Source organism: Miscanthus floridulus, chromosome 3, assembly GCF_019320115.1.
Source record: "Miscanthus floridulus cultivar M001 chromosome 3, ASM1932011v1, whole genome shotgun sequence".
Classification (NCBI taxonomy): Eukaryota; Viridiplantae; Streptophyta; class Magnoliopsida; order Poales; family Poaceae; genus Miscanthus; species Miscanthus floridulus.
The window spans coordinates 121980433-122123643 of NC_089582.1; the positions used below are offsets into that span (position 1 = coordinate 121980433).

The 143211-nt window shown below is 49.3% G+C and overlaps 5 protein-coding genes and 1 pseudogene across 9 annotated transcripts; 2 read left to right on the forward strand and 4 right to left on the reverse strand.

Annotated features, from left to right (window-relative positions):
- Positions 1-32518: 32518 nt before the first annotated feature.
- LOC136544314 (uncharacterized) lies at positions 32519-56265 on the forward strand. The gene is made up of 16 exons (XM_066536519.1): positions 32519-32704; positions 32961-33375; positions 33468-33599; positions 33989-34077; positions 34209-34298; positions 34702-35419; positions 35779-36407; positions 42656-42938; positions 43039-43156; positions 52332-53857; positions 53956-54030; positions 54463-54595; positions 54730-54849; positions 55556-55568; positions 55939-56056; positions 56255-56265. Exons 1-16 carry the CDS (start codon positions 32627-32629, stop codon positions 56263-56265), a joined length of 4548 nt encoding a protein of 1515 aa, XP_066392616.1. The 5' UTR covers positions 32519-32626.
- On the forward strand, positions 55561-73211 carry LOC136542264 (uncharacterized). 3 transcript variants are annotated; one of them, XM_066534610.1, is made up of 16 exons: positions 55561-55838; positions 55939-56056; positions 65232-66757; positions 66856-66930; positions 67363-67495; positions 67630-67732; positions 67803-67886; positions 68990-69140; positions 69226-69455; positions 69646-69741; positions 70227-70376; positions 70454-70597; positions 71188-71301; positions 71924-72106; positions 72282-72326; positions 72870-73211. In XM_066534610.1, the coding sequence occupies exons 3-16, from the start codon at positions 65236-65238 to the stop codon at positions 73002-73004; spliced, it is 3165 nt and encodes a 1054-aa protein (XP_066390707.1). In that variant the 5' UTR covers positions 55561-55838; positions 55939-56056; positions 65232-65235; the 3' UTR covers positions 73005-73211. The 3 variants fall into 3 exon arrangements, with proteins under 3 accessions (XP_066390707.1, XP_066390708.1, XP_066390710.1); XM_066534611.1 differs by having other exon boundaries at positions 55939-56052; positions 72870-73207; XM_066534613.1 differs by lacking the exon at positions 66856-66930.
- A 115-nt stretch (positions 73212-73326) lies between these two features.
- LOC136542265 (uncharacterized) lies at positions 73327-75076 on the reverse strand (annotated as a pseudogene).
- A 191-nt stretch (positions 75077-75267) lies between these two features.
- On the reverse strand, positions 75268-81443 carry LOC136542266 (uncharacterized protein At2g39795, mitochondrial-like). Of its 3 annotated transcripts, none has more exons than XM_066534615.1 (4): positions 81128-81435; positions 80703-81055; positions 80436-80615; positions 75268-75381 (listed from the first exon to the last, which is right to left on the reverse strand). In XM_066534615.1, exons 1-4 carry the CDS (start codon positions 81332-81334, stop codon positions 75372-75374), a joined length of 750 nt encoding a protein of 249 aa, XP_066390712.1. In that variant the 5' UTR covers positions 81335-81435; the 3' UTR covers positions 75268-75371. The 3 variants fall into 3 exon arrangements, with proteins under 3 accessions (XP_066390712.1, XP_066390713.1, XP_066390711.1); XM_066534616.1 differs by lacking the exon at positions 75268-75381 and adding an exon at positions 78453-78767 and having other exon boundaries at positions 81128-81426; XM_066534614.1 differs by lacking the exon at positions 75268-75381 and adding an exon at positions 78792-79213 and having other exon boundaries at positions 81128-81443.
- Positions 81444-94775: 13332 nt separating this feature from the next.
- LOC136546723 (probable purine permease 5) lies at positions 94776-103137 on the reverse strand. Its single transcript, XM_066538692.1, has 2 exons — positions 103005-103137; positions 94776-96346 (listed from the first exon to the last, which is right to left on the reverse strand). The coding sequence occupies exons 1-2, from the start codon at positions 103057-103059 to the stop codon at positions 95256-95258; spliced, it is 1146 nt and encodes a 381-aa protein (XP_066394789.1). The 5' UTR covers positions 103060-103137; the 3' UTR covers positions 94776-95255.
- Positions 103138-112673: 9536 nt separating this feature from the next.
- LOC136546724 (cytochrome b561, DM13 and DOMON domain-containing protein At5g54830-like) lies at positions 112674-116044 on the reverse strand. Its single transcript, XM_066538693.1, has one exon. The coding sequence runs from the start codon at positions 115753-115755 to the stop codon at positions 113101-113103; it is 2655 nt and encodes an 884-aa protein (XP_066394790.1). The 5' UTR covers positions 115756-116044; the 3' UTR covers positions 112674-113100.
- Between the last annotated feature and the right edge of the window lie 27167 nt (positions 116045-143211).

Here is a 143211-nt window from a genome sequence, read left to right on the forward strand (position 1 = left end):
CGGCACCTAAGAAGAGCCTTGCCTGTTAGGTGGGATGGGCGGCATTGCTCGATGTTGCTCCTATTTCAGGTAGGAGTGGCGACGATGCTACGGCTGCGTTGGTCGACTTGAGGTAGCCATGGCGGCACCAGCGCCTTAGGTGGCCGTCGAGCAGGCGGGATCTTCCGTAGTGGGTGCGGCACCACCGGCCGAGGGTCGCGTATCGCCAGTGGAGGTGGTCATGACCACGCCAAGCTAGGATCAGTCAGGCGTAGCCACGGTGGTGCTCGAGGGCATAGTGCAGTCCATGCCATCGGGGGCCCAGGTGGATCCACCCATGGCACTCGAAGCGGCCCAGATGGAGGAGGATCTAGTTGGAGGGTCCTCGGGCATCATGGCGGTGGTGCGGAGGACCAGGAGGGAGTCACCCTCGGCCCCTTTGTCAGGAGGCAGCTGCTCCCCCACGCGGGGCGAGCCGCCGCTTCAGTGGATGGCCACTCAGGACCCAACGTCGACTCTTTTCACACTCGACGACCATGCCGAGAGCATGGAGTGAGAGAGTCTCGACTTTGGTCTTTCGACTATGATGAATGCCCTGGACCAGGTTAGAGGGGCCCTATGTGAAATTATCGTTCCTACTAGCCAGGTATCTGCTCGTTCTTCCTTGTTTTCCTCCTTCTTCAAGTACTTTTGTGTTTTCGTATTTTTGATACCGATCTTCTTTTCAGGTCATTGTTGCTCACAGTCAGAGCAAATCCTAGTTCCTCTATGAATAGAAGGCGAAATGGGATCGCCTTACTAAGGAGGCCTGGCTACGAGGAGATGTGGGCACGCAGCTTGCTGCCACCCAGCAGCGGGAGGCCCAGGCGCGTCAGGACACGGAGGAGGCCCATGAGATGTTTGAGGACTTATCGGTGAGGACAAAGCTAGATGAGGAGGAGTCTCCAGGCTCTAAAAGGAGCGAGACAAGCTACTGTAGAAGAATGCCATGGCTAGTGAGAAGGCTGGCGAGCTCCTGGCGGAGCTATAGACGGAGCAGGACCTCAAGCTGAAGGCTAAGGTGAGGTCCACGACATTGCAGGAGAAGGTGAACCAGGATGCCACGGTGATCAATTAGACCATCTGAGAGCACGACGAAGCATGTTGGGAGGCCAAGGCACGCTAGGCAGATCTTGGAGTCGAGGTAACCTAATGGCTAGATGCCGAGGAAGTTTCTGCCGGTCTGCGCGCTGATCTCGCCGAGGTGTGGGGGCTTCTCCAAGCTGAAGGTGATGAGTATGATCACCTATCCCTCGCCATTCTGGTAGTCTACGACAACCTGTAGGTGGCACAAGAGGAGGGGACCAGCTCGCTTGCGGCCCGTGCCGCTAGTATCATGGCTCGGGTGGGCCAGCTTGAGGAGAGTGCTTTTCATGCCAGGATCACCTAGGCCTTCACTGTCGCCCATTCTCATTATGAGAAGGAGATCAACTTGGAGGTGATGAGCGAAGGTTTCCCACCTACTTATGAGGATGATGAGTTGGATGTGATTGAGAAGGTGGTGGCTCCTCTTGCAAAGAACCTGGTAGATAATCTGAAAGAAATGGTTCTCCCTTCGTGGAAGTAATTAGTCGAATAAATTTGAACAACACTTATATGTAATATGTGAACAAGTGTTGGTACTTTTGAGTCCGGAAGTAGTTTCGTGATTTTCCTTCGTAATTTCATTTTGTTTGATTTCACCTTCTTCCCTTTTTGTAATAAAAAAGAGTGTTTATTCGATCTGACCCTTCCCTTTATCTAAGGCTGTAGGGCCAGTGGTGCTTTTAGGGGAAATAATTGGTTTGTGCTACTTGAGCAAAACATACCATAGCCATCTGGTCGTTTGGTTTTTGCGGTCTTACCAATCTGTTCCCCCGAATCTTGCCGCTGGTCTTGATGCGAGGAGGGAGTCTGATGTAATGATTTTTCGAAAAAAGGAAGGGAGGTAGCCATACCTTTACCAGCCCCTGAGTGAGATCTAACCCCTTGCGTTCGTTGGGGTCAGGTGTTACTGGAGACCAAAGCGTTCAGATGGAATCCCATTCCGTGGTTTTTGTGACAGGGTCGGCAAAGTCCTCGGATGGCGTTCCACTATTCCCCATCCTGCCTTCCAACAAAATTCCCCAAATGGGGACTCTATGGGCTCGGCAAGGGGGGGCTTCGAACCGTTGTCCCTATATCGAGCGGCTCAAGCCCCCGAGCGATAGGGGTCAATCGTAATTCACGTGTTACCCCATCCTCGATTTTCGTAATCGAAGGGGCCGAGTAGACAACACTTGCCTTGATAGCTCGAGTATTGTGCTCAATGAGCTCTCTAATGGGTATGTTCGTGTGGAATCTAGGTCCATCATTTGCTGATGGGGTCGGAAGAGCCCTCTAGTGGCATTCCACAACTTCTTAACCTGCCTCCCGGCAGATGCTCGAGCCATTCGATAGGCTCAGGTGGCCCGATGGCCTCTCCTCGATGGAGATTCTGTGGGTTTAGCTCGGGGTTAGAATCGAACAAGAAAAGGTTGAGACGTCCCTGCCCGCTTCTGAGCAGAGTCGGGTAGGGCCACTGGGGCTCGTCTCAGTTATTTCTCCCTGGCTCTATTTGGCACGAGGCGGCCTCGAGCCCTTCGTGGGTCGGCCTTTGAACCTCGGCCTGCTGCCACCCATATCAAATGAGGTGATGGTCATTTCGTGATGTGACACGAAGCATTGGGATGCAACATTTTGCATACGTAATGTTTGAATGTATAATTTAATTGAAATGAAGGCAGGGTCGGTAACATTACCTTGGTAGCACGAGTGACAAAAAGCTCCCACCAGATGTGTTCAAGCCCGATGTTTCCGACGAGGCCGACGTAAACTGCATAAATATTGCTACTTTTGTTTTTGCGATTGATTTTTAAGCGATTTGCCAGCTTCCCCCTGAAGGGGGGCTCTACAGGTGGACCCATCCCAAGTCCTTTTGGGGAAGGTGGGAGCTAAGGCTACCAGTGTGAGGAACTATGAACGCGATTATGCTGGTGAACCAAAAAGACTTCGTAGCCGACGGAGGTGGTTCATCCAGTTGTGCTCATCATTGTATTCCCACACGCCGTGCTTTTGGTTTCCCAAACGTAAGGTGGGGTTAGGCTAAAAAAGGGTGTTTAAACAAACATGCACCCTCAGTAGCCCTCGAGCGATGCCCGTGTCCCTACCATTGCTGGGGTTGGAAGCTCGGCAAAGAATTCAACACTCAAAGTAAATAAACAAGGGTGCTTATCTTTTAGTTGGTCGTTCATTTGTTGTTTTGACTAGGCCAACCGATCGACCCAGGGGGCCCGTTGGGCTCCCCCTGGAAGGAGGTTCCATTGTTGGGTTGTCCTCGGTCCTGCCTGGGGAAGCGGAGAGTCGCCTATAGGTGAGTGTGCCCCGATTCTTGTGTCCAGGGTGCATTAGTGGTGGGCCATGCCTGAGTGATGTTTTGGCTTACCAAGCAGTGTCCCGTCGATCAGAGCGCGTCCCATCGTTTCTGGCGCGTCACCTCAGATTTCTGTCAGCATTGATTTTGCATTTGTATTGAATAGGGGAAGGCAGAGAGTTTTTCGTCCGAACCTTTCACCTTTCCTTAGCTTCCAAGCCCCCTCTTTAAATAGGGGGGAAGAGTTCTCGCCGCACCTCCTCGCCAGCCTTTGAGCCACCACCTCTTCTCCTTCCTTTCCACCGAATGTATCGGTTCCTAAGTAAGAGAGGGTAATGCTCGGGAGAGATAAACTCATAGGTCTGTCCGTGATTCCAGAGCACGATGTTGAGCTAGAGGTTATCCAACATAGATGAGATGGCGTAGTTTGCCTGTGCTGAGGAGGGGTCGCCACTGCCAGAGGAGAAGAGGCGCCGGAGGGCGATGAGCGTTGTTGATTTCACCGCCGCTGGTCATGGCCTTCCTTCAACGGGAGGCGCTTTCTGCCCCAATGCCGTTGTCGGGGTTGGGGCTGATGATGATGGCATAGTCCCTAAAGGTCCTAGTGGAGGGGCACCATATTCGCCGGCGCGGTGCTCGATGTTGCAGATGACGGTGCCTTCGAAGGTCCCGTGACACGGTGGGATGTTGCCGATGGAGGGCATGGTACGGCGGCCACAGTAGATAAACTAGCCCGTGTACATACCCGGACGTTGCCAATGGAGAGCTCGGCGCAGCGGCCGTAGTAGACGAACTGGCCCATGTACATGCCCGGACGTTGCCGATGGAGAGCTCGGCATGGCGGCCGCAGTAGTACTCGTAGTAAAGCTAAGCAGAGAATGTAATTGAATAAGTTTGGGGAGCCCCTGAGTGAATAGTCCCTTGGATTTTTAGGAGTACACTAGTCTTTTGCATGATAAAATCATTTTGTAAGTGGTTAATTTGTGCAAAAATGAACAAATTTTCATCTTTTGTTAGGGCAAACAACTTTTTAGTTTTCTCTTCTTGTTGAAGAGGTTTCGGTGCCCTCCAACCCTTCCCATGGCCCAAGTCGTAAGAAACTAGGAGTGTGGGTGAATTAATTATGATCACGCTGGTGAGCAAAGAATTTGTTCCCGAAATCTTAGTCCTTAGGACTTGTTTACGAGAAGATCAGAAAACTTAGATAAAGTTTTCAAAGATAATAGAGGAAGTGTTTGCAAGATAAATGTACTTGTACTTGTATCAGCCCCCGAGTGAGGTCCAGCCCCTCATAATTTGCAGGGGTCAGATGTCACTAAACATCGGGGTTTTGTAAAGACAAAGACTGATAAGAAGAAACATGCGTTTATTTAAGGGTAAAAACGACGTAGCTGCTCAATGTTCCAGGCGTTGGTGAAGACCTCGCCGTTGATGGTTTTCAACTTGTAGGCGCCCGAGCAAAGTACTTCCATGATGACATAGGGCCCCTCTCAAGGCGGGCAGAGTTTGTGGCGGTCCTTGTTGCTCTACACAAGGCGGAGGACGAGGTCTCTGACGTTGAAGGCTCAACCCCGCACCCATCAGCTATGGTACCATCACAACGCCTGCTGGTACTTAGCTGAACAGAGGAGGGCGATGTCACGGGCTTCATCTAGCTGGTCCATGGCATCTTGGTGGGATGCCTTAGCCCCCTGTTCGTCGTACGCTCTGATTCTTGGTGCTCCATAGTCAAGGTCTGTTGGGAGAACAGCTTTAGAACCATAGACCATGAAGAAGGGTGTGTAGCCGGTGGCCCAACTAGGAGTTGTCCTTAGGCTCTAGAGCACGTCCGAAAGCTCAGCGAGCCAGTGCGCGCCAAACTTGTTCAACGGGTTGAAAATTCTAGGCTTAAGGCCTTGCAGGAGCATGTCATTTGCGCGCTCAACCTGCCCATTCATCCGAGGTGCGCGATGGCTGCCCAATCAATTCGGATGTGTTGTACATTGTAGAATTGAATGAATTTCCTACCAGTGAATTGCGTGCCGTTGTCTATGATGATGGAGTTCAGTACTCCGAAGCGATGGATGATATCGAGGAAGAATAGCACATCTTGCTTGGATTTGATCATGGAGATCGGTCGAGCTTCAATCCATTTTGTAAACTTGTCTATGGTGACAAGCAAGTGGGTGAAGCCCTCGGGTGCCTTTTTGAGTGGCCCAACTAGGTCGAGCCCCTAGACCACGAAGGGCCACGTGATGGGGATCATCTGGAGCACCTAGGCTGGAAGGTGAATCTGCCGAGTGTAGTACTAACACCCTTCGCAGGTGCATACAATTTGCTTGGCGTCGGCTACTGCGGTGGGCTAGTAGAAGCCCTATCAGAATGCGTTCCCAACCAAGGTCCTTGGTGTGGCATGGTGACCACAGACCCCATCGTGGATATCGCTTAGCAAAAGTTTTCCCTATTTGCTAGGGATATAGAGCTATAGGATCCCCGTATGGCTTCGTTTGTAGAGTTCGCCTTCTATAAGAACGAAGGACTTGGCGCGACATGCAAGTCATCGGGCTTCCATCTTGTCTACTGGTAGTGTGTCGCGGAGGAGGTAGTTGAGGTAAAGCATTCTCCAGTCATTGGGAGGGTTGGACTCTGCTGCTGGGTTCTCTTCAAGCTCCATGACCTCAGGGTCAGGCGGAGCAGTTGGCAGATCAGCCCCTGGGGTTGGACTAGATGGGCCATCGTCGGCCTATTCTGACCCCACGTAGCATACCAAAGGTTTATGTTGATCGCTGGTGAAGACACCTACTAGGACTGGCTCTCGATCGGATGCTGCTTTCACGAGCGTGTCGGCTGCTTCGTTGAGATGCCTTGGGATGTGGTTGAGTTCGAGGCCGTTAAATCTATCCTCTAGCCGTTGGACTTCTTGGCAGTATGCCTCCATCTTGGCATCATGGTAGCATGACTCTTTCATGACTTAGTTAACGACCAGCTGGGAGTCACCCCTAACATCGAGGCATTAGATGCCTAGCTCAATGGCGATTCATAGGCCATTGATGAGCGCTTCGTATTCTGCGATATTGTTTGATGAGGGGAAATAGAGCCAAACCATGTACCTCATGCGGACCCCAAGAGGAGATACGAAGACTAGTCCCATGCCGACACCCTTCTTCATCAGCGATCCATCGAAGTACATCATCCAGTACTCTTGATCGACGATTGCTGGTGACATATGGACCTCGGTCCACTCCGCAATGAAGTCAGCCAGCACCTGGGATTTGATCGCTGTTCGGGGGGCATAAGTAATGCCCTAATCCATCAGCTTGAGTGCCCACTTTGCGGTTCTTCCTATAGCGTCTTGGCTACGGACGACCTCACCGAGGGGGAATGACATCACGACTGTCATAGGGTGTGACTCAAAGTAGTGGCGTAGCTTCCTCTTGGTGATGAGGACGGTGTAGAGGAGTTTCTAGATTTGAGAGTAGCGGGTTTTGGAGTCAGATAATACCTCACTGATGAAATATACAAGGCACTATACCTTGAAGGCGTGCCCCTCTTTTTCTCGCTCAACAACTAAGGCGGCGCTAACCACTTGTGTGGTGGCCGCTATATATAGGAGGAGGGATTCTCTGTTGCTTGGAGGGACCAGAATCGGGGGTTTAGTTAGAAATTGCTTAACCATGTCAAGCACCTCTTGAGCCTCGGCTGTCCACTTGAAGCGGTCGGACTTCTTCAGGAGTCGATAAAGGGGGAGTCCTCATTCACCGAGGCGTGAAATGAATCGGCTAAGGGTGGCAAGGTACCCTATGATCCGATGAACCCCCTTTATGTTTTGGATCGGGCCCATCTTTGTGATGGCTGATATTTTGTCCAGGTTGGCTTCGATGCCGTGCTCAGAGACAATGAAGTCGAGCAGCATGCCCCTCGGAACCCCAAAAACACATTTTTTGGGATTGAGTTTGATGCCGTTTGCTTAGAGTTTCGCAAAGGTTTGTTCAAGGTCGGTGACAAGGTGGTTAGCTTGCTTGGACTTGACTTTGATGTCATCGACGTAGGCCTCAATGGTCCACCCGATGAGGTCCCTGAAGCAATTGAGCAGACAGTGTTGGTAAGTTGCCCCAGCGTTCTTCAGACCGAACGGCATTGAAATGTAGCAGAACAATCCGAAGGGGGTGATAAAAGACGTCACGAGCTGGTCAAACTCCTTCATCGTGATCTGGTGGTAGCCGGAGTATGCGTCAAGGAAGCAGAGGGTTTCGCACCCCGAGGTGGAATCGACTATTTGGTCTATTCGTGGCAAAGGAAATGGATCCTTTGGACATGCCTTGTTAAGGCCTGTGTAATCGACACACATTCTTCATTTCTCACTCTTTTTTCACACAAGAACAGGATTTGCTAACCACTCTGGGTGGTGTACTTCCCTGATGAACCCAGCAGCCAATAGTTTTATTATCTCTTCATCGATGGCTCTGTGTTTTTCCTTATCGAAGCAGCGTAGGCGTTGCTTCATCGGCTTGGAGCCTCAGAGGATTTTTAGGGTATGCTCGGCGACCTCCCTCAGGATGCTTGGCATAACCAAGGGTTTCCACGCAAAGATGTCTTTGTTATCACGGAGGAAGTCGACGAGCGTGCTTTCCTATTTGGAGGAGAGCATGGTCCCGATGTGGACTTTTTTGCCCTCGGAGTTGCTAGGGTCCACGAGGACCTCCTTGGACCCTTCCGTCGATTCGAATGACCCAAATGACTTCTTCGCGTCGGGTGCTTCTTCAATGACCTCCTCCCTGAGGGTGGCGAGCTCTTTGGAGGCAACGACTGCTGTGGCGTGGCCGCAGCATTTGACTTCACACTCGTAAGTGCGACGGAAGGAGGTGCCGATGGTGATGATCACGTGGGGGCCCGACATCTTCAGCTTAAGGTATGTATAGTTGGGGATGGCCATGAACTTCGTGTAGCATGGATGTCCAAGGATGGCATGGAAGGTTCCGGGGAACCCTACCACGTCGAAGGTAAGGGTCTCAGTCCTGTAATTAGATCGATCCCCGAAAGTGACGAGCAGATCAATCTGCCCTAGCGGCATGGCCTGTCTACTAGGTATGATGTCATGGAAGGGCGCTCAGATGGGGCGGAGGTTTGTTCGGTCGACGCCCATCTCATCGAGTGTCTTGGCGTACATGATGTTGAGGCCACTGCCTCCGTCCATCAGTACTTTTGTGAGCCGCTTTGGGCCAACGATTGGGTCGACAACAAGTAGGTACCTTCCCAGGTGTGGGATGACATCCGAATGGTCGGTCCGGTCGAAGGTTATGGCAGATTCTGACCACCGAAGAAGGCAGGCGTGGCCGGTTCGGCCGTATAGATCTCGCGGCATGCGACCTTCTGGCAGTGCTTGGATTCATAGGCCACTGATCCTCCGAAGATCATGAGGGCACCATTCAACGTTGGGAAGGTGTCATCCTTCTCCTTGGTGTCATTAGTGGGGGCAGGTTCCTTCCCTTGCTCCTCCTTATTGAGGCCCCTAGACAAGTATTTACGCATGAGGCCACAATCCTTGAATAGATGCTTGGTCGGGAAAGCATGGTTTGGGCATGGCCCCTCAAGCATTTTCTCAAAGTGGTTTGGAGCGCCCTCCGTGGGCATCTGGTCACCCTTGCGGTCGGCTGCAGCCACGAGCGAGTTGTCGCACCGTTGCTTCTTATTCTTTCTTTTGGTGGGACGGTTGGAAGCGCCTTCGCTGGCATCCTCGTCCCACCTCGCATTGCCATCGGAGTGGTCGAAGATGGCTCCAACCGCCTCCTCTCCTGAGGCATGGCTGGTGGCGATGTCTAGGAGCTCCTTGGTGGTCCATAGGCCCCTACGCCCTAGCTTGTGAACCAGAGACTCACATATTGTCCTAGATAGGAAGGCTTCTATCATGTCGGTATCGGCGACGTTAGGGAGCACGTTGCATTACCGAGAGAAGCACCGGATGTACCCATGGAGGGTTTCATCGGCCTTCTAGTGGTAGTTCTTGAGGTCCCATGAGTTTTCGGGGTGTTTGTACGTGCCCTAGAAGTTCCCCGTGAAGATCTCTATCAGATCTGCCCAACCTTTAATGGTGTTGGACGGTAGGTGCTCCAACCATGCTCATGCCGAATCGGCCAAGAATAGTGGGAGATTGTGAATAATGAAGTCATCATCACTCGCACCACTGGCCTGATATGCAAGCCGATAGTCTTCGAGCCAAAGCCTGGGGTTTGTTTCCCTAGAATATTTAGGGATGTTAGTAGGCGGTCGGTACCTTAGTAGGAACGCAGCATTAAGGATGTGTTGACCGAAGACCTAAGGGCCAGGCAGGCCAGGGCTTGGGCTTTGGTCCTCGCCACTGTTGTAGCATCCACCACGTTGAGGATGGTAGCCACAGTGGGCTGCCTCTCCTGCATCACCGTGGGTGTGCCTACGAGCGTCGATAGTGATGCGTACATCGTGGTCATGGCCAAGGCGTTGATCCACTGGGATGGTGGAGGGCTACCTGCCACCTGGCAGTGTTTGGTGAATGGATGCATCCTTGGTGGGGCACACCGAGGGCGTGCGCTAGCTAGCATCGGGCTCACGTTGTCGAGACAACGAGCTTTCTGCCTACTGTGCCGCCGCACGCTCGAGCAACGTGCGAATTTCTTGATGGGCGCGGCGATCCTCGGATGTCGTGGCCTTCGGAAGGCCATGCAGCAAGGCTGTCGCTGCGGTGAAGTTTTGGCTTGCCTGAGCAAAGTGAGGAAGGCTCTTATTATTGGTGAGGATCCTCTGGTGTACGGTGCGGGCCGTGGCGCGTGCGTGCCCACCGCCTTCACGGCGTTCAATCTCGCTATTGATGTCCGCGTATTCCTAGATGAGCCCTTATCCGGCCTCATCGATCTCTAGCTTGTGGGCTCTCAACTGCTCCATCCCTAAGCGAGATGGGGCTATTGCCTCCCCCCGGACCTACCGTCAGGGTTGCTTATCAAGGTGGCCTCTTCCCCAGAGACGTCCTCGATGTGCCCCTCGGGGGTCCACACCATGAAGCACTCCCGGGAAGGGTGATGGCTCCCCTTGCTGGAGTCCGAGCTGGAGAATGATCCTGACTCCTCCATGAGGAGCCTGTGGAGAGTCTCCATATCAGGCTCAATTGTCCCCATGAACTCACTGTCCATGGGCGGCTGAACCATGCATAGTGCCAGAAGGTGGCCAGCAGTCGCCGCAGCGTTGCGGAGACCGAATGGAAACGCTGTCGGGGCACTTCATACGGGGCCTTCCGGAAATAGGGTGATGCTGCGTGGGGCCTCCTTGGATAACTAGGGTCCAAGGGAGTCACTCGATTGGCCCTCAAGCCTCAGGTGGCTGAGGTTGATGGAAGGGAGAGACTGTGCGGCCATGTGGGCCAGCACCAGCTCTCCTCCTAGTGTGACGATGAAATCTAGATCACTGAAACACACGTGTGTGCTTGGGACCCAGCTGATTGCATGGGTGGCCATCCGAGGCTTGATTTGGAATGCGTAAAGGCCCCTACCTGGCATGCCAACTATCAGTGTTTCGTACAAGCACTGGCAAGTAGATTTATAGTAATGTGCATTAGGCTCGGATGGTGCGCTAAAGGACATAAGATTTATACTGGTTCGGGCTGAATGTCCCTATGTCCAGTTTATTGCTGCTCATGTTATTAGCACCAAAAATGGTTTGTAGTAGGGGGTACAAACGATCAAGAGAGAGACTGGTCCCAAGTCTTTGATGGAAGGGTCGAAAGGAGGTCAAGAGCTTGGTAGCAGCTTGACTGTGTGTGTTGTGTGTTGTGACGTCAAAAGTCGGTCCCCTTATTGGAGGAAGCGCATCCCCTTTTATAGATGAAGGGGATGGCTTTACAAGTGTGAGGGCTAGGATGCGTACTCTACCTAGCCTTGTGGCTCATGTCTACCCAGCCTAGTTTCCCATTCTAATGGGTGTGAAAGGATGATAAGTGCCTACAATACTGTCGATGCCTCTATAGAATGTCAGGATGGTTACAGAGCACTGCCCCTCGCAGGGTATGGACTGTAGTATAGTGGCTATGACTTATGAGCCTTACCCAGTCTTGCTCCGCACATCTTTTGGTTCCTATGAATCTTTGTTGGAGGGACATGGAGTCAGGGTCTGGAGTAGCGCTGTGGGCAAGGTCTTCCGATCGGAGAGGGCGTCCGGAGGCTAAAGCGTGTGCTCCGATCTGGTGAACCCGAGGGGGCGGGAGCGGGCGCCGCTCCCTTGGGACCATAACGTGGTGACGACATATCCGTCATTTGTGGAGATCACAAATCCTTTTCTAGAGCGTAGTGGTTGTCGTATATCTTTATCGGGTTCCGTGTCCTAGAGCTAAAGGCGGCACCTACAACTCTACAAGGCGAAGAGCATGCACCTGCAATACTTTTCAGGCTCTACTACGCCCAGAAGGGTCTAAAGCACCCATCCCATCATTCCCTGGTAGTACATTTCCTACCGGGGCACAGGGTATGGTCCTTGAAGCCGTGGATGACCCGAACGTCTTGTCTTGCCCTGTACCCATCATCATGAGGGAACGGGGAGAAGTTGTCAGGCAAGACAAAACCAGTCTTTAGACATCGAGCGAGGCGAGGTTCGTCCTCGGTCGTCGGGCGAGGCGGAGACTAGTCCTTATCTCTTAGGCAAGACCGAGCCCACCCCTCGGGGGTCGGGTGAGGCAAAGTCTATCCCTCAGCCCTCGGGTGAGGCAAAGCTGGCCTAAAGGCGTCGAATGAGGTGGAGACTAGCCCTTAGCCATCGGGCAAGGTGGAGCTAGCCCAAAGGCATTGGGCGAGGCGGAGGCTAGCCCTTAGCCCTCGGGCAAGGTGAGGCTGGCCTAAAGGTGTCGGGCGAGGCAAAGACTAGCCCTTAGCCCTCGGGCGAGGCGGAGCTGTCCCAAAGGTGTCGGGCAAGGCGAAGACTAGCCCTTAGCCCTCAGGCGAGGCGAGGCTAGCCCAAAGGCGTCGGGTGAGGCGGAGACTAGCCCTTTGCCCTCGGGCGAGGCGGAGCTGTCCCAAAGGCGTCGGATGAGGCGGAACTAAACTCCCATCATTCGGGCAAGGAACGTAGCGGCACCCTTATCTGTCTAGAAGTTTTTAACGTTCAATGGTTATTGGTTCCACCATCTAGGGTACCCCGGTATTAGGTCCTCGACAAGTATTAATCCAGACACTAGGGTAATATTTCTTTAGATATTTCCCATTGATTGCTCTGCCAAATTCTTCCTCTCCTCTTAGTGTTTCCAAAATATAAGCATTACCAGGCGCACAATGTTTGATCCGATAAGGTCCTTCCCAATTAGGTGACCATTTGCCGAACTTACTGTCCTTTGACCTGATCGGCAATTTTATTTTCCAAACCAAGTCTTCTTTAGAGAATTGCTTAATCTTGACCTTTTTATTATAATATTTTGCAACCCTTAGTTTATTGGCTTTTATATTTTCAAGAGCTTGTAGCAGAAAGCAACTCAAGTCTTCTAAGTCATCTATCATAAGATTCTTATAGACTTTAGCTGACAAATCATTTTGTAATGTAACATGCCTATGTCCAGTTTGAACTTCCCAAGGAAGAACAGCATTATGGCCGTATACAAGTTCATAAGGCAACGTCATAATTGATCCATGACAGGCCATCCTATATGCCCATAGTGCCTCATTAAGCATTGAATGCCACTTTCTTGGTTGTTCCTCAATCTTTTTCTTGATCAGCTTAATCATAATCTGATTGGATATCTCTGCCTGGCCATTAGCCTGAGCATAGTAAGGAGAAGAATTTAGTAGCTTGATTCCCATACTGGCAGCAAAATCTCTGAACTCTTCTAATGTGAACATTATCCCTTGATCGGTAGTTATAGTTTGAGGGATCCCAAAATGATACACAATATGCTCCTTGACAAAATCAACCATGTTCTTTGAGGTTATCGTCTTTAAAGGAATTGCCTCAACCCATTTAGTGAAGTAATCTGTTGCTACCAATATAAACTCATGTCCTTTGCTTGAGGGCAAAAAAATTAGGTTAATTAAATCAATTCCCCAACCTCAAAACGGCCATGGCTTGATTATTGGATTCATGGCCGATGCAGGCGATTTCTGGATATTATCAAAACATTGACAGTCCTGGCACCCCTTGTAATATTCAAAATAGTCTTCCAATATTGTTGGCTAGAAATATCTAGTTCTGCGAATAATCCATTTCATCTTATAAGCCGATTGATGAGCTCCACATATCCCTTCATGCACCTCGCCCATCAACACCTTAGCTTCCTCTTGATTTAGGCATTTGAGCAATACTCCATCGACTATTTTGTAATACAGCTGATCATCCAATAAAACATACTTAGTCGATTTATATCTTAGCTTTCTAGCAACTTTTTTTGACGGATTTCTAAGGTAATCAACTATTTCGACTCTCCAATCATCATTCGAGGTTTCACTATTTAGGACATCTCGAAACACTTGATATCTTGACGCACTTTGAGCTAGACGATTAGCCTCCTGGTTTTGCGCTCTCAGAATATGTTGGAAAGAGACATGAAGAAATTCTTTGAGCAACTTTTGACACTCATCATAGTATCCTTTCAAAGTATCTTCTTTGCACTCATATATGTCGATCAACTGATTAATAATTAACTATGAATCTCCAAACACCTCAATCGCTTCAGCCTTTACTTCATGAAGAAGTTGAAGTCCCTTAAGAATAGCTTCATATTCTGCTTAGTTGTTGGTAATCATTGGTTTAGTTGGAAGAGCAAACTCAAAACTTGCCCCTCGAGGCAAAATAAAAATAATACCAATGCCACCACCTTGCTTACATGATGATCCATCAAAGAATAACGTCCAAGGCATTGGCTCTACATAATCAATGCTTGGCTTATGATGCTAGGTGACAAAATCGGCCATTATTTGTCCTTTAACTATTTTAGCCGATTCATACTTCAAGTCAAATTCTGATAACGCGAGAATCACTTTTCCACTCTCCCATTCAGTATTGGCATTGATAACATGTGCTCAATCACTTCAGCCTTGGAAACAACCGTACATTTGGCCGATAATAAGTAGTGTCGTAACTTAGTGCAAGAGAAATATAAACACAAGCATAACTTTTCAGTGGGAGAATATCTTGTCTCTAGATCCAAGAGCCTACTACTCAGATAGAAAACAACTTGCTCTTTTCCTTCAAACTCTTGCATCAAGGTCAATCCAGTTGTCATGTCATCAGTCGATATGTACAACTTAAAAGGCTTACCTTGCTGAGGAGGGACCAACACAAGTGGACATTTCATATATTCTTTTATCTCTTCAAACACCTTTTGTTGTACGTCATCCCACTTGAATTCTTGATCATTTTTCAACTTCAACAAGGGATAAAACATCAGAATCCTTTTCGATAAATTTGAAATGAATCCTTTAATAAAATTAATCTTACCAAGCAGAGATTGCAATTCTATTTTAGTAGTTGGGAGAATGGCCTCATCAATTGCTTTTATGCTTTTTTGTCCAACTTCGATTCCTCTCTCATGGACCATGAAACCCAAGAATTGTCTAGCTGATACTCCAAAAGCACACTTATTAGAATTCATATTTAGACCATATTTTCTTGTGCATTCTAGAGTCTTCCACAGATCAGCTAGATGCTCTTTGTATCCTTTGGATTTTATCATCACATCATCGATGTAGATTTCAACAATCCTATCGATCAACTTAAGAAAAATATAATTCATCACCCTTTGATAAGTTGCACCAGCATTCTTCAGACTAAATGTCATCACAACCCACTCGAATAAACCGATTGCATCGGGGCACCTGAAAGCGGTCTTTGCTATGTCTTCTTAGCCATGAAAATTTGGTTATATCCTGCATTGTCGTCTATGAAGATAATAACCTTATGCCCGGCTGCTGCATCCACTAACATATCAACTATTGACATCGGATAACAATCCATGGGTGTGGCTTTGTTCAGATCCCTAAAATCGATGCAAACTCTTAATTTTTCATTCATCTTATACATAGGGACAACAGTCGATATCCACTCTGCATATCGGCATGGTCGGATAAACTTTGTTTCCAGTAACCTTTCAGTCTCTTTTTTGATATCATCAAGCACGTTTGGGTTGAATCTCCTTGGAGCTTGTTTAAACGACCAATATCTAGGTTTGATTGGCAACCGATGTTCAACAATTGACCAGTCAAGACTAGCCATTTCATAGTATTCCCAAGCAAAATAGTCTTTAACTTCCTTTAATAAATCAACTAACTCTCGCTTATACTTAGGATCCAACTTGACGCTTACATACGTCGGCCTAGGTCTATCTCTAGAACCAATATCTACTTCTTTTAATTCATCGTTCGACATGAAGCCATATCCTAGTTTGCTATCTGTACCATCTATTGGATTATCCATTAAGACAAATTTTCAAAGCCGACTACTTGGATCGGCTGTTGGCTTTCATTATTGACTCTAATGAAGCCTCCTTCCCATATCTTGCCAGAAAAGCACTCAAAGTCTCATAGTTCCAAAAGACTAGATCGGCTGTTGCGATACTTATAGATTCATCAGTGCAAACTAGTTCGACATCATCTCCATGCCATTGAATCAAACACTGATGCATGGTCGATGGTACACAATAGTTCACATGAATCCAATCATGACCAAGGAGCAAACTGTATGACCCTTTTCCATCGATGATGAAGAATGTGGCGAGCAGAGTCTTATTCCCGATTGTTAGCTCCACATTCATTGCCCCAGGGTCTTAGACGTATTACCCCCAAAGTTCTTAAGCATCATGTCAGTCTCAATTAGATCTCCTGGTCCCTTGCCAAGTTTACGAAAAGTGGTGTAAGGCATAAGATTAATAGAAGCACCTCCATCCACCAACATTTTGTTCATCAGCTTCCCATCAATAAAATCTTTCACATATAAAGCTTTTAAGTGCTGATGTTTGACTGGTTTATCAAATATAGCCTGCTGTATAACTGTTAGCTTGGCAACTATCTCTTCATACTCTGATTCATCGAAATCCAAATAAATTTCTTGATCTGTCGGAGCTCTGAATTCTGATGGCAACAGAAAAGCCATTTGAATATTAGCCGATGGTTGCTTTCTATCGGCTGTTTGCTTAGTATGCCATACTTAAGGTTTACCGAATGCCTGAGCCTATTCCAACTCTCTATTCCTTAGGCATTGCACCCTTCTCTTCTGGCTTCTTGTCAAACCTCCTAGACATCATTGGCCTTATTGCCAAACATATTTTCTCTCATTACTTTCTTCTTCATAATCAGCCCAGTCTTGATCAACAACTCTTTTGCCAAGCCGATTATGAACATTTTCATTTTTTAAGTGTCGATCCATGTTATTATGATAATACGCATCTTAAGCATGGATGGACCAACGGTTGGCTTGAGATTGCCTAAACTCTCAATATTGATCGCTGGACTCTGGACAGTCATTCCTAGTAGGCAACTTCAAACCTTCGTTCTAGCAATATCTAAAGAAATGACAATTCCAATGTGATTCAGCTTGCTTTTTTTCATACGTCTCTTTTTCCTATTGACGCTGGTATTCTTGCTTTTCTAACCAACGCTGATAATCCTTTTTCTTCTATCACTATCATTTATTCAATAGAATTCGAGATGTAACCCACGGCTTTATCGCCCCATCTTTTGACATTTCTCCCTGCTCGTATCGGCTCCTTTGCTTGTCGCGACGTCTTTTAATTTACCTGTATTCGTCGACCAATATTTGCCTCTCGAGATCAACTGTTCTAGCTTCTCTTAATTTGGTTGATGTTAGGACCTTAGTCTTTTCTCTGAGCAGCCTAGCATCGACCATGTTTTGATCTCCTAGGAAAGGATTATCATCAACTTTTATTTTCTGAGGTGTATCAAATTTGAGTCTTTCTTGCTGAATAGCCCTCTGTATATGCTGCCAAAAAATTCTATATTCATTAGTGAAATGAGAACTAGCGTTATGGAACTTGTAGAACTTATTCTTCAACTGATCAGAGGGCAACATAACATGATTATCAGGCAACTTGATCTGTCCCTTCTCAAGCAAGAAATCGAAGAGCTTGTCTGGTTTTGCGATGTCAAAGTCATAGCTCTCCTCGACTCCTCTTCCCCAAAGATTTGGCACAATTATTATCTTTTTGCCCCAATTCCATTTAGCCATGGCAACCTCTTCTTCTTCATCTTCATAGCCATCATCAACTGAGTATGGATCATAAGCTTCAGCCACTATGGTACACTTCTAGAATCAGGTATATCTGTGCATACTCTGGAATTGGCTATTGAGCACCGCCACTCGTTGAGCCAATTAACCTAGGTTGTCAAATTCTTATCCTAGCTATTTTTCTTTCCATGTTGGAAGCATTCCTTAAACGGCCAAAGCAGCTAGCTGATCATCAGCCAAGTTTAATGAGAAGCACAAATTCCTAGTCTCTTAGAACCTCTGAAGAAACTCAGTGCCCAATTCATTAGTTTTCTGCCTTATAGTTATCAAATTGGTAATCTTCTTTTCTCTAGTCCTAGTATAAAAACATGTTTGAAATTTCTTTTCCAGATTAGTCCAATTGGCAATGGAGTTGACTAGTAGTGATGAAAACCAAGTGAAGGCTGGCCCTGATAGTGATAGGGAGAAAAAACAAATTCAATGGGCCTCCTCAACTGATGCCTTGCCCAATTGTGTAAGATACCGACTAACATGTTCTATTGTGCTTGTGCTGTCTTGGCCAGTGAACCTAGCAAACTCTGGAAGCCTATAATTTGTAGGAAGAGCGACCAAATCATACCATTCTAGATATGGGCATTTATATGAAAAGGTTAGCCCTTTTGGCTTCAGACTGAACTGATCCTTTATCATCTCAGTCACCTTTAGCAATAACTCATCAGCATGTGAATTTAGATTTCTCTGCACCTACTGACCCATCTATGGATTGAAATCTCATGTGCCTAGATACCCTGGATTCAGAATCATGTGAAGGGTGTTATAATCTATGCCATAATGATACCCAAGTGGAATCTCTATCTGTTGGGTCTTTTGCTAGTTTGCTGTTTGAAGTCTCTGATTATAGACATGAGGATCTATATCTCTACGGATCCTTTGAATTGATGGTGCTATTTTTTGACCTTAAGCTTGTTTAGATAAACTTTGAACTGTCTAGATATCATCATTATCGGCTGGTGCTGCTACTTAATGGCTGGTACCGACTTGATTAGTCCCTTGGGTCGATAGATGTGGAATGTTATAATAAGCTAGCCCAACTTGACCAACTAAAAACCCATGAAACACCTCTTTCATGGCGTTGTGGAATGTGTCCAAGAAAGCTTCATTATGGCTTCATATGGTATCATGAACAGATTTGTTTATAGCTTCCGTGAAGAAACGCCTGTCTTTAGCTTCATTTGCATCTGTCTGCCCGTGCAATAGAACTCTTGGTAGTGGATATTTCTGAACGATTATATTGTCACGTGTTTTGGTGTAGGACAACAAACAGTTGTTCTAAAATTCTTCTATAGCTTTGTCGATGACATCTCTATCTCCATCAGGTAGGTCTTCGTAATGTCTCATAAGGATGTCGTTGTTGTTGTAAACCGCCATGACGATTGTGGGGTCTCACCGAGCGTGCAGAACATGTGTCGGCACAAAATTTTATGCCGTGACAAGGGCACATGAGCAAGCCAAAAGGGTATGCTCGATGGAGCTATAGATCTACCTAGCTTTAACACAGGGATGGTCAATCATGCGTACTCCTCCTGAGACATGCTAGTCAATTTGACTCTGCAATTGATAAGGAGAGAAAGCTAATCAGTAATTTAAGGTGGAACATACCGGTGTTGCCAGACAGTCCCGAATATGCGGCTCTGAGAGCCGATGTGAAAGGAGATCAACTAAATAGTCGATTCTAGCATACATATAAGAATAAATCAGTTAAAGCTCATGGAGTTATGGAAGGAAAATCGGTTATCACTCAGGATGAATATCGTTATTTAAATAAATATTAGTAAATGGCAATAGGATGTCAACAATAATCAGTTTATGCTAAACCAATGATTGCAAGTAACCAAATCCCTTTTTATATAAAAGAAGCAGCTCATCATCATTTAACCATTTAATAAAGATAAATCTAATGAACATATTAGATCTCATCTATCACTATGACTAGTGGGGTATAAGGTAAAATCATGCGGGCTGTAGAAACAACAATAGATTCAACGACCCTAACTTATTACTAATATCAGTGGGCATGAAGTAGAATCATGCAGGCCGTAATACAATAATAAGATCATGGGGCTAACACATCTTTCAACCTATCTTTACTTCAACAATCTCGTGACGTGAACTGCATATGTGAAAGCACTCGATATCGGCTAAAACAACCGATTTAGGCATAGTGCACAGTTAAGGTCATGCTCTATTAGGAACAGATCTACAAAATAACGATCTCCACTCCACAATGCTAACAGTGGGGTGTGAGGCAGAATCACACAGGCAAAGATAACGGGCCATGGAACGGTTCTCACTAGCCAATAGATCTATTCAAGACAAAACACACCTTAACCACACACTATGCACGATCAAGATTGACATAAAACAACTGATAAAATGTAACTCATCATTTAAGGTGCAAATTAGATCAGTTTAGATTAACAAATGATGGGTTAAACATGGTATAAGGCCAATCTAGATCAATCCTAATCGAGCGAAGTGATATTGCTATAATTAAATAAATAATAAAAGCAACAAGCAATATTGGTAACTTGATGAATCTATCTGAAGGACGCCACCCTTAGATAGAGCTGATAACTTGACCTTAATCTAGTTCGAGCAGTGGAGGTAGACCAGATCGATGCAGCCGTACTTGAACTAAACAAGAGTCGATAACTAGCTTATACCAGAGTCATAGTGGAGGTCGATCGAATCAATGCAGCCGTATGGACAGAAGTTTAAGCAATGATGGCACTTACAGACAAGTCGGAGGTCGATCGGACCGATGTAGCCCTGCTCGCTGAAGAACTCACCGAGATATACTCTACTCCTACTCCTAAGGGGTGGCCAGAGCAAAAAAAAAAGTAAGTAATTTGTATTTGATTGATTGTGTGTGTCCTTTACAATAGCCAGGGTCTAATATTTATACCCAGAACCTACACATGAATCCTACTTAAGCATGACTTATTACAATTTTTTTGGCCTAAGAGAAAACATTCCTAATTTAAGATAACTTGAACTCTAATCTTTCCCCTTTTGTAGAGTCCAACATGATTTTCCCAGCACCAATCGTAGTTTTTGTCATTATCTGCTGACGCTATCTGAAGAAAGCCAATTCCAGTGTTGCATTCAAATCAGCTAATACCAACCTTCATGCAATTGATTCCTTGATGACATGATCTTGGGAGCTTTTCGAGTCCCTACAATTCTTCTTCTAATTTTTGGTGTAAACAGCCTGGTACAACAAACGCCGGCGCCTATAATACTGTTTATACTCTGACATATCTAGAAGGTTGCATAGTGCCCATCAGGTATGGCCTGATGGCACCATCCTGTAGGTGCATAGGGCATGGCAGGGTACGGTCCTTAGTATTGTGGTTGACTTGAGCGCCTTACCTTATTAGCTCCTACCTGATCCAAGGGCCCTCACCGAGCAGGCATCCCCGGTTGATTGATCCCAGTAGATTCTAATCGTGTCGGTCGGGAAAGGGCAGCGAGCAGAGGTCTGGTGTTTCCTTGGTCGGAGAAAGAGGTCAGAGTTGGACTGCGGTTCCACCTTGGCTAGGCCCTCCGGTCGGGGATCAGATTGTTGTCCTGGCCTATCATTATGTATCTAGGCTGGCCCAGGCACATGTTGTCGTTGCGCTGCCTGCTAGGCTAGGTTTTACTAGGAAACGGGTCCATTAGGGACCCTGGGTTTGTGAATCTGATAGGAGCCCCCAAGCCCCTTTGGGATCTTCTAGTACTCATGGTTGGAAGCTGGACTTCTGTCCATTCGACGATGAAGTCGGGGAGAGCCTGAGACTTAATAGTAGTACGGGGGATATATCTGATATCATAGCCCATGAGCTCAAGAGCCCATTTGGAAATTCTTCCTGCAACATCGCAGTTACGGACGATGTCTCCCAACGGGTATGAAGTGACGACGATGACCTCGTGATCGGTGAAGTAGTGCAGGAGCTTTCGAGTTGCCATCAAAATGGCGTATAGAAGCTTCTAGATCTAGGGATAGCGAACCTTGGCATCGGTGAGTACCACACCGATAAAGTACACCAGTCGTTGGACCTTTAGTGGTGTCCTGGCTCCTCCCTCTTGACGACGAGGATAGCGCTTACAACATGGTTGCTTGCGACGATGTAGAGGAGGAGGGATTCTCCCTATTCGGGAGCGATGAAGACTGGGGCTAATGCCAGTGATGCTTTGAGGCTTTCCAAAGCCTACTGTGCTTCTTCTTTCTAGATGAATGCTTCTATCTTCTTGAGAAGTTTGTAGAGAGGCATCCCTCGTTCGCCTAGTCAGGAGATGAACTGGCTCAGGGTAGCCAAATAGCTGGTGAGCTTCTATACACCCTTGATGTAGCGTATAGGGCCCATGTTAGAGATGGCCATGATTTTTTTTGGGGATGGCTTTGATGTTGTGCTCGGACACAATGTATCCGAGCAGCTTCTCCTTTGAAACCTCAAAAACACATTTTTTGGGATTCAATTTAATGTTGAACCTTCGGAGGTTTGCGAATGTGGCGACCAAGTTTGCGATCAGGTCGCTAGCTTGAGCCGTTTTCACTTGGTCAGGTTGGTCGGGTGGGTCGATTTGGTCGGTGAAGCATCGCTGCATGCACTGTTGATAGGTGGCCCCATCATTCTTCAGACCGTAAGGCATGGTTACATAGCAGTATGAACCATATGGGGCGATGAATGAAGTCGCGACCTGGTCGAACTATTTCATCATGATCTAGTGGTAGCCTAAGTAGGCATCTAGAAAGGATTTCATATCCTGAGGTGGAGTCGACTATCTAGTCTATGCGTGGCAAAGGAAAATGGTCCTTCGGACATGCCTTGTTGAGGCCAATATAATCAACACACATTCTCCATTTTCCATTCTTCTTTTTCACAAGAACATGATTAGCTAGGCAGTTAGAGTGGTATACCTCTTTGATGAATCTAGCTGCCAGGAGTTTGGTAATCTCCTCGCCTATGGCCCTACGCCTCTCATCGTCAAAGCGACGCTAGCATTGCTTGGCGGGCTTTGAGCCCGAGACGATGTGTAGTGCGTGCTCGGTGACCTCCCTTGGTATGTCCAGCATGTTAGAAGGTTTCCATGTGAAGACGTCACAGTTGGCATGTAGGAAGTCGGCGAGCTCGCTTTCCTATTTGGCTGGGAGCTTGGTCCCGACCTAAACCATCTTCGTTGGGTCAGTGGGGTTGATCTCCAACACCTTTGATTCCTCAGTCGGATGGAAGGCACTTGAGGAGGTCGGCTCATTATAGTCGGGGACTATTGGAGTCATCGAATTCCCGAGCTTCGGGAGCTCGACAGAGTTGATGACAGCGGTGGCCAATTCGTAATGCTCGCGGTCGCACACATAGGTGTGTGAAAAGGTGCTACCCACGATGATGACATCGTTTGGTCCCGACATCTTCATCTTGAGGTAGATGTAGTTGGGGATCACCATGAACTTGGCATAGCTGGCCTCCCCAAAATGGCGTGGTAGGACCCCATAAAGTCCACTACCTCAAAGGTTAGAACCTTCGAGCAGAAGTTAGCGTGGTAGCCAAATATGATGGGTAGGTCGATCTACCTAAGTGGGTACACCCGCGCCCCTGGGATTATGCTGGGGAAGGGAGAGCTCACTGAGCGGAGCTTCAACCAGGGGATGTGCATGGCGTTGAGGGTGTTGACATAGAGAATGTTGAGGCCCGCTGCCTCCGTCCATTAGCACCTTGGTGAGGCGCTTCTTGCGGACAATGAGCGGGTAGCGACCTGGTCGAGCGATGTGGGAAGGATGGTCTCTCTGATCAAAAGTGATCGGGGAGTCTAACAGCTAAGGAAAGAGTGGATGGCCAACTCGGCGATGCATGCCTCTCTATAGTGTACCTTATGCTGGAGCTTGGAGTGGATGGCATTGGATCCCCCAAAGATCATGAGGCATTCCTTGGGGTCAAGGAAGCCATCTTCATCCTTGCCTGTCATGCCTCCTTTCTTGGTCGCCTCCTCCTTGCCTTTCCCTTCCTTTGGCTTGGTGGCTTACCGCAGGAAGTGCGTGAGGAGCTCATAGCCCTTGTAAAGGTGTTTAATGGGATAGGCATGGTTGGTATAAGGACTCTCCATGAGCTTGTCAAAGTGGTCAGGCTAGCCCTGCTGGGGATGCTTGCCTGTTCGGTCAACCGCAGCGACCAAAGCTAGGTTGCCCAGTCGGTGCCGATCCTTCTTATTCTTCTTGCCCATTTGTGTGGAGGGGCCCTCGCCTTGGTCCTCATGATTGGCCTTGCCCTAGTCCTGACTGCCGCTAAAGACCGCCCTGACCACCTCCTCACCGGAGGCGTGGTTCATGGCGATGTCAAGCAGGTCATGGGGGGTATGAGGCTTCACATAGCCGAGCTTGTGGATCAAGGACTTGCAGGTTATCCTAGAGAGGAACACGCTGATGACGTCCACATTAATGACATCAGGAAAGGAGTTACACTGCTTTGAGAACCTATGAATTTAATTTCGCAGGGACTCATTGGGCTCCTGCTAGCAGCTCTTGAGGTCCTGGGAATTCCCTAGATGGACATACGTCCCCTGGAAATTTTTTACCAAGACCCTCTTGAGATCTGCCTAGTCGCGAATGCTGTTGGGTGAAAAGAATTTGAGACATGCTCAAACATGCTCCCCCACATAGATGGAGAGGTACTGGATGATGAAGTATTCATCATCCACTCATCTGGCTTGACAGGTGAGCCAAAAGTCTTTAAGCCATATAACGGGGTTTGTCTCCCCGATGTATCTGGCAACGTTGGTGGGCGGTCGGAAGCGCTGTGGGAATAGTGCTTTCTATATGTGACGACCAAAGGCTCGTGGCCCTAGGCCATCGGGGCTAGGGCTCCGATCATTTGGTCGGCCACCATGCCTGGGGTGCGTGTCCCCGCACTCCTCGATGGTTAGGCCAGGGCTTGCGCCGCCTGCTCTCACCGCCACTTGATGGACATCATCATCATGCTAGGCATGGCATCGATTGTTGATGACACTACGAGCATCACATTTTGACCCGAGATGTTCACGCATAGGTGGTCATTGTGGAGCGGACACCAAGTTAGGCCATGGTGCAACCATAGCTTCCTACCCCACGCCCGGCAACAACAGTGGTGAGTGGACGGAGTGATTCGACTAGTGGGGGTCGTTCCCTCCATCTAGGATGTTATGCTGGTCCTAACGGGCGTGATCCCTAGCGCCACTCATCGGGTTATGCGCACATAGCGCAGCATGCTGCACCGAGCGCGCCAACGTAGGTGGCAGCTGGCTCTGTCACCTTTGTTGTAACTCCTCACCGTGCTCCTACGCACGTGCTAGGGCCTTTGCATGGGGTCCGGAGAGGTGTGGGTCTGCATAGACTCCACTACCACCGGTGGCTGTCCTAGGACGTCTGCCATAGCGTACTCCTAGGATAGAGGGTGGCTAGGTTCCATGATGTCACCGATGCTGGAGCCGTCGCTTTCGACCTCGTCATCGACGAGGTCATGAAAAGAGGCAGGAGCATAGCCCGCCAACCCCATGAACTTGGATGTGAGAGGGGGGCGGCTTCAGCATCCTTCTGAGCCCCCACGCTCATGCATCCACGGGGGATGTGAAGCCATAGGGGAACTAGTCACATGGCGGTCGCGGTGGGGACAATAGGGTCCCTCCAGAGAGTCGGAAGAAGGTGTTAAATAGTGAGTAAAGAATAATATGTACATTACTCACAATGAGGTTTGAGCCCAGCATAGGCTCGAGGCGAAGCGCAAGTGTCTTGATGTTGAGGTTGTCAAGTGGCTCAAGGCCAATGGAGTGCACTCCTCCTCTAGTGGATGCTAGGACGAGCGCCTCCTCGTGGAGGTGGAGTATGCCGAGCTGGGCAACGATGAAGTCTAGGCTTCCGAAGAGGAAAGTCTAGAGGGCACGAAGACGGGAGGAACCCACATCCAAATAGGTGGGACCCTGGGGAACTCCAGCGAGCCAAAACGAATCGTATCACTCAAGCCTACCATGCCAAAGATGGTAGAAAGGTGGGCCATCCAATGACAAAAAGTGTGAACACACGACGTCCTCCCCACGGACATCGCCAACTATTGGTGCGAAAAGTGACCAACAAGTAAATATTTGTTGTTTTACCATGTGTTGTGATCAGATGTGGCCTAGCACATGATGACATAAGATTTATACTGGTTTAGGCAATGTGCCCTACGTCCAGTTTTAGTCAGTCGGTGACTTTATTCCTAAGCCCAGGTGCTCGAAGTTTACTGTGGGGTTACAAATGAGTAGGAATGAGAAGGGGGTGTTAAAGGCTCGGTCGGACTCTGAACCGAATGGTCGAGAGTGATGGGTGCTCAAATATGCGCTAAGTATTGAAGCGTATGCTCTATGTAGCTGTCGATTTCTAGGGCTATTGAGTTATTCGAGTCCTCAGGTCGTCGAGTCCTTGAGTCATCTAGCCTCTTTTTTCTTTAGAGAGCTAGCCAGCTTTTAGGAGAGAGCTCATCCCCTTTTATAGTTGAAGGGATGGCCTTACAAGTCAGAGAGAGAGAGAGAATGTATACGTGTGCTACCTAGCCTTGTTGCCCACGCTATCGGGTACGAGATGGTCATCGGTGCCCATAATACTGTTTATGTCCAGACGCATCCGATAGGCTCTACCGTGTTCGCCTAATATGATAAATGTTGATGTCTACAATACTATTTATGCTCTAACATGTCTGGAAGGTTGCATAGTGCCTGTCTAGCATGGCCTAGTGGCACCATCCTATAGGTGGGCATGGCATGACAGGGTATGGTCCTCGGTATTACGGTTGACTTGAGCGCCTTACCTTATCTACTCATGTCTGATCCTAGGGCCCTCACTGAGCAGCCATCCCTGATCGGTCGTTCCCAGTTGACCCTGACCATGTTGGTCGGGAAAGGGAAGCGAGCAGAGGTCCGGTGTTTTCTTAGTCGGAGTCAGACCGCGGTTCCACCTTGGCTAGGCCCTCTGGTTGGGGATTGGATTGTTATCCTGGCTTGTCATTATGTATCTAGGTCGGCCTAGGCATGTGTTGTCGCTGTGTCGCCTACTAGGTCGGGTTTTGTAGGGAAGTGGGTCTATTGGGGACCCTAGGTTTATGAACCCGACATCTGCTGTGTTACTTCTGATATTCCAGAGCAATAGTTCTCTGAACTTCTAGTGGAGATTTAGTCCCTCATTCAGAGTTATGCTTCACTATTTGAGCCACCCACTGAGTTACCCCCATCCAAGGCTTGTAATCATGCTATTCCTTTGGTACCAGGCGCTAAGCCTATGGTTTCCAGACCCTACAGGTACCCTCCCAAGTTGAAGGATGAGTTGGAGAAACATGTTCAAGATATGTTGCAGCAAGGTTTGATACAACCTAGTGCTAGTCCTTATTCTTCTCCTGTACTCCTAGTTCCCCAAAAGGATGGCACTTACAAGTTTTGTGTGGATTTTTGACAACTCAACTCCATTACTCTTAAGTCCAAGTTTCCTATGCCTATCTTTGGTCAGTTGATGGATGAGATTGCCAATGCTTCTTGGTTTTCTAATTTGGACCTCAGGGCTAGATTCCACCAAATATTGTTGCAGTCAGGAGAACAACATAAAACTACCTTCTAAACTCACTTGGGTCATTATGAGTTTAGGGTGGTGGCTTTTGGCCTTACTGGAGCTCCAAGATCCTTTCAAGGTGCTATGAATACTACCTTGGCTCCTAGACTGAGGAAGTTTGTTATAGTCTTCTTTGATGACATTCTAGTTTATAGCTCCTCTTATGAAGAACACATTCAGCACTTGGCTGTAGAATTTTAGTGTCTATCTGATGATCAGTGGAAAATCAAGTTCTCCAAGTGCAAGTTTGCCCAGAGGTCAGTTGCCTACCTTGGTCATGTTATTACTTACAATGGCATTACAACTGATCCTGGTAAAGTAAAGGTTGTGGTGGACTAGCCTCAACCTAAGACAATCAAGGATGTTAGGGGCTTTCTGGGCTTGGCTGGTTATTATAGAAAGTTTATCAAGCATTTTGCGATCATTGCTTAGCCCTTGTCTGCTTTGCTAAAAAAGGGAGTTGCCATTTTGTGGACTAATTCTCAACATATGGCTTTTCAAGCCTTGAAGTCTGCTCTGGTATCTGCTCCTTGCTTGGCTCTACCTGACTTTTTCTAGCCATTTCACTTGGAAACTGATGCTTGTGCAACTGGTGTTGGGGTTGTGCTTTTGCAAAATGGCCACCCCTTGGCTTATATTAGTAAGGCCTTAGGCCTAAGAAATCAAGGATTGTCTACTTATAGAAAAGAATATTTGATAATATTAGTGGTTGTAGATCAATGGAGGCATTACTTGATGCAGGGTGTGTTTTTCATTCATACAGATCAGAAGAGTCTCATTCATCTTAATGAACAGAGGCTCCACACACCTTAGTAGCAGAAAGTGTTCACTAAGTTGTTAGGCCTATAGCATAAAGTGATCTACAAACAAGGCTTGGAAAATGGAGTAGTTGATGCTCTCTCATGCTGTCAATCTTCTAATCAGGTGATGGCACTATCCACTATCCAACCTATATGGCTGACTAAGCTATTAGCCTACTATGATTCAGATTCTGTTGCTTAGCATTTACTGTCTAAGTTGTCCCTGGATTCCTCTGTTGAACCTCATTTCTCATTGACTGATGGAATTCTAAGGTATGATGGTAAAATCAGGTTGGGCTCTTACACAACCTTGCTTTCTAAGGTTTTTGTTGCTCTACACTCAAGTGCATTAGGGGGTCACTCTGGGGCTCCAGCAACCGATCATAGGATCAAGCAAATGTTCTATTGGCGACACATGAAGTCTGATATTCTTGCTTGGGTTTAGTCTTGTGCTATTTGTCAGCAAGCCAAGCCGGACCACAGCAAATACCCTAGGTTGCTTGAGCCTTTGCCTATCCCTACAGCAACATGGGAGGTAGTATTGATGGATTTTGTTGAAGGTCTACCTCAGTCAGCATCGGCTAATGAAATTTTGGTCGTTGTGGACAAATTCTCCAAATTCAGTCACTTTATTCCATTTTGTCACCCGTTTACAGCTACTTCTATTACCCGACTGTTTATGGACAATGTTTATCGTCTTCATGGTATGCCATCTGCCATCATCTCTGATCATGATAGAGTTTTTACTAGTACCTTTTGGCATTCATTGTTCAAGCTGTCAGGAACCCAGTCGTGTTTAAGCACATCTTATCACCCCTAGACGGACAGGCAAATGGAAAGAGTGAACCAGTGTTTGGAGACATACCTTTGCTGTTTTGTCCATGCCTGTCCCTCCAAGTGGATGAACTGGCTACCCTCGCTGAGTTTTGGTACAATTCCTAACTTTCATTCAACTTTGGGTTGGTCTCCTTTCGAGGTCCTCTATGGCCATGCTCCATGACATTTTGGCTTGTCAGCTGAGGCAGTTGGTTCTGATGTTCCTGCTCTGAATCAGTGGCTATCGAAAAGGGCTCTTATGCAAGACTTGGTGAAACAACATCTTCTTCGTGCTCAGGCCAGGATGAAACACCAGTTTGATAAACATCGGTCTGAACGGGAATTCACTGTGGGTGATTGAGTTTTTCTGAAGATTCAACCATACGCCCAATCTTCATTGGCTCAACGTTCTTGTCAGAAGCTAGCTTTCTGGTTCTTTGGGCCATTTCTAGATCATAGCGCATGTTAGAGCCGTGGCTTACAAGTTGAAGTTACTAGATCACTCAACAATTCATCTGGTTTTCCATGTTTCACAACTTAAGAAATCTCACGGAGCCAAACCAGTTGCTGCTGATATTCCATCTGATGAGATTTAGTTTCAGGTTCTAGAATCCATTTTGTAGCGTCGCTGGACGGATGGCGCGCACCCGGTGGAGCAAGGCATCGTCAAGTGGTCTCATATGCCACCATCGTTGGCTACCTGGGAGCCCCTCGAGATGCTACGCCAGCAGTTTCCTCGCGCTCCGGCATGGGGATATGCCGTTTCTCAAGGGGTGGGGAATGTTAGCACCGCTGCTATTCCTCGTCCGATAACATCGCCTCGCCAAGTCTCGCTTGGAGGAAATGGGCCTGGAGAAGAAGATAGGCGTTCCAAAAGAATTTGAAAGCCTAACTCAAATGTGTCTGGCCCAACGTGGCTTGGTTAGCTAAGTAGTATAAGTATTGAGAGGATGGGAAGGTGTGGCTTATGAAATTGGTAAACCCAATCTTATTCTGTTATGCAATAGAACTCCGTAGTAGTGAATCCTTCTCTGTTCTATTGCTTACCTCTTCCCCAATCCAACTCTCGATTGCCTTCTGCTAAGACTGACTCCAACGGCGTGACCTAAACTCAAAAATGGGTTGTTCACAGTGCTTTTACCGGCAGAAACAACCTCCAATGAAGTACCCAAATGAGCGACGCATTTTGGGTTGGTACCGACGCGCGACGCAAACATGCGTCCTCTCTTCATCGTTCTGCGTCTCTACCCAGGCATGCTACTGAGAGAGCACATGCTCGTGCGTCCTCTTGCTCGTTCGCCATGGACGCTGCCTGAGCTCCGCCGGGACGGCGATTTCAACCACCAATCTTGAATCCAAGAGTATGGGAAGGAAGAGGAGAGGTAGGGGATGCATGGAGGCTACCCACCTCGGTCTATTGTTGCTTCAAGGAGGAGATCGACTCCGCGAACTTCACCTCGGGATTTGTGAATTGAAGAAGAAGACAATGGTGGCGCGTGACGACGTCACGAAAGAGGCTATGGGCGTCGCCTTTTATAGGCCGGCGAAGCGGAAGCTGTGCCACCGGGTACCGGCTCACCATGAATGGCGTTGCTCTGGCCGGACGACGGGCAAACAGGCGAAGTGATGGTCCGAGGCCGGCGGAGCTCGCACCCGCGCCCGGCAGAGCTCACGCTCGCGCTCGCGTCCACGCCCGGCGGAGCTCGTGCTCGCGCTTGCGGCCGACAGAGCCCGCGCTCGCGCTTGCGGCCGGCAGAGCCTCGCTCGGCGGAGCTCGCGCCCGCGGCCGGCGGAGCTCGCGGCCGCCATCCCCTCCGGCAGCGGCAGCTTCGTCCACGCCCGGCCTCGCGCTCGCGCTCGCGGCCGCCATCCCCTCCGACAGCGGCGGCCTCGTCCACGCCCGGCTTCCCCTCGCGCGGTTGGAGACAGATAAATTTTGGGTGGCCATGCTTTCACTGTGCATGACCCAAAGATATTGTATTGGGTCCTCTTCGTTGGAGTCAGTCTCACACCCAGCGTGTGCTGAGGGAACCCATTTAGCAAGCCAATGGTGCGACTAGCCTGTTATTCTCGAGTTCCACTGTGCTAGAGCGTGGTATTCTTCTATCGATACCAATGCGTACTATTGTTACCAAGGTCGTTTCTACGAGTCCTCGTGTTGGCTCTCTTATCGTAGCCATGGAGCCACAACTACAGGTCTTTGGGATGGAACTCCAAAAGTCTGTACTCTGGTTTTACTCGTATAAATGCTTAATATATTTGAGTCCTTTTACAAAGAAAATCCAAACAGGTTCACAGTCTCGATCGATTGTGGGCAACGTGTCACTGCTGGTGGGACCTGCGCACCAGCAACCGATCTGTAGTCCTGCACGGTTCATGGAAGACCAGGTCCTGGAGGACACTTGTTCCGAGGGTTTGGACTGACTGATGTTGATTTGTTGCGAAAAAAAATACTGTTTACTTGCTAATTTAGATGAGCTGAAACTAACGAACGAAGAGACTGACTAAAATTAAAATGGCCATTTTCACTATCGACACCAGCTGCTCTTAATGTAGTTATGGTATCCTTGCCGATTAATTAAGATTAAGTTTGACTAAATTTATAATAAATAATATTAATATTTATATTTCTAAATAAATTTATTATAAAAATATATTCTATAACTAATATAATAATATTTATTTTGTATTAAAAATATTTATATCTTTTTATATAAATTTAGTCAGAGTTTAGAACGATGGACTCTTACAATCCGAGAATTACAGTGCTATGCGACTTTTTTTACGGCGTACGGACCGAGGTCTGGTGCAAGAGCAAAGAGCAGCAGTAAAATCGGGGAAAGACATCACTGAGACGAAAGAAGACAGTGGGAATCAATCAGTGCTTACCGCTGACACCACTGTCGGCCGGTGCGCCGCAGCGCGTCACCGGCGGCGATTCGCCGGCTTGCTATCAGGCCGTCCAATGGACGAGGTCCATGGAGACAAGCAACCACTGCCAACCCATCGCCTCGGCGTCTGGCCTGACCGCCTGACGCGACGCGACAATCAAAAGCGAGCGAGCGCCCTGCCCCCCCCTCCCCCGCTGCTGCAGTGCGGCACTGTACCCGCCGGTGCGCGACCGCAGCTTACCCCATTAGTTGGGGTGGCAGTTCTCCGTTCGGTTTTATCGATTATTGATAAAATTCGGTTCTTAGAAAACGAGAACCGATCGGTTTAAAAAATATTTAGGATTGGTTCTTGGTTATTTCGGTTCGGTTTCAATTCTAACCGAATTAATTGATTTTTTTTAAAAGACCTCGAGACAGCAATAAATATATGTGTTCTAAGATAAATTTATGCAACACTATATTTATTTTTAATAATAACAATGTATAAGAAAACAATAGCAATATAGTAACACAAATATATAACGGTTCAAATATAAAACACTACAAATAAACCAAACATAATCCTACAAAATATAAGTAAGCGAAGTATAATTTATGTAATTCGGTTCTTTCAGTTAATTTGGTTAATCGATAGTAGAAACCGAATTTTCTTCGATTATTTCGGTTTCTCAATATCAGGAATCGAATAAGGAACCAAATTTTTCGGTTCTAGTTCTTTTGGTTCGGTTTTCGGTTGTCGGTTCTCGGTAAAATTTGCCGGGGCTACCCATTACTCCACGTCCCCACGGCCTACCCCACGCTTGCGAAATCACTTTTCACCCCTCGCATTCTCATCCCCTCCCATCCGCTGCCTCCTCGCTGCGGTTGCCAGTCACCAACCACCGACTGAACTGAACCACGCCCCTCGCTGCCGCGGCGCCGCGCCATGGACGGCGCGTCGTGGCCCTCGCGGTGGCCTCCGCCGGCGCCCCCCGCTGCGCCGGTGCCACCGCTGCCGAGCCAGGTTCGACTCACGTGCGCATCTCGGTGGGGATTTTCGGGTTCGATTGTTTAATGCGGCGGGGGGTTTAGGAGAGGTTTTCTGTTCGTGTTGGACACCTAAACAGTTCGGGAGGTGCTTTCGCGGTAGCTCGCGAATGGCGTGTTCGCGATTTTGGAGTTGAAATGCTGCCATACGGGGTTGTCTTGCCGTTTCATTTCTGAGTGTTCATAAGTTGCCGCTAAACATGGCGTTATACATACCGTGCGTGTAAATGCAGATGGACGGCGTCACTCTGCGCCACCTGCTCCGCCCCTTCGCCGCGCAGGAGGCCGCGGCGGCCGGCCGAGTGGCAGCAGCGCCAGAGCACCTGGTCGCAAATCATTCGACCTCGCAATTCGGCCTGCCTACGAGAGCCGGACCGAGCAATGAGTTGCTTGCTCAAGTTCCGGGGACCTATTCCACTTTCGGTCTCGCGCCGGACCTTACTCGGGCAAATGCGAGCAATGCTGCTGCTGATATCATTGATCTTACTCGGGCTGCTCCGCTCAGCAGTGCTGCCACTCTGCCCAAGTATCCGAGACATGGATTGTCAGCTAGCAGTAGCAATGAGCAGTCCTCTATTGGAGCGCTTTTCCTGAACAAAAGTGCTAATGGGATGGGTACTTTTACCGGGGAAAGTTTGGCTAACGAAGGTAAGGTTCTAGCGAATTTGGAGGCAATGACTACATGTCCACAATTGTAGGTTTCCTGTGATCTGACCACTCGCGGCAATTTCAACTTGCAGGAATAGCAAATGGTGGTGTGCAGTTTCAGGACTCAAGTGTCCATGCACTGCAGAAATTGCCATTCAAATCGATGACTCATCAGCATCCTACACTGCCTGGTGATCGTATCCGTGTCACCTGTATGAATGTTGGTGGGTTCAACTTACAATGTTGTTACAACCTGACTTGACTACCACAGTATCACTGTGGAGGTAGTCTTTGAAATGGCTACAAAGTTACATTATTGAGCATTTTTTGCCACATCCAAATCTGTACCTGGAATGTCCTCAAGACTCAAGCAAAGACAGCCATTTGAATATGCATGATTAGTTGTGTGCAATTAAAACATTTATACCCAGCTATTGGACAATGTTCCTGCTTTCAGCATTTTAATAGCAATCTGTTTGGTAAAAGTGAGAAATGTTGAGATTACTATTGGTTGATACTTAATAGCAATATCTTGATGCTGTTTCCTAAATCAATTATCCTCACTTGACATACATTGTTGAATTCTTCTGACATGCCGATGGTGCTTGAATAGGTGGAGAGTTCTTTGTGGGTGAAGCTGGGCTTTTTGGAGTCATTTGCTTGTGTCATCGGTTGCGAATGTCTGTAGCTAAATTCTGCGAGGTGCTAAAGGATTTATCCTAACTATTTTTTTTGGTTCCACATTTATACACTGGCATTTTTTTTCTGCTGGTAAAGTTATCCACTTTATGCCTGAAAAGTTGAAGTTTTGTACTTGCATATGCTTGTTACAGCATGCTGGAAGAACTCCAGAAAATGCTGGTGAAATTGTCCGCGTGGAGAATGGCATGAGTATTGCACAATGGTTCAAATTCTGCATAGGGGTGAGTATTACATCCAGCTCTTGTCCCAGCTGTTGTAGTTTGATTGGTCCAAGTTACATATTAATAGAACTGAATACCTTTTGTCCATGAATTAGTTGTAAAATATTACACATGTAAGAGACTTACTACAATAATGAATTAGTTGCAACACTTCATTACACAATGTAAAATAGTGAATACAACTCTGCCCTTCTTATTTAGTTGTGCTCTTCCTGCACACCTTTTTCTTTGAGACATTTTTGTCTCTGGATGGACAAAACAAAGCTTAGGGAAATATGTTTTCTTCACATGCACAGTTCCAGCATGACCGATCATGTACACGTTATGAACAAGCTTTTTTTGTTGGAGTTCAAACATTTATGCAGAGCTGTCATTACATTTCCCCCCTTTTTAATGTATCTAGGTGGGAGGATCTATTGCTAACACCAGGTGGGATTGGCCGGAATGGGCATGTATGAAAAGTTCTCCAGAAGAACACATATTGAAAAGTCTTGCATCAAGAAACAGTGGAACAGGAAAAATGGGGTTATTAAGTAGATATGGAAAAATCACTGGACCTATGAACAAACCAGCTTATTCCGGTGATCTGTCCATTGAGGGTGGAAGACGCACTAATGTTGAGAAGCTAGTAAATGGGTCAGATGAAACATATTACAGAAAGAATGTTGATGTGCGCGAAGCTTTTACAAAGAACTCTGCTTTGCTTCAGAGTTCCACTACGATGAATTTAGGGCTCGCTAAAAACCATCCAGTTCATGCATTGGACTTGAACCCACTTACCACTCCTAGTGGAAGCCCACACTTTGAAGCAAGCATGGGAAGACATTACAATGGAAATCATTTGGCCCATAGTTATGGAATCCGTTTGGAGAAAAACTTTGATGCGTCCTTTTGTAATCCTATGCCACGTTCTACAGGAGTTCTGAACCATGATAGTAGGGCGTGCAGACCAAATTTCCCCCATAAAACATTCCAGGACACTATGAGCAATGCTTCAAACACTGAATTAAAGCTTGGGCAATCTTCTTATCATCAATCTATGACTACTCTTTTCCCACTGGGGCAGTCAGCGATGATTGAATTTCAGAAACCTCAGACACATAGGCCACCGATAAATCAAAGTGAGCTTACCTTTCATAGTGTGCTTCTTTCATTATTTTCTTTGTGCATTGTTATCCAAAGGTGCAACATTAGAAGCTGACTGTGATAATTATCAATAAAGCATCTACAGTTTTGTTTCTGCTTCGCCATGCCAAGACTTTGTAAGTGTAAAATTGAAAGGCCACAATTAGAAACTGTTAAATATTTTTTATTGATATATGTCACACACTTTTTTGTATGATTTGGACCATCATAGTAGAATCATCTGATTTGATCCATAATTATATGTGCGCATCCTTTGAGGCTTGAGACTTGAGAGCATTTTCTACTTGTGGAACACATATGACATGATATGTAACACCATGATCATGTGGTGCAGATCCTTGTCCAAAGCAAGCAACAAAGATCAACAAAAGTCTATCTCTTGAACATAATGAACCATCCATTAGTATTGGAAATAAGAAGCAACCACTTGAAGTTGTTAATGTCACGAAGCATTCTGAAGGTGATGAGCTTACGGATGATACATCCAAGAATTCATTTATCTCATTATTTCTTTCACACCTTGAGAGGAATAATACACCTGAACCCATCGATGACATTCTCAACAGTAATGAGCACTATCTTCCTAAGGCCCTGGATGTTGCATGTGGTTCTGATCATCCAGAAAGTGCCACTAGACAGACTGAAACAATGGCGGCTAATGATAAGCACTCAAAGTTGACCTCAGCCATTGTTCATATGAAAAGGAGATCAGAGGGCATTTCTCTTTCAGCGGCTTCTTCTGGATATAATCCTCAAGATGCATCCCATGCTAAGAGTCAGGAACATTTGATTCATGGTGATTCCCTGTCACATTTGCTGCCTAGTCAACCTAACACTGGAATCTCGAAAATTTCTGCAAGAGTTTCATGTCATGCAAATTGCATGAGCTGCACTCACGTGGGTAATAAATCCCATCAGGTTGCACATGGTGAGATTGAGGTTCCCTGTTTCTATGATAAAATGGTAAGTTGACCTTATTGCACATAGCAGAAGCAACAACAAGCACATCCATCAAAACGATTGTTCTTTATTACTTTTCTATAATCCATGTTGTTGGTCCCTCACTGCCCTGCATAGTTAAGCAGGAAGCTTACCAGCACACACACTCACTCACTATGGCTAGAGGTAGAAAAAAGGGTGAGCACAGGCACACACACAGCACAAGCACCAGCGTTGGTTAGAGCTATGCTCTTTTGGTTTGTGGCAACTGAAATGCCTGTTTTCATTGCATAGAGGTAGAGTATATACAACTCATGTACCAACTATAAGGTACACATGAGCATGGTTGAGTACAGCCCCAACTACTCCTAGTACAAGCTGTACAATTCCTACCTCAGCCCACTACCAAGACATGGCTGATGTATTAGCTACCAACTAATGTACCAGTGATGTCCTATTGCCCTACTGCTACAGCAACTAGGACAACAGAGAATGACTTATTGCCAAATCTGCTGTGCAGCAAACAAGGAGTGAGAGGTCAGCAGCAGATTATGTCTTACAATTCTTCCCATAATCCTGCTGCTAACCCAAAGCCTTGACCTCATCCATGTCAATCATCTTCCTCAGCTCCATGAACCGCAAGTGCCCGAGTGACTTGGTGAGGATGTCAGCGAGCTGTCTGCCGGTTTCGACAAACTCGATGACGATCTGCCAATGTTTTTGAGGCGTCGCCTAGGCGACAAGGCGTGGTCGAGGTCCTGGGCGTCGGGGTCGCCACGACCTCAGCGTGTATGGCGTTCGCCTCATGGGATTAGGCGTCGCCTAGGCGCGAATGGCGTCGGACGGACGCCTACCACCGCGCCGCGGACGCCAGATGCCGGTCGTAGGGGAAGGGCGCCAAAAAGAGCGCGGCCCCACGGGGAATCGACCGCACGCCCGCGGGAAACGTCAGACGCGTGGGAAATCGACCGCGCGTGCGCCTCTTCGGGTGGGAAATCGACCGCACGAGTCATTGACCGCGAGTGCGGGCGAGGGGAGAGGAAGAAAGAAGGCGGCGGACGAACCTCGACCTCCGCTGGGCGCTCGTGTCCACCGGCCGGCCGCCTCTGCCGCGGAGCCGGCCTGCATCTTCCTCCGTCGGCCCGCCTGTTGACTGCGCCTTCGTCGGGTCCCCTTCCGCCTGGTATGCCCCCCGCCTCCACTCTGCTTTTCCAAATCTCCGGCACCGTCGACGATTCGGGGGTGGACGACGACGGGGAAGCAGCTGCAGCGGCGGAGGCGGGCTTCTTAGCGCCCTTCTTCTTGGACGCGGCGATGTTCTGGCAGAGCGTCTGGAGCTTGGCGTCGACGGAGGCGTGTAGCGGGCCACGGAAGGCGGCGTTGTCAGGGAAGTTGAGGCGCGCGGTTCCGAAGGTGCCGAGCCAGAGGCGGGTCCGGTTCCGCGGGAGGCGGATCTCTGCCACCCACGTGCCCCAGTGCCGCTGCCGTACTCTTCTGTCTGCTTTGCTCTGCTTGTATTGCTGCTCTATACTCTCTGCTTTGCCTCCTCAAGCTCTGCTCTGAATCTCGATATGCTCTGCTCTGCCCTGTTCTGTCTGCTCTGAATATGGCGTGTGCTCTTCAAGGGGTTGGATGCTACATGGGAGAAGAGCTTTTGGAAAGGAAAGAAAGGAACATGGGCTCAAGAATTGGCAACAAACGAGGTATGTATGTGCTGCACTAGTATATAAAATTCTAGCTTACAACGCCTTACAATGTGTGTATGGCGTCGCCTAGGCGTCCGCCACAAACGCCTAGGCGTTGTGAAGGTGCGCGGCGCCTCAAAAACATTGCGATCTGCTCTCCATCGACGCAGTCCCGGAGGAAGTGGAACTTGATGTCGATGTGCTTGCTCCGGTCGTGGAGGACAGGATTCTTGGCGAGGGCGATGGCGGGCTGATTGTCCACCATCAGAGCTGGCGGGTGAGCTTCCTTGCCGGTCAGCTCGCCCAGCAGCCAACGCAACCAGACAACCTAGCACGCCGTCGTGGCTGCTGCGACGTACTCCGATTCACACGTCAACAACGCCACAATCTTCTGCTTCAGCGATTGCCAGGCGATGGGGGCTGCTCCAAGGCCCGTCGATGTCGCCCGCCATATCTGCGTCGCTGAAAACAGTGAGCTCTGATTCACCTTCCTTTGCCTTGGGGGGTGCCTCACTGAAGACCGTGAGCCGCAGCCCACCCTTGCTGCCACTCTTGGGGAAGATGATCGCTTGATCGAGCGTCCCCTTGACGTAGCGCAGCAACCTTTTCACCGCTGTCCAGTGATCCTCACGCGGTTCCTCCATGAACCGACTAACATACCTGACCGCGAACGCGATGTCCGGCCGAGTATGTGTGAGGTAGCGCAGCCCGCCGACGATACTTCGGTAGCGCGTCGCGTCCACCTTCGTCGCCATGCTATGCTTGGACAGCTTCAGCCACTCCTCCATTGGAGTTGCGCACTGCTTACACTCCGCCATGCCGCAGCGCTCCAGCAGCTTCTCCGCATAGGCGCGCTGGCCCAGGGAGATGTGCTCCTTCCCCTGCCTCACCTCAATGACGAGGTAGTAGGAGAGCGCGCCGAGATCACTCATTTTGAAATGAGCAGCCATCTCACGCTTGAAGTCGTCAATGTCCTCCGCCCGCGCTCTAGTGACGATCAAGTCGTCCACATATACGCCGACGACGAGCTCCTCCTTCCCCCGTCGCCGCATGTACAACACGTGCTCTGTGGCACAGCGAGTGAACCCAAGCTCACCCAAGGTTGCGTCGAGCTTGGCGTTCCACGCCTGAGGGGCCTGCCGTAGCCCGTAGAGCGCCTTGCGCAGGTTGAGCACCTTGTGCTCAGTGCCCTTGATGGCGAAGCCTGGAGCTTGCTTGACGAAGACCGTCTCCGCGAGCTCGCCGTTGAGGAACGTAGACTTGACGTCGAGGTGGTGGACGCGCCAATCCTTCGCTGCTGCCATGGCCAACAGCAAGCGAACGGACTCCATTCGCGCCACCGGAGCAAAGACTTCCTCGAAGTTGATGCCCTCACGCTGCACGAAGCCGCGGGCGACGAGCGAAGCCTTGTACTTGACAATGGCGTCGCGCTCGTCCCGCTTCACCTTGTAGACCCACTTCAACCCGATCGGCCTGCAGCCCACCGGTGGATCCACCAGCTCCCATGTCCCATTGTCCTCGATCGCTCTCATCTCCTCCAATATTGTCCGGCGCCAATTGGCGTCGCGTTCAGCCACTGTGAACGTCGGCGGCTCCTCTGCGCTGACATGGAGTAGTTCTGGGTCATCCAAAAGCCGGCTAACCAGCCTAGGAGCTCCACCTTCGCTGACAAGGTTGTCCACCCGCTTGAACCGAATCTCCTCGCCGTCATGGAAAACATCCACGAACTCGTCGATGTCGGTGGGTGGTGATGCGAACTCCAGTGGGGGTGTCCCTTGTGCTGCCGTCGCAGGGGACTGTGGTGGAGGTGAATGCGCCGCTGCTGGTGGAGACTGCTCTCCAGCAGCAGCCTGTTCTCTAGCAGCCTGCTCTCCAGCGCCATCATCTCCTCCTTGGATCACCAAGTGCTCGACAGCAAATGTGCTGCTAACACAAGCAGCTTCCCCGGCGCCTTGATCCTCCCAATCCCAAGCAGCCATCTCGTCGAACACTACATCCCTAGAGACCACCACCCTACCTCTCTTGGGATCATAAAGCCTAGGCCTTGCTGCCCTTCTCATAGTCCAACAACACCATGGGCGTGCTTCTGTCCTCCAGCTTGCCGAGGTGGGGCTTTGTGTTCTTGACATGGCCAACGCAGCTAAATGTCCTGAGGAAGGACACATTCGGTCGGTTTGCGTCCATGCCAAGCCTCGAACGGCGTCTTGCCCTTCAGGGCCTTGGTGGGCGCGCGGTTGAGGATGAACACCGCCGTCGTCACCGTCTCTCCCCAGAACTCCGCCGGCATCTTCTTAGCCTTCATCATCGACCTCGCCATGCCAACCACTGTCTAGTTGCGCCTCTCCACCACGCCATTCTGCTGCGGCGTGTACGGCGCGGTGTGGTGGCGCACCACATATTGATCTGCGCAGTACGCTGTAAACTCTACAGAGGTGAATTCGCCGCCGCGATCAGTCCGCAGCACGCACAGCTTCTTGCCGCTCTCCGCCTCCGCGCGCGCCTTGAACATCTTGACCGCTTCCGCTGCCTCGGTCTTGCTGGTCAGAAGCTGCAGCCACATGAACCGGCTGCAGTCATCCACCAGCAAGATGAAGTACTTGCGCCCACCGTGCGTTGCCAGCGTGATCGGCCCGCAGAGGTCACCATGGACCAGCTCGAGGGCCTCTGCCACGCGGTACTTCGCCGTCTTCGGGAACGACAGCCTTCTTTGCTTCACGGCCAGGCAGCTGTCACATAGCTCGCCTGCGTGCTCGATGTGAGGCAGCCCCATACCATCTTTTCCAGCTTGCCGAGGGTGTCGAAGCTGAGATGGCCATAGCGGGCGTGCCATAGCTACGGCTCTATGCGTTGTGCATCCAAGCAGATGTGCTTCTCCACCTTCAAGTCGAGCAGGTACAGCCGGTTCCGGGACCTCTTCACCTTGGCAAGAAGCCGCTGCTCCCGGTCCCTGATCCTGAAGACGCCGTCCTTGATCAGCACCTCGCTGCTGCGCTCATCCAGCTGGCCAATGCTGATGATGCTTGAACGCAGTTGCGGGATATAATATACATCCATCAGCGCGCATTGCTCGCCGTTCTGGCACCTGAAGATGATGGTGCCGCGCTTTCGGATCGTCACCCTTGAGCCGTCACCGAACTTCACCGTGCCGGTCGCGTTGTCGTCGAGCTCGGAGAAGGCTGCCTTGGAGCCCGTCATGTGGTTGCTAGCGTCGGAGTCCAGGTACCACCGCTGCTCCTGCTTGTGATTTAGGCACTCCTTTGCCCAATGGCCTGTCTTCCCGCAGCGCCGGCAGGCGTTGTGGTCGACCTTCTTCTTCTTCTCCGAAGAAGTCATGCTGCGGCGCTTGCCATCGTCACCGCAGCTGGAGGAGGCTTCCTTGGACTTCTTCTCCATCCGGGCAGCTCACTCCTCTGTCAGTAGCAGCTTGCCGCTGTCTGTCGTTGCTGTGGCCTGCTCTATGTGCTCGTCCACTGCCCGCAGACGGCCTGTCACATCCTCAATGGTGAGGGTTGACAGATTCAGCATCGTCTCTATGGAGACAGCGATCTGGATGTACTTCACCGGCACGGAGTGGAGGTACTTGGAGACCGCCTCTTCTTCGTCGATGGTGACACCGTGGCTCCCCAGCTTGCTGATGAGCGATTGCAGGCGGAGGGAGAAGTCCTCCACCGACTCACCATCCTTGAACTTGAGGTTGGCGTACTCCTGCTTCAGTAGCTGGACCGTCGCCTTCTTTGCGCGATCAGAGCCGACGTGCATCGCTGCAATGGCCTCCCACGCCTCCTTGGCAGACTTCTTCGCCTTACAACGGCTCTTGGTACTCTGCAGGCACAGCAGCGAGGATGGCCTCCGGCGCTGACATGTCATCTTCTTCTACGTCGGTACCCTTGTCGATGGCGTTGTAGAGCCGTCGAGCTCTGAGCTTGACCTTCATGGTCACCGGCTCACCGCCCACTCGCCATAGTTGGTGCGAGTCAGCTGTGGCCAAGTAGTGCCGCTGACCTCCCGCGCCATGCGCACGACGACCTCTTGTCGTGGCTGGGCAGACCCAGCAGCACTGCTGCAGCTCCGCTGCTGTCGCCCGTCTCCGAGCCCGGTGCCATCGCCGACGATTAGTCCGGCGATGCAGGCGAACCTGTACGGCTAGAGCGCATAGGTAAGCAGAGCGCACACACACACTCACTGTGGCTAGAGGTAGATGAAGGAATGAGCACAGGCGCACACACACAGCACAAGCACCAGCGTTGGCCAGAGCTCCGCTCTTTTGGTTTGTGGTAACTGAACTGCCTGTTTTCATTGCATAGAGGTAGAGTATATACAACTCATGTACCAACTATAAGGTACACATGAGCATGGCTGAGTACAGCCCCAACTACTCCTAGTACTAGCAGTACAATTCCTACCTCAACCCACTACCAAGACATAGCTGATGTATTAGCTACCAACTAATGTACCAGTGGTGGCCTATTGTCCTACTGCTACAGCAACTAGGACAATAGAGAATGACCTATTGCCAAATCTGCTGTGCAGCAAACAAAGAGTGAGAGGTCAGCAACAGATTATGTCTTACACATGCATTTTGTGCAGGCCAGGGGCCATGGTACTTTTGAGCGAGTTCATGACTGCACACATAGAAGTCTGAGAGCTTTTGCAAAAATCAGCTGCGAGAATGGGAAATCTTGTTCTTCTCAGGAGCTTCTACCTAGCTTTTGCCAAAATTATCAGTCAACACTGGGAAAATCTATTTGTGGATGCTGTTGCAAAATTCAGGAAGATGTTTCCAAGCTTGGTTTTATACCTGGTCACTTGTGCAGAACTCATTTTTCTACTGATGTTGGTCCAGTTCTAGCCAATAAGCCTACTCTTGAAGGTTGCTTTCTTCATCTACAATGGTTGTTTCTATGATGGACAATTGTTTAAATGTTTCCATGTCTTAATTCATTGTAACACCTTTTGTTTTCTTGTTTCAGGGCAAGATGAATTTTGTGCTTGCTCCACTTTTACACAAAGATCATCATTATGTTCTCGGGAATACGTCTTGCAGTCTTCCTGTTGCTCATGTCCCATTGATGGACTGCACTGCAGTAGGTAAACTGGTTTATTTGATCCTTCTGTTATCCTTGTTGCTATTCTTACTGGTTATTGCCATCACACTATGAACCTTTGTTTTCCTCACTGTATACATTAATCAATGTTTTAGCACCAAGATTGTTACCAAGATGCAATATTATGGTTGTGATCAATTCCTGCCTTATTCTGGTTATTTGTTTTTTTTCCCCATTTTAGATAACATCTAGTTATTTACTCTAGCAGCTTACATACCATAATTTAATTTTAATTGTTTGTGAAAGTTTTATAGTTTAGGGGTTTAGAGTCACCCTAAGGGCATCTCCACAAGTCATCCTAAATTTAATTCCCCTATATTCTGATATAGGGGCATCCTAATAAAAAAATCCCCCATAAATACTTCTCTCCTCTAACAGTTCCATAACATACAAGGTAGACAACACATATCACCCCAAATTCGAGGGGGAGAGAGAGAGAACCGGGGGGGGGGGGGGGGGGGGGGGGGGGGGGTGATTTAGGATACCACTAAATATATGATGTTGGATAGGGGGGTTATTGGAGGGCAATTTTTGTTGTATAAACCTTAATTCTGACTTTAAATGTTGGATATGGGAACTCTTGGAGATGCTCTAATAGTTCAGGGGTCTGCCACACTTTTCCCATCCTTTAATTCAAATTATAATATCCTTTCTGTTTTTTTCCTGATTGCAAGGCTATATTTATGGTAGCATTTGTGCCAGACTAAGATGCCACAACGCTTTGCGATAGGGATCTATCTGGGTTGTCTTTCCTTTTTTTCCTTCTCTTTTTTGCAACTATTGTTTTACCATTATGTACTCCGTACTTGATCTGATCCCAAAGTCCATTTAGGATTTTTGTCAGTCAAACCTTTTTAACTTAGCCATCCATATCTAAAACATAATACAAATTGACATAAATGATGTTATTAGATTCGTCATGAAAAATTAAGGGAAAATTGGTTCTGTAGCATCGAAAGGTTGCGACCTCTATAAAATACCACTGAAAGAGTTTGGCTCCGTAAAATAGTACTGAAAGTTGTCACCGTAAACTAAAAATAGCACTCCGTCAGGTTTTACACTCAGGAGCGTTAATTTGACCTAGACTCCAAAAGTTAAGTGACATTTTTGCCCTTGCCTTATCCTCATCCCTGTCCTCATACGGGAGCTGCGCCGCGCAAGTGAGACAGCCGCGCCGTGCTCGGTTCTGCCTGGGAGCGCCGCCTCCGCCCGTCCGCCGGCTGCCTGGGAGCTCCGAGGGCCTCCAGCGCCGGCCGCCGCGGCTTCCTCTCCTCGCGTAGGTCGCTCCCGGTGTGGAGGCCGCGTCGTCTGCCGCGGGCTGGTACTCGCACGGAGGCTGCGCCGCCTGCGCCGTCCGCCGCGGGCCGCTCGTCGTGCGGAGGCCGCGCCGCCTCCGCCCGTCTGCCGGCCGCCTGGGAGCTCCGAGGGCCTCCTACGCCGGCCGCCGCGGCTTCCTCTTCGCGCGCAGTCCGCTCCCCGTGTGGAGGCCGTGCCGTCCGCCGCGGGCCGCTCGTCACGCAGAGGCCGCGCCGCCTGCGCCGTCCAACACCTCCTCCTCCTCGACTGCGTGTTGCGCCGGCCGTGACTCCCCCAGTGCGCATGCGGTGGAACAATGCATCAATCTAAGATCCCTGACGGGTAAGAATGAAACCCTAGTTATCTACTTCATGATTCGTAGTACAACTGAAATTAGTTACGAAGTCCGATTTGTGTGTGCGATTTCACGTGGTATGAGGATGGTCACCGATGAGAAAGGGCATCTGGAAGCAGTGCTAATTTTTTTTGCACTGCTAATAGATAGGAGAATGCCAAACTGTTAAAAATGTGTTCAGTCCATATTTCCATATTGGACACTAGTGTTGGAATCTGAGAGAACTTACTGTACGACAGGAGGCAAGAATTTACTCTTTATTTGGCTATAAGTCTGTTAGGAAAGCTGTGTGTATGAAACCAGGATCTCTCCAACCAACAGAACGAGCAGGTTCTCCTGCACAAGTACAGTGAGACAATTCAGGTAACAAACTGAAAATAACCCAGTAAAAGATTCTCTGAATCCTGCAGTTTCTTGCCTATCAGGTAAAAGCTTGGAGGCTTACTAAATACAGTAGAAGGGACTCAAACTAAATTGGGACAACAGGCTACCAAAATTAGCATTTCATGTCTCCAGCAAATATCTAACGAATAGAATTTTGCATTTTTCTTCCATTGAACATTTTTGTTCTGCAGTACTGGATAGAATGTTCATATAAGCCATACCGCAGATGCTATCACGACCAAAAGTGACGGTGCCAGCTGCAGTGCGTACCGGGGGGCTCCATTTTATTCCCCATTCGACAAAGGGATATGCTTCATTGATAACATAGCCACTTGTCCATGTTACAGTCATCTAGCCAACACGAGAAATTTGAGAGCGTGCGTGGTTGCAATTGGACCTTCTAAGCTAGATTCGCCTTATGCAGTAACTGACATTCGAGAGTCCACCAGTGAACAATGCAAATGAAAAGTCTTGGCGCTGGTTGATCAGCTGAAACTTCAGTGTTCCTTTCCCAGACTTTCCGTAATCTGATGAGTAATTTGCAAACTGGTACTGAAACCAGCATATGAAGATTTAAGTCCGATATTCATCAGAAGAATGTGAAGATTACGCATTTATTTGTTATAAACTAGACTATCACTGGGGTTGTTTGGTTATAAACTAGATTACGCATTTTATTGAACTGTTGCTGTATGAAAAAGTCATGTACTGAACCTATTTTGGGCATGTGTTGTTCTGCATGTGTTGGACCAGACCAATATGGTTCCTGTAGTGTGAACTTGTTTGGCCATGTGCTTGCAAGATGTGTTGGTCAATATTAGTCCATGCGTTGAACCAGAATATTTTTCATGTGCTTGGTCAATATTTAGTGCATATGGTGACTTGTATGTGTTGAAATGCTGTCAGTTCACCCCTGTACTTCATTCTTATGTTTTTAGAGCTCCGGTACCGGTTTGGGGCTTGATTCTTATGTTTTTAGAGCTCTTGTAACGGTTTGGGGGTATTTTGGTATAAGTTAACAGACCTAACGCTCAAATATAACAGAATGGTACTTTCAGTTCACGTGTGCACCTTTCAGTGGTATTTTACAGGACCGATGTCTTTCAGTGGTATTTTACGGAAGTCGCGATCTTTCGATGCTACAGAACCAATTTTCCCAAAAATTAAAGCAACATGTTTCCATTTACATTGCAAGTCAATGTGAAATATTCGAGACCGTCTCGATGTCCTAACGGACTTTTATTTTGGATCGGGAAACAGTATAATTCTCTTAGTACTTAAATCTTGATTTTAATGTTGATGGGATAAGTCTCTGTGTTGGCTGGTCTTTGTGGGGCTGTAGCATATGGTCCTTGTGGCTGCATGGTGGTCTTGCTGCCCATCAAGGACAGCATCCTTGACTGGCTAGGACAACATTCTTGACTGGCTAGGACAACATCTTAGCATCTAGGACAACATTTATTTTAGCATCTTGGCATATACTTGGTTAGCTAGCAGCCTATAAATATGTATCCCCAACCCCTCAGGTTGGCATGGCATTTGTGTGAGAAATAAACCAGAAAATTGTCCCAACTCCTAGTGTCATCCTCTTTCGATGAGAGTAAGAATTCTGCTACTACCAAGAGTAAGAATTCAGCGACTAACAAGTGGTATCGGAGTCGTACTATCCTGTAGCATTAGCATCTCCTGCTCATCTCCTTTCCCAGCCACGCAACAGCCCCAGCGGGGAGCAGCAGCAACTCCGGCCGCTCCTGCTCACTCCTCTCCCTCTGCGCAGCTCGTCTGAAGCAGCCCTCTCCCCACGCAGCAGCCCCCCGTAGCGCGTCATGTCCGTGGGACAGTCTCAACGCTCGGTCGCCTCGAGCACGCGGCGTCGGCAGGAGGCCGAACTTGCAGCGGCAGAGGAACGCGAGCGAGCGGCGACAGAGACCGCTGCGGCGGCGGCAAGGGCGTCGAAGCTGGCAGCGGCGGAGCTGGCAGCAGCCAGAGCGGAGGTGGAAGCGGCGGCGGATGCAGCGCGTGCGGCGGCGGAGGAGGTCGAGGCTCTGCGCGGCAGCATCAGCAGCTCCATTGCTGCTGACGACAGCGCCAACGTGGACCTCGAGCTGCTGGGGAGGGAGGCATCGCGAGCGCGGGCGGCGCAGTGGGTAGCCGCGCACGCCCACGAGTGCAGTGGCAGCCCAGACAGGCGCGGACGCGCCGGCGGCGCTCCTAGAGGAGGCGCTCACGGCGGTAGCACTCCTGAAGGAGGCGCGCACGGCGGTGGCGCTCCTGGAGGAGGCGCGCACGGCAACGGTGGCGGACGGGTCGATGGAGAGCGCGGCCTTCATAGGCAGCGTGGCTCTCTCTCCCCGGATCGGTACCGTGGTTACCACGGGCTCCAGGCTGTTGTTAGAGACGTCGGCCCCGGCGGTGGGTGGCCTACCCTCACTAAGACCAACTACGTCGAGTGGGCTACGGTGATGAGGGTAAAGCTCCATGTGCGGCACATGTGGGTGGCAGTCCGGTACGGCGACGTCGACTACGACCAGGATCGACGGACGCTGGATGCCCTCATCGCTGCAGTCCCATCCAAGATGCAGTTCTCGCTTACCAACAAGCGGACTGCAAGGAGGCTTGGGATGCCATCGCTGCGGCACGCATCGACAGCGACTGCGCCCGTAAGTTCACACTGCAGGCACTTCGCAAGGAGTGGGAGAACCTGGCCTTCAAGCCAGGTGAGGATGTTGATGACTTTGCTCTCCGTCTCAACACTGTTGCAGAAGGTGGTGCAGTTCGGCGATGACACCTACGGCGAGGAGAGAGCTGTCGAAAAGCTCTTCCGCTGCGTCCCCGAGAAGTACAAGCAGATGGCTCGCTCGATCGAGTCTCTGCTGGATCTCTCCACGATGTCGATCGAGGAGGCGATAGGTCGCCTCAAGGTCGTCGACAGCGATGAGCCACAGTCTCTCTCGGGGCCCATCACCACTGGCGGGAAGCTCCTTCTCACTCGGGAACAGTGGGTTGCCTGCCAAGATGACCGGAAGAAGGGGGAGCCTTCTTCCGTGACAGGCGGCCGCAAGCGTGGCAAGCCGCGCAAGGCGCGCAGAGACGCCCAGGCCGGGGCGCGAGGACGTGCCGAGGGTGATGCCCACGGAGGCGCCCAGAGCGGCGCCGCTGGCAAGCACAAGCCGGCACGAGACGACACCTGCCGCAACTGCGGCCAGCTTGGCCATTGGGCCAAAGACTGTCGACAGCCACGACGCGGCCAGGCCCACGTCGCACAGGCGGAGGAGGAGCCAGCTCTGTTCATGGCACATGCAAGCATCGAGCTACCTCCAGCGGCACCGGCTACAGCGGCTCTCCTCCACCTTGACGAGCCAAAAGCACACGCCCTCCTCGGCGACGGCTTCGGCAACGACTAGACTGACGGGTTGTGCCTCGACACCGGCGTCACCCATCACATGACCGGTCGACGGGAGTTCTTCATCGAGCTTGACTCCAGCGTCCGAGGCTCCGTCAAGTTTGGGGATGCCTCCGGCGTGGAGATCAAGGGCGTCGGTTCCGTTATCCTCACCGCCGTGTCCGGTGAGCACAGGCTGCTCACCGGAGTCTACTACATCCCCGCGTTGAGGAACTCTATCATCAGCTTGGGATAGCTGGATGAGAACGGTTCGCGCGTGGTGGTTGAGGATGGAGTCATGAGGATTTGGGATCGACGTCGTCGCCTTCTTGCCAAGGTAACCAGAAGCGCAAATCGACTCTACGTCCTTAACGTGCAGGCGGCACAACCCCTCTGTCTCGTTACTCGTCGGGACGACGAGGCGTGGCAGTGGCACGAGCGCTTCGAGCACCTTTACTTCGAGGCTCTGAAGCGGCTCAGTGCCACGGAGATGGTGCGAGGCCTGCCGTGCCTCGACCATGTGGAGCAGCTCTGCGACGTCTGCGTGTTGACGAAGCAGAGGCGACTCCCCTTTCCCCAGCGGGCGAACTTTCGAGCCAAGGAGAGGCTCGAGCTTGTGGACGGGGACTAGTGTGGCCTGGTGACACCGGCCACACCAGGAGGACGACGCTACTTCCTGCTGCTCGTCGACGACCTCTCCCGCTACATGTGGGTAATGGTCCTCGGCAGCAAGGGAGAGGCTGTGGAGGCGGAGTGCGGCCGCAAGCTGCACGTGTTGCGCACCGACAATGGCGGCGAATTCACGGCGACTGAATTCGCGTCGTACTGTGCTGATAAGGGCATTCAGTGCCACTACTCCGCACCGTACAGCCCGCAGCAGAACGGCGTCGTCGAGCGGTGCAACCAGACGGTTGTGGGGATGGCTCGGGCCCTTCTCAAGCAGAGGGGGATGCCGACTGTCTTCTGGGGAGAGGCGGTGGTGTCGGCCGTCTACATCCTCAACCGCTCGCCTACCAAGGCGCTCGACGGCAGGACGCCGTACGAGGCTTGGCATGGGCGCAAGCCGGCGGTCTCCCACTTGCGGGTCTTCGGCTGCCTTGCGTTCGCCAAGGAGCTTGGCCACATCAGCAAGCTCGACGACAGGAGCACTCCGGGAGTGTTCATCGGCTACGCGGAGGGCTCGAAGGCTTACCGCATCCTCGACCCAAAGACACAGCGTGTGCGCACGGCGCGCGACGTTGTGTTCAACGAAGGGCGAGGATGGGCGTGGGACAAGGCGGTGGACGACGGCTCGGCTCCGACGTACGACGACTTCACTATCGAGTACGTTCACTTCGAGGGAGCTGGGGGAGTAGGCAGCCCTTCTTCGACGAGCGCGTCTACCCCAGTCCCCGAGCCTCCACAGACCCCGGCGCCTGCTACTCCGACAGCACCACGCTCTCCAGCCAGGACCTCGGCTGCGATGAGTTCTTCGCCGGCTCCACCACAGCCGGCACTGCCACGCACTCCAGCACCGACAGGCACCTCTCCGGGCACGTCTACTCCAACACCAGCTCGTGTCGAGCACAACCCGGTTGAGCTCGCTACTCCGCTCTCTCACGACGAGGAGCGCATCGACGCGTACCACGACGGCGAGCCGTTGCGGTACCGTACGATGGAGAACCTTTTCGGCGACCAGCCGGTGCCGGGACTGGTGCCTCACGACCTGGGGGCGCAGTTGCACCTTACGTGTGACGACGGCGAGCCTCGATCGTTTGATGAGGCCACGAGACACGCGGCATGGCGCGCCGCGATGCAGTTGGAGATGGATGCGATTGAGAAGAACCGCACCTGGGAGCTTGCTGACCTTCCTCGTGGCCACCGCGCGATCACCCTTAAGTGGGTGTACAAGCTGAAGAGGGATGAAGCCGGCGCCATCGTCAAGCACAAGGCTCGCTTGGTGGCACGAGGTTTCGTGCAGCAGGAGGGGGTCGACTTCGACGACGCCTTTGCTCCCGTGGCACGGATGGAGTCGGTGCGACTCCTTGCGCTAGCTGCCCAGAAGGGCTGGTGTGTTCATCACATGGACGTCAAGTCGGCGTTCCTTAACGGCGACTTGAAGGAGGAGGTCTACGTGCACCAGCCGCCGGGAAATGCGATCCCCGACAAGGAGGGCAAGGTGCTCCGCCTACGCAAGGCCCTCTATGGCTTGCGGCAGGCACCGAGGGCGTGGAATGCCAAGTTGGATTCCACGCTAAAGGGGATGGGCTTCGAGCAAAGCCCGCACGAGGCGGCCATCTACCGACGGGGCAGTGGAGGAAATGCTTTGCTGGTGGGTGTCTACGTCGACGACTTGGTGATCACCAGCACCAAGGATGCGGAGGTGGCGGCATTCAAGGAAGAGATGAAGGCCACCTTCCAGATGAGTGATCTGGGGCCTCTCTACTTCTACCTGGGAATCGAGGTGCACCTGGATGACTCCGGGATCACGCTTCAACAGACCGCCTACGCCAAGCGCGTCGTTGAGCTAGCTGGGCTCACCGACTGCAACCCAGCTCTCACTCCGATGGAGGAGAGGCTGAAGCTGAGCCGCGACAGCACGACGGAGGAGATGGACGCTACGCAGTACCGGCGTCTTGTGGGGAGCCTTCGCTACCTCGTCCACACACGGCCGGACTTGGCATTCTCCGTCGGCTACATTAGTCGGTTCATGCAGCGACCGACGACGGAGCACCAGCAGGCTGTGAAGAGGATCACCCGCTACGTTGCGGGGACTCTCGACCACGGCCTCTAATACCCTAGGTGCCCTGGGGCGGCACACTTCGTCAGGTACAGCGATACGACCACGCCGACGACATTGACACCAGCAAGAGCATGAGCGGGATCCTCTTCCTCCTCGGCAAGTGCCTCGTTAGCTGGCAGTCGGTCAAGCAGCAGGTGGTGGCCTTGTCCAGCTGGAGGCCGAGTACATAGCGGCCTCCACCGCTTCGACTCAGGCTCTCTGGCTTGCTCGACTGCTTGGTGATCTCCTCGGCAGAGACACTAGAGCGGTGGAGCTCAGGATGGACAACAAGTCCACTCTGGCCCTGGCAAAGAACCCCGTTTTCTATGAACGAAATAAGCACATCCGGGTGAGATACCACTTCATCCGAGGCTGTTTAGAGGAAGGGAGCATCAAGGCAAGCTATATCAACACCAAGGACCAGCTTGCGGACCTGCTTACCAAGCCTCTTGGGAGGATCAAGTTCCTTGAGCTCTGCTCCAGGACCGGGATGGTTCAATTTTCCCACAAGACGACGCACAAGACTTAGGGGGAGAATGATGGGATAAGTCTCTGTGTTGGCTGGTCTTTGTGGGGCTGCAGCATATGGTCCTTGTGGCTGCATGGTGGTCTTGCTGCCCATCAAGGACAGTATCCTTGACTGGCTAGGACGGCATCTTAGCATCTAGGACAGCATCTGTTTTAGCATCTTGGCATATGCTTGGCTGGCTAGCAGACTATAAATATGTATCCCCAACCCCTCAGGTTGGCATGACATTTGTGTGAGAAATAAACCAGAAAATTGCCCTAACTCCTAGTGTCATCCTCTCTCGATGAGAGTAAGAATTCTGCTACTACCAAGAGTAAGAATTCAGCGACTAACAAATGTTACTGCACTTAGTTCTTTTACCATAGCCACATTTGCATCATATTTGATACTTCATGAATGTGCTTCTGTACCTATCTCCATGCTTCTATTCATGTACTTCTGTTTATTACAGTTCTATGGGACATGCAGCAAATAGCTTAACAAAATACTCTCTATATGATGTTCTTAATACAAAAGAACGAGGTTCTTGTTGCAATGGAAGATGCTGCTACTCTGTAGTCCCAAAATGTTTGTCTAGTTGCGGCTTTACAAAACACTGTGATGTCAGAATTGACCAAATAGGTCATGCTGCTCCTAAAGGCAAACATCAGCTGCAAATGCCTACCAGATGCTGCACACTGGGGGAGAACGAGAAGTTAACATGCCAATGCTTGAGCAATAAAATAGATGTAAGAAACTTGTCTCGAACTTCTCATTGTAAAGATGTCTCCGATAAAGTAATGAACCAGCCTTCTATTGCTATACCGGAGAGACTGGAGAATGTATCCGAAGCTTCAGTGGCTGATGACAGTTCATCCAAAGCTGTAGCAGAGAAAAAGGATGGCTATAGAGATTCTGTAGTATCTAAAGGACAGCCAAATTTTGGTTTCTCATCTGGATCGTCCAGCATTATAGTGACAAAGTTTCAGACGTCACCTGAATTTAACAATGTATCCTCCTCTACTGCTAAACATAGCAAACGTAAAAATCTATGTGATGAAGGATCAAGAATTGAGAAATGTTCAGCATCCAGCTATGTTCCTACCAGTACAGGATGTGAAGAACCCCTAAATAGTTTTGCGAAATCTGAGCTGGGCCCATCTAGAGTGAAGCGCAAATGTAATCAGATTTCTGAGGGAAGGAGACTGGAAGAAAAGGATAAAGAGGAGCATTGTTTTGAACTGCCAAAAAAGACTAGAACATTGAGGTGCCCTGTTAAAGGTTCTGAATCAGATGATTGTACTAGGGCTAGTTCCCAGTCGTCCCAAAAGGGGGGTTATCAACCACAAAATGAGGTTAACTCATTTTCTTGCAGGGTGTTGAGAACCAAGCGGAAACATCCTATTGTGCATCTGAATAAGCCTGTGAAACGGCTTCACAGCCAGAACAAGTTTTTCGAAGGTGATGAGCAACCAGATGCCAAGGGCAATTTTCTCGGTGGATTAAATTCCACTGATATAAAAAGGCTAGTAGATGATATGAGCACACCGGATAGAACAAAACATCACCAGGAAGGGAGTCGAGCATTTGTCCGCAAACTGCCTAAATATGTGTCTCTGAATTGCATTGTTAATGAACCTAACACTAACAGTGAAGGTGCTTGCAGTGGAATTGGTGGGATTGATTCTAGTTTAATTGCTACAGGGATTACAAACGATAACCGGAAATCTCCCAAAATTGTTCCTCTCAGTCTGGTTCTTAAAAAGGCTAAGAGATGCCATGCTGTTAAACTCTGTAAGACAGAAAGCACCCACTTGTATGAGGAGAAAAGCTCAGATTGTTCTGTGAACAGCTCAGATTATTCTATAGATAAGTATTCCGTTGATGATGAAAATTGCAGTCCACAAGCTGAATATGAACTGCAGGATTCCAAAAGGAGTAGGTATTCATCTAATGATTTGAGGTCACATGTGGCTCACCACAAAAGAACATCTAGTGGTATGGTTTGAGAACATTCTTTTCAACTAGTTTGAGCATATAGCTTGCTTTGATTTTCTCTTAGAATACTAGAAATATGAAAAGGCATCTCATTTCAGTTATTGGAGAAGATGACTCTCTTGGTCTAACAGATGTGGAAACAAATCGCCTGTCAATATCACCATCAAGTAATGGTACGAGAAAAGTACCATAGTATGCTTGGCTGTATATTAGTGAAACCGATTATGTTCCATAAGATGGAAGATGTTTCTCTATATGCCCTGTAGTTAGCACTTTTTAGTATGTTTACAAACTTTGAAGTCATTTCAGGAAAAAAAGATTGATTGTGGTTCACCATGTAGTAAACAGTTAAATTAATTTTTTCAACAACTTACGGAACTGGTAAGAAACCCATTTTTTTCCTTAAAACAGCATAACACAACCAAGAATTGATTCTATGCCACATAACTGCTGCTCTTTTGTTTTCACTGAAAAAATACATACCCCAGATTATGTATTAACTATTCACATGTGCAACAAATGTATTTTGTACATAAAAATTGTATCAGGATGCACTAATAAACGACACTTTTATTTTACTAACCTAGTATTCCAACCATGTACAGGGACTAAGAATCGAAGAACAAGTGTATCTCTTACTAGGATTAGGAGGCATAAGAAATTCGGAAGCAAATCAGCATGCTATTCTGGCAGTGACAAAGACAATGCTGCGCTAGCCCAGGAAGTGAATGCTAGGAGGTTGTGATTCTATTATATGCATCTTATGGATTTATTTTCCAAGAAAGGATATGGTCTTGGGAGCACACCCTATGTTTATCTAATTTCTTTCATTACTAATTGATCTGACAAATTCTGCTTAATATCTTGTACAGATACAGTGGAAGGCTCAGCTCAGATGCTCCATGCTGTGTTTGTGCGATTTCAGACCTGGAGCCTTGCGCACAGCAGCGAGGATGGCCTCCGGCGCTGACATGTCATCTTCTTCTACGTCGGTACCCTTGTCGATGGCGTTGTAGAGCCGTCGAGCTCTGAGCTTGACCTTCATGGTCACCGGCTCACCGCCCACTCGCCATAGTTGGTGCGAGTCAGCTGTGGCCAAGTAGTGCCGCTGACCTCCCGCGCCATGCGCACGACGACCTCTTGTCGTGGCTGGGCAGACCCAGCAGCACTGCTGCAGCTCCGCTGCTGTCGCCCGTCTCCGAGCCCGGTGCCATCGCCGACGATTAGTCCGGCGATGCAGGCGAACCTGTACGGCTAGAGCGCATAGGTAAGCAGAGCGCACACACACACTCACTGTGGCTAGAGGTAGATGAAGGAATGAGCACAGGCGCACACACACAGCACAAGCACCAGCGTTGGCCAGAGCTCCGCTCTTTTGGTTTGTGGTAACTGAACTGCCTGTTTTCATTGCATAGAGGTAGAGTATATACAACTCATGTACCAACTATAAGGTACACATGAGCATGGCTGAGTACAGCCCCAACTACTCCTAGTACTAGCAGTACAATTCCTACCTCAACCCACTACCAAGACATAGCTGATGTATTAGCTACCAACTAATGTACCAGTGGTGGCCTATTGTCCTACTGCTACAGCAACTAGGACAATAGAGAATGACCTATTGCCAAATCTGCTGTGCAGCAAACAAAGAGTGAGAGGTCAGCAACAGATTATGTCTTACACATGCATTTTGTGCAGGCCAGGGGCCATGGTACTTTTGAGCGAGTTCATGACTGCACACATAGAAGTCTGAGAGCTTTTGCAAAAATCAGCTGCGAGAATGGGAAATCTTGTTCTTCTCAGGAGCTTCTACCTAGCTTTTGCCAAAATTATCAGTCAACACTGGGAAAATCTATTTGTGGATGCTGTTGCAAAATTCAGGAAGATGTTTCCAAGCTTGGTTTTATACCTGGTCACTTGTGCAGAACTCATTTTTCTACTGATGTTGGTCCAGTTCTAGCCAATAAGCCTACTCTTGAAGGTTGCTTTCTTCATCTACAATGGTTGTTTCTATGATGGACAATTGTTTAAATGTTTCCATGTCTTAATTCATTGTAACACCTTTTGTTTTCTTGTTTCAGGGCAAGATGAATTTTGTGCTTGCTCCACTTTTACACAAAGATCATCATTATGTTCTCGGGAATACGTCTTGCAGTCTTCCTGTTGCTCATGTCCCATTGATGGACTGCACTGCAGTAGGTAAACTGGTTTATTTGATCCTTCTGTTATCCTTGTTGCTATTCTTACTGGTTATTGCCATCACACTATGAACCTTTGTTTTCCTCACTGTATACATTAATCAATGTTTTAGCACCAAGATTGTTACCAAGATGCAATATTATGGTTGTGATCAATTCCTGCCTTATTCTGGTTATTTGTTTTTTTTCCCCATTTTAGATAACATCTAGTTATTTACTCTAGCAGCTTACATACCATAATTTAATTTTAATTGTTTGTGAAAGTTTTATAGTTTAGGGGTTTAGAGTCACCCTAAGGGCATCTCCACAAGTCATCCTAAATTTAATTCCCCTATATTCTGATATAGGGGCATCCTAATAAAAAAATCCCCCATAAATACTTCTCTCCTCTAACAGTTCCATAACATACAAGGTAGACAACACATATCACCCCAAATTCGAGGGGGAGAGAGAGAGAACCGGGGGGGGGGGGGGGGGGGGGGGGGGGGGGTGATTTAGGATACCACTAAATATATGATGTTGGATAGGGGGGTTATTGGAGGGCAATTTTTGTTGTATAAACCTTAATTCTGACTTTAAATGTTGGATATGGGAACTCTTGGAGATGCTCTAATAGTTCAGGGGTCTGCCACACTTTTCCCATCCTTTAATTCAAATTATAATATCCTTTCTGTTTTTTTCCTGATTGCAAGGCTATATTTATGGTAGCATTTGTGCCAGACTAAGATGCCACAACGCTTTGCGATAGGGATCTATCTGGGTTGTCTTTCCTTTTTTTCCTTCTCTTTTTTGCAACTATTGTTTTACCATTATGTACTCCGTACTTGATCTGATCCCAAAGTCCATTTAGGATTTTTGTCAGTCAAACCTTTTTAACTTAGCCATCCATATCTAAAACATAATACAAATTGACATAAATGATGTTATTAGATTCGTCATGAAAAATTAAGGGAAAATTGGTTCTGTAGCATCGAAAGGTTGCGACCTCTATAAAATACCACTGAAAGAGTTTGGCTCCGTAAAATAGTACTGAAAGTTGTCACCGTAAACTAAAAATAGCACTCCGTCAGGTTTTACACTCAGGAGCGTTAATTTGACCTAGACTCCAAAAGTTAAGTGACATTTTTGCCCTTGCCTTATCCTCATCCCTGTCCTCATACGGGAGCTGCGCCGCGCAAGTGAGACAGCCGCGCCGTGCTCGGTTCTGCCTGGGAGCGCCGCCTCCGCCCGTCCGCCGGCTGCCTGGGAGCTCCGAGGGCCTCCAGCGCCGGCCGCCGCGGCTTCCTCTCCTCGCGTAGGTCGCTCCCGGTGTGGAGGCCGCGTCGTCTGCCGCGGGCTGGTACTCGCACGGAGGCTGCGCCGCCTGCGCCGTCCGCCGCGGGCCGCTCGTCGTGCGGAGGCCGCGCCGCCTCCGCCCGTCTGCCGGCCGCCTGGGAGCTCCGAGGGCCTCCTACGCCGGCCGCCGCGGCTTCCTCTTCGCGCGCAGTCCGCTCCCCGTGTGGAGGCCGTGCCGTCCGCCGCGGGCCGCTCGTCACGCAGAGGCCGCGCCGCCTGCGCCGTCCAACACCTCCTCCTCCTCGACTGCGTGTTGCGCCGGCCGTGACTCCCCCAGTGCGCATGCGGTGGAACAATGCATCAATCTAAGATCCCTGACGGGTAAGAATGAAACCCTAGTTATCTACTTCATGATTCGTAGTACAACTGAAATTAGTTACGAAGTCCGATTTGTGTGTGCGATTTCACGTGGTATGAGGATGGTCACCGATGAGAAAGGGCATCTGGAAGCAGTGCTAATTTTTTTTGCACTGCTAATAGATAGGAGAATGCCAAACTGTTAAAAATGTGTTCAGTCCATATTTCCATATTGGACACTAGTGTTGGAATCTGAGAGAACTTACTGTACGACAGGAGGCAAGAATTTACTCTTTATTTGGCTATAAGTCTGTTAGGAAAGCTGTGTGTATGAAACCAGGATCTCTCCAACCAACAGAACGAGCAGGTTCTCCTGCACAAGTACAGTGAGACAATTCAGGTAACAAACTGAAAATAACCCAGTAAAAGATTCTCTGAATCCTGCAGTTTCTTGCCTATCAGGTAAAAGCTTGGAGGCTTACTAAATACAGTAGAAGGGACTCAAACTAAATTGGGACAACAGGCTACCAAAATTAGCATTTCATGTCTCCAGCAAATATCTAACGAATAGAATTTTGCATTTTTCTTCCATTGAACATTTTTGTTCTGCAGTACTGGATAGAATGTTCATATAAGCCATACCGCAGATGCTATCACGACCAAAAGTGACGGTGCCAGCTGCAGTGCGTACCGGGGGGCTCCATTTTATTCCCCATTCGACAAAGGGATATGCTTCATTGATAACATAGCCACTTGTCCATGTTACAGTCATCTAGCCAACACGAGAAATTTGAGAGCGTGCGTGGTTGCAATTGGACCTTCTAAGCTAGATTCGCCTTATGCAGTAACTGACATTCGAGAGTCCACCAGTGAACAATGCAAATGAAAAGTCTTGGCGCTGGTTGATCAGCTGAAACTTCAGTGTTCCTTTCCCAGACTTTCCGTAATCTGATGAGTAATTTGCAAACTGGTACTGAAACCAGCATATGAAGATTTAAGTCCGATATTCATCAGAAGAATGTGAAGATTACGCATTTATTTGTTATAAACTAGACTATCACTGGGGTTGTTTGGTTATAAACTAGATTACGCATTTTATTGAACTGTTGCTGTATGAAAAAGTCATGTACTGAACCTATTTTGGGCATGTGTTGTTCTGCATGTGTTGGACCAGACCAATATGGTTCCTGTAGTGTGAACTTGTTTGGCCATGTGCTTGCAAGATGTGTTGGTCAATATTAGTCCATGCGTTGAACCAGAATATTTTTCATGTGCTTGGTCAATATTTAGTGCATATGGTGACTTGTATGTGTTGAAATGCTGTCAGTTCACCCCTGTACTTCATTCTTATGTTTTTAGAGCTCCGGTACCGGTTTGGGGCTTGATTCTTATGTTTTTAGAGCTCTTGTAACGGTTTGGGGGTATTTTGGTATAAGTTAACAGACCTAACGCTCAAATATAACAGAATGGTACTTTCAGTTCACGTGTGCACCTTTCAGTGGTATTTTACAGGACCGATGTCTTTCAGTGGTATTTTACGGAAGTCGCGATCTTTCGATGCTACAGAACCAATTTTCCCAAAAATTAAAGCAACATGTTTCCATTTACATTGCAAGTCAATGTGAAATATTCGAGACCGTCTCGATGTCCTAACGGACTTTTATTTTGGATCGGGAAACAGTATAATTCTCTTAGTACTTAAATCTTGATTTTAATGTTGATGGGATAAGTCTCTGTGTTGGCTGGTCTTTGTGGGGCTGTAGCATATGGTCCTTGTGGCTGCATGGTGGTCTTGCTGCCCATCAAGGACAGCATCCTTGACTGGCTAGGACAACATTCTTGACTGGCTAGGACAACATCTTAGCATCTAGGACAACATTTATTTTAGCATCTTGGCATATACTTGGTTAGCTAGCAGCCTATAAATATGTATCCCCAACCCCTCAGGTTGGCATGGCATTTGTGTGAGAAATAAACCAGAAAATTGTCCCAACTCCTAGTGTCATCCTCTTTCGATGAGAGTAAGAATTCTGCTACTACCAAGAGTAAGAATTCAGCGACTAACAAGTGGTATCGGAGTCGTACTATCCTGTAGCATTAGCATCTCCTGCTCATCTCCTTTCCCAGCCACGCAACAGCCCCAGCGGGGAGCAGCAGCAACTCCGGCCGCTCCTGCTCACTCCTCTCCCTCTGCGCAGCTCGTCTGAAGCAGCCCTCTCCCCACGCAGCAGCCCCCCGTAGCGCGTCATGTCCGTGGGACAGTCTCAACGCTCGGTCGCCTCGAGCACGCGGCGTCGGCAGGAGGCCGAACTTGCAGCGGCAGAGGAACGCGAGCGAGCGGCGACAGAGACCGCTGCGGCGGCGGCAAGGGCGTCGAAGCTGGCAGCGGCGGAGCTGGCAGCAGCCAGAGCGGAGGTGGAAGCGGCGGCGGATGCAGCGCGTGCGGCGGCGGAGGAGGTCGAGGCTCTGCGCGGCAGCATCAGCAGCTCCATTGCTGCTGACGACAGCGCCAACGTGGACCTCGAGCTGCTGGGGAGGGAGGCATCGCGAGCGCGGGCGGCGCAGTGGGTAGCCGCGCACGCCCACGAGTGCAGTGGCAGCCCAGACAGGCGCGGACGCGCCGGCGGCGCTCCTAGAGGAGGCGCTCACGGCGGTAGCACTCCTGAAGGAGGCGCGCACGGCGGTGGCGCTCCTGGAGGAGGCGCGCACGGCAACGGTGGCGGACGGGTCGATGGAGAGCGCGGCCTTCATAGGCAGCGTGGCTCTCTCTCCCCGGATCGGTACCGTGGTTACCACGGGCTCCAGGCTGTTGTTAGAGACGTCGGCCCCGGCGGTGGGTGGCCTACCCTCACTAAGACCAACTACGTCGAGTGGGCTACGGTGATGAGGGTAAAGCTCCATGTGCGGCACATGTGGGTGGCAGTCCGGTACGGCGACGTCGACTACGACCAGGATCGACGGACGCTGGATGCCCTCATCGCTGCAGTCCCATCCAAGATGCAGTTCTCGCTTACCAACAAGCGGACTGCAAGGAGGCTTGGGATGCCATCGCTGCGGCACGCATCGACAGCGACTGCGCCCGTAAGTTCACACTGCAGGCACTTCGCAAGGAGTGGGAGAACCTGGCCTTCAAGCCAGGTGAGGATGTTGATGACTTTGCTCTCCGTCTCAACACTGTTGCAGAAGGTGGTGCAGTTCGGCGATGACACCTACGGCGAGGAGAGAGCTGTCGAAAAGCTCTTCCGCTGCGTCCCCGAGAAGTACAAGCAGATGGCTCGCTCGATCGAGTCTCTGCTGGATCTCTCCACGATGTCGATCGAGGAGGCGATAGGTCGCCTCAAGGTCGTCGACAGCGATGAGCCACAGTCTCTCTCGGGGCCCATCACCACTGGCGGGAAGCTCCTTCTCACTCGGGAACAGTGGGTTGCCTGCCAAGATGACCGGAAGAAGGGGGAGCCTTCTTCCGTGACAGGCGGCCGCAAGCGTGGCAAGCCGCGCAAGGCGCGCAGAGACGCCCAGGCCGGGGCGCGAGGACGTGCCGAGGGTGATGCCCACGGAGGCGCCCAGAGCGGCGCCGCTGGCAAGCACAAGCCGGCACGAGACGACACCTGCCGCAACTGCGGCCAGCTTGGCCATTGGGCCAAAGACTGTCGACAGCCACGACGCGGCCAGGCCCACGTCGCACAGGCGGAGGAGGAGCCAGCTCTGTTCATGGCACATGCAAGCATCGAGCTACCTCCAGCGGCACCGGCTACAGCGGCTCTCCTCCACCTTGACGAGCCAAAAGCACACGCCCTCCTCGGCGACGGCTTCGGCAACGACTAGACTGACGGGTTGTGCCTCGACACCGGCGTCACCCATCACATGACCGGTCGACGGGAGTTCTTCATCGAGCTTGACTCCAGCGTCCGAGGCTCCGTCAAGTTTGGGGATGCCTCCGGCGTGGAGATCAAGGGCGTCGGTTCCGTTATCCTCACCGCCGTGTCCGGTGAGCACAGGCTGCTCACCGGAGTCTACTACATCCCCGCGTTGAGGAACTCTATCATCAGCTTGGGATAGCTGGATGAGAACGGTTCGCGCGTGGTGGTTGAGGATGGAGTCATGAGGATTTGGGATCGACGTCGTCGCCTTCTTGCCAAGGTAACCAGAAGCGCAAATCGACTCTACGTCCTTAACGTGCAGGCGGCACAACCCCTCTGTCTCGTTACTCGTCGGGACGACGAGGCGTGGCAGTGGCACGAGCGCTTCGAGCACCTTTACTTCGAGGCTCTGAAGCGGCTCAGTGCCACGGAGATGGTGCGAGGCCTGCCGTGCCTCGACCATGTGGAGCAGCTCTGCGACGTCTGCGTGTTGACGAAGCAGAGGCGACTCCCCTTTCCCCAGCGGGCGAACTTTCGAGCCAAGGAGAGGCTCGAGCTTGTGGACGGGGACTAGTGTGGCCTGGTGACACCGGCCACACCAGGAGGACGACGCTACTTCCTGCTGCTCGTCGACGACCTCTCCCGCTACATGTGGGTAATGGTCCTCGGCAGCAAGGGAGAGGCTGTGGAGGCGGAGTGCGGCCGCAAGCTGCACGTGTTGCGCACCGACAATGGCGGCGAATTCACGGCGACTGAATTCGCGTCGTACTGTGCTGATAAGGGCATTCAGTGCCACTACTCCGCACCGTACAGCCCGCAGCAGAACGGCGTCGTCGAGCGGTGCAACCAGACGGTTGTGGGGATGGCTCGGGCCCTTCTCAAGCAGAGGGGGATGCCGACTGTCTTCTGGGGAGAGGCGGTGGTGTCGGCCGTCTACATCCTCAACCGCTCGCCTACCAAGGCGCTCGACGGCAGGACGCCGTACGAGGCTTGGCATGGGCGCAAGCCGGCGGTCTCCCACTTGCGGGTCTTCGGCTGCCTTGCGTTCGCCAAGGAGCTTGGCCACATCAGCAAGCTCGACGACAGGAGCACTCCGGGAGTGTTCATCGGCTACGCGGAGGGCTCGAAGGCTTACCGCATCCTCGACCCAAAGACACAGCGTGTGCGCACGGCGCGCGACGTTGTGTTCAACGAAGGGCGAGGATGGGCGTGGGACAAGGCGGTGGACGACGGCTCGGCTCCGACGTACGACGACTTCACTATCGAGTACGTTCACTTCGAGGGAGCTGGGGGAGTAGGCAGCCCTTCTTCGACGAGCGCGTCTACCCCAGTCCCCGAGCCTCCACAGACCCCGGCGCCTGCTACTCCGACAGCACCACGCTCTCCAGCCAGGACCTCGGCTGCGATGAGTTCTTCGCCGGCTCCACCACAGCCGGCACTGCCACGCACTCCAGCACCGACAGGCACCTCTCCGGGCACGTCTACTCCAACACCAGCTCGTGTCGAGCACAACCCGGTTGAGCTCGCTACTCCGCTCTCTCACGACGAGGAGCGCATCGACGCGTACCACGACGGCGAGCCGTTGCGGTACCGTACGATGGAGAACCTTTTCGGCGACCAGCCGGTGCCGGGACTGGTGCCTCACGACCTGGGGGCGCAGTTGCACCTTACGTGTGACGACGGCGAGCCTCGATCGTTTGATGAGGCCACGAGACACGCGGCATGGCGCGCCGCGATGCAGTTGGAGATGGATGCGATTGAGAAGAACCGCACCTGGGAGCTTGCTGACCTTCCTCGTGGCCACCGCGCGATCACCCTTAAGTGGGTGTACAAGCTGAAGAGGGATGAAGCCGGCGCCATCGTCAAGCACAAGGCTCGCTTGGTGGCACGAGGTTTCGTGCAGCAGGAGGGGGTCGACTTCGACGACGCCTTTGCTCCCGTGGCACGGATGGAGTCGGTGCGACTCCTTGCGCTAGCTGCCCAGAAGGGCTGGTGTGTTCATCACATGGACGTCAAGTCGGCGTTCCTTAACGGCGACTTGAAGGAGGAGGTCTACGTGCACCAGCCGCCGGGAAATGCGATCCCCGACAAGGAGGGCAAGGTGCTCCGCCTACGCAAGGCCCTCTATGGCTTGCGGCAGGCACCGAGGGCGTGGAATGCCAAGTTGGATTCCACGCTAAAGGGGATGGGCTTCGAGCAAAGCCCGCACGAGGCGGCCATCTACCGACGGGGCAGTGGAGGAAATGCTTTGCTGGTGGGTGTCTACGTCGACGACTTGGTGATCACCAGCACCAAGGATGCGGAGGTGGCGGCATTCAAGGAAGAGATGAAGGCCACCTTCCAGATGAGTGATCTGGGGCCTCTCTACTTCTACCTGGGAATCGAGGTGCACCTGGATGACTCCGGGATCACGCTTCAACAGACCGCCTACGCCAAGCGCGTCGTTGAGCTAGCTGGGCTCACCGACTGCAACCCAGCTCTCACTCCGATGGAGGAGAGGCTGAAGCTGAGCCGCGACAGCACGACGGAGGAGATGGACGCTACGCAGTACCGGCGTCTTGTGGGGAGCCTTCGCTACCTCGTCCACACACGGCCGGACTTGGCATTCTCCGTCGGCTACATTAGTCGGTTCATGCAGCGACCGACGACGGAGCACCAGCAGGCTGTGAAGAGGATCACCCGCTACGTTGCGGGGACTCTCGACCACGGCCTCTAATACCCTAGGTGCCCTGGGGCGGCACACTTCGTCAGGTACAGCGATACGACCACGCCGACGACATTGACACCAGCAAGAGCATGAGCGGGATCCTCTTCCTCCTCGGCAAGTGCCTCGTTAGCTGGCAGTCGGTCAAGCAGCAGGTGGTGGCCTTGTCCAGCTGGAGGCCGAGTACATAGCGGCCTCCACCGCTTCGACTCAGGCTCTCTGGCTTGCTCGACTGCTTGGTGATCTCCTCGGCAGAGACACTAGAGCGGTGGAGCTCAGGATGGACAACAAGTCCACTCTGGCCCTGGCAAAGAACCCCGTTTTCTATGAACGAAATAAGCACATCCGGGTGAGATACCACTTCATCCGAGGCTGTTTAGAGGAAGGGAGCATCAAGGCAAGCTATATCAACACCAAGGACCAGCTTGCGGACCTGCTTACCAAGCCTCTTGGGAGGATCAAGTTCCTTGAGCTCTGCTCCAGGACCGGGATGGTTCAATTTTCCCACAAGACGACGCACAAGACTTAGGGGGAGAATGATGGGATAAGTCTCTGTGTTGGCTGGTCTTTGTGGGGCTGCAGCATATGGTCCTTGTGGCTGCATGGTGGTCTTGCTGCCCATCAAGGACAGTATCCTTGACTGGCTAGGACGGCATCTTAGCATCTAGGACAGCATCTGTTTTAGCATCTTGGCATATGCTTGGCTGGCTAGCAGACTATAAATATGTATCCCCAACCCCTCAGGTTGGCATGACATTTGTGTGAGAAATAAACCAGAAAATTGCCCTAACTCCTAGTGTCATCCTCTCTCGATGAGAGTAAGAATTCTGCTACTACCAAGAGTAAGAATTCAGCGACTAACAAATGTTACTGCACTTAGTTCTTTTACCATAGCCACATTTGCATCATATTTGATACTTCATGAATGTGCTTCTGTACCTATCTCCATGCTTCTATTCATGTACTTCTGTTTATTACAGTTCTATGGGACATGCAGCAAATAGCTTAACAAAATACTCTCTATATGATGTTCTTAATACAAAAGAACGAGGTTCTTGTTGCAATGGAAGATGCTGCTACTCTGTAGTCCCAAAATGTTTGTCTAGTTGCGGCTTTACAAAACACTGTGATGTCAGAATTGACCAAATAGGTCATGCTGCTCCTAAAGGCAAACATCAGCTGCAAATGCCTACCAGATGCTGCACACTGGGGGAGAACGAGAAGTTAACATGCCAATGCTTGAGCAATAAAATAGATGTAAGAAACTTGTCTCGAACTTCTCATTGTAAAGATGTCTCCGATAAAGTAATGAACCAGCCTTCTATTGCTATACCGGAGAGACTGGAGAATGTATCCGAAGCTTCAGTGGCTGATGACAGTTCATCCAAAGCTGTAGCAGAGAAAAAGGATGGCTATAGAGATTCTGTAGTATCTAAAGGACAGCCAAATTTTGGTTTCTCATCTGGATCGTCCAGCATTATAGTGACAAAGTTTCAGACGTCACCTGAATTTAACAATGTATCCTCCTCTACTGCTAAACATAGCAAACGTAAAAATCTATGTGATGAAGGATCAAGAATTGAGAAATGTTCAGCATCCAGCTATGTTCCTACCAGTACAGGATGTGAAGAACCCCTAAATAGTTTTGCGAAATCTGAGCTGGGCCCATCTAGAGTGAAGCGCAAATGTAATCAGATTTCTGAGGGAAGGAGACTGGAAGAAAAGGATAAAGAGGAGCATTGTTTTGAACTGCCAAAAAAGACTAGAACATTGAGGTGCCCTGTTAAAGGTTCTGAATCAGATGATTGTACTAGGGCTAGTTCCCAGTCGTCCCAAAAGGGGGGTTATCAACCACAAAATGAGGTTAACTCATTTTCTTGCAGGGTGTTGAGAACCAAGCGGAAACATCCTATTGTGCATCTGAATAAGCCTGTGAAACGGCTTCACAGCCAGAACAAGTTTTTCGAAGGTGATGAGCAACCAGATGCCAAGGGCAATTTTCTCGGTGGATTAAATTCCACTGATATAAAAAGGCTAGTAGATGATATGAGCACACCGGATAGAACAAAACATCACCAGGAAGGGAGTCGAGCATTTGTCCGCAAACTGCCTAAATATGTGTCTCTGAATTGCATTGTTAATGAACCTAACACTAACAGTGAAGGTGCTTGCAGTGGAATTGGTGGGATTGATTCTAGTTTAATTGCTACAGGGATTACAAACGATAACCGGAAATCTCCCAAAATTGTTCCTCTCAGTCTGGTTCTTAAAAAGGCTAAGAGATGCCATGCTGTTAAACTCTGTAAGACAGAAAGCACCCACTTGTATGAGGAGAAAAGCTCAGATTGTTCTGTGAACAGCTCAGATTATTCTATAGATAAGTATTCCGTTGATGATGAAAATTGCAGTCCACAAGCTGAATATGAACTGCAGGATTCCAAAAGGAGTAGGTATTCATCTAATGATTTGAGGTCACATGTGGCTCACCACAAAAGAACATCTAGTGGTATGGTTTGAGAACATTCTTTTCAACTAGTTTGAGCATATAGCTTGCTTTGATTTTCTCTTAGAATACTAGAAATATGAAAAGGCATCTCATTTCAGTTATTGGAGAAGATGACTCTCTTGGTCTAACAGATGTGGAAACAAATCGCCTGTCAATATCACCATCAAGTAATGGTACGAGAAAAGTACCATAGTATGCTTGGCTGTATATTAGTGAAACCGATTATGTTCCATAAGATGGAAGATGTTTCTCTATATGCCCTGTAGTTAGCACTTTTTAGTATGTTTACAAACTTTGAAGTCATTTCAGGAAAAAAAGATTGATTGTGGTTCACCATGTAGTAAACAGTTAAATTAATTTTTTCAACAACTTACGGAACTGGTAAGAAACCCATTTTTTTCCTTAAAACAGCATAACACAACCAAGAATTGATTCTATGCCACATAACTGCTGCTCTTTTGTTTTCACTGAAAAAATACATACCCCAGATTATGTATTAACTATTCACATGTGCAACAAATGTATTTTGTACATAAAAATTGTATCAGGATGCACTAATAAACGACACTTTTATTTTACTAACCTAGTATTCCAACCATGTACAGGGACTAAGAATCGAAGAACAAGTGTATCTCTTACTAGGATTAGGAGGCATAAGAAATTCGGAAGCAAATCAGCATGCTATTCTGGCAGTGACAAAGACAATGCTGCGCTAGCCCAGGAAGTGAATGCTAGGAGGTTGTGATTCTATTATATGCATCTTATGGATTTATTTTCCAAGAAAGGATATGGTCTTGGGAGCACACCCTATGTTTATCTAATTTCTTTCATTACTAATTGATCTGACAAATTCTGCTTAATATCTTGTACAGATACAGTGGAAGGCTCAGCTCAGATGCTCCATGCTGTGTTTGTGCGATTTCAGACCTGGAGCCTTGCAATCGATTGATAGAGTGCAGCAAGTGCTATATCAAAGTATTTCATACTACTCTGTACCTGTGCCCTAGTATTACTGCATATTTATAGAGGCCTGTATTTTGTGTAGGTGCACCAAGCCTGCTATGGTGTTCTAAAAGTTCCTAGAGGTCAATGGTTTTGCAGACCCTGCAAGACTAGTACCATGATCACAGTAAGCAAAATTAGTGAATGCATCCTTGTGGTGATTTATTTAGCATAATTATGCACATTGATTTCTTTGCTTTGAGTATATACTACCTAAAAAAACTATATTCCCCATTCTTGCTGTCCTTAGGAAATAAAACCAAGGAAATGGCATGTCACAATGATTTATGAGCTCAGCACGCTGCTGAAAAACAAATATCGTTTGATGGTTCTTCCTGCAAATGGACCTAGATATGGTGCTTACTGACAATAATTTTTTGACACTGGAACTCGGGAATATGATACCTAGAAAGAATATAATTAGGGAATTAGTCATTTCTTTCACCAGTACCAACAATATTTCTAGCTGTTGTTACTTTACAAAAGTGGCAAGTTTCTTTATAATACTTCCTCCATTCCAAATTATAAGACGCTTTGGCTTTTCTAGATTCATAACTTTTGCTACGCACCTAGATATATTATGTCTACATACATAATAAAAGCTATGAATCTAGAAATGCCAAAACGTCTTATAATTTGGGATGGAGGAAGTATATCAGTAAATCTCCAATCTGCTTGATCCACAGATTTGATTTCAGGAAAAGGAAAAGGAGCTGTCTACATGGATGCAGTGATTTTTAAAAAAATATATATATAAGTGGCTGCTGCATCCTATTCGCTACTCCATGGACAAAAGTTTTTTTTTTCTTGAACATGCAGGAGAGCTGCATATTATATATTAAAGAAGCACAAAGTTTATTTTATATCAACTTTGGTTCTGTTTAAGTGCATCTGTGCCTTACTGATCTGAACTGTGGACCCAACCACCTTAACTGAAACTTTGCAAGCATTTTCTAGTGGTAGGCGGTAGGCCATTCCCTGTACTGTCTTGCCTTAGGGAAAACATTTGTTCATGTTACTACCTTTTTTACTCGGACCCCGGCCCTCATGATACAGCCTTCCTTTGGTTTTCCTAAAATCCATCACATAGAGAATAAATAATTGTTTCTAGGGAACAAGAAGTTTGTTCAGTTTCTTCTCCTTTTAATGAAATGATACGCAGCTCTCCTGCGTGTTCGAGAAAAAAGAAGTTTGTTCAGCCTACCAGTCTCTCATTGCATCTGTTTCCAGGTCTGTGTGCTGTGTGGTTATGGAGGTGGAGCTATGACAAGGGCACTGAAAACCAAGAACATTCTGAAAAGTTTGCTCAAAGGTTTGATGACTACAGAAAGATCAGAAAATTATGTTGATTCCTTAGGAAATGCAAGCAGTGAGTGTACAAGTAAGTATTTACATGGGGAAGGTGTCGATCATAACTTATTTTGTGCTTCCAAATCAACAAGCTTTGAACATTTTGTCTGCAACAGGCTTGCGAAATGCAGTAGACAGTGCACATGGGGATAGCATTATGAATGCTGAGAACATCACCAGCACTTCGTGGACCTCTGTTAAACACAATTCGAGTTTGCTTGGACCACGAACAATGCAGTGGGTTCACATGGTCTGTGGGCTGTGGACACCTGGCACAAAATGCCCAAATGCCACCACAATGAGTGCTTTTGATGTTTCAGGTGCTTCACCTGCCAAGAGAAATACTGTGAGTTCCATACATGCATATTCTGACCATGGAATTACCCTTAGGCCATGTTTGGTTCCTAGGAATTGGAAAATAATCTGATAATAAAATGAGAAGCACTTTCAAGATATTGGTTTCAATTCATGGGATCCAGACAGGCCCTTCATGAACTTTTTCTTTACCTTGACTGTTGCAATTCTTTTTTCATCAGGCATGTTCAATATGTCACAGAACTGGGGGCTCATTTATCAAGTGCCGAGATGTAAATTGTTTGGTACTCTTTCATGCTTGGTGTGCACATCAGAGGGTATGATATCTGTGCATATGCCTTTTTTTTTCTTTTTGCTAAAAGTGTCCCTTACCTTTACTTACTACACACTCATAGGAAATGGTTTGAAACTTTGGTTACAACTTATTATTTTTATATTCTATATTATGTAAACCCGGAATGACACACAGAATGCCTGAATTCTGTGCAAGTTCTTCAAGCAATGCAAGGAATAAGGGGGTGTTTTGTTGTACATAGTTTCCATGCAGCATGATTCTTTAGGATGATACAAGTCATGTGCTTTCCATTAGTAACAAAAAGGTTCCTGTTTCTTTTTCTCAGCATTCTGTTTTTCTTTGTTTGGTTGTAAAATCATAGTTGGTCCTTTTGTAATTTTTCAGATCTTCAATTTCATGCTCGCAGAAAAAAGAGAGAAAATGTCTGTGACTCAATGGTTGCATCTAATATTACATTCGTGGAGCTTATATTTTCCATGTCCATGTTTGCTTGTTATATCTCAACAGGGTTTGCTGCAAAGTGAGCCTGAAGGTGAGCACAATGAAAATGTTGGCTTTTATGGGCGATGCATGGATCATGCCATTGATTTTTCTAGTCACGTTAATCCTAAGAAAGAATACTTGAGAAGCAACAATTGGACATGTGCACGTACAGAGGTATTACTTTTTGAACATTTCTATTGTCTGTAAATCAATATCTGTATGACTGTATAGCTATGTGTTATTTGAAACAGGGTTTTAAAGGCCGAAAGGGAGAAGGCTTTTCTGATAGTAGCCATAAGAAATATGAAGAGTACAGTGGTGAGTTCAGTGTTTCCCAAGAACAGATAAATGCTTGGGTACGCATAAATGGTTCAAAGCCTTGCGGAACAGGACAGGTATTTTCTTTCAGTTATCTTTCATTGTAGTGTGTAGCTTCGTATATATACTGTAGTGATACATCATAGCTTGCAGCATACTCCCTCAGTTCCAAAGTGTAAGATGTTTTAGTTTCGTACTAAGTCAAACTTCTCTTTGACCAAGTTTGTAGAAAAATGCACGTGCTCTACACCATCAAATTGGTTTCATTAAATCCATCATGAAATATGTCTTGATAATGCATTTATTTGGTAATTTAGATGTTAATATATTTTTCCATAAAGTTGGTCAAAGTTAGAGAAGTATGACTTAGGACAAGTGGTGGAGCTTGACCAAATGAACAGGGGGGCGGGGGATGGGACAACTTGGTCTTAAACAAGCTCTGCTCCTGCCTCGCTTAGGCTTAGCTGGAGGATTCTTTTCTGTGTTGTACTGTGGTTATTTTTGTGTCTTAATAAAATCTAACAGTGGGAGCCTCCCCTGCTGTTTTTCCTGGTTCAAAAAGGACAAAACTAAATCATCCTACATTTTTTAATGGAGAGAAATATTACAGAATCAACTGTTGGAACAAAGCACTTAATGTTCCATGCATGTCATTTTTCCATTTCAGAAGGAGTACATCCATTACAAGCAGTTAAAAGGGTGGAAGCATTTGGTTGTGTACAAATCTGGCATACATGGACTTGGTCTATACACATCAGTCTTTATTCCACGCGGCTCTATGGTAATTCAACTGATATGGGAATTTAGTAAAAAGTCAAATTACTACCCCTCAAGTTTGGCATATGTCCAGATAAACCCCCAAAACTAGCCTTTCATTTGGTTTAGTCCCCTCAACTATTTCATTTGTTCCAATTTACCCCTTAACAAGATTTTTTTTTTGTTTCTGTTTCTCCACATTCAAGTTGATTTTTTTTTAAAAAAAAATTCACAATCTGTGAGGTTATAGCCGACACCATAATTTATGTTAAAAATATACATCATATTATTTATAATTATTTTGACCGGTTAGGACATCTAATAATAAATTCATACTAGAAATACAAAATTGTATCAAACATAACACTGAAAATTTTATAATGTATTTAAAAAATAAATAAATCATGACATGCATTATCACTTCACAGAATCTGAAATTAAAACTCAACTTCTCTGTAGAGAAACAAAAAAAAAGACAAATCTTGTTAAGGGGCAAATTGGACCAATTGAAATGGTTGAGGGTAGTAAATCGGACCAAATGTTAGTTTCGGGGGTTATCCAGACTTGGCCAAACTTCAAGGGAGTAATTTGGACCTTTTCCTTTAGCAAATAAAACCATTCTCAGGCCTTGCATAAAAATATTTCAGGTTGTAGAGTATGTGGGTGAAATTGTTGGGCAACGGGTTGCTGACAAAAGAGAGATCGAATACCAGTCCGGGAAACGGCAACAATATAAGAGTGCATGTTATTTCTTTAAGATTGACAGGGAGCATATTATTGATGCCACCCGCAAAGGTGGGATTGCAAGATTCGTCAATCATTCATGCCAGGTAAATAACTTGTGCTTGAACATTCTTTAGACCTGCCCTTGGAACATGAGACTTCTTTTGAGATTCTAGTGTGCATGGAACCTGTGTTCCAAACAGGACCTTCATCCAGTTACTGCTTATTATTCTAATGTATGCTTTTATATTCATTCAATTCGTTCAATCTTTGTTGGATCAGCCAAACTGCGTTGCGAAAATAATCTCTGTCAGGAATGAAAAGAAGGTACTCCTTTTGCCTATGCATGTTTGTTTTCCTTATAAAATTTATCTTCTGCATTGTAAATTTTAGTCTAAATGCCTTGCATCAGCCTCGTTAGAAACCTAAATATCTCCTACCTCCGACTCAAATTGTACCCCCTCCATCCCAAAATAAATATAAATTCGTAGAATCATCTTGTTCTTTTCTATAAATTTGGTCAAACTTAAAATACTTAGGATAGCTCTAGAAGTTGATTTAATTTGGGACTGAGGGAGTAATTCACTTTGTTTTTTTTTGTCCCAAGTCAAACTTCTTTAATTTTGATTAGGTTTGTAAAAGAACCTAATAACATCTAGAACATCAAATTTGTTTCATTAGATTCTACACGCTTTATTTCGACAGAGAATTTATTTGAACTTGTAGATATTAATATATTATTCTTCTAAAAACATGGTTAAAGTTAGAGAAGTTTGAGAAAGCCAAAGTGAACTACAATTTGGAGCAGAGGCCGGAGGGAGTATATGTTAAGGTACAGGGTTCTCACTTGTTATTTCTATGTTCATCCAGGTAATGTTCTTTGCAGAACGGCACATAAACCCAGGGGAGGAAATTACGTACGATTACCACTTTAACCGGGAAGATGAAGGCCAGAGGATCCCTTGCTTTTGTAGATCAAGATACTGCAGGCGGTACCTCAATTAGTTTCCGGTGTGCCATCTTGTGGCATAACATGTCTACTGTATATAAACTGTAGGAATTTCTATCTAGAACTGCCAGTTTATCTTTTGTGAAGTCAAATGAATTATCAGCTGTATGTTGACCGTATAGGCTTCCATGTGACAAAGTTCCATGTCGGGTAGGTCACCGGGAAAGAAAGGAAAAACTGATCAACAATAATAACATTATACCAGTAATGAAAATATAAACGAACTGATACATCATTCACTTGTATGATTGTATCAGTTGTAGTTTGTGTTCAAGAACGGGTATAAACGAACTGATACATCATTCACTTGTATGATTGTATCAGTTGTAGTTTGTGTTCAAGAACGGGTTCTTCTCGTTGTAGAAGGGGTTTGTGAAACTGCTGGTGAGGCTTTCATTGACTTTCTTCCCTTTCACCGCTGAGTCCGACTGATGCTGAGAGAAGGCCTTGGGGTTGAAGTTGTCATCAAGGTCGATGTCCTCAAAGGTAGCCACAGCCCTCACTGCCAGTGATGTCCCTCTGCTTCTCCATCTCTTCCACGTGCTCCTTGAACTCTTTCTTAGCAGCGGTGATCACGCCATCCCCGTGCTGATCACACCATGCCCTGCCAAAAAAAAAAAAAAATGTCACCATCTCAGTTATGAGAAATCATGTGCCTAATCTGAATGATGTATGGTCCAGTGATCTACTTTGGGAAGAAGGGCTTGAGGTCAGTCTTGTCCACCGGAAGCTTTGTTGAGATGGCATCGATCTGCTGATTCCTACAAAATCCAAGACTCCATCTTTGAGCAACAGAAGATCGAAAGAAATTACATTGACAAAGAACATAGTGAACTACAACTTACGAGAAGTTCAAATTCCGATTTGTAGATGATAGCTCAGCCTGAATCCTTGAGAGCTCTTTCTTTGTGTTCTCCACCAGAACCTTCAGTGATTCCAGATGCATATTGTAACTTCATCACTGCTACCTCTTGAAACAAACTTATACAGGATGAGAGAGTCACCAATGCACATTACCTTACCACGCAGCAGCTCGGAAGCAGAGTCATCATCCGTGTTCGAGTGCAGCCTCGTCTTGGCCCTCTTAGCATCCGGGCCAGAGGCAGCTGCCATGGGGCTCGCCTCCAGCTGGCACTCGCTGTAGGATGAGCGCGGAGGAGCACGCTGCGGCTGCTCACCGGTGGCTGCCGCCTCGCCACTGTTACAGGCGCCAGCTTTCTTCCACTTCTTGATGCCATCGAACCCCCACGAGCTTTTCTTCTTACCTTTCACCGTCTCTTTCTCGTCGACCCCTTCATCCCCCGCAGGCTCCTTGTTCTCGGTGCCATTGCCGCCGCTGTGGAACATCCCCGCCAGATGCCTCCTCTTCCCCTTCTCGGCCTTCCCGGAGAGCACCGCTTCCGACGGCGAGCTCTGGGCCATGAGGACTGACGCGTTGTTGGCGTCCACCGGGGCCAGCGGTGGCCTTGATGCGCTGCTGTTCACGTCCTGGTCCTTCTTGGATCTGCTCTTCCACGGCGTGATGAAGGCCTTGTGCTTCGGCTTGTCGGAGGCCGCCGCAGTGGCGGGGGGATGCGGGTCACGGAGGTCGATCTCCGACCACTCCTCGCCTGAGACCTCGGCGTCGGGGCAGTCGACGACGACGCCGAACGCGGAGAACCGCTTCACGAGGGGCGCCTTGGACGCGTTGTACTCCGACGCGGAGACGCACTTGGCGTAGAGGAGCTCCTGGAGGAAGAGGAGCTTGTCCCGGAGCACCGCGGGCTGCTCAGGGTGCTGCGGCGGCGCGACGAGCGCCGCGAGCATGTTGCCGCGGAAGGCGGCGACGTCGGAGGCCGGGACGATGCCCTCGCGGTGGAGCGCGGCGAGGTGGAGGATGCGATGGAAGGACTCCTGCTGCCACTTGAGCTGCTCGGCGTGGCGCCGCGCCGCGGCCTGGTCGGCGGTGAGCCGCCGGCCCACGCGGAAGGAGGGCAGGATGGACTTGCAGAGCGACGCGATGGTGTCCTGCAGGCCCGAGTAGTACGTCGGCGTGTACGTGTACCCCATCGCCGCAGAGCTTGCTGCCGGAGTGCCCGCGCTGCTTCTTTGGCGATCTCTCGAGAAGCTGAGCAAGGGAGCGTCAGAGAGTGATGGTTCTTGGAGAGAGGAGTGGTGTGATTTGGTGAGCGAGCTCCTCTGGTTTTGTTTGGCTTTTGTCCCAACGGCTGCGGGGGTGGAACTAGCCGTTGAGGGGATGACTGAATCTGCCAGTGGGCCCCGCTAGTCAGTGAGTTCGTAAGCCCCCTCTCTACCTGGCAGGCTGGCACTGGCAGGTTCCCTTCTGAGCCGTCGCCCGCTTAATCCAACCGTTGCAGCCCCTTTCACATTGGACTGTAAGAGTTTAGAAGAGCAGATTACTCTAGCACGCACGTAGTAACTCATTGGAAATTCCAAATGAACAGATTTAGCATTGAAAAAAAAATCAAATGGGAGAGATTTTAACAGATACACTGTTGAGTGTAGAGGACAATCTTATCACAAACAAATGATAATACAGTAAGATATCCAGATCATCAATTTCCAAGAGCGCTGAGCCATCTAAACTGATAAAAAAAAAACTTCTTCAGCACACAATAGTCAGATAGCACGGCAGAGACTGCAGGAGACCATCACCGGTCCTTAGAGCCTATTCATTCCCAGTCCAGGGAGTAACCGCGCTTAGATGGTGTTTGGTCGTTGTCCCATCGAATATTTGACACATATATGAAATATTAAATATAGACTAATTACGAAACTAATTGCATAGTTTATGACTAATTTACGAGACGAATCTTTTAAGCATAATTAGTCCATGATTTGACAACGTGGTGCTACAGTAACTTTATGCTAACGACGGATTAATTAGGCTTAAAAAAATCGTCTCGATGAGTATTGACGGATTATGTAATTTGTTTTTTTATTAGTATCCGAACACACCATGCAACATCCTCCCGACACATCTCCTAAATTTTAGTCATTGGATCCAAACACCACCTTACATTGGCAGTGTGTCTGCAAGTTGAGAGAGGGTTCAGAGATTTCGGGGCGCCAATAATGATTAGTATGGCTTATTGTGGATACAGAATAGTAATAGAAAACTTATTTGTGGGCTTCTGGTTGTGGGTTGGCCAAAGTTTCAAAAGGCGACATCTTAGGCGCGCCTAGGCGCGACTAATCTGGAGGCGATGAGCTTTGCCTGGCCTACGAAGGTAGGCGGACCCCTAGGCGGGTGCAGCGCCTCGGCGGCGCAAGGCGGCGCCTCGGCAGCGATTTGGCGACGCGCAGACACTCTAGGTGGCGTGGAGGCGGACGCCTCGGGCGAGCGCGCGAAATTTTCCGCCCCCGCGGAAGCGCGTGCGCGCAGCTGGCTTTGGGCGCGGGAAAAGAAGCCTCGTGCGGGAAGTATAAGAGGGAGAAGGGGGAAAAGGACGCGCGCGCCTGCCTGTTTTGTGCTTCTCCTGCTCTCAGACGGCCGCTGCCCCTCACCTGCCTCCGCCTGCAACGCTGCGACCCCTCTGGGAAGCTGCTCCCAACGGCCGCGCTCCTCCCTGCCGGCGCCGGGCAGGTGGATCCGCAGGCCGCGCTCTTTCCCATCTGGAAGCTCCTCCCCGTGGCCCGTCCCTAAGACCCTCCCAGCCTGCAAGCGCCTCCCCGCCGGTCGCACTGCTCCCCGCCTAGAAGCTCCTCCCCACCAGTCTCGTCTTCCCGTCGGCGCACCCCTCCCGCAGGCGCATCCCTCCCCGACGGTGTCCTCCTGTCCTCCCTAAGCGGCAGCCCCAAGGTCAGTCCTCCCCCCTGCTCGCTGCTCCCCTCCCCTCCCCTGCTCCTAAGCTGAATACTCTGGATGCCTGAATGCTCTGAATGACTACTCTGAATGCCTGAATGTTAGAGAGCCTGATCTGTGGTCTGAATCTGAATGTCTGCCTACTCTGAATGCCTAATCTGAATGCATGAATGCCTGAATGTTACTCTGAATGCCTTCTCTAAATGCCTGAATGTAGGATGTGTCACTTATTGTTATAGCTGGTTTGCTACATGTATGTATTGCCTGAATGTTCACTGAACTCACTGAAATCTGAATGTATGTATAGGTTATTGCATACTGAATGTCTGTTGTCATTTGGTAATATTGATGTCACTGAACCCTGAATGTATGCTCACTGAAATCTGAATGTAGGATGTCGACAACAGAGGTTGCACCTGAAACTGGGGGAGCGAACACTGAGGGAGCGAATCTCCTGAGAAGGATTTCGGATGATGTGGGATGAGAATATGGGGGTTCTTGTTGATGCTAACAACAAGGACAAGGTGAAATGCAAACTCTGTGACAATATGATGCAAGGAGGGGTTTATAGGTTGAAGCAACATGTGGCCCATGAAAGAAACAATTTGCGATGAAATGCAAGGCCAGAACACCGAAGGCTCTAGAGGCTAAAGAGAAGTGCAAGAAAGCACTAAATGATGCAAAAAGGAAGAGGAGGAGAAGACTGTTCGTGAACTAGAACTTAGAGAGGAAGTGAATGTTTCTTGGGTTGGAGGTGGAAAGTCAGAGGAAGTCACTTGTATTGAAAGTTCAGAGCCTCACAAATTAGGATCCATTGACAAATGGACACGTGATATTGATCCTAAAGCAACCAAATCTGAATCTTTCACTCAACAGAAGCTGAACAAGGAGCTTTGGAAAGAAAGAACACATGAGGTGCATAAATATATTGCAAGACGGGTCTATACACATGATAAGTTCCTATTCTGTATTTATATTTCAGAATTCATTAGATGCTATTATGGCTATATTGAACACTAATTAACCTTTTTTTTGTAACATTGGCAGCAATACCATTCAATGCATGTGACAATGATGAGTTCAAACAAATGGTTGAAGCAATTGGACAATTTGGGGCTGGACTTGAACCTCCAACTCAGTATGGTCTGCCGGAGAGATTGTTGAAAGAAGAATATGCAAGAACCAAGAGTTTGCTGCAAGAACGTGAAGCCGAGAAGCTGAAGAATGGGTGCTCTATTATGACTGATGTTTGGTCAGATAGGAAGAGGAGAAGCATAATGAACTTGTGCACTAATTGTGCTGAAGAATGGGTTCTCCATTTGGTTGATGGGGATATGAAGCCATCCGTGGGTTTCGTTTATGGAGAACTACTAAAAGCAAAGAGAGAGATCAAAGAGGCCTTCGGCAACAATGAGTCCCGGCTCAAGGAGGTAATTGTTGTTAATGACAAGAAGATGAAAGGAGGACTTGATTCTCCATTGCATTTGATAGCTTATTTGCTGAATCCACACTATAGTTACAGTAACCCATCAATCTTTGATGAGCCCACAATAACAGAAGGATTTATCAGTTGTGTGGAGACTTTTTATTATCATGATGAGGATAAGCAAGATCAGGCTGCCAACATTGAACTGAAAAAGTTTCAGAATCGAGAAGGACCATTTAACAAGAAGCTTGCAAGGACTTTTGAAAACTTTGATTACAACCCAGGTAGAGTTACTTGTTATTACAATAAATTTGATTACAACATGGTTGTTTGCTGTTTTCATCTAACAATAAATGGATACTAACTAATAGAGGTGTTTTTCATTTATTTCAGCATCATGGTGGCGACTGTATGGAACTAAAACACCAGCTTTACAGAAGATGGCTACAAGGATCCTATCTTTGATATCAAGCTCTTCTGGTTGTGAAAGAAATTAGAGCAGGTTTGAAGGGGTTAGTACCTGTCTACCTGAAAATTGCAGCAGCATTACAATTAAATTGCAGACTTGAAAATGCTCTTATTTTAAATTTATAGGTACACACTAACAAGAGAAATAGGCTTACTACACCCCGCCTGAATAAATTGGTCTATATTCAATTCAACTCCAAGCTAATTAATAAGAAAGAAAAGATCGAGTCAAAGAAGATCAGTGATGTTCTCTTGTCTAATGATACAACTGAAGCTCAAGGTTTCCTACATGAGAATGGAGATGATTGTGCATTAGTTGTCTATAGAGATGAGGAAGATAAGATGAAAAGTATAGGGATACCTTGGTCTGTTATTGGAGATGTAGTGGGAGCAGAAGAACAACTTAAGCTACGTAGAAGTGCAAGAGTGAGACAGCTTTATGAAGGAGAAGAATTTGACTCCGAAGAAGAACAGTTTGATGAAGATGAGGATGATTATGTGGAACCCTATAGAAGAAGAAAGATGATATGGTAGTGGGGCCTTTTTATCATGTCATGGTTTATCTTTTACGATGCATTCATGTATGTCTGAAACTTATGAACTGCTGCTGTGTGACTGTGTTTTTCTTCTTTGTGAGAACTATGTGGTCTTTGAACAAGACCTTTATTTATGAATTGTGTTGTGCACTTGTACTGTTGTCCTGTCCATTTGTTCGTGCTTTAAAATTTGTAATTACTAGCTACTGTTATGGTCTGTTCATGGATGGGAGATGGTTGAAATCATTCAGATAAGTATCAACTTGCTATTTTCTATTTTTAATGAACTGTTTGTTGTCTATTGAGTATTTACAAGTTGTCAATCCTTGCTGTAGGAACTAGGAACAAGCTGTCTATTGATTAGAGACTAAGCCAGTAAGCCACTGAGGTCTGTCTACTGCCCTCTCTTTTATATACTGTATTCAGCTACTCTATGCTTCTATTTAACTAATTTATTCAGCATTTTCTGCTATATATATAATATATATATGTTGTGTGCTAAATTGGCAAAACGTCTAAAAAAACGCCTTGAAACGCCTAGGCTGGCCTAGGCTAGGCTAGTGCTAGGCTATAGGTCAGTGCCTAGATAGCGCCTGGCGCCTCGTTGAACTTTGGGGTTGGCACAAGTTGGCTACAACAATTTAACAGCAGTAACCTACTGAAAATTACCACAGGTAGGCCATCGGCAAATGGCTGTATATCATTTGACAGTCTTGTTGGACCACATGTATTCCGTTTTCTTTCAGAAACTAAACTACACACACTAGAGGTTAAAACCCAAAAGCAAGCTTGAATTTACAGAACAGGAGCTGACTGTAGGTATAAATTTTATCAATAAAGGTACTTGCACTTTCATTTCCATTTCTCTCTTAGGTCAATTATTCAACAAAACATGGAGACGAAGCAAAATATCAACATTTCTGGTGACTGCCAAACAGCTGCTAGCTCATCATCTCCCCACCCAGACTAAGTAGGAATATCCACAGTACTATGAATTTTGAAATGATTCCTTACCTAATGGATGGATTGTTTGTTTTTCCCACCCCTCAACATTCAGGGCTTGTGACCGTGTACATGGGTAATTATACTTCGACCTTTTTCCAACAATGTGCCTTTAACTTGAACTCATTTCTACGACGACTCAGACTAAATTTACCTACAATCAAGGAGACATATTCATCACCCATATTACCTGCCGTGTGCGTTCTTATCCCACTTGTTAAGGAATGATTCGATAGTCTTCAACCACCGGAGCAGCTCCATCTTCTCCTTGTTTGCCATGTAGTCGTGTAAGAATCCGGCGAGCTCGTCGTCCACCTCCCTCTCCTTCAAGAACTTCGCCACCGCTTCCCTCTCCTCAGCCCCCAGTTTCCTGCGAACCAAATCACACAAACCTCAGGAAACGAACGAACAAACTGCTTGACACAGACAGCTCACTGCACCACACAGTAATCCATACTCGAAATCGCGCCCACCACGACCACCACCGCCGCTGCCGCCAGCCTTGAGGATGAGCACGTGGCGGACGGCGAGGTCGTCGGGCCAGGCGGAGCAGATGAAGCCGAGGACGCGCTCGCCCCGGGTGACCTCGACGATGAGGCTGAGGTGGAGGCGGGGCCCGCGCTCGAGCGACTCGACGCGGCGGAAGAGGGGCGCGTCGTCGGGGACAGGCTCCGCGGCGCCGTCGAACATGGTGGCCTCGACCTTTACCTCCTCGGCTCCGGCTCCCGCGGTGGTGCGCGTGGCCCGGAGGCGCACCCACTGCTCCCCCGGGCGGTCCTCCACGGCAAACGACTTGAAGCTACTCGGCGGCTGCACGAAGAGGAGGAAGCCGTGAGGGTCTTGCTGAGAACGTGAGGCGGAGGGAGGGGATTACTGCCTTACCGGGTAGGGAGGGCGGCGCTCCGCGAGGTAGGTGATCTCGGAGCGGAGGAGGCGGAGAAGGCGGTCATCTAGTGGGGAGCGCAGAGGCGCGACGACGGAGGATGAGGAGGAAGTGGAAGCGGAAGCGAAGGCGGCAGCAACTCGGGGGGTCGCGTGGGCGACGGCGGCGGTGAGAGAGCGCGCGCGGCGGAGGATGGCGCACGCCATGTGTTCGACGCTTTGCCTCTGCAAGGGTGCGGAGTGTCTGATAGATGTGACGAGTGATGACGGGCCCACGTCGTTTCGTCGTTGGGCTAGCCCAGTAATGCCTGTGCCCGTTCTGCGGCCCATTGCGGGCTTGATGCAAATCCGGGCCACCAGCAAACGGGCTTTGTATACAAGTTACAACTAGCAGTTTTTTTTTGGAATAAACAGGGGGATTAAACATAAGAAAGGGATTAAACATACACATTGCACAGCGCAGGGATTAAACATAATAACAAGCAGTAAAAAATAAGTGCATAGCGGTGACTAAAGGTAATGGTAAAAAACTCTCATCACATCTGTCATCACACAACATATATGATATAGTTCATTACAGAATAAGTGCAAACTCGCAAAAAAAAAAAAATAGTTGCAAACTCGCAAGCCCAGCTGGTACACTCCGATCCTGTTTATCCCAGGACACACAATCCTTTTATTCGGGCTATATTACATTATACGTATAGTAGTATCACTGTATGTATTCTTTGAATCTGTGCTCATCTGAATAGTAGTTGACGCGTGGAATTAGATGGCGCTACTAACCTCAACATATATGGCAGTAACCGACATGTAGTAGGAAATGGCCATTAATATGACGAAAATTGTGGTCGGAAACGCCCCCGTACTGTCTCCAAACCACATACACGCAGCCACCGCGATGCCCATGACAGTAATGGCATACCAGATACGCGTTTCCGGATTCCGGAGCTTTGCCGAACGACACTTGGTAAACTGGTTGTGTACAAACTTTAGTTTACCGAATGTTTTTTTTTTTTGTCGGACACTCGACAAAAACTTTGCTGAGTGTCCAAAATACACTCGGTAAATATTTTTTTCGAAAAATAAAAAAAAACCATCACAAACATTTTTTTCGAAAAAAAAGCCACCACTGGCCGGTCTCCGCCGGCAGCTGTCGGTCTCCTCGGCGGCGCCCTTGCCCTACGTCTCGTCTCCGCTCCCCGGCTTCACGGCCGCCGCCACAAGCCACCACCGGCCACCACCACCACGCCACCGCCGCCCACCACCACCACGCCACCACTCGCCACGCCGGGGAAGAGAGGGAGAGGAGGACGTGGCCGCCGAATCCGAGGAAGATAGGGAAAGGAGGGGGCGGCCGGGCCGGATCCGCCGCCGGGGAAGAGAGGGAGAGGAGGGGGCGACCGAGCTGGGGCCAGATCTGGTGGAGGCGGTGGAGGAGGGAGGGAGGTGTGCCGGCGAGGGAGGAGGGGAGGGCGGGCCGCGCCGGCGTGGGAGGAGGGGAGGGCAGGCCGCGCCGGCACCGGAGAGGGAGGAGGGGAGGACGGGTGTCCTAGATCTGAGCACTCGGCAAAGATTTTTTTTCATTTTTTTCTTCTCTTTCTTTCCTAGAAAAAATATTTTTTCCTTTATCAAGTGTTTTAGATCTGGGCACTCGGCAAAGATTTTTTTTAATTTTTTTTCTTCTCTTTCTTTCCCAGAAAAAATAATTTTTCCTTTGCCGAGTGTAAAAAAAACACTCGGCAAACCCCATTTTTGCCGAGTGTTTTTTTTTTTTGACACTCGGCAAACCACCTCTTTTCCGATTGTTTTTTTTTTGCCGAGTATTTTTATGGCAGCATTCGACAAAGAACTTATTTGCTGAGTACCCAAGAGAATACACTTGACCAACACAAAAACACTCTGCAAATTTGACCAGCATATTCTTGAGACGATGCTAAAGCTGTGTGTTAGCGTTAACTAGGAGTATATAGAGACAGAGGGACAGAGCACGATATTATTTTTGGAGGGGTGGGAAATTACAAACAGCACACGGCTACTAGTAGCTGGTTCGCCATTTTGTTTGCTTACAAGAAACGACAAAAACTCCAGGCTTAGATAAAACGAATTAATATTGCTGACATGGACCTTGGTGCCTCAGCCCCAGCGTGTATATAAGGCTTGGTGCTGCATGTAACATTGCTCCTTTCGCCTGGCACTTAGGTTTCTCAAACAAGCATTGTTCAGGTATTTTCCAAGACGCGTGGGCCGCCATGATTTCCCAGCTCCTATATATACAGGCTCCGCCCGCCATGATTTGTTTATGTGGAAATTTATTTGTATTTTTCTGTTGGCACGCAAACACGGATACGGACGAGTCGGACTGAAATTCTTTCACAGTGTTCCTTGTCCGGGAATCATTTCCTATTTATCAGCAGTACATATATTCTGCACATAGCCATATAGAATGGTACAAATGCCTGCGGCGTTGCAGTAAGAAAGCAGCATGCTGCAAGCATATGATAATGGTATCTCCAACAACAGACAATGCGTTCGACTGGTCTACTATCGGATTGTTTCCGCTTATTTTAGCTTATTCTCTCTCACAGAACACCATTGAATCATCCAGAACCATCCAAAATTCACTGTTGAGGCCACCAGCCGAACGCCATGAGAGACTCTAAACAGAACTTTTACCCCTATATTTTAGGACTATCCTAGAGGCAAAAGAAACTCACTCCAATAAAACCCTCAAATCTTCCTTCCTAGTCCCGTCTCTCAGGGTGCATATAGTTTTCCTCCGCCCCCAACTTTTTTTTTCTGGTCCTGACTCTCTCCTATGCTGCCACCCTACTCTCTCCCACCGTGCCACCACCTACAACCATCCATCTCCATGTCCATGAAGTTGAGGAAAGAAGCGGTGTCGTCCTACTCCTTCCTGCCGTGCCGCCACCCGCAACCCTCCATCCTACGTATCCATCCAACTAGAGGGAGAAGCTCGTCGAATTCGGATCCAAGGCTGCTGGCGCCGCCCTCTCCCCATCCAACGCCTCATTGGGCGGCAGGTTGAGCCCAAACCATGTTTGGATGTGTCGGTGTATAGTAGATGCGTCCCAGCAGCTTGTCGACGAGGGAGGCGAAGAAGAGCTGTCGCAGACGTGTCCGCGTCCGCTAAGAACCCCATGCCGGCGCGCGGGCACCACGACGGTGTGGATGGCCATGATGAAGCGGAGGTATGGTGACCACGGAGGCGGAGTACGAGGGCTCGATGCAACCTGTCAAAGGGGGGGGGGGATTCGAGTGCGTTTGGTCGGAGAGCGAGATAAAATAGAATGGTTCTATCATTAATTTAGGGATGATATGGTTTCTATTCTTCTGTTTGATTGAAAGGATGGAACATGTTTGGTCGGAGGGATAGATTGATAGCGATGAATGTAATAACAGATCTGTTAAGTCACCGTAGATGTGGGTGCCCTATGTCATTGAAATTTCCTATCCGGTCTTCTTCCTCCACCCCACGACAACGAACTGCCGCCCGCGCGGATACCCGTCTCCGCGAGGACCGCGACTCCGTCCACGCCACCGCTCGCCCATGGCCGCCTCCGCCTCCGGCCACGCCGCTCCGGCCATATATCTCCGCTCGCCGACCGTCTTCGGCCACCCCAAGCTCGCCCAGATCCAATCGAGTTGTACTGCTCCGGCCATCTCCGCTTGCCGGCCATCTCTACTCGCCCAAATCCTACCGTGGCGCGTGCGGCTACGCTTGCCCCGGCCTCGAGTCCAGTGATCCTCCGCCCATCCATGGCTGCGGCTCCACCCGCCAGCTCGCTCGGTCCGCTCCTCCTCCTTAGGCACGCACAAGAGGGAGACAGCGTGAGCGCCGTCCGAGTGGAGCGAGTTCGTTCGGCCAAATTTTTGGGACAGGCTCACTCCGAATCTCAGCGAATATTCCATGTATGAGAGCGGCTCCATCCCTTCGTTCATCAACCAAACGCTGGTAGGAATGGAACCGCTCCATCCCATCCCTACTCATCCCTCAAACCAAACGCTGTCAAGTTCGGATTGCCACGCCATGCCGCCATCTCTTCTCTTCTCTACAACTAAAAAATCCATAAGAGAATCGTTGATCCGTCGTGCGAAAACCGCACGCTCCTTCGCCTTCACCCTGCATGCGATCCCCCCACCCCCACACGCATGATTGCCGCCCACACACGAATCTCGCCCACGCTCCCTCCGACCCCAGCTCCTGCTCCCTGCAATCCCCTCAGACCCGCCGCCGCCTCCACCCCCGCTCCTGGCGGGCATCCTCCGGCTCCGGCGCGGCGCGGAGACCGCCTCCACCCCCGCTCCTGTCCTCCCCCGGTAGAATCATTCTCGCGAACCAAAAGGAAACCTCGCGCCACGCCGCCATCGCTCGCGCACTCGCTCCACGCGCGGCCGGCTGCCGTCCTCCGCATCCGCCGATCCCCATCGTCACCTAGAGTCTAGAGCCGTCCTCGCCGTCGCACGTGCCTCGGCCACCGTCATCGAACCAAGCGCGGGCACTGTCATCCTCGTCCGCCGCCCCCGACGTCTCCCTCACCCTCAGGGTCCTGCACTGTCTTCGCCGTCGCGGGCGCCACCATCGTCCTCACTGGCCGATCCCTTCTCTCTCGGCGCTGCAGAGCCCAACGAAGACGGGGAGACGCCGCTCGTCGCCGCAGCAACAGGTTAGTCGAGATCCACGACGACCATTCTCCCTCACTCAACTAGATCCATCTCCACTATCGTCCAGCGGGCCGCCGATCCACCTCTGCCTGTCCGACGGTTGCATCACCAGCCAAAAACTGCAGGTTTGTTCTTGTGATTGCTGAATGGATCATTCTAATGACTGCAGGTGTTTGTTCTTGTGATTGCTGAATGGATCATTCTAATGACTGCAGGTGTTTGTTCTTGTGATTGCTGAACCTTTCCACTGAGTTCGACAGGAATAATCTGGTCAAGGTTCTAATATGTGGAGTTTTGCAATAAAGTCATAGCCGTAAACCATCCCAAATCCACCTTGATCAATCTCTTGCTCAGTAGAGAAATTAAGTGATAAATCAAGAGTTGTTGGCTCTGCACTTTCATCCCGTAATATGCTTACCAACATATGATGTTTACTATATTCATCTGTCAATTATTGGAAACAATAGTTATATATTTGGAATACCATCAAAGGAAATTTGATACAAAAAAGTTTCATGCATAGAAATTTTACAGAACAGGTGTGCTGGATTGAACAGTGACTTTTAAAAACCTTATCTGACATGCCCTAAAATACACCTTTACTAACCACAGCACAAGTGAATGATGTTCAGCCTAAGACGTGACTCTTCTGTCAAATTTATAGCAGAGTTTAAATAATAATCAGATTCAAGCAAAAACAAAATGGATATACTAAAACTGACATTTATGTGCTCTGTAATATGCCACTCCTCTGCATGAGTTCTGGTGATATGAAGTCCTGGAAGCTGGTGGAAGATCGAGTTCTCTAGATAACCTGGAAAAAAATAATGGTCTTAGTTTTTTAAGGCATTTTGACACATGACAAGAAATTTAACCGTGTTTTTAAATAAAAGGTGTGTGGTCAATTTTGTGACCCTTAGTTGATGAATATTGATCTGCACCAATTATTAATCATGCGGCCACCTCTTGTCGCCGGTATTTCATTGACTCACTGCACTATCAGATCTGTAAACCCCTAAAAACAGATAAAAAAACTAACACGGCCCCCAACCAACTACCATCGGCCTATTCTGATTTCTGATCCAGTAACCTACAAATCTACAATGGAATCATCATGAACCCTGAAACCTAAACTTGGTAAATGGAGTTTGGCTGGAAAGCTACTTCCATCAGTGGAGCATAGTTACAGATTTGATTGGTCGCAAATGAGCTAAATATTGTGTTTCAGAGAGGGGCTGGGATCGCAACACCGACATTTAGATCTATATGCAGATCTGAAAGACTCAACTGATTTGACAAACTTGGGCGTGTGATTAGGGCATCTCTATTGGCTTACAAAGCTACTACCATAGGTGAAATCAGCAAGGTTAAGGTAGGATGATACAATTCATAAAAATACGAGTAGGACCCTGCAGGATATGGTCACTTTGGTTTAGTATGTATAATTTTGAAAGCTGATTCCTTTCCTATGCGTGACTATTTTGAATCCAGTGAGCTGTTATTGTCAAATATTTTGCAAGGCGGCGCGGGCGGTGTTGCGCGGACGGCGCGGGCGCGGATCCTCGCCACGGCAGCGGCGCTCGGCCCCTACAGTTTGTGCCTTGCCACGCGGCCACGCCGTACCTGCGGAACCAGCACACACTGACGAATTTGTAGTGCAGATCAGAAGATTAGGCAGCACAAGACAAAGTCGGGCAATTTCGAGAGGTTGTGCAGTTGCAGTGTTGCACTACAGAGAAACGTTATTGCCTCCCCCTGTGTGCAGACTTCATGACGGCAATGGCTCAACTCTTCCTCGGTGCACTGAGAATTAACATTATTTCACCCTCTTCCTTGTGCACCGAGCGAAGGGCCTCTTGTAGGAAAGACGGCGGTTTCTGTTAACCACTTCATCTCAACATAAACCCTCCTAATCGGTAATAGTAATTGGGATTAAGTAACTTATTACATGCCTCCGAAAGATTGAATCAACGGATCTAGAAGTTGACGAATTTACCACAGACGCCTTGTTATCGGCGGACATGTCATCTACCACAAAAAGAATAACGTCGTTAAATCCTGTCTCCAAAAAACTGAATCAGTAGAGATCTCGAAGTCGATAAAGTCACAATAGACGCGTCGTTGTCTATGTCGCATACGAATGAAAAAAAACAATGCCATTATAAATGTAGAAAATGCGGGCACATGTGTGAAGTCGAGAACATGGCTGTTGACAATAATAACAAAAGGTTGCATATGACAAAAGGGTTACACCGAATATTGTTTTGTTGGTCACAACTCATGAGTCATGTGATACATGCTCATGTAAATTGTTGCGATATTGAAGTCTGATCCAAAAGTGATTACTTGAATCTACCTAGGCGATGGTAATATGAGATCACATAACACACCAGAGACTCGAGATATGGTAACAAGGTTTGACCGAAGTCTACATCCTTAGAGCATGGTTATGGGTGCTCCTCCTCGAAACCGCGACTCTGGCCGCCCTGGGGCGCTGGCCAATGCCATTAACACCCCCCGTGAGCCTGTTGCTATGTGGTCGTGTTGCCTCTCACCTTCTTTTGTTACAAGTGCATCCCTCTCCGTTTTATAGAGAAGGTCAGGTTACAAGTGCCTAACACTTAGCTCTACCTAACCCTCTACTGATAATTACAACATAAGTCCAGTGTAACCCATTTAATAAAAAATATTTGACACATTTTCCAACAATCTCCACCTTGACGAATATTAGTGAACTTGAAGGTTGTCATGCGGAACCACCATGAACTCTGGACTTGAGTTGATGACTTTGCCGCTTCATGAAGAGCAACCCGATGAGTTTGACTTGACATCAAACTTGCTGCCTCAGGAAGCTTCGCTATCCTTGAAACTACATCACTGGTAACTCCACCTCCAACAATGCATCCATCCTTGCAACTAGTACAACTGCAATGCCATCCCCTCTACTGTCTAGAAAAGATTCCTCTCAATGTCTCAGTCACCCAGAAATATTGCAATATTAGCACTTGCCTCCATCTTCCTTGGACAGTCCTTCACATGTCCCCAATCTCTGCACTCGAAGCATTGCACCTTCTTCTCTTGCTCTTGGTCTCCACCTCCCCCCTATTGAAAGCCCTAGTTTGATTTTGGTAACTCAGACAACTAATGGACTAACCTAGGTTGGGTTCACACTGAGGTGATAAGCAAGGCTTGGAGATGGATGAAGGTTGCAGCCAAGATCTTATGCAAATGAAGTATAGCCGAGGATGAAGGTTGCAGCTAGAAAAGTCAAATTTTCATTCCTGCTACATTGCAAAATTACAACATGCAGTGGCAGGGCATGCCAAAGAACCAAAATAGTACAAGAAAACAGACATGAACATTTCACGAGTGACCTTGACGATGAGGCTGAGATGGAGGCGTGGCCCGTGCTCAAGCGACTCGACGCGGCAGAACGGAAGTGGAGCGCGTGGGCAACCAGTGCGGCCGCCGAGGGCCCAAGACAAATGGGCCTATCAGCATATATGTAATTAGTAGATATATTATGCAGATTTGATTTGGAGGCACAACAATTAGCCTAGTTCATTGTCGGCTGTTTCTATTCTCATACGTACTACGCTCTTGCAGAGAGAGAGAGAGAGAGAGAGAGAGAGAGAGAGAGAGAGAGAGAGACGCGTTGCGTCACGCTCCGGGCGTGATCTTGAGCCGGGAGTGGCCAACACGGCCTCTCGCGAGGGCAAGGAGACAGGGCTCGGAGCCCGTAACTCTGTTCGTGTGTTAGGCTCTGAGTTCCCGTCAGAGTCTGGAGAAAGATTCCCCTCGTCATCTTGAGTGAACGGCTGGTCGGGGCAACGCCATGGAGCGCGCGGTTCCCGGCCTTCCTTGGTCGGCCAGGGTTGCCCAACGCAAGATGATGAAAGCGTGTATGACTCTCATGTACGCTAACCGATAAGAGTTAGAGCCAAGCTGCATGCAGCGAGGAGGCAAGAGGACGAGCTGCCCCTGGTGCTGGACGTGTGATTTATTCAAGCGTCGAATTTTTCTCCGACATTCTTGACTGATATGATCTCAATCATTTTTTGAATTTATATAGTCTCAAAAATTTTATTTTCTCTCTAAACCTAGTTCTAGCTCCATCATCGACCATGTTCCGTCTCAAGCAACACCTGCATGCACATGAACAAACATTCAACCGCGCGCGCGCACACACACACACATATATATATACATATATATATATATATACATATATATATATATATATATATATATGTCACTCTATGCCATAATTTCATTCATTTTTACAATGCTAATTTCATTTCAAACCAAATTTTCATCACACGATCTCGCACTTTTTCTGGTCTGAACTTGACATTTCACTTGCATGATCGAGAAGGTTTACTTATATCTCTCTCCTGCCTGTTGAAATCTCATAACGTAGGTGCACGCAACGAAAGTCCGCGCATAGTTCAATTTAGCAGGCCCAAAGATATAGATATATAGCTAGCTAGCTTAGCTAGTACGTGGTCGTTGCGCAGATGCGTATAGCAACCGAAGCAGCCGCCGCCGCCATGCCGGCGGAGACGAGAAGCTTCTCCAACGTGACCATCATGCCATGGCCGAGAGGGAGAACGCCCACGGCTCGGGCGCCACCATCAGGAGGAGCCATCCTGACGAAGATCGTGAGGACGGCCAGACAGACAGCGACCCCCATGAAGGCGGCGGCAGTAGCTCCTGCGGGGGTGCTCGGGGGTGGCTCGGCGGGGAAGCAGAAGGCGAGCTCGAGAATTGATCCGCTAACGGCGAGGTACAAGTCCGCCATTGCTTGGTGCAGCTACTTCTATATTTGCCGTTGATCGATGCCGGTGAATGGAATGGTGATGACCGGGGCGGGCGTATATATAGCCCAGCTTGTTGTCGGAAACTAGACTGCGACGTTCTCCTCTCGACCAATCAGCTATATATTGTGGGTTTGTCAATTGTCATGTTGCATTGGTAGGATAGACGAGAGGGCACGAGGCAGTCTTTGTGCGGAGAAGGACGTACTACATTGCATTGCTATGCTCTGTGATAGATGCATTTTTCTTATTCTAGATTGCGTAAGACATGATTGGTCTATCAGTTTTTGGAACCTTCCTATAATATACTCCTATTTGTTAGAGTAGTATAGTACTGAGAGAGTTAAAAGGTATCCGTGAGTAGTGGTGAGCACTAGACGACTAATTATTTTTATTTTTTTCGCACTGGTTTTTTTAAATGGCCAACGGTTTACTACGTTCCCTTGTTTATTATTATAGTACTAGCTATAAAACTGAGACTAATATATAGGTTTGTCGGGGTTATATACTTGCCAATACTATTGAGAAAGCTAGAAGCTTTATAGTAACAGAACTGTTGGATCGATCTCCACTACTAAAAATACTACCATTAATAATATGTACTAAAAGCTGTAGGATACTTGTAAGAGAACTTCTTAGGAAATATGGAAACCTTTTTTTTGTTGTGTACGATGGAACCTGGCTGGAGCGCTATATATAATCTGGTTCAGGCCGCCCGTGATACACGATGCTCGCAGTGGCAGGCTACTGGTTGCTTTCAGCAGAATGAGCTTACAACGCTACAAGTCGAGGGGGAGCATAATATATATGCATATATGTATATGTATTGAACTGACATGTCCTACGTTTGTCAGTTTCGGTGATCTCCGGTTCTCTCCACTACGGGCCAGATTTTGAAATGCCGTGTACAGCCTACAGTGGGCACGTTCCATCGATTGGCTCCGACACGGTGCATATGGGTCGACGAAGCAGAATTCATCAAAGAACAGTGAGAAGCGCGACCGAACGAGATACACATTACACGGCACAGTGGGGTCTGGGGATTAGTAGTACTCGATCTGTCGTGTGCAGTGCAGCGACGCGCCGACGCCTCGGGATGGCTGGTTCCATTCCACTCGAACGCTCTACTAACAGCCAACGCAGCAGAGGAAGACGTCCATGCACTGACATGGACACCTCCATTCGCCAATCACTCTGTGTTTCTGACCTAAAACACCTTAGCCGAGTTACAGAGCACCCGAAGGATGATGCTAGGCACTCCGGACACCATATGTGTGTGCCTGGCTAGTAGACAGTGTAGAGGCCCGGCCGGAACCTGTAACGCGTACCGACGCATACTAGAACGCAGCATATATATCCCTAGCTTGACACCTCAGTGCATACCTCAGCTAGCATGGGAACCTCCAAGCATCGCGAGAAGAACCCAATGCATTCAAACAAGACATGTGATTTGTTTAGAATTAGATTTCCATCGAAGCCAGCGGCGAGATTTCTCCAAGGAGTTAGTAGATAGTTTACCGCCGCCCAAGCGCAGTCTCTCCACGCCTTCCATCGGGTTTCTCGTGGAAAAACAGCAGCCTATCTATTTACCCCATCTGTCCAACAAAAAAAATCTAAACTTCTAGAGTTGTCCTATGTCAAACTATTTTAAGTTTAGTCATATTAATGTCACTACATAAATCATAGACATTTTTTTCACTAGATAAATCATAGAATATTTCCTTTTTTATAGTGATTCTAAAAATTAACTTAGTTTGGAATGGAGAGAATAATTAAGAGTATTATTATCTTATTTACAAAAGCACTAAAAGAAGCCACTACGTTTGCTAACAAAGTCTAAAAATTATGATCTTTTAATATATTCTATCTATATATATCTTACTCTTAGAGCATTTCTAAATCTTTATTTTTTTTGAATGAAAGAGCATTTCTAAATCTCACTCTGTAAATCATCATTTGAAGAGTCATTTGCATAAGAGTCGTTTTCTATATCTTTCCACTCTCTAACAGTTTTTCTATATCTCATACACACTCTAGAGAGTCATTCTCGTCTTCTATTTTTGGTTAGCAAAAAAATCTGGAATATAAGATGGCTATATTTGGATAACTATTTAGAAAAGCTGTTGGAGGGTAGCTTTTCACCAAAATCTCTATTCCTAGTATTTAGGAAGGATATAGAGAGTCTCTTGTAGATGCTCATGATCATGTGATGAGCTAGTCAATTGTAAATCAGTGATATATATTTGAGCTACTAAGATCGTCTTTATTTAGACATCTTAACAAATCCTACGATAGTTGCTAGATACAACACGAGCCACCGCCTAGGATCAGGAAAACGCCGCCTGCCGCTCCCAGGTCCTCGCCCGTCGCGCGCCTCCCACCTAGGGCACCTCTTATTCTTCCTCTCTGGTGCTTCTGCTGAAGGTAAGAAGGAGAGGAGACCTATCTCTCTTTTTTTGCAGTTTTATGTCTAGTTTGTCTACGGTTTAGACAAATAAATCTACCAACGAAATTAGATGATTTTTGATCGGGGCCGTGTTTCCTACGATGACTTCGGTGATTGCCACGACGAGATCGCCGTTGCAGGCATCGATTTTATTAGCAGGTGGCCAATTTGCGACCTTTATCTACAGGGGGAGGGGGTGCTTCTGGGAGCCACCTACGAGGACAACAACTCCGCATCATCGATCCCATCGTTGATATGATAGTCGCGGAGAGGAATTCAATGTCTCAAGGTGATGAATCTGCATCCTATGTCGTACCCGACGATGGAACTGCCGATTTTCTTGCGGCATGTCTAATGTTGTGGATGGGTCATTGGATTTGGCATAAGGACTACACTTTGGCTCCGACGTTCGAGGGACCATTGAGGAAGAAGTAGATGAAAGAATCTGGATATAATATTATGTATTTTGAATTTCAAATTTTTCTGTGTAATTTGGGAATGTATTGTGCCAAGATTTGTGTGTTGTAAAAAAATCCGCTCGCCTGTCCCACGTCAAAGAACAAGTCTAAGATCTGGTCCAGTCTCACATGGGCTATGGTGCCGCAATGCAGTGGCGGACCCAGGATTCATTCACGACTAGAGCCAAATTTCAAAGGTGAAATACCAATCGCTGCACTAGTCTATATGACTATATATATGTGTGTGTTATACTGGCCGAGAACAACATGATGCTAAAGTTCTAGTCCTCTTCATCTTCTAAACAAATTAAGAAATCTATAAAATTATATTCTAATTGGAATCAAAAGTTCAAACTCTACATAGAAATGACAAAATTGAAATTGTAAACCTAGAAGTTAGAATCAAAATCAGCAGAGAATTGAAATAAAGAGAAGAAATGCCTTCACTCTTCCTATTCCAGAGTTCCTGCTCTGCCAGAGCAGGGCTCCGGCCGGCGAGCGATGGCGTAGCGAAATTAGAAACCGGAAATTTGGAATCAAAATCGGTTTCAGATCTAAATCTAACAAGGGAAGCTTGCTCAGTTACTCTGCTCGCATGCAAGGAAGGAGCCGGGCAGTGAGCGGGCGGCCGGCACCGTCGCAGAGCGCAGAGCGGAGGGGGCAAGGCCATGGAATCGGAGCGCGGAGCAGATGGCTGGAGGGGGTGACGGGCAATGGGCGACGGCAGCGGGCGGTGCAGCGTGGGTGACAGGCGGCGGTGGCAGTCATGAGTCTCGCGAAGCGAGCAAGCTACGGAGCGAGAAGGGAAACCCCGAGCGGCTCTAGTGCTCTGTTGTGCTACTCTGTTGCCTGGCCTGCTTGGGTTGGGTTGTTTAATGGGCTAAAAACTGAAGACCTGCACTTGTTACATGGGCCACGACTAGGGCCATGGCTTGGGCTGCCCTAGTGCTGGGTCCGCCTATGCCGCTATGTATGGGTGCGACATAGGTTCGGAGGTATTCCCGAGAATATTTCTTCTTAGGCCATGTTTAGGTGGCAGGAATCGGCGCCGCCTGAATTCCTGTAGACTACTGTAGCGAACTGTAGCATTTCGTTTGTATTTGGTAATAATTGTCTAATCGTTGACTAATTAGGCTCAAAACGTTCGTCTCGCAAAGTATAACCAAACTGTGCAATTAATTTTTGATTTCGTCAACATTTAGTACTCCATACATGTACCGCAAGTTTGATGTGACGGGAAATCTTCTTTTTGTATAGTGCCAAAGTTTGGAATTAAGGTGAACTAAACATGGCCTTATTAAGCAAAAATGGCCGGAACTATCTAGCCCGGCGGATTGAGTTTTTTTATTATTCTTTAACAGCTGCTGAACGCTTGAATGTGTGTACCCTGTTCATGGAGGTGCGGCTTCACTATCGAGCTACGGGTTGGCCCGGCATGAGAAACAGACCAGCGTGATGCCTCAGCCGAGCATCAAGCCTATGGCGGCACATGCCTGATGCGATCAAATCTGGTCGTGCTTTTTGGGGACATGCCGAGGCCGAGCCACGCAGGGCAGCCCATTTGGCCCTCTATAGACGCATGGCAGTCGGTTGGTACCGACAAGGCACTGAACTGGTGGTCGCCCTTGCATTGCTGGTCTCAAAAAAATAAAGAAAGAAAGAAAGTTAGTTCTGCAGCGAGCCTGAAACATAGTTCTGGACTGGACATGTACGATATCTTATCAACTTCTCGACGGCTTCCTGATACCAGAGTGCCCAACCATGTAGGACGCGAACCCCCACACCGTGATGACCAGAGCCAAGATCTTGAACCCGCTCATTGGGTCATGGAACCAGATCACCGCGGCGATGCTCGTGAGGGGCACCCTAACAGCGTTCAGCACGCCGGCGAGGACGGTGGATGCCAGGAACAGCACGCCGGTGCCGCCGAGGACGCCCAGCTGGAAGGTGACCGCCGTCCACACCATCACGTTCGCGTACGCGGCCTCACCACCGTGCGCAAACCGGGCCGCCTCGTGCCGCATCGCCGGGAATCCCTCGGCGACGGCGAGACCCGCGGAGGTGAAGGCGAACGCGCAGAGCGACACGGCCGCCTGCTGCTCCAGCACCACGTGGAAGGAGCGCCTGCCGAGGACCCTGGCGAACACGAGCTCCGAGAGCGCGAAGATGAGGCCGTGGAGCGCCGACCCGAGCACGTCCAGGACGAAGCCGAGCGCGTACTGGCGGGGCGTGACGCCGGCGGGCCTGTCCGACCCGGAGTCCAGCACGACGATCACCACGCCCGCCGTGATGACGACGACGGCGTTGAGCGAGGACATGTTGAGCGTGTTCTTGGCGATGGCGCGGCCGAAGAGCGCCGAGAACGCGAGCGACGACGCGGCGACGAGCGAGGCCGTGGACGCCGGGAGGTACGCGTACGCCCACGCGTACATGAGGTTGTCGGCGGCGCTGAGGAAGCCGAGGAGCGCGTACCAGAAGCACAGCGACAGCGACAGCGGCGTCGGCGACGCCTTGCCGAGGAGGCAGAGCGGTAGCAGGAGCAGCGCGGGCAGCGGCCAGCCGGCGACGGCCGCCCACGACAGGATCCACTTGCTCTGCCCGCCGTCGTTGTAGTAGAGCCGCGAGAGCAGGCTCGACGCCGGGAACGCGGTGAGCATGGCGCCGCTGCTCAGGAACAGGAGTAGCCAGAAGGAGAACGGCTTGCTCCGGTACGTCTCCAGCGAGGTGGCCATCACCTCGGCTGCTTTCCGTCTCAGCGACGACGTCGTTGAGCCATTTGCCTGCGTGGTCTCCTCCCCCATTGCTATATTATCTATTATTACACGCAGCAAAGGAAATTGGAAATTCAGAGACGCTGGCCGTGAACAGCATGGTGATATGCAAAATGAAAAGAAAATGAAGCTCGAGATTTATTGGTTCTACTAATAATTACTGATGATCGGTTCTAAGATGTATAGGTGTTATGACCGGCATGCATTATGGCCGGCGAAAGGGTATTAGTGGCTAAGTCTAGATAATTTCTATAGAAGCAGGGGTTATTTTCATATTTCAAGAGATGAGATAAATACTTGTGATCAGGGACTAATTTGGTAAGCAGAAACAATTATTGTTTCCGGCTTCCTCAGGGAGCCGGGAGAAACCCTAGCCGCCTTCTCTCTTCCATGAACAGTACCACGGCACTGTAGCGCCGGTACTGTAGCGCCGCCACCCTCTCCCTTCGCGAGATCACGGCGCCCCGCCGTGGTCCATCGCGGTTTAGGCCTCGACCCCCGATCTCTCACCCTTACAACCTCCGACCAATCGTCGGTAGGATCCGAAATCCTATCAACCTGGTATCAGAGATGTCAGGTCCCCAGCCCTCGGCCTCGCTTCCTCCGCTGTCCGCGCCGCCGCGCCCATCGTCGCCGCCGCCCTCCACCTCGCTCACTGTCCCCATGACTTCTGGGGCGATCGTCGCCCACTCAGCGGGCGCGAGCGCCCCCGTCGTTCTCCTGTCCCAGGAACAGACCTCGGTGGCCATTGCCGGGCTGAGCCATAACATGGCGGCCATGCAGGCCTCCATGGAGGAGGTGCGGGGCGTCCTCCAGGACCTGCTCCACGCCCAGCGGTCACCACCACAGCCGCCGCTTCCGCACCTTTTCCCCATGCCGCCGCCACCCCCGTCCCTGGCCGCGCCAACGCCCACCCTCGCGATCACGTACCCGTATGGCATGCCGCCGCCGTCGTCCCACCACCCCCCACCCCGCCCATCATTTGTTCCCATCCACCAAATCCAATTCCCTCGCTCGCCGTCCCCGATCCCGATGTGGGCGATGGCCACGTCGGCCCCGATCTATACGTCCACGACGCCGCAGCCGTCCTTTCCATACTCGGCCAGCACAGCTGCGCCGGCGTTCTACGCCGCACCGTCGGTCTCCGGCGTCCTCTACGGCGGCATGGACGACACTCTTATCCCGGAGGCGGTCCTGGCAGCAACCGACGCTGGAGTGTCTGCCTCGGTCGACGCAGCAGCGGCAGCTGCAGCCGCTGCCGGTGCCGACGCCGTCTCCGACCGGCTACCGCCGAAGTTCTACAAGCTGGAGTTCGCCACATATGACGGCTCTGAGGACCCGCTGAACTGGCTCAATCAGTGTGAGCAGTTTTTTCGCGGGCAGCGCACCTTGGCGTCCGACCGGACGTGGCTCGCGTCCTACCACCTTAAGGGCGCAGCACAGACGTGGTATTACGCCCTGGAACAAGATGAGGGCATGCCGCCGTGGGATCGCTTCAGGTCCTTGTGCAACCTCCAGGTCGGGCCGGCCGTGCGGAATACTTGTATCTCTAAGCTGGCGCGGCTGCCTTTCTTGTCAACGGTTCAGGAGTACTCGCAGCGCTTCAACGCGGTACTCTGCCACTCTCGAAACATCTCCGGACCTCAGAAGGCCGAGCTGTTCGTGGGTGGTCTTCCCGAGCACATCAAGGTGGATGTCGAGCTCCGCGATCCGCAGAATCTCCAGACGGCTATGTACCTCGCCCGGGCATTTGAACGTCGCGCCGCGGCGGTCGCTCCTCCGGCCCCTTTCCGGGGACCACGGCCGAAGCAGAGGCAGGCGCTGCTACCACCGCCGCGCGCCCCTGGAGGAGGCCACGGCCAGGCCGGGGCTGCCGCGCAGGCCGTGCCCAACACCCAGCAGGCGCCCACGGCTGGCGCTCGCCCTTTCCGTTGTCTCTCCCCGGTGGAGATGGCTGAACGTCGCCGGTAGGGCCTTTGCTTCAACTATGACGAACCCTACGTCCGTGGCCATGTGTGCCCGCGGCTCTTCTACTTGGAGGCTGATGATTACATTGACGAGGACCTCCTGGCAGCCGACGCGACGGCTGATGAGCCTCATCCTGCAGAGGAGGAACAGGCCGCCGAACCTGCAGCAGCCAATGCCTTGGTGGTGTCCCTCCATGCGGTGGCCGGCATCCGCACGGAAAACACTATGCTGCTGCCGGTCTCCATCAAGGGCGTGCGCTTGCTAGCGCTTCTTGACACCGGCTCCACCCACAACTACCTTTAGAGTGCCACCATGCGCCGCCTGGGTCTTTGTGCCTCGGGGGGTGCGCAGCTCCGCGTAACCGTCGCCAACGGAGATCGACTTCCGTGTGTGGGCATCGCGCGCAACGTACCCCTCGTCGTCGGGTCCGAGTCCTTCGCCATCACGTGCGTCAGCCTCGACTTGGGGTGCTTCGACTTCATCCTCGACGTCGCCTTCCTAAAGACCTTGGGCCCTCTCCTGTGGGACTTCGAGGCGATGACGTTATCGTTCTTGCGCCAGTGCAGGCGCATCTTCTGGCGCGGTGAGGGTGGCGCCACCGACGCGGCGTCGCAGGCGCCCACTGCGGCAGCGGCGGCTGTCTCCGAGTAGCCCCTGCTAGACCGCCTCCTACAGCAGCATGCCGCCATCTTCGCCGAGCCTCAGGGCCTTCCGCCTCCCTGCTCATACGACCACCGCATCCATCTCCTTCCGGGGACGACGCCTGTGGCAGTGCGCCCGTACCGGTACCCGCACCTCCAGAAGGATGAGCTGGAGCGCCAGTGTCGCGATATGCTGGCTCAGGGGATTATTCGGCCCAGCACGTCGCCGTTTTCAGCCCCGGTGCTGCTGGTCCGCAAGGCAGACAATTCATGACGTTTCTGCATCGACTATCGCGCCCTCAATGCCAAGACGTCCAAGGACAAGTTCCCGATCCTGGTCGTGGATGAGCTGCTGGACGAGCTCTATGGGGCTCAATTCTTCACTAAGCTCGATCTGCGCTTGGGCTACCACCAGGTGCGCATGCACCCGGACGACATCGCCAAGACGGCGTTCCGCACCCACCACAGGCACTACGAGTTCCTGGTGATGCCCTTTGGCCTCTCCAATGCTCCGGCGACATTTCAGGCCCTCATGAATGACATTCTCTGACTGCTCCTGCGAAGGTTTGTGCTCGTCTTCTTTGACGACATTCTGATCTACAGCTCATCGTGGGCGGAGCATCTGCAGCACATCGCCATCGTCCTCAACGCGCTGCGTGCTCACCGCCTGCACCTCAAGCGCTCGAAGTGCTCCTTCGGCGCGACGTCGGTGGCCTACCTTGGCCACGTCATCTCTGCTGCGGGCGTCGCTATGGACGCCGACAAGGTGGCTGCCGTCGCGGCGTGGCCCCCTCCGCGTGGCGCCCGAGCCCTCCGGGGGTTCCTGGGGCTCGCCGGCTACTACCGGAAATTCATCCGGGACTTCGGCCTCATCGCTGCCCCGCTTACGCGTCTCTTGCGGCGAGACGCGTTTGTGTGGGACGCTGAGGCGGGGGAGGCATTCCAGGCGCTCAAGAGCGCCCTCACTACCGGACCGGTCCTCCAAATGCCGGATTTCGACCAGTTGTTCATGGTGGACTGCGACGCTTTGGGCGTGGGGTTTGGTGCCGTCCTGCATCAGGGCGCCGGCCCCCTCGCTTTCTTCAGCCGTCCCTTCGCGGCTCGTCACTTGAAGCTGGCGGCGTATGAGCGCGAATTGATTGGTTTGGTGCAAGCGGTGCGCCACTGGCGGCCGTACATCTGGGGTCGTCATTTTCTCATCCGCACTGACCATTACAGTTTGAAGTTTTTGTTGGACCAGCGCCTCTCGACGGTGCCCCAGCACCAATGGATCAGCAAGCTGTTTGGGTTCGACTTCACCGTCGAATACCGCCCTGGCCGACTGAACACGGTGGCTGACGCCCTGTCCCGCCACGACACCGAGTCAGTGGCCGACTCGGGGGGGAAGGGGGCGCTAGTGCGTGCGCCATCTCGGGCCCCTCCTTCGCCTTCATTGATGACATCCGCCGCGCGACGGTGACGACGGCTGATGCGCGGCTGCTGCAACAGCAGTTGGTGGCCGGCGAGCTGTAGGCGCCCTGGCGCTCGGACGCCGGCCTGCTTCTCCACGGGCACCGCGTCTTCGTGCCCGACCACGGCGATTTGCGCCACCAGGTGCTCTCGCTGGCCCACTCCGCTGGCCACGAGGGCGTCCAGAAGACTCTCCACCGCCTTCTCTCCGACTTCTTCGTTCCCAGCGATCGCACCCTGGTGCAAGACTGGGTGCGGTCCTGTGAGGTATGCCAGCGCAACAAGACGGAGTCTCTACGGCCTACCGGGCTGCTGCAGCCCTTGGAGGTGTCGTCCCAAGTGTGGGCGGACGTCTCCATGGATTTCATCGAGGGCCTCCCCAAGGTGGGCGGCAAGTCGGTCAGCTTGACGGTGGTGGATCGCTTCTCGAAGTATGCGCATTTCATTACGCTGGGCCACCCATATACGGCCACCTCCGTCGCTCGGGCATTCTTCGACGGCATCGTCCGGTTGCACGGGTTTCCCACATCCATCGTCAGTGATCGGGATCCGGTGTTTACCGGGCATGTCTGGTGTGATCACTTTCGGATGGCGGGCGTCAAGTTGCGCCTCAGCACGACATTCCACCCGCAGACCGACGGCCAGTCCGAGGTGGTTAACAAAGTGATTGCTATGTACTTGCGTTGTGTTACAGGTGATCGTCCTCGCGCATGGGTGGACTGGCTCTCGTGGGCGGAGTATTGTTATAATACTTCCTTCCACACCGCCCTTCGCGCGTCGCCGTTCGAGGTCGTCTACGGCCGCCCGCCACCGCCCATGGTGCCGTACCAGCCGGGGACGGCGCGCACGGAGGTTGCTGACGCCCTCCTCCGTGGCCGCGACGAGATTATCGCGGAGGTTCGTCAACGTCTACTACAGGCCCAGCAGCTCGCCAAGCGGTACTACGACGCTTGCCACCGCGATATCGAGTTCGCCGTCGACGATTGGGTCTGGCTACGCCTACTTCACCGCACTACGCAGTCGCTGGACCCCCGCGCCAAGCACAAGCTCGGGCCGCGTTACGCCGGGCCGTTCCGGGTCCTGGAACGCGTGGGCGCTGTTGCGTACCGCCTGGAGCTTCCTGAGGGTGCCCGGCTCCACAATGTCTTTCATGTGAGCCTCCTAAAGCGCCATCGGGGGGAGCCGCCAGCACTGCCAGGCGCGCTGCCGCCGACCGTCGATGGCCGGCTGTCTCCGGAGCCGGCTCGGGCGTTACGGGCGCAGCAGCGCCGTGGAGTCTGGCATGTGTTGATCCAGTGGCGTGGGCTTCCGAACGACGACGCTACTTGGGAGCCCTTGGAGGATTTCCGTGTTCACTTCCCCGACTTTCAGCTCGAGGACGAGCTGTTTGCGCAGGCGGGGAGAGATGTTATGACCGGCATGCATTATGGCCGGCGAAAGGGTATTAGTGGCTAAGTCTAGATAATTTCTATAGAATCAGGGGGTTATTTTCATATTTCAATAGACGAGATAAATACTTGTGATCAGGGACTAATTTAGTAAGCAGAAACAATTATTGTTTCCGGCTTCCTCAGGGAGCCGGGAGAAACCCTAGCCGCCTTCTCTCTTTCATGAACAGTACCGCGGCACTGTAGCGCCGGTACTGTAGCGCCGCCACCCTCTCCCTTCGCGGGATCACGGCGCCCCGCCGTGGTCCATCGCGGTTTAGGCCTCGACCCCCGATCTCTCACCCTTCCAACCTCCGACCAATCGCCGGTAGGATCCGAAATCCTATCAATAGGCCAGCAATGCTACGTTTTACAGTGATGTGTGTGGTTTGATAAGGAATGAAGATATGGACTGAGATTTGGTCAGTTTAGAAGTAGGATATTCAGAGATTTTGGCAAACTTCAGGTAACTGATGTCTTTCGCCTCTTGCAAAGAGTTTGAAACACAACTAAGATATTGAAAACAATGGGTACATACATTGGAAGGTAGAATGCCTGAGGGCAAAATGAGGTCGGTGTGACCAGTTACTACCCAGAAACAGGGATTGAATTTAGGTTCTGAAAGAAAAAACTATAGTACGTAGTATCATATTGTTCATATGAATATATTTTTATTATATATGTTGTTCCACGTGGTCGTTCGGAAAAATGCCCAATCACTTCGAATCATCCGTGTACGGCCATAAGAATTAACAAGTTATTCTTCTGCGGAACAACATGTTTCAGGGTCTGCTTAGTGGGTTTGACTGAAATCAGAAAAGGTTCCAAAAAAGGGGTTTGTGTGTGCACTGGAATCTTGATTCTCATGCCACTAAAAAGAACATCTAGTTCTAGAGGGCACCAATCAAGAGAACTCAAAATGAAAGGGGGAAAAAAAGGTTGCCAGATGCCTAGAAACTGCTGGGTGTACCCATTCTGCAGAATCCATCTTTGAGACTCGTTGCGCTAGAAACTGCAGGTGCAGGGAAACAGCAACCAGCGAGACGATCAAGTTGAGGCCCCAAACCACGCAGACGCAGAGAAGAGCCCTGGTTTGGGGAGGTAGGCACGCGTGAACTGTACTGGGTGAAGGTGATACGAGAATTCAACCCTAGAAGAGAGGGGAACAGACTACATTTGTCCTAGGATGGGAGGAGAGGAGTCAGGAATCAGACCTGGGGATGGGATTCGGATGGCGTGGTGATGGTGGCCACCGCCTTCCTTCTCCATGCTCCTCTGCCCGCAACTCCCTGCGAGGCTGCGACTCGGAAGCTCCACAGCTGCGAGTCCACACTCTTTCTGACGACGACGAAGGCAGCTCTGACTCTTAGTAGAGCCTGTAATGGAGAGGGTTGGTGGTCCTGCGCATATCCGTGCGCGGACGGACGACCCTGTTTGTGGGTCCTTGTGTCTCCACGTACGCCTCCTCGAGAAATCTACAGATTATACCAATTCTTTGCCCGTACATTGCAACAACACGTACATTTTATATCATCTGTTTCAATATGTTTAAAATTAAAATCAAACTCTATACTAAGTTAGATGCGCGTTATTTTATATACGAGTACGGTTATAAATAAGTTATGCATGGGACAGTAAGGGGGTGTTTGAATTTAGTCTCCGTCACATTGGACATTCGGATGCTAATTAGGAGGACTAAACATGAGTTAATTATAAAACTAATTACACAGATGGAGATTAATTTGCGAGATGAATTTATTAAGCCTAATTAATCCATCATTAGCACATATTTACTGTAGCATCATATTGTCAAATCATGAACAAATGGCTTAATAGATTCGTCTCGTAAATTAGTCTTATACAATTAGTTTCGTAAATCCGATGTGGTAGGAACTAAGGTTTAGAAGGGGTATCAAACACCGTGAGACTTTTATCTCTAAATCAGTATGGTCACAAGAGTGGAGGATAGAGAGACCAGGAGAGAGTGACGGATGAAAATGTGGAGTGGGATTGTTCTCATTTTTTAATATTATATTCATATATTAGTAGATATGTCTGTCTGCTGCAATGGAGTTTGTCTCAAGAACGGACTATGTATTTCCTCTATTTTAAATTATAAGTTATTTTAATTTTTTTGGAAAGTCGAAGTGATGTAGACTAGGCATGATCTTCCAAAAAATAAAGCAAAATATCGTAAAACACTAGCTGCATTTTTTATCTTCCTCCTTGAACACATAAAACGAGTAGCAAATATGTTATCAATGGTAATTTTTCACTCCATATACTCATCAGCGCATATACTATCATAAGTCGATGGATACGAATAATTTATCATTGTTAGAAGACAGCAAAAGACAACTCAAAAGTATTATCCCTATCAACTACTTAGGTTGTGGACAAGGAAAAAACAAGGCACTCAACTCTCAAGTGTCTTACCACGGTCTTATAAGTGTTCCTACTAAAGCAACAGGCGGTGCAATCGGTCGGTGACTGTGATACCGTTGTAGCTTAAGTGTAACAGTTGCAAGACGAATCTGTACTTAGATTAGAAGAAAGTGAAGCTTGAACATACACAATATAGTAGCAAGGAATAGCAAAATTCGCAACTGAATAAGTATCCCAAGTACTTGTCTTAGTTGCTGGCCTACTCACGTTCAGTATCAAATGTATCAAGTGTTGTGAACAGCAGGAAGATAATTAGGAACAAGGCAGAAATCAGCACACGCAAACACAGCTCAAATGGCGCTCTCTATGTGCTCCTCTAGATATTGTTTCAGTTTTGCCCATCTCTTTTTTCTCTATTTTTTGGCTATCGTTGTTTTTTGAGATTCTTTGACTTTTTATTTTTATTTTTTTGATATTTTTTCTTCACTTAGGAGCATAGAAGAAGTAACCACAGAAAATAAGAGCTTAAACAAGTGAAAGGCATGGCCCATGGAAATTTTAAAAGATGTGCTCAAAATCGACAAAAAGCTTGTGACCATAAAAAGACGATCTTGTGACCAATTTTTGACCAAAATAAAAATTTCCGAACCCGACAAAGTAGGGGACGGACGGATCCAAAAAAAAATCCTGATCGATTTTGATATATGGAACATTGAAATCCGAATTCGTATGCGAAAATTAGACCAGTTTTACGAACTGGCTCCGAATTAAAGGACAAAAAAGAAACAATACGCGCAAAATTAGTCACGACAGCAAGGATTTGATGAAAACAGTAAAAACAAGTGTAACAAATCAGATGGCGTGGACTAAGGTTTGATGATATAAAGTGTTCACGGATTATGATAAAAAAAACAAAGAGAAAAACACAAACTGGACTAAAAACGATCTAAAACCAGCAACCAGAACTTGCCCTAGGACACAAACTCAACAACGCGAAACAGAGATAAAATTGCACGACACAGTGAGGCTATAGGATATGGAATATGTGGCAGTGTATATATTTTTTTTTTGCTTTTTGTAGACTATAGGAAAAATAAAAACAGTAACAATCTAAAGAGAAAAATAAAGTTATACCTAACGGGCAACAAGGTCTCTGATACCACTTGATATAGACTAGGCCTGATCTTTCGAAAGGTATGATAGCGTCGATTGGTGGAGACTCGACGTTCACGATCTAGGCATCGAACCAAGACTGATTCGGACCTCCATAACCGTTACACCACTGCTCCGTTGGTTATCAACCACGCGAACGTGATTGACCTCGTCGAGAAGGCTTTCCTGCAAGTGAATCGAGAACACAAGCAAGAACGGGATAAACGTAATCTAAAATTATAAATAAATATGAGGCTTATGATAACAAGGAGTTCAAGTCTTTATTCGAAAGGACTAATCGCCACAGGCGAACAAGGTCAAGAATTGAGGCCCTGGTTCATAGTAAGCAGCCTTGGCGGCACAGTTATAGCAAAACGATGTCTATTTCACGAGAAAATCAAGAACTAAACAAAATTCAAACCCTAAAGAGAGCGACGACTGCTATTTATAGAGTCTTGGGCGTCACCCCCTGGATGCACCCCCTAATGGGTCTAAACACGATACACAGTCCAACAGACCAAAAGACGGTATCGCAGCACCCTGACAGATTCTGGATGCTAACTTATTTCGATGATTTCCGTTGATTCCGAAGGTCTTTTGATGTGAGACCACTTGGATTGGCTTCCTTATCAAATTAGTTTTTCAACCATATGTGGATCGTCAAAAATGAAGTCCAGATGCGTCCTAGGTGACCAGTTTAAGGCAGACTGGTCCTGGAGGCTAAGGCAAACTCGAACTTGAGTTGCTTTGGGCCTCCACCTCGGGGATTCAAACCGAATTAGCCTCGGACCTCCTTCTTGACTTGGACACCCTTGCTAGACTCCTACCCCTCCATACCATGCACCAAACATGGTCATATGCATGGGTGTCACGTCCTCATTATCCTCCCCTTCTTAACGAAAAGTCGTCCTCGACGTCGATTATGTTTGAAACTGATCATGCACAACATAAAGGAGAACGGGGTTACGAAAACAAAGGGAACTGAAATAATTGTGAGAAGGAACATGACCATGTTTCCAAGTTTCTAGCATGTCATCTTGCATAAAAATTTCAGCAAGCATGTAGACTCCATGATCCGAATGCACACGATGTATGTCAATAATATCCTGCACAGAACTAACCAAAGACAATACAGGAATAGATGGTCTAGTAGACATAGCTAGCAACCAACAATGCTCCCCTTCTTGAAAGTAAACTTGTTTCTTTGAGGAACATGAGAAAATGTTTGTATTATTATAGCTGCCCTCTAAATGATCATAATCTTGTACAACAAAAGGAGAATTCATATTACTACGAATGTATACTCGATGTATCATATATTGTCTCTTATTGTTATATTTGTCAATAATATGATATGTGTGTTTAGAAAATCAAGGTAAATCAGCATATTTAAAAAGGCTCTCCTCCAAACAATATAGGTTACATAAAACATCAAATTCAATGTAATCCAAAGTATGTAAATTAGACAACAGTTTGAACTTATCAGTTTTAATAGCAATGTGAATAACATATTTTTTCAGCACAAGTGACTGGTTCCAAAACAGGTAAAACTGAGGCATCATCAACCAATTCATCTTTATTACAAGGAACTTTAAGCAAATTATTATGGGACGGAGATAAATCAAGAGAGTGTTCCATTAACAATTGCTCGATGATAGCATGGTTTATGAAAGAATTGAGTACATTAAAACAATTCTCACCTTCCGTGAGTGTAGCACCATGGGCATTACCTGTGTTCTCAGTAGGAGTAATAGGTGCATTATGAAGTAATGGTTCTGAATTTGCATATGAGATTATGAGCTTCTCATTTTCTTCCATGTCATCCTCTCGCTTATGTATATTATCCTACAGAAGGTTAGTCATAGCAAGAGAAATAACAACAGACTCTTCTTCTAAATGGTGCACCTCATCATATGAAGTCACAATAGGAGGTGAATTAACAAAGGTTTCTCGCATAAGAAGTTTCATATCATTCCAAGTTTGAGGTTTATCAGAAGGATCTAAAGAGTTCCACCAAGATAAAGCAGAATGTCGCAAAACACTAGCTGCATTTTTATCTCTCCTTGAACACATAAAACGAGTAGCAAATATGTTATCGATAGCAATTTTTTACTCCATGTACTCATCAGCACCTATACCATCATAAGTCGATGGATACAAACAATCTGTCATTGTTAGAAAACAGCAAAAGACAACATAAAAGTATTATCCCTATTAACTACTTAGGTTGTGGATAAGGAAAAAATAAGGCACTCTACTCTCAAGCGTCTTACCACGGTCTTACAAGTGTTCTTATCAAAGCAACAGGCGATGCAATCGGTCGGTAACTGTGATACTGTTGTAGCTTGAGTGTAACAGTTGCAAGACGAACCTGTACTTGGTTAGAAAAAAGTGAAGCTTAAACAGACACAATATAGTAGCAAGGAATAGCAAAATTCGCAACTGAATAACAAAGCTGAATTAGTATCCCAAGTACTTGTCTTAGTTGCTGGCCTACTCACGTTTCAAGTACTAGATGTATCAAGTATTGTGAATAGCAGAAAGATGATTAGGAACAAGACAGAAATTAACACACGCAAACACAGCTCAAATGGCGCTCTCTATGTGCTCCTCTAGATATTGTTCCACTTTTACCCCCTCTTTTTCTCTATTTTTGGGCTATCGTTGTTTTTTTGGAATTCTTTGACTTTTTATTTTTATTTTTTTGATATTTTTTATTCACTTAGAAGCACAAAAGAAGTAACCATAGAAAATATGAGCTTAAACAAGTGAAAGACATGGCCTGTGGAAATTTCAGAAGATGTGCTCAAAATCGACAAAAAGCTTGTGACCACAAAAAGATGATCTTATGACTAGTTTTTTACCAAAATAAAAATTTCTGAACCCGACAAAGCAGGGGACAAACAAATCCAAAAAAAATCTAATCGATTTTGATATATGGAACGTCGAAATCCGAGTTTGTATGCGAAAACTAGACCAGTTTTACGAACTGACTCCGAATTAGAGGACACAACGGAAATAATACGCGCAAAATTAGTCACGACAGCAAGGATTTAATGGAAATAGTGAAGACAAGTGTAACAAATTAGATGGCGTGGACTAAGGTTTGATGGATATAAAGGAAACACAACAAGACTTGAAGGTGTTCACGTATTATGATGAAAAACAAAGGAAAAAATATAAATTGGACTAAAAACGATGTAAAACCAGCAACCAGAACTTGCCCTAGGACACAAACTCAACAACGCGAAACAGAGACAAAATGGCACGGCACAATGAGGCTATAGGATATGGAATATGTGGCAGTGTATATATGTTTTTGGCTTTTTGTGGACTATAGGCAAAGCAAAAACAGTAACAATCTAAAGAGGAAAACAAAGTTATACCTAACGGACAACAAGGTCTCTGATACCACTTGATGTAGACTAGGCCTGATCTTCCGAAAGGTATGATAGCGTCGATTGGTGGAGACTCGACGTTCACAATCTAGGCTTCGAACCAAGACTGATTTGGACCCCGCAACCGTTACACCACTGCTCCGTTGGTTATCAACCACGCGGACGCGATTGACCTCGCCGAGAAGGCTTTCCTACAAGCGAATCGAGAACACAAGCAAGAACGGGATGAACACAATCTAAAATTACAAATAAATATGAGGCTTATGATAACAAGAAGGAGTTCAAGTCTTTATTCGAAAGGACTAATCGCCACAGACGAACAAGGTCAAGAACTGGGCCCCTGATTTACAGTAAGCAGCCTTGGTGGCACAGTTACAGCAAAACGATGTCTGTTTTACGAGGAAATCAAGAACTAAATAAAACTCAAACCCTAAGGAGAGCAATGACTACTATTTATAGAGTCTTAGGCGTCATCCTCTGGACGCGCGCCCTAATGGGCTCAAACATGATACACGGTCCAACGGACCAAAAGACGGTATCGCAGCACTTTGATAGATTCTAGACGCTGACTTGTTTCGACGATTACCATTGTTTTCGAAGGTCTTTTGACGTGAGACCACTTGAATTAGCTTTCTTATCAAATTAGCTTTCCAACCATATGTGGATCGTTGAAAACAGAGTCCGAATATGTCCTGGGTGACCAGTTTAAGACAGACTGATCCTAGAGGCCGAGACAGACTCGAACTTGAGTTGCTTTTGGCCTCCACCTCGGAAATTCAAACCGAATTAGCCTCGGACCTCCTTCTTGACTTGGACACCCTTGGTGGCCTCCTACCCCTCTATACCATGCGCCAAACATGGTCATATGCATGAGTGTCATGTCCTCATCAGTATCCCCGGTCGAAAAAGGAGGTCGGAGTCGGACAGTGTCCCCACCTTGGCCAGGCCTTCCGGTCGGGGACCGGATCATTGCCCTGGCCTATTATTATGTATCTAGGCCGGCCCGAGAGGCGCACGTTGTCGCAACGCCGTCTGCTGGATCGAGTTTTTTTTATAGAGAATTACAAAGATTTATGAAATTAAATAGGTGTACTAAAAAATATAATTAATGAAGAATCTAATGATGCTTATTTGGTATCATAGATGTTATTATTTTATTATATAAATTTGGTCAAATTTAGATGTTTTGACTCTCAAAAAAGTTCGAATAACTTATAATTTGAGACGGAGGGAGTACTATGTATGAGTACAAATTGTGAACTCAAAGCACAGAAAAATAAAACAATTAGGACTCTTAATTCAGGACATATCAGTATTTTTAGTAAAGTTGATCAAGATTCCTAACTCAAAGAGTGGAGGGACAGGCGGATCGAAAAAGAGAATGATGGACAACTTAGGAGAGAAAAATTCCTTATTTTAATATTGAGTTATTGCTATAGATATAGATTAGGTATAGTTAGATATAGATATAGATTATGTATAGACATTGTCTTGTTTGATATAGGACGGTTTAATGAGTTTGTTTGCCTTGTATACTAATGTTGACATGTTGTATTACAACAGCGTGGGATGCAACCATCCGTCCTTTCCGCGTTTCGTTGACCTCTCCAGCGCGTTTGGTAGCGCACGAGAAAACCATTGCTCACCCTGCCTTCGCCGGCGTGGTCCACGCGCCCATGTGGGACGACGCTGTTCTGCCACCAACATGAAAAACTAGTAAAAGCTGGCTTGGCTCGGCGGTCGGCTTTAGACCTAGGCCCACCAACCCATCGGAAGGCCCTTCCCACACGCAGACGCAGGCGCTCTCGTGTCCCGTTTGGGAGCGCCGTGCTTTTGCCGATGCCGCGCACCCGCCAGCCTGCCAGCACCGACGCGGGAACCGAAACCACCGCGCACGGCACGGCGCTCCGTCCGTCTCCGTCCTTTGGTTCCGCCACTTCGCACCTCCCGGCCTCCGCGGCAAAAGCACACGGCGCTTAGCTAGTTACTACCAAAGTACAGCTGGAATGTGGAATCTCAACTCAAGGCCATCGGCTGTGCGCCTGTGCCTGATTCACAAAGTAGAACTGGAATCCGGAGTCAACACGAGCGAATTCAGCGCGCACGCAAACTATAATTGGAAATACTTGGCGGGCGTCCGTGACTCTGCACTAGCACGCGACACCCCAGGAGCGGACCTATATATAAACAAAAAAAAAACCATTCGTGCTTATCCGTCCGTCTACCCCGCCCATACTCCACTTCTTCGTGCTTATCCGCCCAGCACCAAAGTAGCGTGACTGCTCATCCGTCTGCCCCCTTTCCAAGCGCGCGCTCGTCGGGTTGCCGCATTATGCCCTTCCCCCATCGCCGGCTGCGCGCACGCCCTCGCTCCCTGTACGCGCTCACCAGCGTGGTAGTCACCTGCGTCGCTCGCTCCCTCGTCGTTCGTCCATCGTCCATTGCCATTGGGAGCGCCGTTGACCCTCCCCCCCCCCCCCCCCCCCCCCGCCATGCCCGCTAGAGCACACGTGTCATGGCGCCTTAGGTCTTCCCCGGCCGAGTCAAGGGCACCCACGAGCGTGGCCGGTGTTGGTAGTGCTCGCGCGCCACGGCTCGCCGCCAGCTCTAACCCCGATAGCCGGAATCAACTGGCCTGACCTTTCCTCTCCCTATGTTTCAGGCGTTTCAGATGTATGTTGTAATTATTTCATCTTGATATTGCAAAAACTAGATCGAGGATGTTGCACATATTGCATATGTTGCAAGTGTTTGAGAAGCATGTTGCAAGCGTTTGTTTAAAATATTTCATCTGTTTCCAGACGTCTGTTGTAATCTTTTTTTATCTAGACTAGATGTTGCATATGTTTCACACATGTTGCAACAACATTTTTAAATGTTTCAGCTGTTTCAGTCTTATGTTACATAAAGTGATTTCATGTTGCAAGTTACAAATCTGGATGTTTCGTGTGTTTTCACACACATGTTGCAAGTACGTGTTTCAAATCTTTTTCATGTTGCAAGTGTTTTATGTTGTACGGCCGGAGGCGAGCGGACTGGGTGTGCGGTGGTGCTACGGTCGGGGCTTGCTCGTCTTCAGCTGCACATCTTGGCTCCTGAGTGCTACCCACGCGAAGAGGGAGAGGAGGGGGTCAGGGGCGACCAGCGGGGACAAAGACAGGGCGAAGTGCGTGCTTAGGGCGGGGCGAAGGCGGACGGGTTCAGGATGAAGGCAAACAGGGGCGGGCTGCGGACGTTCGGGCGCTAGCCACGCCCAACTATAATACACACCAAACTGGAGGAATGCAAAAATATTCTTTTTGCAACTTGCAAAGAATCAATACATACTCTGTTCATCTTAAATTATAAGTCATTTCAAAAATCTTGGAGAGTCAAAAAAATTTAAGTTTGATCAGATTTATATAATAAGATAATAATATTTATGATATCAACTAAATATCATTAGATTCTTTATTAGTTATATTTTCATAGTATATCTATTTGATGTCATAAATCTTTGGGTTTCTCTATATAATTTTGGTCAAACTTGAGATGCTTTGACTCTCTAAGATTCTTGGAATGACTTATAATTTGGAACGGAGGGAATACATCTGATCTGTGGCACCAAAAGCGTACAGCCATTGCCATCATCATTATTATGAAACTGAGCTCTAGGCTCTGTTCTGCTGCCATTATAAGCCGGCTTATCAGTCATAGTATATTATTTTTCTCTCCTAACAAATCAGCCAATCACCCGTACAAATCAGCACAAACGGCTTATAGACCAGCCGAACAGAGCCTAGAGCTTAGTTTCATAATAATGATGATGGCAATGGCAACATCTAACAGGCCTGACATGCAATCAGCAAACTCATAATGATAGTGTTCCAATGCTTGTGGAGAAGAATGGGGTACTTACATTTTACATCTCAGGAGACACTGAGCGAAAACAATTAGCCTGTACATCAACATATTTTTGCCCCGTTTCAGGATTAACAAATCAGACTTCTCAATGGATATGATACAGAAATCATGACATTCTCTCTTGAAAAGAAAAAAGGTACCCAACACGCATTGCTGCTGTTAATTCCAATTAGCACCTCAAATAATTCTTTTCCTCTACAAATCTCAATAGTAAAAGAATCACTAGGACAATGTGGCAAATTATACCTGTCTATTGTAAAAAAATGTACACTATACAATATAAACAGTGTGATGCACGAAATTAAGACAGAATTTGAACATCTTATCTAGCCTGGAACCATTCTGCTATGATAGAACCACCATGAGAATTCCAGATCAGTCTCCTGAGCCAGAAAATTCCATGCCGGTGGACCTATCATCCGTATAAGAAAATATGGAACGGGTGTATTTGTATCTGACAGATTGATCTACATCATCTAGTGAGAGGTTCAAGCTGCACCTCCATTACGCCAGACGCGCTAGATTCTGAATTCCTGGCTGTACCATCAGGATGCAAAAGATCAACTGAATCATCTTCCTCGGTGTTGCCTAATACCCAGTGCCCTCTGGTGCTTCTGTCACCGATCCTTCTTTTGACCACCTTATATTCCAAGCACAGCACAACAACGATAACTGAAAGCACCCATAGCATTAAGGCCCAAGTGAGCTCCTCTACATTCTCACTGTCATACCTATGGCCTAGATGCTTCATTCCTGTGAAAAGCGCCACAATTCCTACAATAACTGCCGACCTCCCTGTGATAACATGCAGGTACTCCCACAGGATTCGATTGCGAGACGGAACCTCCCCATTAGCTGGCTTACTAGGCCGGAATTTAGCATTTAGTGGCTGCAAAACTGCCAATAATAGGGCCAGCACACCAAACTTAACATGCACTGAGCTGACGAAGAAGCCACGGAGCTCAGCTGCAGCAAAAAGGACGCCAAGAAACATTATAGAAATTCCTGAATACTGCAGATAGGCATGTATTTGGAACCACCCATCTCCTTTCAAGCTCTTCAAATACCGGGCAGCCATTATTCCACCAGGAAACAAGATGCCCCAGGCAACAAACATCATAAACCCATGAACAGCCAGGACAGGACGCAAATCCTGTTCTGCCTCAGCTGAACCTCTCAACAACAAAACACGTATAGGCCGACTGCTTGTGACTGAATGCATGTTACTGTCAGTCAGATCATCTCCCGACCAGCTTGCACCCATGGCCCAGACAACCTTAAGTGGTGTAGTTGGATCAATGATGTTCTTGCATTCTACCTTCCCGGCACAAGAAGGGTTAAGAGGGCGAGTAAATTCAAATGTAATAATGCCATTTTCTGACTTACACCGGACAAATGTGATGTTCTCGGATGTTGGGTGGATACCTGCTGCACTCTTTCCATCAATCCAGTAAGTTTTCACTCGCCCAACCCCATCATTGCCCACCCAAGCAACATAGGTGAAGCTATTCACCATCCCACTCCCAAACCCAATAGCAAGATATCCACTTTTCTTCTCACCTCGAGCTGCTATAGATATAGATTTATAATCCACAGAGAGAGTCCAAAACAAAGTAACCTGTTGATCATCCAAAACAACACTGTTATTATACATGTCACTAAGGCCTCCATCAACCACTTGAACCTTCCATCCCATCTTCTGGTCATACAGTGACTGGTAATAGACTAGGTCAGGCGTATTTCGATCAGGCAGCCAAACAAGCTCTTTTGGAGTTGCTAGGACACCATGAGCATCAGGCCCGCCAGCATATACGACCTCTGTTTTATTCCGCAGCGTAGCATTACCACCAATGGTATCTGAAGTGATATAGAGTGCCACGTCATGCCCAGCCTGCACTGAGAACTTCACTGGCACACCCCTCTCAACCTTTAGCAGCGGCGCCTCCTTCTTGTTGATGTAAAGCACCTTGTCAGGGTTTGGTGGGTTTGGGTAGCGCACGGCTGGAGCAGATGTCACCACAAGTGGTGTCTTGCGATCGGCAATGATCCTCTCCTGATCCTCCTTATTGTCAGCATCCAACGGTCCAAGGCAATTGTCCACCGTCTCTGACAAATTCAACCGGGCAAACCCAAAGGTTGTGTCCCTTGGCCCCCCATGGTTCTGTGGGAGGTAGTGTGGGCGCATTGTGTCCGGTGGCCGCAGCTTACCAATGGCCCAAAGCACCGCCATCTCCTCCGTGGCACCCACTGGCACATCATACTTGGCATCCTCAGCATCAAGCTTCCTCACATACCTCACGAAGGACACTCCATCCCGCCGGTGGCCATATACCAGGACTGAATCGTTCTTCCCGTCCTCATAGACCTTATCTGGGCAAACCCCAGACACGGGCGAGTCCTCCTTCCCCAGCGTGCACTCAGTGTAGTCGCTTATGTAATAGTCCTCGGCAAATGGGGTACCTTCCTCCGTGAAGCCGGCGACAACGACATCGGCGTGGATCATGGCGGGGGAGTTGGCCTTGGGGTCCGCCCACCCGAATGCCATGTAGTACTCGGAGCCCACGGCCGCCTCGAGGCCGATCTCGACGGTGCCAGCGGACGCATTGAGCGTCCAGCGGAGGCGATAGGTCTCCGTCTCCGAGAGTGGTATGCAGTTGTCGAACATGGTGGGCGCCGGCTCGGCGGCGATATCGAGGTCGGGGCCTGTGCCGTTGGGGAGGAAGACGTGCCCGAAGTCGGAGGAGGTGTCGGGGTCGTAGAGCGCGAGGAGGCGCGGGAGTGGGCGGGCGAAGGGGAGCTCGAGGGAGGCGTTCCGGAAGGTTTTGTTGAGCGGGAGCGGCGAGAACGCGCGGCCGGCGGCGAGGTCGGCCATGGCGGGGCCGTCGGCGGCCCAGAAGCGCGCGGAGGGGGAGGCGGCGAGGAGGTCGAAGCGGGTGAGCTCGAGCGCGCACTTGCCGTCGCCGGCTAGGCGCACCGTGCCGCGGAGCTGGTGCTGCAGCATGGTGAGGTCGGCGGAGAAGTTGGCCGTCAGGTTGGTGTGCGGGCACGACGGGGCCGCCGCGGCCGGGGCGAGCGCCGCGACGAGCAGCGCGCCCGCGAGGAGCGCGAGCAGGGGATCGGCCGCCATGGCCGCGGCCGAGGCGGCGGCAGCGGGCCGGCGGATCGGGATCTGGGGCGGCAGGTGGTGGAGGGATCTGGAAGCGGAAGGGTTTCTTGGGAGGGAGGGAGGGACGGCAGCGATGCGGTGTGGCGCGGTGCGGTGCTTGCGGAAGCGGCGGGCGGCGGGCGGCGGGCGGGATATTCGCAGTCGCAGGGTCCGGTCGCAGGAGGTGGGCCGCTCGCTGGCTGGCCGCTGGCCGAGATCCACTTGGGTTTTGGGGGAGGTCAGGCCAGGCGCGCGGTGGTGGGCTGGTGGGCAACTGCTGCGGGTGCGTCCCATCGTGCGATGCCGGTAGAGCGAGTAGCGACCGCACTGCGAGCCAAGAAAATTCCTGGTGCGAATCTTGTTGATTTTCTTGCGTTCATTCTAGAAAACTGATGTGCTCAGAGATACTACTACTTTGGCTCAAAATATATACTTCTAAAATATTTAAAGTTTAATCAAATATATAATAAAATATTAATGTTTATTACACCAAATATGTATACTACAAAGATATCTCGTAACAAATCTAAATATACTTATTTAACGTTTATGTTAGAATTATATTATTTTCGGAATGGAGTACTACTACTTAAAAATTGTCGCAAGGTTATGATATTTGTGTAATTTGGTCTCGTTTAAAACAAAATCCAAGTAAAGGACTCATATGTACCGAGAAGCTTAAAGGCACCGATGATCGCTGGATTAGCAACTTGTTCTGACCGGCGAAAGGCATTCCTTGACCAAGAGGGAAAAGAGAATATACTAAAACTTCTAGTAGACTAGAGGATTGATTCCACATATTTCTACTACAGTGACCAATGAGTATATATTGTTAAGCACCATTTTCGGTCAAATCTATCTAGTGATGGGCTTAAAATTAAGGATGAATAATATTTTATTAAGAAATTTGTTTATTTTTATCGAGTCTGCTAACCCCTAGCCATTTTAATTTGGTAATATTGTGCCTGTGCCAAGTGTCTGGCTGTGTCGGGGATCTAATACCGGAGTACCCAACGAGGTGGGACTAATAACCTTCGAACGTTGACACTTCCGGTCAGACAAGAACGCTACTACGCTTCTTGCTCGAACGACGGAAGATTGGTTCTGCCTCGCCCAACCCTCAAGGGCTGGCTCCGCCTCGTCCGACCCCGAGGGCTGGCTTCGCCTTGTCCGACCCCCGAGGGCTGGCACCGCCTCGCCCGGCGACCGGGGACGGGCTCCGCCTCGCCCGACGTCTGAAGACAGGCTCCGCCTTGCCCGATGGCTGGGGGCCGGCTCCGCCTCGCCCGATGGCCGAGGGCCGGCTCCGCCTTGCCCGATGTCCGAGGGTGGGCTCCGCCTCGTCCGACGGCCGAGGGCAGACTCCGCCTCGCCCAACAAGTACACCCTGCGCCTTCATAAGGATGAGCACAGGGTACGACATGACATTCGAGTCAAACGCGGCACCAAGGACCATGCCCTGCGCCGCGGTAGGAAAAGTACCGCTAAGGTACGACGAGATGGGCGCTTTAGACTATTCCGGCATTGCAGAGTCCGAACAGTATTGTAGGCGCCACCTTCAGCCCTCAGACACGGAACCTGACATAGACATACGACAACCACTACGGTCCAGGAAGAGACTCGCGCCCTCTACAATGATGGATGTACTGTCACCGCGCCGTGGTCCGAAAGGAGCGGCGCCCGCTCCACGACCCCTTGGGCCCACCACTTCGATCGGAGCACTCGCTTCGGCCTCCGGGCGCCCTCTCCGATCGGAAGGCCTAGCCCAAAACGCAACTTCTGACTCCGATCCCACGTCCCTCCGACCGGACCTCGTAGGAACCCTGCTCACCGCTCTTCTCCGACCGGCACACTCAGAGCCGACTGTAGCCATCCGACCGGGGACGCCCGCTCGGTAGGGACCAGAAGACGTGCAGAGAAAGGTAAGACAAGGCTCACAAGTCAAAACATTGTACCAGGGGCCATACCCTACACGGAGCAATACTCTGCAGCCACCCTGAATTTCTACAGTGACATCAACAGTGTTGTAGGCGTCCACCATTATCTGGTACCCGCCGGTGTGGGCAACAAGGCTCGGTAGCATACGCACCCTTTCCCTCTCACTTGTAAAGCCGTCCCCTTCATCTATAAAAGGGGGTGCGATTCCTCCAACAAGGGGGACCGACTCTTGACGGATAAGTTGAACACATACGACACTTCATACACAACTGAGCAGCGACTAAGCTCTTAGCGTCCTTTTCGATCATTCCATCAGAGACTTGGGACTCCTCCCTCTCTCGATTGTTTGTACCCCTACTATGAACCATTTTCGATACTAATAACATGAGCAGCAGCAGCAAACTAGACGTCGGGACGTTCAGCCCGAACCAGTATAAACCTCGTGTCCTTTAGTGCACCATCCGGGCCTAACGAACAATAATCATAAATTTACTAGCCGATGTTTGTTCAAAACACCGACAGTTAGCGCGCCAGGTAGGTGTCCTTTGCGCGTTCCAAAACAGGCCTCGGATGGCCAACCACGCAATCAGCTAGGTCCCGGGCGCACACGTGCATTTCGGTGACCTAGACTTCATTATCACACTGAGAGGAGAGTTGGCGCTAGCCCACACGACCGTCCAGTCTCTCCTCTCCACCAACTTTAGCTACCAGAGGCTTGAAGGCTAGCCCGGCGTCTCTCTTGGACCCCAGCCGTCCAGGGAGGCCCCACGCCACATCACCCTCTCTCCAAAACGCTCCACTCGGTGTGCCTCAATAGCGTTTCCATTTGGTCTCCGCAACACCGCGGTGACCGTAAGCCACCTTGTGGCCCAGCGCACGATCCTGTTTCCCGCGAACAACGAGTTCATGGGGATGATCAAAAGCATCACTGAATCCCTCCACGGCCTCCTCACTGAAGGCCCAGGGTTAGACTCTGGTTCTGACTCTGGTAGGAGGAGCCATCATCCCTCCCGGGAATGCTTCATGGCACAAACCTCCAAGGGACACGTCGAAAGCGTCTTCAAGGAGGAGGTCACCCCGGCAGGCAACCTCGGTGATGGAGCCAAAGGGGGAGAAGCGGTCCCACCTCATGTAGGGGTGGAGCAACTGAAAGCCCGAAAGTGGGAAATAGACGAAGCCGGACAACAGCTTGTTCAGGAGTACGAGAAGATCGACGAGGAGATCAGGCGCCGCGAAGATGGAGGGCACACACATGCCATGGCCCATGACGTGAACCAAAGGACCATCGCCGATGATGAAACCCTTCCCCGCTTTGCTCGTGCAAGCCAAAACATCGCCGCCACGATGGCCCTGCTTCATGGCCTTCTAGAGGCCACAACGCCTGAGGATCGTTGGGTCCACCATGAGATTCGCACGCTACTTGAGCGTGTGGCAGTGCAGTAGGCAGAGAGCTCGATGTCTCGGCGACACGAGCCCAATGCTAGCTAGCATACCCCCTTGGTGTGCCCCGCCAGGGATGCGTTAGTCCACCAGGCGCCACAAGGCAACGGGCAGCGCACTGCAATCCCGGTGCATCAACGTCTCGGCCACAACCGCGATGCATGCAGCACCCTCGATGCCCGTAGATGCGCTTACGGCAACCCAAGGGAAGGAACCCACCGTGGCTATCATCCTCAACACGGCGGACGCTACGATAATGGCGAAGACCGGAGCCCGAGCCTCGGCCTGCCAGGCCCTCAGGCCTTCGGCCGTCACATCCTCAATGCTGCATTCCCACTAAGGTATCGACCACCTACCAACATCCCTAAGTACTCTAGGGAGACAAACCCAGACTTTGGCTTGAAGACTATTGGCTTGTCTGTCAAGCCGGTGGTGCGGATAATGATAACTTCATTATCCACAACCTTCCATTGTTCCTCGCTAATTCGGCACAAGTGTGGTTGGAGCACCTTCCGTCCGATGCCATCTAGGGTTGGGCAGACCTAAGGGAGATCTTTGTGGGGAACTTCCAGGGCACGTACAAATGTCCTGGGAACCCCTAAGACCTTAAGAACTATCGCCAGAAGGCCAGTGAAACCCTCCGCGGGTACATCCGGTGCTTCTCCCAACAGTGCAACGAGCTCTCTAATGTCGCTGACGCCGATGTGATAGGAGCCTTCCTGTCTAGGACAACCTGTGAGTCTTTGGTTCACAAGCTAGGATGCAAGGGCCCATGGACCACCAAAGAAATCACCACCAGCCATGCCTTAGGAGAGGAGGTGGTCGGAGCAATCTTCGATCGTTCCAACGCTAAGGCAAGGCGGGACGAGGGTGCTAGCGAAGGCACCTCCAATTGTTCCGCTAGAAGGAAAAAACAAGAAGCAACGGCGTGAGGACCCACTTGTGGCTGCTGCTGACCATAAGGGTGGTTGAAAGCCCATGTAGGGCGCTCTGAACCACTTCGAGAAAATGCTTGAGGGGCCATGCTCGAGCCACGCCATCCCCGTAAAGCATCTTCTCAAGGACTGCAGCCTCATGTAGAAGTTCTTGGCCGGAGGCACCAATAAGGGGGAGCAGGGGAAGGAACCCGCCCCCACTGTCGATGATGCCAAGGAGAAGGACGATGGCTTTCCAATGCTAGACGGTTGTCTTATGATTTCGGAGGATCAACGGCCTACGACTCCAAACGTCGTCAAAAGATCACACACTGCCAAGTCTACATGGCTTAGCTAGCCACACCTCTTTTCTCTCTGATGGTTGGAGTCTGCCATAACCTTCGATCAGACCAACCATCCAGATGCCATCCCACATCCGAGAAGGTATCCGCTTGTCGTCGACCTGATCATCGGCCCAAAGCACCTCACCAAAGTTCTGATGGATGGAGGCAGTGGCCTCAACATCATGTACGCAAAGATGCTCGACGTAATGGGCGTCGACCGAACGCACCTTCACCCAGTCCGAGCGCCTTTCCATGGCATTATCCCCGGAAAGCAGGCCATGCCACTCAGACAAATCGATCTGCCCGTTACCTTTGGGGATCAGTCCAATTATAGGGCCAAGACCCTCACCTTCAAGGTAGTAGGGTTCCCTAGAACTTTCCATGCCATCTTGGGACGACCATGCTACATGAAGTTCATGGCCATCCCCAACTACACATAGCTCAAGCTGAAGATGTTAGGCCTACGAGTGCAAAGTCGAGTGCTGCGGCCATGCCACAGCAATCATCGCCTCCAGGGAGCTCGCCGCCCTCAAGGAAGAGGTCGTCGAAGAAGCGCCCGACGTAAAGAAATCAACCGGGTCATTCGAATCGGTAGAGGGCTCCAAGGAGGTCCTCATAGACCCCAACAGCTTCGAGGGTAGAATGGTACGTATTGGTACCATGCTCTCCTCTAAATAGGAAAGCGCGCTCATCGACTTCCTCCATGACAACAAATACATCTTTGCATGGAAACCCTCGGACATGCTAGGCATCTCGAGGGAGGTCATCGAGCATACCTTGAAAATCCACCCAGGCTCTGAGCTGGTGAAGCAATGCCTGCGCCGCTTCAACGAGGAAAAGCGTAGGGCCATCGGTGAAAAGATAGCAAAACTACTGGCCACCAGATTCATCAGGGAAGTACACCACCTAGAGTGGTTAGCAAATCCCATTCTTGTACGAAAGAAGAACGGGAAATGGAAGATGTGTGTCGACTACACGGGTCTCAACAAAGCATGCCCAAAGGACCCGTTTCCTTTACCACGCATAGATCAAATAGTCGACTCTACCTTAGGGTGCGAAACCCTCAGCTTCCTTGACGCATACTCTGGCTACCACCAAATCATGATGAAAGAGTCCGACCAACTCGCGACGTTTTTTATCACCCCCTTCGGATCGTTCTGCTACATCTCAATGCCGTTCGATCTAAAAAACATTGGGGCCACCTACCAGCGCTATATGCTCAATTGCTTCGGGGACCACATCAGGCGAACCATTGAGGCCTACGTCGATGACATCGTAGTTAAGTCCAAATGAGCTGACCACCTTGTCGCCGATCTTGAGCAAACCTTTATGAAACTTCGGGCAAATTACATCAAACTCAATCCTAAGAAATGTGTTTTCAGGGTCCCAAGGGGTATGCTACTCGGCTTCATCATCTCCGAGCGTGACATCAAAGCCAACCCAGAGAAAATCTTAGCCATCACAAGGTTGGGTTCGATCCAGAACATAAAGGGGGTTCAATGGGTTGCAGGGTGCCTCACCGCCCTCAGCCGATTCATCTCATGCCTCAGCGAATGAGGACTCCCCCTTTATCGACTCCTAAAGAAAGCCGACCGCTTCGAGTGGCAGCCGAGGCCCAGAAGGCGCTTGACATGGTCAAGCTACTTCTAACAAAACCCCCAGTCCTAGTTCCTCCAAGCGATAGAGAATCCCTCCTGCTATACATAGCGGCCACCATGCAAGTGGTCAGCGCTGCCCTGGTAGTAGAACGGGAAGAAGAGAGGCACGCCCTTAAGGTACAGCGCCCAGTATACTTCATCAACGAGGTACTATCCGACTCCAAAACCTGCTACTCCCAAATCCAAAAGCTCCTATACGTCGTCCTCATCACCAAAAGGAAGCTACGCCATTCCTTTGAGTCACACCCTATGATAGTAGTGACGTCGTTCCCCCTTGGTGAGGTTGTCCATAGCTAGGATGCCACAGGAAGAACCACAAAATGGGCACTCGAGCTGATGGATCAAGGCATCGCGTATGCCCCCTGAATGGAGATCAAGTCCTAGGTGCTGGCTGACTTCATTACGGAGTGGACCAAGGTCCAGATGCCACCAGCGGTCATTGATCAAGAGTGCTGGATGATGTACTTCGATGGGTCGCTGATGAAGAAGGGCGCTAGCGTAGGGCGGGTCTTCGTATCACCCCTCGGGGTCCGCATGAGGTACATGGTTCGGCTCCATTTTCCCTCATCAAATAACGTGGCCGAATACGATGCACTCGTCAATGGCTTACGCATCGCCATAGAGCTAGGCATCCGACGCCTTGACATTTGGGGTGACTCTCAATTGGTCGTTAACCAAGTCATGAAGGAGTCCAGCTGCCATGATGCCAAGATGGCTGCGTACTTCCAAGAAGTCTGATGGCTGGAGGACAAGTTTGACGGCCTCAAACTTAATCATGTCTTGAGGCGCCTCAATGAGGCGGCCAACGCACTCGCAAAGGCCGTGTCTGGTCGAGAGCTGGTGCCAATGGTGTCTTTGCCAGCGACCAACACAAACCCTCAGTGCGCTATGAAGGGTCGAAACAGGCCAAGGATGGCCCGTCTGATCCAGCCCCAAGGGTTGACCCACCGACTGCTCCGTCCAACCCCAAGGTCATGGATCTTGAAGAGGACCCGACTGTAGAGCCTGACCCCCCGGACAACTAGAGAATGCCCTACCTCAACTACCTCCTCCACAACACACTGCTAATGGACAAGATGGAAGCTCGACGGCTCACACGTTGCGCCAAGTCTTTCATTCTTGTAGAGGGCGAACTCAACAGACAGAGCCACACCAGGATCCTGCAGCGCTGCATCCCCGGCAAATAGGGAAGACTTTTGCTGAGCGACATCCACAGTGGGGTCTACGGTCACCATGCCACGCCAAGGACCTTGGTTAGAAACGCATTCCGATAGGGCTTCTACTAGCCCATTGCAGTAACCGACGCTGAGCAAATTGTACGCACCTGCGAAGGGTGTCAGTACTATGCTCGGTAGACTCACCTCCCGGCCTAGGCACTCTAGATGATCCCCATCAGGTGGCCCTTCGTGGTCTGGGGGCTCAACCTAGTTGGGCCACTCAAAAAGGTGTCTAGGGGCTTCACCCACCTGCTTGTCACCATAGACAAGTTTACGAAATGGATCGAAGCTTGACCGATCTCCATGATCAAATCCAAGCAAGCTGTACTGTTCTTCCTCGACATCATCCATCGCTTTGGAGTACCTGAACTCCATCATCATAGATAATGGCACGCAGTTCATTGGTAGGAAATTCATTCGATTCTACGATGAACAACACATCCGGATCGTTTGGGCGGCCATCGCGCACCCTCGGACGAACGGGCAGGTTGAGCGCGCAAATGGCATGTTCCTATAGGGCCTTATGCCTAGGATCTTCAACCGTTTAAATAGGTTCAGCATGTGCTGGGTTGCTGAGCTCCCAACGGTGCTCTGGAGCCTAAGGACAACTCCCAGCCAGGCCACTGGCTACACACCTTTCTTCATGGTCTATGGTTCCGAGGCCATTCTCCCAACGGACCTTGACTACAGAGCGCTAAGAATTAGAGCATATGATGAACAGGGGGCCGAGGCATCCCACTAAGACACCATGGACCAGCTAGACAAAGCCCGCGACATCACCCTCCTCCGTTTAGCCAAGTACTTGTAGGCGTTGCGACGGTACCACAGCCGATGAGTGTGGGACCAAGCCTTCAACGTCGGGGACCTTGTCCTCCGCCTCGTGCAGAGCAACAAGGACCGCCACAAGCTCTCCACACCCTAGGAGGGGCCATACATCGTCGTGGAAGTACTCCACCTAGGCACCTACAAGTTGAAAACCATCAATGGCGAGGTCTTCACCAACGCCTAGAACATTGAGCAGCTATATCATTTTTATCCTTAAATAAACGCTTACTTCTTCTTATCAGTTCTTATCTTTACAAATCCTCGATCTTTAGTGACATCCGACCCCTGCAAATTGTCAGGGGTCGGACTTCACTCAGGGGCTGATACAAGTACGTTTATCTTGTAAACACTTCATGTGTTACCTTTGCAAACATTCTCTAAGTTTTCCACTCTTCCCGTAACAAGTCCTAAGGGCAAGGATTTTGGGAACAAATTCTAACTACAACTGGTAGGACTGTGGGAAACCCACGCCCTAGCAGCTATGACTTCTTTGCTCACCAGCGTAATTAGAATTAATTCACCCACACTCCTAGTTTTTTGCAACTTGAGCCATGGGAACGGTCGAAGGGCACCGAAACCTCTTCTACAAAAAGAGGAAGCTAAAAAGTTGTTTGCCGTAATAAAAGATGAAAATTTGTTCATTTTTGCACAAATTCACCACTTACAAAATGATTTTATCACAAAAAGGACTAATGTACTCTTAAAATTCAAAGGACTATTCACTTAGGAGCTCCCCAACAAACTTATTCAATTATAGTCTCTACCTAGCTTTGCTACGAGTACTACTACGGCCGCCGCGCCATGCTCTCCATTGGCAACATCTGGGCATGTACACGGGCCAGTTCATCTACTGCGGCCACCGCACCACGCTCTCCATCAGCGATGTCCTACCACTCGGTGGGATCCTTGAAAGCATCGTCATTTGCAACATCAAACACCATGCCAGTGACTGCGGTGCCCCTCCACCGGGGCACCTAGGGACTATGTCATTGTCATCAGCCACAAGCCCGACAATGGCGTATGGGCGAGGGGCGCCTCCTGCCGAAGGAAGGCCACAACACACGACGAATAGGGTCATATCAACCTTCTACTTCAATTCAGCACCTAGCCGAGCCCATAGAAACCCCATTGAGGGCAAATATGTTGGAAGGCGGGGCAAGGAGCAACGGAATGCCACCCGAGGGCTTTGCCGACTCTGTCGCAAAGCAATGGGATCGGATCCCACCGGAACATCCCCATTAGCAAGCTCATGAAGCACGTCACTCAAGCCATCGAAGCAAGTGACATCGCCTTAACCCCTCCAGTTGCGAAAAACCATTGATGGGGCAACAGTCACAAAATGAACCGGCCCTTGACCGAATCCCCACCATGCATGGGGGCTCGGGGAAGGCCGGACCAGCAATGAGACCGAATGTACGGTCACGTAGCGATCACCAAGCAAGGGGAACATGCGAATACAAAATGTAAGTTCGCTTCCCTCACTCTGGTCTGCAGTAACATCCGACCCCAGCAACCACAAGGGGTCGGATCTCACTCGGGGGCTGATAAAGGTACGGGTACCTCCCTTCTTTTTTCAAAAAAGTCATTACAGCAGACCTCTTCCTCGCACCAAGAGTGGCGGCGAAGTTCGGGGGAACAGATTAGTAAGACCGCAAAAGACCCACGCACAGACGGCTATGGTATTTTGCTTTCCAGCACAATCAAAATTTCCCCTAAGCACCTCGGGCCCTATGGTCTTAACAAACGGAAGGGTCGATCATGTAAATCCTTTTTCATCGCAAAAAGGGAAGAAGGTAAGATCAAACAAACAAAACAAAATTGCGAAACAAAAGCCACAAATCCATTTTTAGACACAAAAGAACCGACACTTGTTCACATATTACGTATAAATGTTTATCGAACTGATTCAACTAACTACTCTCATAGAGGGAGAACTATTTTTTTAGCCTGTTCACCAGGTTCCACGCAAGGGGAGTCACCGCCCTCTCCATCTCATCTAGCTCAACATCTTCATAGACAGACACAAAGCCTTGGCTCATTACCTCCAAGTTGATCTCCTAATCATAATGGGAACGGGCAATGACGAAGGCCTAGGTGATCCCAGCGTGAAAGGCGTCCTCCTCAAGTTGGCCAACCCGCGTCATGATACTCGCGACACGAGCCACGAGCGAGCTGGTTCCTTCTAGCTGTGCCACCCTTAGGGCGTTGGTGACCACCCCGACAGCAGCTTGTAGAAGGTCATGCTCATCGCTCTCAGTCTAAAGGATCCCTCGCACTTCGACAAGCTCCTTGACCAGCCTGGCCGAGACACTCTCGGCATTGAACCTTCGGCTAATCATGGCTCCAAGATCTGCCCAGAGGGATTTGACCACCTGACGTGCCTCGTCATGCTCTCGAACAGCCCAGTCACGCTCCTCGCAGGCCGTGTCGTTCTCCGACCAAAGTCTTTCTTCGGTTCAGCGCAGCTCATCCCGCTCCCCACGCAACTGGGTGATCACCTCGGTGTCCCGGTCTGCCCTTTGCTGCAAGGCCATGGACCTATCCTCGACCTTCCGCTTGAGATCCTACTCCATCTCTAGCTCAGCCAGGACCTCGATAGCCCGCTCACTGGCCGCGACATCCTTCTAGAGTAGATCGTCCGGCTCCTTTTAGATCCTGACGGCCTCCTCCTCATCCAGCATCACCCTCACCGACAAGTCCTCGAACATCCCATGGACCTCCTCTGCATCTCGACGCGCCTCGGCCTCCCATTGCTAGGCGGCAGCAAGCTACGCGCCCATATCCCCTCAGTCGGGCCTCCTTGGTAAGGCAGTCCCATTTTGCCTTTTGCTCATGGAGGAACTAGGACTTGTTCCGGCTATGAGCAATGATACACTGAAAAGAAGACTGGTATCAAAATACAAAAACACAAAAATGCGTGAAGAAAGAAGAAAACAAGAGAGAAGATCAAGCGAATACCTGGCTAGTAGGAATGAGGATTTCATGCAAGGCACCACTGGCCTGGTTCAAGGCATTCATCATGGCCGAGAACCCAATGTAAAGATTTTCCCGCTCCAAGCTCTCGGTAGCATCGTCAAGCGAGAAAAGGGCTGATGTTGGGTCCTCGGTGGCCATCCACTAGAGCAGTGGCTCCCCCCCCCCTCGCATAGGGGAGCGGCTGCCCCCCAACAACAAGGCCAGGGGTGACCTCCTGCGGGTCCTCTCCACCACCGCCACGACACCCAAAGACCCTTCGGCCATGTCCTCCTCCATCTGTCCTGCCTCGAGCACCGTAGCTTGGGCCACCGGTGACACGGATCACACTGCTCCCTCGGACACCACCGCGGCTATGTTCGACCATGCCTAGCTCATCGAGGTTGGGGACCCTCTAGCCGCTTCCTCCTCCGAACGGCCTACATAGGGCGCCGTCTCTTGGGCCGCCGGAGGCACGGATTGCGCCGCCACCTCCAACGCCACCATGGTCGCGTCCGGCTGTTCCTGGCTTGACGCGATCGTGGCCACCCCCACCGGTGACACCGGACTCCCGGCTAGTGGTGCCACACCCGCCACGAAAGACGCCACCTGCTTAGCAACCACCGAGGGCATAGGCGCCACCACAGGCGCCGCTGGAACGGCTAACGAGGCCACAGCATCAGCGCCGCTACTGCCCAAAATGGGAGCGACATCGGGCAGCGCCATCCATCCCACCTGAAGGGCAAGGCTCTTCTTGGGCCACCAACCCTAGAGGGTGGCCCTGTCGCAAGAATCTACAAAAGGGAAAAAGGCATAAGGTCAGAACAAAAAAATAAAAAGGGTAAAATGAGGGGAATCGGTGACATACTCTAGCACTTTTGGGCGGCGGGTATGTTTTGGGGACGAACCCTCGGACCCTTGCTCCAACTCATGTGGGTGAGACCGTTTCGAGCCTACCCCTTGCTCCGAGGTAGGGAGGCTCATCTGCCTTGTCTCCAAGGGTGCGGCGATAGGGCCGCTCCCCTCCATCGGCTCATAGGGTGCGGTGACAGGGCCGCTCCCCTCCATCGGCTCATGGGGCGCGGCGATAGGGCCGCTCCCCTCCATTGGCTCATGGGGTGCGCCGATAGGGCCACTCCCCTCCATTAACTCATGGGGCACGGCGACAGGGCCGCTCCCCTCCATCGGCTCATGGGGCGCGGTGATAGGGCCACCCCCTCCATCAGCTCACAGGGCGTGGCATCGAAGCCATCCCCCTCCATCAGCACTCGGGGGCAGCCGCAGATCCATCTCCTCCCATCCACTGATCCCCCGCTGGCACCCCAAGGGTGACGGCGGATCCACCGGCTCCCACCGGACCCAGGTGCAGGCCCGGCTCCACCGTCCCCGCAAACTCGCTTCTCCCCACGTGGAACGGGAAGGGCCCCTACGTAGACAACGAGTCCTCATCCTCCAAGTCATCCTAGTCCATGCCGGCTGCTACCTCGTCAGATTCATCATCATTGTCATCATCTTCACTACCAGTCCCCTCTCCTCGATCTCGATCTTGCTACTTCCATATCGCCTTTTTCTTTGTGAGCTCCCTCGTCTTCTTGTCCCAACCGGCCATGGACCGGTTCACTATCATCCGGGTTGGGTCCTTTGGCAGCAAAGCTGGGCTGTCCTTGAAGAACAGTCCCCCTAGTTGGTCTCGCTATCCCGAGGTGAGCATCAGGGGGTCGGACATTCAAGTAAAAAGAAAAGCAAGGGGAAAGGAAACTTATGAAGTCAACAAACCCTGGTTCTGGATGCTTTAGGGGATGCCCTAGCACTAGATACACAAAGTCAAGGATGGCACCAATGGAGTCCTTCGTAGGCTCCATCGCCTCCTTAATGCGCTATGCCACTTTAGAGGGAGGGAGCGCTTCGTCGGCAAGCACCGTCCCTTCGAACGATGCTCTGGGCACCATCTGATACAGGGGAAGCGCACGCGCCATCAGTGACATGACCCTCCTTGCATGGTAGGCGCCAATAATCCTCAATCCCTTCATGCCCCTATCCTTCAGAGTTCGGAGGGCGGCAAGAAGGTTGTTGAGGTGCTTCTTTTCCTTGCCCATGACACCCCACCCCCACGACCCCGGGGTCTCCACGATGTAGCGCCCGGTGAAAGCTGGCAAGGGGGCGGCGACGTCATTCTTGACATAGAACCATTGTGAATGCCACCCCTTGTTGGAGGTGAACAAATGCATTAGCAGGTATGCTCCTACCCGATTGCTGCGGAGGTGGATGTCGGCGCACCCCACTAGCGCGTGTAGCTCTTGCTTCCTAGCCCACCTCTTCAGAAGATTGATGGTGAAGAGATACCGCCACAGGTCAAAGTTGGTGCTGATCCCCAAGAACCCCTCGCATAGGGCGACGAACGCCGCAATGTGCTGGATCCCGTTGGGGGTAAGGTGCTGAAGCTCCACCTGATAGTAGTCCAGCAGTCCCCGAAGGAACTGATGGGCGGGCATGGTGAATCCCCACTCATGGAAGTGGGTGAAAGACATGACATACCCTTTGGGCGGCTGTGGCTCATCCTCTTCACCGGGAAGCCGCCACTCCTCGGCGGCGGTCAATGGGCGAAGGAGGCCTCAGTGGACAAGGCCCTCTAGATGCTGAGGGGAGATGTTGGATCTATACCCTAGGTTCATTACGACGGTGGGAGCAGCATGGGGAAGAAGGTAGCAGTGAGTTTGACGGTGGGAGCAGTGCGCATGTCAGAGGCTCTGGTGATTGGCGGCGGAGATTGGCGATGCGAAGGCAAAAAGGCGGAGTATGGAACCCTGGGGGCAAACCCCGTGGTTTTATAGGGGCGACGGATGTGAGAAGCGCAACCATCCCCCTTGATCTCTAAGCCCGCCACATCATGCTGCCATGTCACATCATGGGATACGTGCCCACGATCCCTATCCTTTCCCATAAAAATCACCCCGGACATTTTGCCTTCCCGAACGAATCAGACTCTCTCCCCACGGAGGGGATATGGGCCAGAAGATCTCTTTGCCGGCCTAGGAGGGCCTAGAAAGCCCAAGGGTCATCCCAACAGTCTCAATGGCCATCTCGACTAGGGACAGGGCCATGGGCGACTAGGACCTAGGTACGCGAACATCAGCAGGGGGGGTCTCGATCCACAATCGAGTCTCAGCCAGGCTGACCCTGGACGAAATCCCCACGAATAGGATATCAGGGTCCCCTTAAGACTCTCCACCTGACAAAAACCAAATCCTACAACCTTACCCGCGAAGGACCCGAAAATACCCTTTGGGCGATTCTATCCGAATCACCCGGGTGCTCGGGGGCTACACCCGATGGGTGTGCTCGTGCGCACCCTCTGGCAAATCAAAATACCCTTCGGGTGATTCTATCCAAATCACCCAGGGGGCTCGGGGGCTACTATTGAGGACCTAATACCGGGCTACCCAATGAGGTGGGACTAATAACCTTCGAACATTGACGCTTCCAGTCAGACAAGAAAGCTACTACGCTTCTTGCCCGAACAATGGAAGATTGGTTCTGTCTCGCCCGACCCCTAAGGGCTGGTTCTGCCTCGCCTAACCCTCGAGGGCTGGCTTCGCCTCATTCGACCCCCGAGGGCTAGCACCACCTTACCCGATGACCGGGGACAGGCTCCGCCTCGCCCGACGTTTGAGGACAGGCTCCGCCTCGCCCGATGGCTGGGGGCTAGCTCTGCCTCGCCCAATGGCTGAGGGTCGACTCTACCTTGCTCGACGTTCGAGGGTGGGCTCCGTCTTGCCCAATGGTCGAGGGCAGACTCCGTCTCACCCAACAAGTACACCCTACACCTTCATAAGGATGAGCACAGGGTACGACATGATATTCGAGTCAAATGTGGCACCAAGGACCATGCCCTACGCCGCGGCAGGAAAAGTACCACTAGGGTACGACGGGATGGGCGCTTTAGACCATTCCTGTATTGCAGAGTCTGAATAGTATTATAGGCGCCGCCTTCAGCCCTCAGACACAGAACCTGATATAGACATGCGACAACCACTACGGTCCAAGAAGAGACTCGCGCCCTCTACAATGATGGATGTACTGTCACCGCATCGTGGTCTAAAAGGAGTGGCATCCGCTCCACGACCCCTTAGGCCCACCACTCCGATCAGAGCACTCGCTTTGGCCTCTGGACACCCTCTGCAATCGAAAGGCCTAGCCTAAAGCGCTACTTCTGACTCCGACCCTGCGTCCCTCCGACCAAGGCTCGTAGGAACCCTGCTCACCGCTCTTCTCTGATCGGCGCACTCAGAGTCGACTGTAGCCATCCGACCAGGGATGCCCGCTCGATAGGGACCAGAAGACGTGTGGAGAAAGGCAAGGCAAGGCTCACAAGTCAAAACCACTGTACCTAGGGCCATACCCTACACGGAGCAATACTCTGTAGCCACCCTAACTTTCTACAGTGACATCAACAGTGTTGTAGGCGCCCACCATTATCTGGTACCCGTCGGTGTGGGCAACAAGGCTTGGTAGGCGTGGACAACAAGGCTCAGTAGCATACACACCCTTTCCCTGTCACTTGTAAAGCCGTCCCCTTCATTTATAAAAGGGGGTGCGCTTCCTCCAACAAGGGGGACCGACTCTTGATGGATAAGTTGAACACACATGACACTTCATACACAGCTGAGCAGCGACTAAGCTCTTGGCGTCCTTTTCGATCATTCCATCAAAGACTTGGGACTCCTCCCTCTCTTGACTATTTGTACCCCTACTATGAACCATTTTTGGTACTAATAACACGAGTAGCAGCAGCAAACTGGACGTAGGGACGTTTAGCCCGAACTAGTATAAACCTCGTGTCCTTTAGTGCACCATCCAGGCCTAACGCGCAATAATCATAAATTTACTAGCCGGTGTTTGTTTGAAACACCAACAAGCTGATTATTGTAGTTAACCATCTGTTGTGCCATATATTCGTTTAAAACTAGGTAGGTAGCTTTTTTATGTTGTAGATTTATAGTTGGATAAAAATACAAAGGAACTGCCTTACATAGTTCGGTCATGTAAGCATGGTTAGATAGATAAAGATGCACCATGCGGGAAAAAACAAGGAGAAGAGGTGTGAGTGTGAAAAACATTGCTCTTCTTGTTTTTTACAGCATAAAACCAATGTTAATCTGGAGGAAACTTTAAGAGCTAATGATCCCCCTTCTACTATCAACCCTATGAATGAACATATCATTAGTCTCTACTTGGGACCGCAAGCGGCCGAAGTCGGCGTTGAAGGGTAGTGGCCTACCTCGCCGTTGCCGTTTAGCTCGTGCCGACAATCCGCCGGCCTCCCAGCACGCACCTCCTTGCAGTCCACCGACCTCAGATGGGACCGTGTTGGGTGCCGTGGGGAGCACAGACGGCATCCGTCAGAGCCGGAGGCGATGTCGACGACACCGGCGGCGCCATGCTGAGCCGACACCCGACATCAACGTGGGCACGCCTGCCAACTATGCCGACAATGCCACTGCTTTGACTACCGCACGCTGCTTCCTCAAGACAGATCCACTGGCGGAGGCGCTGAGCGAGGGCGTGGGACCTCCTGCTTGGACCGTCTCATTCGATCCAATGCTGGACGAGCTTGCCGCCCTCAGCGGTCCTCGCGACACAACACCCCACCCTCCGGCATCCTAGGCAACGGCAAGGATGGCCGTCGATCCTTGGGGCATGAGGTGGCCATTGATGTAGCGGCAACCACGGTGGGATAGCCCGATCATGCGGGCGCAACTGGCAACCAAGAGGGAACGGAGGTCCCATCGTCCTCACCATCGAAGGCACACACCACAGTTGTGCCTTCGGCCCAGTGCATGGATGCCGGACCGCAAGCTGAGGCGGCCGACGACACGGCAATGTGCATTGTTCAGGCAACCGATGAGCTGACCGCTGAGGGCAAGCCCACACCAAGGGAGGCAGCCAAGCGACTGGCCAGGTTCATCGAAGAGGTCCAGGTAATGAGGCAGCCACCTCTAATCAACTCCCCGCCCAAGCAGAAGCCGGCACCAAAGCGGACCACTTTGCCAATTAGGAGTAGACGGATTGCTGCTCAGCAGATGGACCACATCCTGGCTTCCAATTATGGTGAAGTATTGCTCATGAAGAGGATGGGGATCCTGACACCTTCAACACCGATTTCCTCTGCAGCCAAGCATTCGTACGATTCGTACTTCCAGGGCACCCTATCAGAAGCAAACATCGAGGCGCTTGATGAGTTGTTCCCAGCATACAGGGCGATGACTGGTGGAGCAGCGCGGTCTGGTACCTCACCTAGATCGTAGTCAGGTTGATCCCAATGGATCCTAAGGTTGTTATAGTCAAAATGTAGTCCCTTTGAGGTAACCGTCGGGCTAGAAACGGCATCTCTTGTATTTCAAACTTCTATCTTCTTAATACAATGATATGCAATTCCCTTGCGTATTCAAGAAAAAATAAACAAATTTACCAGCAATAGGTTCACCACCAAGCAAATCATCAACTGAAAAAAAAACTATGCACCCTCCTACTATCTTAAAGTGCTGATGCATTGGTACTTTAAAAAAATCATATTAGCATTGGGAAGAAACTAAGAAAAAATTATCACGACTCATAGAATACACTCCTATATACTATTAGCGGTGAAACATCAATATATATCGTTGCAAGAGCAACTTCAGGTGTTTTCTATATTTAACTCATTAAATAAATAAGTTTAGTGAGTTAATACAATAAGAAGCAACCCCAATTTATTTCCCCCTTCAATATCTATATCAGCTTTCTATAAACGACTTTGTATTAGGAACACCGAATTATTTCTTACCTTTATGGAAAAAAAAATCAGGGTCTGTCTACAATCTGTTGACAGATTCTTACACAAAAAAATCTGTCAAATTTTGACAAATCAACAGCTGACACATCAGCCAAGAAAAATGACAGATTTTTGTATTGCAAATCTGTCAGATTTGCACAACACGGTTACACAGTAGACAAAAAGATCCAAAACCCATTATATTTCAACAAATGCCGCAGAATTCAAACAGAGATCCCCTTTCAGACCGATCTGTCTTCTTGGCATTTCAAGCATGTACACGTGAACCCGTAATCTGCAAGCTGCACCTGCCTCTCCTCGTATGGTGGGCTTCATCGATGTAGGAGATGGTAATCTGGAATGATCATTGTCAGATTGGTAGGATAGCATGTCTACAGAATATAGCATAAAACCACTAGAAAGTTTTAACTTAATAAGAACACTGCAGAGTTCAGCAAACATTTCACAAGCTACATCAAGCTGTATAACCTGGAGGCAATTCTCACATGTACAGAAATGGCACAATACTTGCATTTATCGTAGCTCCTTGCCGTGCTCCTGCACACACGCGAGGGCCTTTGCGCGAGGGTCCGGAGGGGTGTGGGTCTATAAAGACTCCGCTACCACTCGCGGCTGTCCCGGAGCATCTGCCATAGCGCACTCCCAAGACAGAGGGTGGCTAGGTGTCACGACGTCGCCGATGCTGGAGCCGTCGCTCTCAACCTCGTCATCCATAACGTCGTTGAAAGAGACAGGAGCATAGCTCGCTATCCCCATGAATTTGGATGTGTGAGGGGGCGGCGCTAGCATCTTTCAGAGCCCCTGTGCATACGCTTCTGCGAGGGACGCGAGGCCGTAGGGGAACCGGTCGCATGGCGGTCACGGTGGGGACAACAGGGTCCCTTCGGAGAGTCGGCGGAAGATATGTAATAGCGAGTAAAGAACAATATGTACATTACTCACAGCGGGGTTTGAGCCCAGCGTAGGCACGGAGCGAAGCGTAGATGCAGACGCCTCGTCGTTGAAGTGTTGGGTGTCCCGGAGCCGACGTAGGGCCCTTCTCCTCCGATGGGCGCCGGGACAAGTGCCTCCTCACGGAGATGAAGCATGCTGAGCCAGTTGGCGACAAAGTCCAGGCTTCGAAAGAGGAAGGTCTGGGACGGCTTGAAGACAGAAGAAACCCACATCCCAATAGGTGGGAGCGCGGGAAACTTCTGCGAGCCAAAGCGAGTCGTATTGCTTGAGCCCGCCATGCCGAAGGTGGCGGAAAGGTGGGTCATCCGATGACCAAAAGCGTGAACGTACGACGTCTTCCCCACGGACGGCTCCAACTGTCGGTGCGAAAAGTGACCAATACGTAAATATTTGTAGTTTTGTCGTACGTTGTGATTGAATGTGGCCTAGCACTCAATGACACAGGGTTTATACTGGTTTAGGCAATGTGTCCTACGTCCAGTTTGACTTGGTCGGTGACTTTATTCCTGAGCCTAGGTGTTCGAAGTTTGCTGTGGGGTTACAAACGAGGGGAGTAAGATAGGGGTATCAGACGTCTAGTCGGACTCTAGACCGAAGGGCCAAGAGTGACGAGAGCTTCGACGTGAGCTAAGTGTTCAAACGTATGCTCTGTATGGCTTTAGAGTTCTAGAGCTAGACAGAGAGAATCAGAGTGATCCGTCTGTTGTTCATTGGAATCATCTATGTCAATTGATCGTATCGTCCCCTTTTGGAGAGAGCGCATCCCCTTTTATAGATGAAGGAGACTGCTTTATAAGAGAGAGTATGACAGAAAGTGTTGAGTTCATAAACCCATGGTCCCTCATGGACCTGCTTCCCAGCAATAGCTCAGCTCAGCAGACGACGTTGTGAATGACGCGCAACTCCTGGGCTGGCCCAAAAAACCTAACGACAGGCCAGAAGGATGATCTAGTCTTCGATTGAAGGACCTGGCCAAAGAAGAACGACGCTCATTTCAGACTTTGGCCCACCTATTCTATCGGAAGGCCTAGCCGAGGAGGACGATGCTCGCTTCCGACTCTAGCCCGCCTGTCCGACCGGAAGACCTGGCCAAGGAGAAATGACGCTCGATTCCGTCACCTTTGACTCTAGCCCGCCTCTCCAACCAGAAGGCCTGGCCGAAAAGGGACGATGCTCGCCTCCTACTCTGGCCCGTCTTTCTGACTGAAAGGCCTGGCCAGCTCGCCTCCAACTCCAGCCCACCTCTCTGACTGGAAGGCCTGGCCAGCTCACCTCTGACTCCGGCGCTCGCTTTCGACTCTGTCCTGCCTCTCCAACCAGAAGGTCTGGCCTAGGAGGAACGACACTCGCTTCCATCGCCTCTGGCTCTGGCCTACCTCTCCGATCGAAAGGCTTGGCCGAGAAAGGACGACACTCGCCTCCGACTCTGACGCACTTCTTCGACTGGGAGTACATCAAACCTCTGCTTATAGCTCCTCTCCGACCATGAGGCCAGAGCCGACTGGGGAATGACCGACTAGGGACACCCGTTTGGTGAAGACCCAAGAAACAGACAGAGCAAGTAAGGCAGGATGCTCTAGTTAAACATAATACTGAGGACCGTACCCTGCATACCTGCAGAACAGTACTGTCAGACCATGTTAGAATGATGCACCGCAACCTTCCAAACATGACAGAACATGAACAATGTTGTGGACGCCGACATTTATCCTACAGTATGGTAGGCGCCGACATCTGCCATACCAGAAGAAGACGATGGAGCCTACCACATGCATCTGAACATTAACAGTGTTATGGGCGCCGATAAACCGCCTTGTACCCGACGATGTGGGCAACAAGACTAGGTTGCACACACACTTTCTCTCACTCTCTTGTAAAGCCATCCCCTTCATCTATAAAAGGGGATGTGCTCTCTCCAAAAGGAGGACAATCGATTCGGATAAGTCGAACAACCATCCAACGATTCCAACGAACAACAGACATTCAAACACTTGGCACACGTTGGAGCTCCCATCACTCTCAGCCCTTCAGTCCGGAGTCCGACCGAACCTCTGATACCCCCCATCTTACTCCCTCTCATTTGTAACCCCATAGCAAACTTCGAGCACCTGGGCTCAGGAATAAAGTCACCGACCGACTTAAACTGGACGTAGGGCACATTGCATGAACCAGTATAAACCCTGTGTCAATGAGTGCTAGGCACATCCGATCACAACGTATGGCGAAACGACAAATATTTACTAGTTGGTCACTTTTCGCACCGACAGAAAGGGTGTGTGTGTGCTACCTAGTCTTATTGCCCATGCTGTCGGGTACAAGGTGGTTTGTCGACGCCCACAATACTGTTGATGGCTAGATGCATGTGGTTGGTTCCACTGTGCTATTCTGGTATAGTAAATGCCAGCGCCTACCATACTGTAGGATAAATGTCGGCGCCAGTAACATTATTCACGTTTGACATGTCTAGAAGGTTGTAGAACACCCTTCTGACATGACCTGATAGTACTATCCTGTAGGTGTGCAGGGTACGGTCCTCGATATTGTGGTTGACTTGAGAATCCTGCCTTAGTTGCTCTGCCTGATTCTTTGGGATGTTATCGAGTGGGCGTCCCCGTTTGGTCGTTTTCCAGTCGGCTCTGACCACGCTGGTCGGAGAAGAGCTATAAGCAGAGGTTCGGTGTACTCCTAGTCAGAGAAGTGGGTCAGAGTCAGAAGTGAGCTTCGTCCTCTCCTTTGCTAGGCCTTCCAATTGGAGAGGTGGTCTAGAGTCGAAAGCAAGTGTCGTTCTCTCCTTGGCTAGTCCATCCGGTTGGAGTTAGAAGCGAGCATCGTTCCTCCTTGGCTAGGCCTTCCGATTGAAGAGGCAGGCTAGAGTCAGAAGTGAGCGCCGTTCCTCCTTGGCCAGACCTTCCGATCGGAGAGTTGGGCCAGAGTCGGATGTGAGTGTCGTTCCTCCTCGGCCAAGCCTTCCGATCAAAGACTGGATCGCCCTTCTAGCCTGTCGTTAGGTTTTTAGGTCAGCCAAGAGTTGTGCGTCGTTCACAACATCATCTGCTAGGCCAAGCTTTTGCATGGAAGTAGGTCCCTGAGGGACCCTAGGTTTATGAACCCGACAAGTGCAATTTTGACCTACTTACTAACAACAATGGTCAGATCATCTCTCTCTTCATGAGGATTCTCAGTGGCTTATTCATGAACTTGTGGGTAATCTCAAGGGCCTCAAGAGGTATGGTAGCAGAGAAAAGAGTCCAACTTGAATCTTGGCTGGGGAAGCTAAAAGATATCGTACATCTGTATTTCACCAAAGCATAAATAAATCAGATGAAGACACAAACACACAAACACATGCTCCCACACACACAGACGCACTCACACTCTCACCAAAGACAGCACCTAGCTATCCACACACCCAAACACACACACAGACACACACACAAATAGAGGAAGAGAAAGAAAGATAGACACACACACAAAGACACAGAGAGAGAGAGAGACACACACACAAAGACACACACACACAAAAAGAGAGGGACACACCAGCAGCGCTACATTTGCTACTACTGCTGATCAATAGTAGCTTAATCAACGGTAGCAACTAAAATACATCCCAGAAGAAAAAATAGCTTTGGGGCTCTCAAAAGAAAAACAATACCACACACCAACAGTTGTCAAAGACACTGCACCCACAAACATAGACACACACCCACACCAAAAAAAAGCAAACCACACACACACACAGAGGGACACACACAGACAGAGATAGAGAGACACACACACACACAGAGACACACAGAGATAGAGAGAGACATGCAAGCACGCACACATAGAAAAACACAGAGAGAGACACAGACACAGATATATAGAGAGAGAAAGACTCAAAAGGCAAATGACAAAAAAGGCAAAAACATAACACAACTCTGAAAAATACAGCTAATGCCAAAAGAAAAAGAAAATAAAAAGGTAAAAAACAGAGCAAAAACACACATACCCACAAAAAACCAACACACACACACAAACAGAGGGGGGGAGACATGTAAAAAGATACAAATGCACCCACACAAACAAAGAACACACAGACAGAGACTTAGAAGGCAAAGGACAAAAAAGAACCACAGCTAAAAAAACCACCTTCTAAGACACACATGCATATATATGGGCATGTAGCCTGAGCCTGTGAGCCCGGCATGAGGCCCGATATTTTGGCCCGGCCCGGTGATCAGTGGGCCCGGGCTGGCACGGCCTAGAGGAGCAGGACGTGCCTAGGCCGTATCCCAAGCACATGGGCCGCATGGCATGGCCCGCTCCCCAACAGTAGGCCCAGTGCTACCCCACCTCCCCTCCCCGCCGTAGCACAGCCCACCTCCCCTCCCCGGCACCCCGCTGCATTTGGCCTAGCCCACCTCCCCTCCCTGCTACACCCCCCACTCCATATAAAATGCAGGTGCCGCACCTACCCCCCTCACTACCCAAACCCTAACTAAAAAATCCCCAACCCTCCCCCACCACGTCGCTCTCTCTCGCTCTTGCTCTATCGCTCGCACTCTAGCTCTCGCTCATCTCCGACCGTCCCCGTCGACCATCATCCTTGGCTCTAGTGACCTCGCCGCCGCTCCCCCACCTCACCCTGAGTTCCCTGATCCCCTCCCTTTTCCCTCTCTCTCCTATGTCCTCTTAGTGACCATGTGAGTTTGTGTCCCCATCACTCCCTCCACCGGCACTAGACCTCCTTGCTAATCCATTCCCTGTGTCATTGCCTCTGTGTGACCCTCGTCTCCTCCGGCACCGGGCTCTGGTTGTGCCGATAAGAGCTAACCCTAACTCTAACCCTAACCCTTTCATCCTTCTAAGTTCTGACCTTCTCCTTTTGTAGGTCGGTTGCTGGTGCCTCATCCTCTAGCTATGGCATAGAGTGGGTAAGGCGGTCATGCGCACCGTTGAGGAATGAGGCTGGAGAGCTGCCGTCCATGGCCGAGGGCCGGATGGCGGATGACAATATCATCTATCCTATCACCAGCAATGAGGACCTGATTGCGGTAGGGCTATCCCCCAAGCGCGACGACGACGTCTATGATGCTGCTACTGCGTTGTTCGGTGTCGACGTCGGTAGCAGCCCTACTCCGATCGATCTAGATGGTGGTGATGCAGGGGTAGCGACGACGGCGATAGGGATGGCGGTGGCCTCCAACACCAACAGCACAGACGGTAACGGTACTCCAACCTCTTCTTCTATGGGTAAGCGCAAGTCTGTTGTCTAGACTGATTTTGAGGAGATCTATGAGGATGTGAATGGTAACAAGATTTGAACTACTGCTATCTGTAGAATGTGTAAGGCTGTTTTGAGTGCTAGATCTGCTGCCGGTACTGGTCATTTGATTAGGCACCAAAAATCTTGTAGGAAAAAGGTTGATCATACTGCTAGGGTTCAGTCTAGGCTTGCTTTTAATCCTAATAGTTCTGTGCATAACTGGAGCTATAATCCTGCTATGGCTCGATCTGAGTTGTGTCGGTTGATTGCTAGGCTTGACCTTCCATTAGGTATAGGTGAGACAGAGGCCTTCGAGGACTATATTGTTCATGGTCATAACCCTAGGTTTGTTAAGTCTTCTAGAAGGACCAACACTAGAGATCTTGGTAAGCTGTTTAATGAACGCCATGATGTGCTTAAGAATTCTATGTTGTCTGTTGCTTCATCTATTGCTTTGACTTCTGACATTTGGTCTGGTAATGCTAAGGAGGACTATATTAGTGTTGTTGCTCACTATGTGAAAGTTGATTGGGAGTTACAGAAAAAGGTTATGGGTCTTAGGTTGATTGAAGTGAAACATTCTGGTGAATACATTGTTGAAATAGTTGCTGTTGTGGTTGAGGAGTTTGGTCTAATTGATAAGATTTTTACTATCACTTTAGATAATGCTTCTTCTAATGCTAAGGCTATGAAAACTTTGACACCCATGTTTGCTGGTTATTTGGGTTCTAATCCTTCACATGAGCCTTTAGATCCTAATAAAAGTAAGTATACTCTTGTGCATCAACGTTGTGCTTGCCATATAATTAATCTGATTGTTAAATCTGGACTAAAGAGGTTGAAACCTTACCTAGAAGATTTTAGAACTGTAATTAATTTCTTGAATTTCTCTAATCAAAGAATTGCTATGTTCAAGAACTAATGTAATGCTAAGGGTGTTAGACCTAGAAAGTTTGGCTTGAATATGGATGTTAGATGGAATGCTACTTATCTTATGCTGAAACACTTGGTTCCATATAGTGTAGTTTTTTCTGTGTTCATTAATTCAAATTATGGATCTACATTTAAAAGAGGGAACATCATGCAGCTACTAACAACAAAGATCTTGAAGAAGCATTCAAGAATTTGTATCTTGATGAAGATGAAGGTGGAGCTGCTGTTGCTGGTGACTGAGAGTGAGACTAAGAGTGGACTCGATGAAGATGAAGATGGAGCTGCTGCTGCTGGTGACTGAGAGTGGACTTGACTACTTGATGAAGATGAAGATGAAGATGGAGCTGCTGCTGCTGTGCTTTTGTGTGAGTTGAGAGTGGACTTGTCACTCACTCACTTGTGTAACATTTGCATTTGAACAATGGTCTGTAATAACTTAATACAATCTTTAAAGCTAGCTGCACTGTTTTTTTTCTTTCTAGGGTTTCTCACAAGGGTGAGTTTTACCTAAAAAGGTTTTTAATGAGGCAACATTGTACAAACAGCTCATTCTGTTATCTAAGTTTATGTTATCTATGTCGTTCTGTCGTTCTTGTGAGTTGAGAAGATGTTTGAGCCAAAGTGTGATCTTTTCTTACTTGGTTGCCAAAGTGTGAAAATATTTGAGCCTTTGAGGAGATGTGTTCTCTGAGGTGTTTCATGTGAACTGGGCAGTGGGCAGGCATAGCCTGCAAATTCTGGCGTGCCTGACGGGCTGGCCCGGCATGAAAAAAGACCCATAGGGCCATGCCTAGGCCGAAGATCAGGCCCGCGTGCCTGTTAGGCACGGCCCATAGGACACGGCGTGCTTACTCGGCCCGAACCCCATCGAGCCGTGTCGGCCTGTTACCGGGCCAGCCCGTTGCCCATCTATGCACATGCACCCAAACACACAAAGAACCCACACACACAGACAAACTCAATATGCCTACAACAACAATCTATGCTTGATGTTCCATGTAATAGTGTGACAATGACTACAGGATGAATTTGCAGGTCCAAGCAATTCAGGGAGCAGAATAGTCACTCTTGATTTTTTAGGAACAATTCTGTACTCCTAAAAACATCAGAACTATTATCTGCATAGAGATGAAGCAAAACCTTTGAGTAGATAAATATGTCAAATCATCTCAAGTCCCATAAAATATGCTATTAATAATAATACCATATAACTTCATATGTACTGAGCAAGAAAAATATATTGAATCAGCATACTAGGAACAACTGATTCGACATACTTGTGCTGAAGAAGCATATTGCCTAGAAAGAAAAATGTACATGCAAGTAGTTGACAATATCACAAGAATGAGACCACATAGACAATATCACAAGAATGAGACCACATAGACAATATCACTAGAATGAGACGTGAAGAAAGTAGACAGTGACCCAGTATGAGAAGCAATGTCCCAAGAAGGTAGAAGGAACAAATAGAAAGACACAACAAAGAGGAGTAGATCTTAAGGACGTGCAAACAATGAAGGAGAAATTGTTCAATGAGAAATAGATAAGCAAAAATAAGTGCAACAATACAAAAAACGTGATAGGCCCATGAAAGTGAGCAAAAGAGAAGAAATATAGAAATTAGAAAAGTCCTAGTCACGAATGGAACAACCAGAGCGACAAGCAAATTCCCAATTAACTAATGAAACATCGTTACACACCGCACCCAATGATTTGTTTGCTCCAATTTGAACTACTAAACTGCTATATCCGCTGGCCTGCACAGCTTGGACATCGCCAGAAGCTCAAATCTTAGAAACATAATCCCAAACCGTTGCCAAGCAACCCAACAGCTCGTATGAGAGCTACAACACAATAGGCCGAAATAGAGCTCCGGAGAACCTAAGAACAGTTCAATGAATTGTTCGGCAACCCCTCCATAAAGTCTAGAATCAATAAACAAACATATTATAGCCAGTATGGGCAAACCTGATTAGAGTTATTTATTTAAAAAAACTAACAAAAATGATGTAGTGTCAGGAATCAATTCAGTGAGATCATTTTTTGTGGGTGATTTCTTGTCATCTAAAATTGGAAGTAGCTAAGCCAGTAAGTTTTCATGTTTCCCTGATTCAGCACATCATAAAATGAAGCTCCAGGTCTCACTATTTCAGAGCATATCGAATTTAAGTGCAAACAGTGCA

What these genes read in the sequence shown, in the direction of transcription:
- LOC136546724 (XM_066538693.1), bottom strand. Translation starts at nt 115,755, where the DNA reads ATGGCGGCCGATCCCCTGCTCGCGCTCCTCGCGGGCGCGCTGCTCGTC.
- LOC136542264 (XM_066534610.1), top strand. Translation starts at nt 65,236, where the DNA reads ATGGGACATGCAGCAAATAGCTTAACAAAATACTCTCTATATGATGTT. An exon ending in AGACTAGTACCATGATCACA is followed by an intron (nt 67,887 to 68,989) that starts GTAAGCAAAATT and finishes ATCTGTTTCCAG; the next exon opens with GTCTGTGTGCTGTGTGGTTA. An exon ending in TGCAAGCAGTGAGTGTACAA is followed by an intron (nt 69,141 to 69,225) that starts GTAAGTATTTAC and finishes TGTCTGCAACAG; the next exon opens with GCTTGCGAAATGCAGTAGAC.
- LOC136546723 (XM_066538692.1), bottom strand. Translation starts at nt 103,059, where the DNA reads ATGGAGAAGGAAGGCGGTGGCCACCATCACCACGCCATCCGAATCCCA. An exon ending in CATCCGAATCCCATCCCCAG is followed by an intron (nt 96,347 to 103,004) that starts GTCTGATTCCTG and finishes GTGTAATAATAG; the next exon opens with ATAATATAGCAATGGGGGAG.
- LOC136542266 (XM_066534614.1), bottom strand. Translation starts at nt 81,334, where the DNA reads ATGGCGTGCGCCATCCTCCGCCGCGCGCGCTCTCTCACCGCCGCCGTC. An exon ending in CGTGGTGGGCGCGATTTCGA is followed by an intron (nt 80,616 to 80,702) that starts GTATGGATTACT and finishes TTTGGTTCGCAG; the next exon opens with GAAACTGGGGGCTGAGGAGA. An exon ending in GATAAGAACGCACACGGCAG is followed by an intron (nt 79,214 to 80,435) that starts GTAATATGGGTG and finishes CTTCTTCTATAG; the next exon opens with GGTTCCACATAATCATCCTC.
- LOC136544314 (XM_066536519.1), top strand. Translation starts at nt 32,627, where the DNA reads ATGGACGGCGCGTCGTGGCCCTCGCGGTGGCCTCCGCCGGCGCCCCCC. An exon ending in TGTCACCTGTATGAATGTTG is followed by an intron (nt 33,600 to 33,988) that starts GTGGGTTCAACT and finishes GTGCTTGAATAG; the next exon opens with GTGGAGAGTTCTTTGTGGGT. An exon ending in CAATAAGCCTACTCTTGAAG is followed by an intron (nt 42,939 to 43,038) that starts GTTGCTTTCTTC and finishes TTCTTGTTTCAG; the next exon opens with GGCAAGATGAATTTTGTGCT.